This window comes from Equus caballus, chromosome 15 (assembly GCF_041296265.1).
Source record: "Equus caballus isolate H_3958 breed thoroughbred chromosome 15, TB-T2T, whole genome shotgun sequence".
Lineage (NCBI taxonomy): Eukaryota > Metazoa > Chordata > Mammalia > Perissodactyla > Equidae > Equus > Equus caballus.
In genome coordinates this window covers 33,338,494-33,482,672 of record NC_091698.1, presented here as the reverse complement: position 1 = coordinate 33,482,672, position 144,179 = coordinate 33,338,494, and the positions used below count along the sequence as shown (strand labels likewise).

General features: G+C 39.7%; 2 protein-coding genes, 1 long non-coding RNA gene and 1 other non-coding gene across 6 annotated transcripts in view; 2 read left to right on the top strand and 2 right to left on the bottom strand.

Moving 5' to 3' along the window:
- Positions 1-15,666: 15,666 nt before the first annotated feature.
- LOC111768252 (small nucleolar RNA SNORA70) lies at positions 15,667-15,801 on the top strand. Its single transcript, XR_002800431.2, has one exon. It is a non-coding gene; the product is annotated as a small nucleolar RNA SNORA70 (small nucleolar RNA).
- Positions 15,802-66,537: 50,736 nt separating this feature from the next.
- Positions 66,538-70,468, bottom strand: LOC138917826 (uncharacterized). The gene is made up of 2 exons (XR_011426334.1): positions 70,378-70,468; positions 66,538-69,115 (listed from the first exon to the last, which is right to left on the bottom strand). It is a non-coding gene; the product is annotated as an uncharacterized lncRNA (long non-coding RNA).
- Positions 70,469-70,753: 285 nt separating this feature from the next.
- On the top strand, positions 70,754-133,630 carry RMND5A (required for meiotic nuclear division 5 homolog A). 3 transcript variants are annotated; one of them, XM_023618766.2, is made up of 10 exons: positions 70,754-71,390; positions 90,520-90,662; positions 109,098-109,232; positions 110,652-110,752; positions 122,444-122,610; positions 123,331-123,496; positions 125,789-125,891; positions 127,790-127,944; positions 129,177-129,264; positions 129,751-133,630. In XM_023618766.2, the coding sequence occupies exons 1-9, from the start codon at positions 71,249-71,251 to the stop codon at positions 129,238-129,240; spliced, it is 1,176 nt and encodes a 391-aa protein (XP_023474534.1). In that variant the 5' UTR covers positions 70,754-71,248; the 3' UTR covers positions 129,241-129,264; positions 129,751-133,630. The 3 variants fall into 3 exon arrangements, with proteins under 3 accessions (XP_023474534.1, XP_001497021.2, XP_023474533.1); XM_023618765.2 differs by having other exon boundaries at positions 71,010-71,390; positions 129,747-133,630; XM_001496971.7 differs by having other exon boundaries at positions 70,806-71,390; positions 129,177-133,630.
- A 6,548-nt stretch (positions 133,631-140,178) lies between these two features.
- The window catches only part of CD8A (CD8 subunit alpha), an 8,589-nt gene continuing 4,588 nt past the window's right edge, over positions 140,179-144,179 (bottom strand). The window contains exons 6-7 of the mRNA XM_014731049.3: positions 143,810-143,840; positions 140,179-141,482 (exon numbers count right to left, since the gene is read on the bottom strand). Coding sequence (XP_014586535.2) covers positions 141,431-141,482; positions 143,810-143,840 — 83 coding nt within the window. The 3' untranslated portion in view covers positions 140,179-141,430. The remainder of the gene's footprint in view (positions 141,483-143,809; positions 143,841-144,179) is intronic.

Genomic DNA, 144,179 nt, shown 5'->3' with positions numbered 1-144,179 from the left:
AAAAAAATAGTTTGTCACAGGAAAAGTGCCCACCCTACCTCGGGGCTTGCTGTGCACCCTCCCACCCTAGGTGGCTTTGCAGGTGCAAGTATCTGACCATCTCCCAGGGCACTTGGGTCCTTTAGATTTGTGTGAGCCTTGCAGATCTTGCTGCTCTGGCAGCTCAGGATGCAATGCCTAGCAGGGCCTAGGAGATGCAGTATACTTGTAGTATATCACAAGATGATTCAAGTCACAATACTGCTGCCCGCCCCCTCACCCATCCCTCCCACCTTCAGTTTCAAGGGCTCCCACAGGGCTTTGCCATGGCATATCCCAGCTCTTCCATGTTTCACTGTGTATTAGTGGTGGGACCTTGAACAGGATACCTCTGGTGCACTTCAAAAGCTCTTGTTTTGAGATCCCTCTTATTTTGGCTGTTGATGAGGTGACCAGGGCCATGCAAGCCTAGATGGCGTAACCTGACAGTGTCTAACCCACATGCCTCTTGATTTCAGTCCTGGGGCTTTTCTGACATGCCTTGTGGTATCTCTACAGGACCCGTCTCATCTCTCACTCATGTGCAGCTTGGTAGAATGGCACTTAATGTACTATGGGGCAAACTTTGACCAACGGAGTGGGGGCTGGGGGTGGCTGATGGATAAATTTGTCTTCTATCTTCCTTGGATGGAAAATTCTCAGAGGATCCCATGGGATCAAGCGACCAGTCTTCTGCAGTGCTGGTCAACTCACTATGTATCTTTGTGTTGGTTTTCTTTTCTTCCCATTTCACTCCGTTTGTCCCTCACTTCTCCCTAGGATCATTTTCCCAGTTAAACTACTCACCCAGGAGCCTTTTTCTTGGGCTTTGCTTTTGGGGAAGCATAGATTATTTAATCTCTGTGTCTCAGGGCATTATCTGTAACATAGGGAATATTTGCGTCCATTTCACAAGGTTTGTATGAGCGTAAAGCAATAATCCATGAAAAGCATATGGGGGACTGCCTACAGTCATAGAACAGCAAGCATTCTATGAATTCCAGTTATTGCTGTTGTTGAATAAAAGGCAGCCTCCAAGTGCATATGGAGAACCCAACTTGTCCCTAGCTCTGAGAAGGATTTATCACAATGTAGAACATCCTTCCTCTCTTCCTCCATCTTTCAGCTGGATACTTCTGTGTTCTCAACTATTCTACTGGAAGCAAATAAAGGAAAAAAGGACCTGGAGGTGCTCCACATAGAAAACTGGCACTGATGATGTCAAAGACAAAAATATTGGTGAACATTTTTCCCTAAATTTAATAAGATGGGGATTATCAACATCAAACAGAATTCATTTAAAGGTCACATATGCATGCTACTCTGTGAGATACCTTCTCTGGGGGAAAATTCTCAAATGGGGATGTATCGCTAATGTTTACTATTATTTTAAGGTATAGGTTTGCAAGTCAGCCCTGCACAAGTTAAACGTGTCCCCTCCATTCCATACCTACTCCTTGCTTAGCTACCACAGGTGTCAGCCATGTTTTGATCTAGATAGCCATGGAAAACTACCCCCAAAGACTTTTTAAACTGTGGACAGAATTCTGACTGTCAAAGTTAGCTTTGGCTTTTCATTCATCTTCATAGGCCGCATCAAGGGCACCGCCCAGTTCCTCAGAGCCTCCCCCAGAAATGTCTCCCGTACCCAGCCTCCTCTTTCCATTCACCTTTACTTTTCCACACTTTAGCATTCTTCAGACAATTTCTTTGGAAGCACTTTTTCTCTGTTCTCCTTTCAGTTCAAAACCATTCTTAAAATTTCAGCTCTTTTCCTCTCCATGAAGCAAACTCAAATCCCTGGCTTACCGCTTCTCCAGCCTCTGGCATCTCAGCTAAGGGTATCCGTATCACCGACTAGGAGATGGCCTCTCCTGAAGCTGCTCCAGGGCTTGGAATGCACTCTTCTTCTACTCAGACTAGCTCAAAGCCAGTGTCATCCATTAAGCCCATGCTGACAATCCTCTTTTCTCAACTCCCATCCTAGGCTAAGTCCATGCCTCTGAATCACTTATACTTCCTTAAACATTTAGTTATACAATTGTATGTATATGGGCTGTTCCTGTCTCAACCTGCTGTATGGAGAGAGTTTCAAGGTGATGACACAGGGAGGGGGAACCCAGGCAGCGGTCTCCCTGAATTGAGGAGATGGAGCTCAGAGTATGTGAAGACCAAAGGGGCTAGAGTTTGCAGGACAGAGTATCACAGAGGACAGAGTTTCAGAGAGAGACTACTCTGGAGATTTTCAGAGTGTGCCTCTAGATTATTGATCAGCACATGTGTGTGAGGAAACTACCCAAAGCCAAGTAAAGAACCAGCCGTAACGATGAGCGGTAACGGTGACTCGCATTCACGCAGGTGGGAATAGTGCCTCTTTCCACCAGCCAGCCTGAAAAACTTCACGATTTACAGGGCATTGGGTAGTGTACAAAGAAGGGTATTGCCTCAATGGGTGAATAATTAACTCCAAACTGAACACAGGTCTGGTCTTACCTGACAAATCATGAAAGTATGACCCAAAAGTATTAAATTGCTTCCAAGTAACTTAACTGCATCCCAGAACCAAAGCTCAAGAGACCAAAAATACACACCTGGGTGAAGAGGTTGGGGAGAGGAGATGAATAAGCAGATCAGGAAGGATTTCTAAGGCAGTGAACATACTTTGTATGATATTATAATGATGGACATATGTCATTATATTTTTATCCAAACCCACAGAATTTACGTCATTAAGAGTGAACCCTAAGATAAATCATGATCTTTGGGTGACTATAATGTATCGATGTAGGTTCATCCTCAGTAAATGTATCATTCTGGTGAGTGATGTTGAAAAGGGGAGAAGCTATTCCTGTGTCGGGGCAGGGAGTATACGAGAAGACTCTGTACTTCTCAATTTTGTTGTAAACCTAAAATGGCTCTGAAAAATAAAAGTCTTTTAAAAAAATCCACTTCCCAACAAGGTGAAATTTACTATGTCTGGCATCCAATCAAAGATTGCCAGACATGCTAAGAAGCAGGAAAATATGTCCCATAATGAGGAGGCAAGTCAATCAATCAAAAATGAACCAGGGGGCTGGCCCGGTGGTGCAGTGGTTAAGCTCACCCATTCCACTTCCTCAGCCCAGGCTTCACCAGTTCGGATCCTGGGTGTGAACATGGCACAGCTTGGCAAACCATGCTGTGGCAGGCGTCCCACATATAAAGTAGAGGAAGATGGGCATGGTTGTTAGCTCAGGGCCAGTCTTCCTCAACAAAAAGAAAAAAAAATGAACCAGGAGCCAGCCCGGAGGCATAGTGGTTGGGTCCATGCACTCCGCTTTGGTGGCCCAGGGTTTGCATGTTCAGATCCCAGGCATGGACCTAGCACCACTCATAAGGCCACACAGTGGTGCTATCCCATATAAAACAGAGGAAGATTGGCACAGATGTTAGTTCAGCAACAATCTTCCTCAAGCAGAAAGAGGAAAATTGGCAACAGGTATTAGCTCAGGGCCAATCTTCCTCACAAAAAAAAGCAAAAAAGAACTAGAACTGACACAGCTATTGGAATAAGCAGTCAACTAAGTTAAAAACAGTTATTATAACTGTATTCCATGTGTTCAGAAAGTTGAGTAGAGACCCAAAGATAGGAAACCATCAAAATTGAACTAACAGAGATGAAAACTACATCTAGGATAAAAATGCACTGGATACAATTGATGGCAGTTTAGACATTACTGAAGAAAAGATTAGTGAACTTGAAGACATGGCACTAGAAACTTTCCAAATGAAATTGGTGTCCCCAGATGATGTTGAAGGGGAACTAGGGGAGTTCAAACATATTCGAAGAAATAATGGCCAAAATTTTTTCAAATTACTGAAAACCATGAATCCATAGATCCAAGATGCTCAATGGACCTCCAAAACAAGAAATATGAAGAAAATGATATCAAGACACATCATAACCAAATTTCTCAAAAACAGTGATAAAGAAAACCTTAAAAACAGCCAGAGGGAAAAGCTACATTACAGAGGAACACATACAATCAAAATAACAGTTTTCTTGTCGAAAATAATATGAAATAACAATGGAAAATAACTTTAAAGAACTTTTTAAAAAAACAACTATCAACCAATTCTTTACCCAGTAAAAATATTGTCAAAAATGAAGGACATGGGGGCTGGCCCCGTGGCCGAGTGGTTGGGTTCGCGCGCTCCGCTGCAGGCGGCCCAGTGTTTCGTTGGTTCGAATCCTGGGCACGGACATGACACTGCTCATCAAACCACGCTGAGGCGGCGTCCCACATACCACAACTAGAAGGACCCACAACGAAGAATATACAACTATGTACCGAGGGGACTTTGGGGAGAAAAAGGAAAAAATAAAATCTTTAAAAAAAAAAAAAAAAAATGAAGGACATGGAGACAGAAAGTAGATTAGTGGTTACCAGGATCTTGGGGGAGGAAAGAATGAAGAGTGGCTACTGATGGGTATAGATTTGGTGGGTGGGTGATGAAATGTTCTGAAGTTAGATAGTGGTAATTGCACAACTTTGTAAATATACTAAAAGCCACTGGATTATATACTTTTAAGGAGTGAATTTTATGGTATGTGAATTATATCTCAAATATTTAAAAACTAAATTAAAAAAAGAAAAAAGAAAAATCATGAAGACTTTTTCAGACACACAACAGATGAAAGAATTTATCATGAGCCAACCTACATTCCAAGAAATGTTAAAGAAAATCCTACAAGCAGAAGGAAAATGATACCAGATGGAAACAGATCTACACAAAGGAATGAAGAGCACTGGAAATGGTAACTATATGGTAACTATATGACTTTTTCTTTTTTTTTTTTTAAAGATTGGCACCTGAGCTAACGTCTGTTGCCAATCTTCTTTTTTTTATTTTTGCTTCTTCTTCTCCCCAAAGCTCCCCAGTACATAGTTATATCTCTTAGTTGTGAGTGCCTCTGGTTGTGGCATGTGGGACGCTGCCTCAGCATGGCCTGATGAGTGGTGCCGTGTCTGAGCCCAGGATCCGAACCCGCGAGACCCTGGGACACCAAAGCAGAGCGCACGAACTTAACCGCTGAGCTAGGGGGCCGGCCTGACTTTTTCTTATTTAAATCTCTTTAAAAGACAACTTACTTTTAAAGTAAAAATAGTGATGAAATAATAATAAAAATGCATTATGGGGATTAAACCACAAGTAAAATTTAAGACAATAATAGCATAAAGAGTGGGAGGGGACATTTTTACAACATATTCTACAGATATTAAAAGGATAATAAAGGAATATTATAAACGTCTTTATGCCAATAAATTAAACAACTTAGAAGAAATGGTCAAATTCCTTGAATGACACAAACTATCAGTTTATTCAAGAAGAAATAGACAGGCTGAATAGCCCTACATTTATTAAAAAAATGGAATTTGAAGGTAAAAACCTTCCCACAAAGAAAACTCCAGCTCCGAATTACTTCACTGGTGAATTCTACCTAATATTTAAGAAACAAATAATATCACTTTTATACAAACTCTTCTCTGATATCAAAACCAAACAGACTTTACAGAAGAAAACTCCAGAACAATATCCCTTATAAATATACATGCAAAAGTTCTAAAGGAAATCTTACCGAGTCGAACCAACAATGAATAAAAAAGATAATACATCCTGGGCAAGTGGGGTTTATCCCAGGAATGCCAGGTTGGTTTAATGTTGAAAATCAGTCAATATAATTTGCCATATTAATAAACGCAAAAAGGAAAGTCATATGATTATCTCAATAAGTGCAAGAGAAACATTTGAGAAAGTCTAACATTCATTTCTGATAAAAATTCTCAGCAGATGAGAAATAGAAGGGAAATTCCTCAACCTGATAAAGGGCATCTGCAAAAAACCTAAATACCACCACACTTAATGGTGAAAGACTGAATGCTTTTCCTCTCAATTTAACAGCATGCTGGAGGTTCAAGCCAATGCAATAAGGTAAGAAAGAAATGAAAGGCATCCAGATTGGAAAGGGAGAAGTAAAACTGTTTTTATTTGAGATGACATGATAGTCTCTGTAGGAAATCTGATAGAATCTCCCAATTCCATTGTAGGTTTATAATAAGTGAGGTTGGCAAGGTTATAGCACACAAGATCAAAAGACAAAAATCAATTGTCCTAAATACTAGCCACAAACAACCAGAAATTGAAATAAAAATGATTGTTTACAATAACATTAAAATATACTAAATAGAGATAATTCTAACAAATGATATGAAAGATCTGTACACTGAAAAATACAAAATATTGCTGAGAAAAATTAAAGAAGTTAATAAAATGGAGAGAGATACTGTGTTCATGAGTCAGAAGATTCAATATTGTTATGGTGTCTTTTCTCCCCAAATGGATCTATAGACAATGCAATCTTAATCAAAATCCCAACAGGCTTTTTTATGGTAGAAATTGACAAGCTGATTCTAAAATTCATATGGAAATGCAAAGGACCTGAAAAAGTGGAAACATCATTGAAAAAGTAGAACAAAGATGGAGAACTAACATTATCTGATTTCAAAAATTATAAAACTACAGTAATCCAGATAGTGTAGTATTGGCATAAAATTAGAAAAATATATCAGTGGAACAGAATAGAGAGTCCAGCAATAAACCTACATATAGGGACAACTGAATTTTTATAAAGGTACAAGACAATTTACTGGAGAAAGGATAGTCTTGTCATTAAATGGTGCTGGAACAATTGGATATCCATATGCAAAGCAAAAACAAAAACAAAAAAGACTACTTTAATCCATACCTTGCGTAATATACAAAAATTTACTCAAAGTAGATCCTAGATCTGAAACTATAAAATTTTTAGAAGAAAACACAGGAGATAATCTTTGTGATCTTGGGTTGGATAAAGATTTCTTAGATATGCTACCAAAAGCACATTTTGTAAATAATAATAATAATAATAATTAATTGGATTTAGGGGCCAGCCTGGTGGCGCAGAGGTTAAGTTTGCACGTTCTGCTTCTCGGTGGCCCGGGGTTCGCCAGTTCGGATCCCGGGTGCGGACATGGCACCACTTGGCACATCATGCTGTTGTAGGCGTCCCACATGTTATAAAGTAGTGGAAGATGGGCACAGATGTTAGCTCAGGGCCAGTCTTCCTCAGCAAAAAGAGGAGGATTGGCAGCAGTTAGCTCAGGGCTAATCTTCCTCAAAAAAAAACAGATAAAAAAATAATAAAAATGAATAAATTGGACTTAGTCAAAATTAAACATTTCTGTTCTTCAAAAGACACTGTTAAGAGAATGAAAAGAGTAGCCACAGACTGAGAGAAAATATTTTATTATTTTTACATTCTTTTATTATTATTATTATTATTATTATTTTTGGTGAGGAAGATTGTCCCTGAGCGACCATTGGTGTCAATCCTCCTCTATTTTGTATGTGGGACACCACCATAGCATGGTTTGTGTAGGTCCACACCCGGGATCTGAACCCATGAACCCCAGATTGCTAAAGTGGAGCATGCAAACTTAACCACTACACCACCAGGCCAGCCCCAGAAAACATTTTCAAATGATGTATCTGATAGAAGTCTTGGATCCAGAATATATAAAAAACTCTCGAAACTCAGTTGAAAGCAAACTAACAACCCATGTAAAAGTTGGTGAAAGATTTGAATAGACATGTAATTAAAGAAGATATACGGTTGGCAAATAAATGTGTGAAAAGGTGCTCAACATCATTAGTTATCAGGAAAATATAAATTAAAATCACAATGTGATACCACTACACACTCACTAGAATAACTAAAATTTAAAACTCACCATTCCAAGTGTTGGCAATGATATGGAGAAACTAGAACTCTAACACACTGTTGATGAGAATGTAAAATGGTATGACCAATTTGGAAAAACCATTTGGCAGGTGTTTGGTTTTTTTAAAGTTAAAATTATACCAACCAGATGACACAGCCATTCCACCCTCAGCTATTTTCCCAAGAGAAAAGAAAGTATATATTCATGTAAAGATTCGTACATGAATGTGTATAGCAGCTTCATTTGTGGTAGTTGTATATTCACCTGTCTAAAGCTCACAGCTATGCTATGAGGTAGATACTCTCATTATTCCCATTTTCCAGGGTATTTTTAGGAAATGGGGAAGAGAAATGCTGAGTTGACCACTTACACTTGTCCGCCACAGGGGTTAATAAGAGCACCTGACTCAACTTATATGTATTTTTATTATATATATTATATATTATAATAATAGCACTTGCCTCAAATAATATCCTATAATAATAACCCCTGCCTCAAAGTGGGTTGGTAAGTTCAAATTGAATAGTACATACAATGTGCATACTGTGGTATGTAACATATTGTATGTACTCAATAATGTGATTGATGATGATAATGATTTTATAGTAAGGTCACGATAGTCCTAAAACCATGTAGACAGAGGCTATAACTGAGAGAATATAGGATGCATGGAATGCTTTGCCATATTTTGCCATGTGTCTTAGAGAAGCTAAATATAGAGAGCTCTTTTTTTAAGGAAACAGTATCAAATTTTACTAAAATACTCCTGAATTCCGGAGACAGTGACTGACATTTGCAGACTTCATTTCTTTAGCAAATAGGCAAATCTGTTGAGATTAGACCAAATTGTCTGCCTGAGAGCCTGCATCTGTAAAACCTGTAATTCCTGATGGCTCTGCAGTTGTTGGAGCAGGGATGGTCAGAGCGTAAATGAGAAGACCCGTTTTTTGAAGACATATCTCCCTTGCCAGAAAAGCAGACCCACAGTGGAACACTCTTACTTTAGCTGGCCTGGCAGAATCAGGTGACAGCTTATTAGAATAGGCAGGGCTATTAACTCTTCATATAACTCTTCCAGCAATCAAAACAAGCTTTATTGTTGTCATTTGATTTTGCAAATAATTCTTGATCTTCAGAGAAACACAGAAAAACATGAGCAAGCAAGAAGAGAACGTCATAATCGTAGCCACATAACCCCACCTATCTATTAATGCCTTAATGGAAATCCTTCCAGAACTTTTTCTATGCATTTTTAAAAGAAACAAAAATGGGATAATAGCACAATACATACTTTTTTTATAAATTGCTTTCTTCAGTTGGTAAATATACTCTAAAATTTTTTCCATTTCATTGATGCGTTTCTGCAACATCATTAATCTTTGTATGGCTATCCAATCATCTATTTAATCAATCCCCTTATTTTGGACATTTCCAATTATTTGACATTCCAAATAAGGCTTCTCTGACCATCTGTGATTCTACCACGTGATTCTACAAATTATTATCAATCATAATTTCCGTAGAAGAAATTCTCTGAAAGAGGAATTGCTTTGTAAAAGGACGCAAACGTTTAAAAGATGTTTTGATATATTTTCCAAATTGCCCTTCAAAGCAGTTGTACCAATTTCTAGCTCTTGCTGTCAGTGCACATGCTGTTCCTTTAAGACAAGTGCCACAGGAGGAGACTGTGATAAACTCAGGTATTATTAGTATATCCCTTTTTATCTGTAAGCATCCACATGCAATGCAAATTGAGTTGCTTTCTCCATCTAAATTGGGATTAGGGTGGGCAGCTGGAATAATCAGGGCTAGGCAGATGCATTTCTTCAGAGTTGGGGAGCTTGAAACATTAACCAATGGATAAAAATAGAAGAAAGGAAAAGCCTACTCAAGGAAAGGTAAAGCAATCAATAGTGTACTTTGCTATTGATCTTGTAAAATTGCTTTCATCAATATATTTTTTATTATCACGCTCTAACCAACTGAGCTAACTGGCCTCCTCATTTTTTACAAAGATCAAAGGGGATTCAGGGAGGTCATTCCAAGGCTGGAGGGTGAAGGCGCTAAGAGGGGGCTGTCAGGCTCCGAAGCCAGTAGAAGAGAAGAACTCAGGAGGTCTAGATTGAAAATGTAAGGATTAATTGTCAGCAGCTTGTGTTTATATAGCACTTTACAGTTTACAAAGTACTTTTTATGAAGCGCAGGGGAATAGTAGGACATCCGTTGTAGTAGGAGCCTGGTCACAGACGGTGCTGGGGAGTTCCACACCAGCACTGCACTGACCACCTCCTAACTGCTTGTGATTTGACGAGTAGAAACCACTTACTGTCTTCAATCAATATAGCCAACTGCAATAGACTGAATGTTTGTGTCTCTGCCAAATTCATGCATTGAACCTAATCCTCAATGTGATGGCATTTGGAGGTGGCATCTTTGGGGGGTGATTAGGTCATGAGGGTGGAGCCCTCGTGAATGAGACTCATGCCCTTATAGAAGAGACTCCGGACAGCTGCCTTGCCCTTTCTGCCTTGACTGCCCTCTATGAACCAGGAATCAGGCCCTCCCCAGGTACCAAATCTGCCTGCACCTTAATCTTGAACTTCCCAGCCTCCAGAACTGTGAGAAATAAATGTCTGTTTTTAAGCCACCCAGTCCATGGCATTTTTGTTATAGCAGCCCAGAAGGAGGAAGACACCAGCTATCTTTTACATATAGGCAAATACAATCCCAGCTTATGTAAATGATGAAATAATTTATAAAATTCCTAAAGGGAGGGGTGTTGCAAAATTTTATATAACTTTGACAAGCGTAGAGTCAGAAAAAGTCAGAAAAAGCATAGAGTCAGAAAGAGTCTGAAAGCATAGGAACTGCTGGTGTGGTGTGCTAGTGACAGAGCAGTGGGCCACAGCTAATTGCTATTGACTGTGGCTATTGCCATATGGACTGGCATATTGATTACCATATACGTCAAAGAATTGACATATACTGACTATTTCCATTGACAATGGCTAATTGACCCAGGGAGGATGTACATAGTGAAGAAGAGAAAAGGGCCAAGGTAAAAACTCGCAGAAGGCAAACATCTTGGGGTAGGGCTAGGGCCAGAGGAAAGGAAAAAGAAGGAATGGCCAGACACTCAGGAGGGAACCAGCAGTGGGGTCACTGGCTGGAGAAGGGAAGAAACATGGAGGACACATGTGCTGTTAACATATTTGAAGGTTTTCTTGTGAAAAAGAGCTGAAACATTTTGTGTTACAAGTATGTGACAAGAGTTCATATAAGACAAGAGGGAAAACAAAACCCAGTGGCTGAAGGTGCAGGTAGCGGAATCTGTTTCAGTTCAACATGGAGTAGTAATTAGTGTTCTTGTCTATTCAGGTTGCACTAACCTCCTCAGCTTCTCTTGTTAATAACCTGGTCCTTGGGGCAGGCCCCATGGCTGAGTGGTTAAGTTCATGCCATCTGTTCTGGCGGCCCAGGGTTTCACAGGTTGGGATCCTGGGCGTGGACATGGCACTGCTCATCAAGCCATGTTGAGGTGGCATCCCACATGCCACAACTAGAAGGACCCACAACTAAAAATATACAACTATGTACGGGGGGCTTTGGGGAGAAAAAGGAAAAATAAAATCTTTAAAAACATAAATAAATAAATAACCTGGTCCTTGGTTATAGTGGTGGGCAATAATATTATTTTATCCCTCTGGCCATGGTGACTGATCCAGGGATGGGCATATGACCCCAGCTAGAACAATCAGAATCCTTATCCAAACATTTTCTAACTGGACTGGTCTTCTTTTCTTCCCTTTTGGTCACTGAATTTTTTGGCTGTGGGCCCAGATCTGTCTGAGGTCGTGCTCCCTGGTGGGCATGGCAAGTCCATCCACAAGAGGAGGGCTTCAGCATGAGTTTTCCTAATATGAATTAGTTATGAGGTGATTGATTAATTAGAGAACATGATCCATGTGACGCTTCAACTGCTGTTGTTATAACCTCATCTAAACTAGCAAGCAGGGCAGGAAAAACACAGTTGGAAACAACATCGGCTACAATGTCTGAGTGACTTCATGCTTTGCTTATCAAAGGAGTGGGTAGTAAAGTGGATGAGAACATGTACAGGTTGTGCTGGTGATAAGGATGGTGGAGAGAGTAAAAGAAAGGTCATTACTCCTGAGAAAGAGCCATGTGTAATATGAAAATAAAAAAACAAAAAAACAATTATAAACCTAGAAAGCCTTGGATTCATACAAGGTTAATATTATTGATGAGAAGTGTTGGAATAAAAGAATATAGTTTACTAAATGCTATCTATGCTTCTCGGTAAGAAAAGAAAGAATCCTGTAGGAAACTAAAGAGGTGAGAGAAAAGTCCTAATTAAAATTAAATCTCTTAGATTACCCATATGAAATGCCATTTTTAAGTCAAAACTGTCAAAGAACGGCAATTTCCTATGGTTTTCCCTAAGATATAGGCTCCATCTTTTATGTCAAATAAGAAGCAAGACACTGTCTGAGATATTAAACAGCTAATTACAGTTTAATTATAAAGTACCTGTTTAATTTCTGGGAACCAAGCCTTTAACTGCAGCTAGCGGGAGTTGGGAACGCCCCGGGGAGAGGAGTTTGCAAGGAGTGTTGAAGACTGCTCGACTTAGCGATGGAGATGGTACAGAAAAATATCCCAAGCCAAGGGAGCAACATAAATAAAAGAAGTCTAGAACGGTGAGTCCAGTATGCTTGTACATTTTTGTAAGAAGGAAAACTCTTGTGCAAGAAAGGGAAACTAAGTACATATTATTTACTTGTATAGATGTTTCAACTTTCTGTATACTCACGAGAAAGCAGTATCCGTGGTGGGCTATGCAGAGTCGGTGTATTGGGGACAGGGGTGGAAGGAAAACTTGCTCCTGGGACTAGAATTTATGATCCAAGAGAGAATTCAGAGGGCAGCAGGACTAGGGTGGCATTAGATCACACAAAACCTTGACTGCTTTACTACAGAGTTTCTACCTTAGTTTCTAGGTAATGGAGAGCCACCATGGAATTTTAAATATAAGACTGACATCGTAAAATCTTCATGGAAGGGGTAAGAATTCGCTGTGTGACACCTGAGGTGCAAGAAATGTTACATTCTTTTGTGTTCCAAAATTCAATCAAGTTTGCTTCAACCCGCATTTGCCAGGGTTGGCAAAAAAACAGGTGCTTTGGAGATGGTGGTCGTGAGGAGGTGTTTTCCCCAGCCTCTCAACTTCATTAGGATCACATGAGAGTTCTGGAAGCTTACGGGTGTCCTAAAGAGAAATCTCTCAGCCTGTGGCCCGAGCTTTGCTGTTTCTTCCTACCCCGGAGGAGCATGGCTAAATAACTTGCAGAGTCCACTGTGAAATGAAAATGCAGAGCCCCTTGGTCAAAAATTATTAGGAATTTTGAGGTGAAGACAGCAGAGTATTTAAACCAAGTGTGAGGCCCTTCTGCAAGTGGGACTCGGGGTGACTGCACAGATCTCAGACCCATGAAGCTGGCCCTGCCTTGAGGGCCGGCAACCCTGGGTGGGATACACTTCTCTGCCACGCTAAGCTCTGGGAGTCTCCACTGTGTTTCCCCAAAGCTTGCTGCTCATTGCAGAGGCCCTGGGCTTTCACCACGTCACCACCAGCTGTGACTCGGCCTTGCTCCTTCAGTCCCTCCTTGATTTTCTTATCATCTAAGCCTGGGTTTTCCTGAAAGTAGAACCTGAAACAAGGACTTGGGTGCGGTAGTTATTTAGGAAGTTGACCCAGAGCAAGAGTGAGAGATATAGGGAGTGAAAGAGGCCAAGACAATATATGCATGTGTAGGTGAGCTGGCCATGGCTGACCACCCCTGCCAGCAACTACTGCTGGAGTAAGAAGTGAGGCCAACAGAATTAAAGTAGTGCACAAAGTGTGTCCCTTAGAATGCTTCCCAAATGTTAGTGTGCACACAAATCCCACGGGGATATATGGCTAAAATACAGGTTGTGACTCAGTAGGGCTGGGGTGGCACTTGAGATTCTGCATTTCTGAAAACTCCCAGGTGCTGCTGGGGCTGCTGGTCTGCAGATGACATTTTGATCCACAAAGCATTGCACCAAACTGCGGGATACACCTCAATCTCAACCCTCAGCCGCTCCTCCTGTCTCTCCAAGAGCTCAGACTTGGTGTCCAAGCTTTTAGCACCCAAAGTTCAAGGGCAGGGGAGGAGATAGAGATCTCCTTCTGTCTACAACCTAGAAGACAAATGGTAGTTAATTTCCTCATCAAGTTATCTGGACAGTTCTATTTGAAAAAGATAATACAGGTGTCAGCATGAGGCACAGAGAAGAATCATGGAGAGGTGAGAGGTAGCTCCATCAGGCAAGAGTCAACAAGGGCCTGAATTGGAGTCCCCTGAGGATCAGAATGGAAGGAGCCAGAAGAGAATTTTCAGGGGTGAATGATGAACTCAGCTGTTAAGGAGGCCAACAAGATGCTAGCAGGAGAGTGAGAGGGAAGGAATGAAGGTGGCCCTAGAGTTTTAGTCTGGATGTGCCTAGAATGATGAGGATGCCATTAACCAAGGGACGCAGAAAGTGCAGTAGCTTGTGGGGGAAAATAAGTTCAGTTTTTGTCACACTAAGTTCTAGGAGCTGTACATCCTTATATCTAGAAGAAATCCTAGGTAACAATCTAGGCAAGAAGAAAGGACAACGAAACGGTAAAAGAAATACAATAATGACTATCAGATGAGTATGGATGTGAAATATGAAATTTTTAGAAATAATGTGAGGAAATGGTTATTGAATGGAAGAAAATTTAAAATAATGAGGGAGTGGGGGGGCCTGTTTTGGTCACATAGGGCAATACTACTAAGAATTCTAGGGGAAATAGAAACCTTTGCTCATAAGCAGGTATGCAGTATTTTCTTCTATAACAAACTGGGAAATCTTTTGGAAAATCTTTGAAGCTTCCAGGAGAGCCAAACTGGTCCCTGCCATGTCTGCTCCATCGTTAAATATAGAATCTGAGATCCCAGAGTGACTGGTCTGGTATCTTTTATGAGCACAGCTTGTACACAAAATGGTCTTCTGTGTTCCTTTTTAATGTGGTCAAGTGAATATACTTTGGAATGTAAATTTATTTTCTTAGCTTTTTTCTTTTTTTTACTAACAATTTTACAGAAAAGAAAAATCATACACATAAAACAACTTGCTACAGTTTTTTGGATCTTTCTTCAATCCTTATCAGTGTACATATGTAAGATTTATGAGTTCCTTATGGGATTGGCTGTGATCACATATTCCACTCATCCCTGTTCACAGCACCCTTTGCAATGTGACCTAGATGTTCCTCTCATCAAGACACGGAGTCTATTGCCTCTCCTCTTGAATCTCTGCTGGCCTTGTGACTGGTCTATTGCCTCTCCTCTTGAATCTCTGCTGGCCTTGTGACTGGTCTATTGCCTCTCCTCTTGAATCTCTGCTGGCCTTGTGACTGGCTTTGACCAAGAGATTGCAGTTTCTGCTCTTTCCCTCTTGTGATGCTGCCACCATCATGTGAAGAAGCTGGACCTAGCTTCCTTGCTGTGAGAGACCACGTAGAGAGAGAAAGGTGTACTCTTCACCCTGCACCAAACTCCAGACATGTGATTGACGCCATCTGAGACCATCCAGCCCCAGTCAAGCTGTCAGATGACTGCAATCACATGAGTGACCCCAGGCTGGGCCAGCCACAACACTATGCAGCTGCACCCAGCCCAAATTGTTAACCCACAGAACTGTGAGCAAATAAAATGATTGTTGTTTTAAGCCACTAAGTTTTAGGTAGTTTGCATGCATAATAGATTGCTGTCTGCAGCCAATTAAGCCGACCATGTCCTTTTCCCCATGGAGGCCAGATGTGCAGTGGCTGCAAACAGCAGCCTCCTTGGTAGTGTATGCAGCCTGTTGCTTGTATGGGTTGCCCTAAGGGGCCTTGGAGACAGCCTTTTCCAGTAGACATTTCGTGTCAGATGCCATGCCCAGTGTAGGCTCCAAACCGGTATGCGAGGTGCCTTTGTAAAGTCCCAGGGCACAGTGGCTAGGGTCCACATTGGCCAAGTCATCATGTCCATCTGCACCAAGCTGCAGAACAAGGAGCATATGATTGAAGCCCTATGCAGGGCCGGGTTCAAGTTCCCCGGCCGCCAGAAGATCCACATCTCCAACACGTGGGGCTTTACTAAGTTTAATGCAGATGGATTTGAAGACATGCTGGCTCACAAGCGGCTCATCCCAGATGGCTGTGGAGTTAAATACATCACTAATCGTGGCCCCCTGGACAAATGGCGAGCCCTGCACTCATGAGAGCCTCGGCACTGCCCTCTTCTTACTCACGCCCATTAAGAAATCCTACTTACTATCAAAAATAAAAAAAATAGTAGATTTCTGATATAACTGGGTACGTGAAATTTGCATTCTAATTTTGGAATTATTATTATCTTGGATATAATTTGTCACGTATTTGGATAAATTGCAAGTTAACGGTTTAAAATGACTATATGTAGTTCTATTGCATTACTTTACCATAGTTTACTTAAACTTTTCCCAATAACTGGACATTTGGTTTGTGAAAAATTTTTCATTTTTGTGTACAATATTGTTCAAAACCTCTTTGCACAAGTGGTTTCTAAAATTTTTCCCTGTTATTTTCCTAGGGAATTTTCTCACCAAAAATGGAATCAGTGCGTGAAAGAATGTCAAGTGTTAACTCTCGTTACATATTGCCCGACTGCTTTCCAAAAGATTATCAATTTACAGTGAAGCCAGCAGTATACTTATCTCCCCATACTCATTTAGCAAACGTTCTAAATATTTAGCAATTTTTAAATTAAAGTGTAACATATATATAGCAAAGTATGCAAGTCTTAACTATATATCTATTAATATTTATAGACAGAGAGAGAAAGAAAGAGATAGAGAGAGAGACAGCTAGACAGATTCCGTGTAGTCACCCCCAGGTGAAGATTCAGAACGCTTCCAGCTCCCCAGAAGTTTCTCTTGTCCCCTTCCCAGTCAATACCACCCCCAGAAGTGACCACTATTCAGATTTCCACCCCCCGAGATTAGTTTTGTTTAATCTTGAACTTTGTATAAATGGAATCATACAGTCATACTCTTGTGTGTCTACCTTTTTTCCCTCATCATTCTATCTGTGAAGTTTATCCATGTTGTTGTTGTGTATGGTGGTGGTTCATTCTTTTTTAATGGATGAATATTATTCCGTTAAATGAGCATGCCACACTTTCTTTATCCAATCTTCATTTGATGGACATTTGAGTAGTTTTCAGTTTGGTGCTATTAAATAGTGGTTTTTAATTTTTTTTCACTTATTTTAACAGTTTAATAGATGTGCATTGGTATCTTAGAGGTGTTTCAACTTTAACTTCTTCAATCACTGTGGTAGTGTAGCAGAGGAGAGACTAGAGGTAAGTCTGAATGAGTGAGCAGGGACGAGATTATAAAGGATTCTGTGAGACATGCTGAGGAACTTGGACTTTGTGGCGTGGACAGAGAGAAGTCACTGAGGGATTTGAAGCAAGGGAGGGAACTAATCAAACTTCACATTTTAGAAAAACAACTCTAGCAGTGGGGAGGAGAATGGATGGTTTGAGGAAAAGTGTGAAGGTAGAAGATTTCCAGGCAGAAGACCATGGTGATAGCACAGTGAGAGCTGAGCTGGCCCTCAACAACAGCAGCAGCAGCAACGGAACTTAATGTCTGTTGAGATTTGAGGCATGAGGAAGTGGAAAGATCTAACTAAAGGTCTCTGCTGGGTAACTAGGCTAGCAATAGATGCATTGACTAAGATAAGGACTGGGGATAGGGAGCAAGAGGAGATAGCACTGCAGAAGAGATAAAGAGTTCATTTTGGATATGCTGAATTTGAGATACTGTGGCATGTCCAGGTGGAGAGGACCACATATTTGTCAACTGGATATGTCGGTCTAGAGTTCTGGAAGCGGTCCTGCTAGAGACAGAGATTTAGGAGTTTATCAGCACATAGGTAGAAGAAGAGCCTGGAAGGTAGATAAGCTTAATTAGAATAATCACCGAGGTGAAGAGGGTGGGCAGTGAGAAGGGAAGCCAAGGAAGAAGCCTGAAGAAGAGAGGCCCAAATTAAACGAGAAAGATGTGGGTCTTAGAAGTCCGGGGGTGCATATGTCATTTTGAATTAGTGTTTTCATGTACTTTGGATAAATACCAAAGATGCACCACTATGTTCGTTGCAGCATTATTCACAATAGCCAAGACTTGGAAACAACCTAACTGCCCATCAACAGATGAATGGATAAAGAAGATGTGGTGTATATATATATATATATATATACAATGGAATACTACTCAGCCATTAAAAAGATGAGATTGTGCCATTCCAGGTAACGTGGCTGGACCTCGAGGGTATTATACTAAGCAAAATGAGTCAGATGGAGAAAGATGAAAACCATACAATTTCACTCACATGTGGAAGGTAAACAAACAAACAAACACATTGATGTGGAGAACAGATTTGTGGTTACCAGATGGGGAGGGGTGGGGGAAGGACAAAAGGGGTAAAGGGGCACATGTATATGATGATGGATGGCAACTAGATTTTTGGTGGTGGATGCAATATAGTCTATACAGAAGTCAAATAGAATGATGTACACCTGAAATTTATATAATGTTATAAATCAATGTGACCTCAATAAAATAAATTTAAAAAAAAAAAAGAAGTCCAAGGGTTGAAAATTTCAAAAAGAGATACCTACAGAGAGGCAGGTGAGATAAGGACTGCATAGTAACCTCTGGTTTGGAAATTAGATCATTGGTGAGCTCAGCCTAGCAGTTTCAGGGGAGTGATAGGTGTCAGGGCCAGATTGTAGCCAGTTGAGGAAACAGATGGAGGTAATTAGACTTCCCTTTTGGAGAATTTAGTTGCAGACAAAAAGAAAGATGACAGCATCAAACGACCAAGGTCAGTTTGTTTGTTTGTTTGTTTTTAAAGTGACAGAGATCTGAGCATATTTATAGGCTATAGAGACCAAAAGATTGAACAAGCGTGGGAGGGAGGCAATGATTGATGGAATAGGATCCTGGAGCTGGGAGTGGGAGATCGAGGTTATGTGTAGAGATAGACGTGTTGCATAGGGAGAGGGCCATCTCACCCTCTGAGACTGAAGGAAGGGCACTAAGACCCCAACAGAAGATGGAAATCATCAATTTTGGGGACACCACCCTGCCTAGTGCTGTGGTTTGCCCCAGAAGATTTCAGGAACCTGGGTATAGGTGGAATGTTGGCTTCTCTTACTGTTGATCACTAAGCTAGTCTAGATTGTCAATATTTTAAGTAATGGCAAAAAAGTCATTTTTTCATTAGTTCTTTTTTTCTTAAAAAATATAATATTACTGGTCTGGCCCAGTGATGTAGTGTTTAAGTTCGCATGCTCGGCTCCTGCAGCCCAGGGTTCATGGATTTGGATCCCCAGTGCAGACCTACACACCACTCATCAAGCCACGCTGTGGAGGTGTCCCACATACAAAATAGAGAAAGACTGGCACAGATGTTAGTTCAAGGACAATTTTCCTCAAGGAAAAAGAGGAAGATTAGCAATGGATGTTAGCTGAGGGCCAATCCTCCTCACCAAAAAATAAATAAATAAAATAATAAATAAATAAATATAATATTACTAAACACATTTGAATGCCTGATCTCATTTCCCTCCCCTTCTCCTCTGAGGTAACCACTGTTCTGAAGTGGCAACACGTCATTCTCAACAGTTAATGTTCTATTTTCACTAAGCAAATATTATCCCTAACTAATATAATATACAGCATTGTTTTGTATATTTTAAGACTTAATAAAGTCGTATCATATTGTATTTATTCTGCAACTTGCTTCTTTTACTATTAGATTTTTTTAGATTTATCCATATTAACCCATATGGATGAAATTAGCTCTGATTATTTAGCTGCTGTGTGATTTTTCTTTGTATAAAAGTTACAATTTATCAATTCTCCAGTTTTATTCAAGTGTTTCATTATTACAAAAAATCAACATGTGCAAGATTTTCTCTAGAATGATGATTTCCACATTAAAAGAACATGTCTCCTGTGTTTGTTAGGTGCTGTTGTATTAACGTCAATTAGATAAAGTTGCTGAATAGTGCTGTTGAAAGCTCTGTGTCTTTACTGACTTTTTGCCTTCTTGTTCTAGCAATTGCTGAGATGAATATTAAACTCTTAAAACATGATTATGGATTCGTCTATATCTCCCTTTAGTTCTGTAGTTTTTGTTTAGAGTATTTTCAAATTTTGTTACTAGGTGCATGCACATTTATAATGGTTATGCCTTATTGATCATTTGACCCTTTTATCATTAAAATGTCCATCTTTATCTCTATTCATACTCCTTGTCTTGAAGTCTATTTTGCCTGATATTAATATTGCCACTCCAGCTTTCTTATGATTAATGTTTCCATGGCACATTTTTCTCCATCCCTTTACTTTCAACCCATAAGTGTACTTAAATGTAAAGTACATCTCCTGTAAGTAGCATTTAATTGGATCTTGATTTTTAAATCCAACCTGATAATGTCTGCGTTTTAATTGGAGTACTTAATCCATTTACATATTTTCCCTTTTTTTAAAAATTGAGTTTATAATAGTTTACATCATTGTGAAATTTCAGTTGTACATTGGTACTTGTCCATCACCGTATATGTGCTCCCCTTCACCTCCTGTGCCCACTCCCCAGCCCCCTTCCCCTGAAACTGTTCTCTTTGTCCATTTTTGTTTATCTTCCACATATGAGTGAAATTATATGGTATTTGTTTTTCTCAGGCTGGCTTATCTTGCTTAATATAATACCCTCCAGGTCCATCCAGGTTATTGAGAATGGGATGGTTTTGTCTTTTTTATGGCTGAATAGTATTCCATTCTCTGTATATGCCACATGTTTATCCAGTCATCGGTCAAAGGGCACTAAGTTGCTTCCATGTCTTGGCTATTGTGAATAATGCTTCAATGAACATAGAGGTACATAAGTCACTTTGGATTGTTGATTTCCTGTTGTTTGGATCAATACCCAATAGTGGGATAGCTGGATCATAGGGTATTTCTACTTTTAGTTTTTTGAGAAATCTCCATACTGTTTTCCATAGCAGCTGTACCAGTTTGCATTTCCACCAGCAGCGTATGAGGGTTCCCTCTTCTCCACATCCTCTCCAACATTTGTTATTTTTAGTCTTAGTGACTATAGTCATTCTACTGGGTATAAGGTGATATCTAAGTGTAGTTTTGATTTGCATTTCCTTGATGATTAGTGATATTGAACATCTTTTCATGTGCCTGTTGGCCATCTGTATATCTTCTTTGGAAAAATGTCTGTTCATATGCTCTGCCCATTTTTTGATCAGGCTGGTTTTTTTGTTGTTGTTCAGTTGTGTGAGTTCTTTGTATGTTATGGAGATTAACCTCTTGTCGGATATGTGATTTGCAAATATTTTCTCCCAATTGGTGGGTTGTCCTTTTGTTTTGATCCTGGTTTTCTTTGCCTTTCAGAAGCTCTTTAGTCTGATGAAGTCTCATTTATTTATTTTTTCTTTTGTTTTCCCTCGTCCAAGAAGACATGGTATTCAAAAAGATCCTTTTAAGATTGATGTGAAAGCATGTACTACCTATTTTGTTGTCCAGAAGTTTTTTGGTTTGAGGTCTTACCTTCAAATCTTTGATCCATTTTGAGTTTATTTTGTGTATAGTGTGAGATAATGATCTACCTTCATTCTTTTGCATGTGGCTGTCCAGTTTTCCCAACACCGTGTATTGAAGAGACTATCTTTTCTCCATTGTATGTTCTTGGCACCTTTGTTGAAGTCAGGGATTATGACGCCACTAGCTTTGTTCTTTTTTCTCAGGATTGCTTTAGCTATTCGGGGTCTTTGGTTGCCCCATATGAATTTTAGGATTCTTTGTTCTATTTCCATGAAGAATGTCACTGGGATTCTGATAGAGATTGCTTAGTCCGTTTATGTTTAAAATAATTTATATATTATAAGTTTTGGAGACAGATTGCTAGGGTTCAAATCTCAACTAGTCCACTTAAAGTGTATGTGATCTTGATGAAGTTACTTAACTTTTTATTTTTGCTTCACTTTCTTCATCTGTAAAGTGGGGTGTGTAGTAGTGCCTATCTGTTGGATTTTTATGGGAATAATATGCATTGATACATATAAAGTACTCAGTGCTGTGCCTGGTGTATAGTAACAATAAATGTTATATCTGGATTTAGCATTTTTGTGTTGTAGTGATTTGAAGGTATCATTTTAATGTCTATCATAGCTGAAAAAGATACCACATGAAGATAATTAATTCTGACTAATTTATATTTTCAATCTCATCCAACAGTCATGTAAAAACTTTTGGTGAAATTTGGCTACTCAATTTCTCTCTTCCCTAATGATAATCAGTTGTTCCTGCAAACTAATCAGAATAAGCTACACTTATGTTTTAAATAAATGTGTTCAAAATCCATTAGAGTGCTTCTGAAACTTTTAAACAGCTTAGAAAATTATGTTTGAAAGTTGTTTTTTTAAAACATTTTTATTGAGTTAATGATAGGTTACAATCTTGTGAAATTTCAGTTGTACGTTATTGTTTGTCAGTTGTGTCGTAGGTGCACCACTTCACCCTTTGTGCCCACCCCCCACCCCATCTTTCCCCTGGTAGCCACTAATCTGTTCTCTTTGTCTACATTTTTAAATTCCTCATATGAGTGGAGTCATACAGAGATTGTCCTTCTCTAACTGGCTTATTTCATTTAACATAATTCCCTCAAGGTCCATCCATGTTGTTGCAAATGGGACGATTTTGTTCTGTTTTATGGCTGAGTAGTATTCCATTGTATATATATATATATATATACCACATCTTCTTTATCCAATCATCTGTTGATGGGCACTTAGGGTGCTTCCATGTCTTGGCTATTGAAAATAATGCTGCAATAAACATTGGGGTGCATAGGACTTTTGGAATTGCTGACTTCAAGCTCTTTGGATAGATGCTCAGTAGTGGGATAGCTGGGTTGTATGGTAGTTCTATTTTTAATTTTTTGAGGAATCTCCATACTGTTTTCCATAGTGGCTGCACCAGTTTGCATTCCACCAGCAGTGTATGAGGGTTCCTTTTTCTCCACAACCTCTCCAACATTTGTTAGTATTGGTTTTAGATATTTTTGTCATTCTAATGGGTGTAAGGTGTTATCTTAGTGTAGTTTTGATTTGCATTTCCCTGATGATCAGCGATGATGAGCATCTTTTCATGTGCCTATTGGCCATCCGTATATCTTCTTTGGAGAAGTGTCTGTTCATGTCTCCTGCCCATTTTTTGATCGAGTTGTTTGATTTTTTGTTGTTGAGTTGTGTGAGTTCTTTATATATTAGGGATATAAAGCCTTTATCAGATATATGACTTGCAAATACTTTTTCCCAGTTAGTGGGTTGTTTTTTTGTTTCAATCCTGTTTTCATTTGCCTTGAAGAAGCTCTTTAGTCTGATGAAGTCCCACTTGTTTATTCTTTCTATTGTTTCCCTTCTCTGAGAAGACATGGTATCCGAAAAGATCCTTTTAATACTGATGTCAAAGAGTGTACTGCCTACATTTTCTTCTAGAAGCCTTATGGTTTCAGGTCTCACCTTTAGGTCTTTGATCCATTTTGAGTTTGTGGTGAATGGTGAGAAAGAATGGTCAATTTTCATTCTTTCACATGTGGCTTTCCAGTTTTCCCAGAACCATTTGTTGAAAAGATTTCTTTTCTCCATTGTATGCCCTCAGCTCCTTTGTCAAAGATAAGCTGTCCATAGATGTGTGGTTTTATTTCTGGACTTTCAATTCTGTTCCATTGATCTGTACACCCGTTTTTGTACCAGTACCATGCTGTTTTGATTACTGTAGCTTTGTAGTGTGTTTTGAAGTCAGGGATTGTGATGCCTCCCGTTTTGTTCTTTTTTCTCAGGATTGCTTTAGCAATTCGGGATCTTTTGTTGCCCCATATGAATTTTAGGATTCTTTGCTCTAATTCTGTAAAGAATGGCATTGGCATTCTGATTGGGATAGCATTGAATCTATAGATTGTTTTAGGTAAAATGGACATTTTAACTATGTTTATTGTTCCAATCCATGTACATGGAATGTCTTTCCATCTCTTTATGTCGTCATCCAATTCTTTCAGAAAGGCCTTGTAATTTTCATTGTATAGGTCTTTCACTTCCTTAGTTAAATTCACTCTGAGGTATTTTATTCTTTTTGTAGCGATTGTGAATGGTGTTGCGTTCTTGAGTTCTTTTAATGTTAGTTTGTTATTAGAATATAGAAATGTTACTGATTTATGAAAATTGATTTTATATCCTAACACTTTGCTGTAGTTGTTGCTTACTTCTAAAAGTTTTCCAGTGGATTCTTTGCAGTTTTCTATATATAAGATCATGTCGTCTGCAAACAGTGAGAGTTTCACTTCTTCCCTCCCTACTTGGATTCGTTTTATTCCTTTTTCTTGTCTGATTGCTCTGGCCAGGACCTCCAGTACTATGTTAAATAAGAGTGGTGATAGAGGGCATTCTTGTCTCTTTCCTGTTTTCAAGGGGATGGCGCTCAGTTTTTGCCCATTGAGTATGATGTTGGCTGTGAGTTTGTCATATATGGCCTTTATTATGTTGAGGTAGTTCCCTTCTTTGCTCATTTTGTTCAGAGTTTTTATCATAAATGGCTGTTGGATCTTGTCAGATGCTTTCTCTGCATCTATTGAGATGATCATGTGGTTTTTATTCATCTGTTTGTTGATGTGGTGTATCATGTTGATTGATTTGCAGATGTTGAACCATCCCTGTGTCCCTGGTATGAATCCCACTTGATCATGATGTATGATCCTTTTGATGAGTTGCTGAATTCTGGTTGCCAAAATTTTGTTTAGAATTTTTGCATCTATGCTCATCAGCGATATTGGCCTGTAGTTCTCTTTTTTCATGCTGTCCTTGTCAGGCTTTGGTATCAGCGTGATGTTGGCCTCGTAGAATGTGTTAGGAAGTGTTCCATCCTCCCTAATTTTTTGGAATAGCTTGAAAAGGATAGGTATTAAATCCTCTCTGAAAGTTTGGTAAAATTCCCCAGGAAAGCCATCTGGTCCTGGGGTTTTATTCTTTGGGATGTTTTTGATTGCTGTTTCCATCTCTTTCCTTGTGATTGGTCTGTTCAAATTGTCTGCTTCTTCTTGAGTGAGCTTTGGGAGATTGTAGGAGTCTAAGAATTTATCCATTTCCTCTAGGTTATCCATTTTGTTGGCATATAGTATTTCGTAGTATTCTGTTATAATCCATTGTACTTCTGCGGAGTCTGTTGTTATTTCTCCTCTTTCATTTCTGATTTTGTTTATTTGAACTTTCTCCCTTTTTTTCTTTGTAAGTCTGGCTAGGGGTTTGTCAATTTTATTTATCTTGTCAAAGAACCAGCTCTTTGTTTCATTGATCCTTTCTACCACCTTTTTTGTTTCAATAGCATTTATTTCTGCTCTGATTTTTATTATTTCTCTCCTTCTGCTGACTTTGGGCTTTGTTTGTTCTTCTTTCTCTAATTCGGTTAGGTGTAGTTTAAGATTGCTTATTTGGGATTTTTCTTGTTTGTTAAGATGTGTCTGTATTGCGATGAACTTTCCTCTTAATACAGCTTTTGCTGTATCCCATATGAGTTGATATGGCATGTTATCATTTTCATTTGTCTCCAGGTATTTTTTGATTTCTTATTTAATTTCTTCAATGATCCATTGCTTGTTCAATAGCATATTGTTTAGTCTCTACATCTTTGTGCCTTTCTCAGCTTTTTTCTTGCAATTAATTTCTAGCCTTATAGCATTATGATCAAACAAGATGCTTGTTATTATTTCAATTTTTTTAAATTTGTAGAGGCTTGCCTTGTTTCCCAACATATGGTCTATCCTTGAGAATGTTCCATGCACACTTGAGAAGAATGTGTATTCTGCTGTTTTTGGATGAAGTGTTCTATATATGTCTATTAAGTCCAATTGTTTTAGTTTTTCATTTAGCTCCACTATTTCCTTGTTGATTTTCTGTCTGGATGATCTATCCATTGATGTGAGTGGGGTGTTGAGGTCCCCTACTATTATTGTGTTGTTTTTAACATCTTCCTTTAGGTCTGTTAATAGTTGCTTTATGAACTTTGGTGCTCCTGTGTTAGGTGCATAGATATTTATAAGTGTTATTTCTTCTTGATGAAGTGTCCCTTTGATCATTATGTATTGGCCCTCTATGTCTCTCTTTACCTGCCTTATCTTAAATCTGTTTTGTCTGATGTAAGATTGTGACACCTGCTTTCTTTTGCTTGCTATTAGCTTGAAGTATTGTCTTCCACCCCTTCACTCTGAGCCTGTGTTTGTCCTTGGGGCTGAGGTGTGTTTCCCGGAGGCAACAAATTGTTGGATCTTGTTCTTTAATCCATTTTGCCACTCTGTGTCTTTTTATTGGAGAGTTCAGTCTGTTTACATTGAGGGTGATTACTGATGTATGAGGGCTTAATGCAGTCATTCTGTTGCTCGTTATCTGGTTTTCCTGCATCACCTTTGTTTCTAGTCCTGTGTGTTTTAGCCTACCCATTGACTTCTGCAATTTCTTATGCTGGGTTTCTTAGATTTTTCCTTATTTTTGTTTTGTGGCTATGTTCTGTTTTTTAGTTTAGTGGCTACCCTGAAGTTTGTATTTAGAATCTCGTGTATAATATAGTCCATTCTCTGGTGGTCTCTTACTTACATGGCCTAGACAGATTTAGACCCTTTGCTCTTCCCCTCCTAAATTATTATTTTCACCTTTTGTTCCAACTCGTGTTATGAGTGTGTAGTTAGAGTGATAAGATCATCTTTGCTTTGGTGGTTTCCTTCCCTTTATCCTAATGCTATAGTTGAATATTTGCTATCCTATTCTGGTTCTATCTATTTGTCTCCCTACTCTGTGGTTTGTGACCCCTTTCTCCCTTTTTTTCTTTTTTCAGGTATGAGAGCCTTCTTGAGGATTTCTTGTAGTGGGGGACTTTTGGTTACAAATTCCCTTAACTTTTGTTTGTCTGGAAAAGATTTAATTTCTCCCTCATATCTGAAGGATATTTTTGCTTGATAGAGTATTCTTGGCTGAAGATTTTTATCTTTTAAAGTTATGAATATGTCACTCTATTCTCTCCTAGCTTGTAAGGTTTCTGTAGAGAAATCTGCTGAAAGTCTGATAGGAGTTCTTTTGTAGGTTATTTTCTTCTGTCTTGCTGCCCTGAGTATTCTTTCTTTGTCATTCGTTTTTGCCATTTTTACTACTATATGCCCTACAGTAGGTCTTTTTACATTGACGAATCTAGGAGATCTGAAATCTTTCTCCACACACATTTCTCCCTCAATCCCTAGATTTGGGAAGTTCTCTTCTATAATTTCATTAAGCACACTTTCTGCTCCATTTTCCTTTTCCACACCCTCAGGAATTCCGATGATTCTTAAATTCATTCTCCTCATTGAATCCACTATTTCTCTGATATTTTCCTCATTCTTTTTAATCTTTAGTTCTCTTTTTTCTTCTGTCTGGAGCAATTCAGCCTGTCTATCTTCAGTTATGTTAATTTGCTCCTCTATGGTGTCTACATGGGCATTCAGGGAATCTGTATTCTCTTTTTTCTGATCCATTGTATTTTTCATCTCTAGTATTTCTGATTGATTCTTCTTTATAGTTTCAATCTCTTTTGTGAAGTAACTCCAGAACTCATTGACTTGTTTCTCTATATTTCCCTTTACCTCATTGAGTTTTTTGACGATAGCTACTCTGAACTCATTTTCACTTAGTCTACCTATTTCCAAGTCCTCAGGACTTAAGTCTGTGTTTTTATTGTTTTCCGTCTGGTCTGGAGCTTTTACAAACTGCTGAATGGTAGAGGAGCGGTTTTTGCGCACGATGGTAGTATTTGGTTGCAGTTACAGCCTGTCGCCACTAGATGGGGGTCGAGAGCCGCATGTTCTGAGCCCTCCGCCTCAGCTGTGGTGGCGGGTGCGCAGCACAGGTTGGGGGAGGAGGGGCACTTTCTCTCTTGGGCCCACCTGGATTCCAATCAGCTCTCGCTCTCTGGTCTCCCAGGGCCCTGGCTTGATGGGGTCCCCGCAAGCGGAAGCTTTCCCTTCCTCAGCAGGTTTCCACTGCACCTGTGGTGGGAGTCCTGGATGATCCCCGGATGCGAGGCCCCTCCCCGCCCCTTCCCTCACCCGCAGCAGCGATACCAGTCTCTAGGGGAGTGAGCAAAGTTCTCTCTTACCCCTTTCCTGCTCCTCCGAGGCCGGCTGCAGCCTCTCCATCCTCCATTGTCTTGCTGCTGTAGGTCTCTGATGGTCTCTGTATTAGGATTATTGGTTGAAATTCAGTTGTTCTGGTTCTTTGGTTGTAGTTTGGAGGGGAGATAGTCCTGGGTCAGGTTACCCCGCCATTTTGCTGACGTCACTGAAAGTTTACCTTTTTATTAACTAATAATAAATACAGTTTTTAAACAAATAATTGATAGACTTTAATTTCAGAGCAGTTTCAGGTTTAGAGAAAAATTGAGCAGAAAATACAGCAAGCTCTCATATATCCACTTTATCCCCACTCCCCTGGTTTCCCCTATTACTAACCTCTTGCATTACTGTGGTAGTTTGTTAACAATTGATACATGAATATTGATACATTATTATTAATCAAAGGCCATAGTTTAAATTAGTGTTCACTCTTTGTGTTGTACATTCTATGGGTTTTGACAAATGTATGGCGTCATGTATCCACCATTACAGTATCATACAGAGTAGTTTCACTGCCCTAAAATTTCACTGCCCTAACATTTCCCTGTGCTCCACCTGTTCATCCTTCCCTCTTTCTCCCGGAGCTCCTGGCTTCCACTGATTGTTTTACTGTTTCTGTAATTTTTCATTTTCTAGAATGTCATATATTTGGAATCATACAGTATGTAGACTTTTCAGACTGGCTTCTTTCACTTAGCAATATGCATTTAAGTTTATTCTGTATCTTTTCATGGCTTCATAGCTCATTACTTTTTGTTGATGAAAAATATTCTACTGTATGGATGTACACTTTGTTTATCCATTCACCTATTGAAGGGCATCTTGGTTGCTTCCAAGTTTTTGCAATTATGAATAAGGCTGCTAGAAACATTTGTGTGCAGGTTTTAGTGTGAATATGTTTTCAACTCATTTAAGTAAATGTCAAGGAGTATAATTCCTGGATTGTATGGTAAGAATATGTTTTGTTTTGTAAGAAACTGCCAAACGGTCTTCCATAGTGGCTGTACCACTTTGCATTCCCACCAGCAATGAATGAGAGCTCCTGTTGTTTCATATCCTCGCCATCATTTGGTGTTGTCAATGTGTTGGATTTTAGCCAAACTAATGGGTGTATAGCAGTATCTCATTGTTTTAGTTTGCAATTCCCTGATGACATATAATGTCGAGCATGTTTCATATGCTCATTTGACATCTGTATGGCTTTGGTGAGGTGCCTGTCCAGATCTTTTGGCCATTTTATAATTGGGTTATTCGTCTTATTTTTGTTGAGTTTTAATATTTTGAATGATTCTTTGTATATTTTGAATACAAGTCATTTATTACATATGTATCTTGCAAATATTTTCTCCTAGTCTTTGACTTGTCTTTTCATTCTATTAACAGTGTCTTTTTCAGAGAAAAAAGTGGGTTTTTTTGGTGAGGAAGATTGGCCCTGAACTAACATCTATTGCCAATCTTCCTCTTTTTGATTGAGGGAGATTGTCACTGATCTAACATCTGTGCCAGTCTTCCTCTATTTTGTATGTGGGATGCCACCATGGCATGGCTTGATGGGCAGTACGTTGGTTCACACGCAGGATCCAAATCCGCAAACCCTGGGCTGCTGAAGCAGAGCATGCAACCTTAACCACTATGCAACTGGGCCAGACGCTCAGAGCAGAAGTTTTTAATTTTTATGCAGTTCAACTTATCAATTTTTTCTTTCACAGATGATGCTTTTGGTGTTATATCTAGGAAATCATTGCCAAATCCAAGGTCAGCTAGATTTTTTTCTATGTTATCTTCTAGAATTTTTATAGTTTTGTATTTTACATTTAGGCCTATGATCCATTTTGAGTTAATTTTTGTGAATCATGTAAGGTATATGTCCAGATTCATTTTTTTTCCATGTGGATGTCCACTTGTTCCAACATCATTTGTTGAAAAGACTATTTCTCCATTGAATTGTCTTTGCTCCTTTGTCAAAGATCAGTTGACTGTATTGTGTGGGTCTATTTATGCGCTCTCTATTCTTTTCCATTGATTTATTTGTCTATTCTTTTTCTGATACCAGACTGTCTTGATTACTGTCGCTTTATAGGAAATCTTGAAGTTTTGTAGTGTCAGTCTTCCAACTTTGTTCTTCTCAATGTTGTGTTGGCTATTCTGGGTCTTTTGCCTCTCCACATAAACTTTTTTGTCAATATCCATAAAATAACTTTCTGGGATTTTTATTGTGATTTCTTTGAAAATATACATCAAGTCATGAAGAACTGACATCTTAATAATATTGAGTCTCCTATCCACGATTCTTTCATAAGAGTTTTGTAGTTTTCCTTATATAGCTCTTGTTCATATTTTGTTAGATTTATACCCAGGTATTTCTTTGGAGAGGTGCTAATATAAATGGTGTAATTTTTTAAATTTCAGTTTCCAATTTGTTATTTTAGGTATGTAGCAAAGCAATTGACTTTTGTATCTTAACCTTATATTTGGCAATCTGTCTATAATTACTTAGTGGTTGCAGGAGTTTTGTGGGGTCTTTTTGGTCAGTTCTTGAGAATTTTCTACATAGACAGTCATGTCATCTGTGAACAAAGCTTTTTTTCTACCTTCTTGATCTATATACTTTTAATTCCCTTTTCTCATCTTATTGCTTTACAAGAACTTCCAGTATGATATTGAATAGGAGTGGTGAGAGGAGACATCCTTGCCTAGTTCCTGATCTTACAGGGAAAGAATCTAGTTTCCCACCACTAAGTGTGATGTTAGCTGTGGGCTTATTATATATGATATTTATCAGATTGCAGAGGCTCCTCTCTATTCCTAGTTTACTGAGTTTTTATCACGAGCGAGTGTTGAATTTTGTTGAGTGCTCTTTCTGCATTTGATCACATGAAGTTTCTTCTTTCATGTGTTGATGCGATGAATTATATTAACTGATTTTCAAATATTGAACTGTCCTTGCCTACCTGGAGTAAATCCTGCTTGGTTGCGGTGTCTAATTTTTGTACATGCTTGGATTCTATTTGTTGATATTTTTTAAGGATTTTTGCATCTATATTCATGAGAGAGATCAGTATGTACATTTCTTTTTCCTTGTAATATATTTCTCTGGTTTTGGTAATTGGTTAGAGTAATGCTGGCCTCATAGAATGAGTTAGGAAATAGTGTCTCTGTTTTTATTTTCTGGAAGAGATTATAGAGAATCCGTATGATTTCTTCCTTAAATGTTTGGTGGTATTCACCAGTAAAACAATCTAGGCCTGATAAATTCTGTTTTGGAAGTTTATTAATTATTGATTAAATTTTGTTAATAGATTTAGGCCTATTAATATCATCTATTTCTCCTTGTGTGAGTTTTGGTAGATTGTGTCTTTCAAGAAATTGGTCAATGTCACCTAAACTATCAATTTGTGGATATCAAATTGTTCATAATATGCCTTTTTTTTCTTTTTGATGTTCATGAGATCAACGGTGATGGCTGATCTTTCACTTCTGAGACTGGTAATTTGTGTCTTATCTCTTTTTTTCTTGGTTAGCCTGGCTAGAGATTATCAATTTCACTGATCTTTTCAAAGAATCAGTTTTTGATTTCATTGATTTTTTTCTGTTGATTTCCTATTTTCAATTTTATTGTTTTCTGCTCTAATTTTTATTATTTCTCTTCTTCTGCCTATGATGTTTGGAATTTGATCTTCTAGTTTCCCAAGGTAATTAGATTATTAGTTTCAGATCTTTCCTCTTCCCCAATATATGGATTTAATGGTATAAAATTCCCTCTAGGCATTGCTTTCAGTGTATCCCACAAGTTTTGCTAAGTTGTGGTTTCATTTTCATTGATTTAAAAATAATTTTTAATTTTTCTTGGGACTTCTTTGACCTATTTGTTATTTAGAAGTGTGTTATTTAATTGCCAAAGATTTTAAGACTTTACAGCTATCTTTCTGTTACTGATTTCTAGTTTACTTCCATTGTTACCTGAAAGCACAGTTTGTATGATTTCTATTCTTTTAAATTTGTTAACGTGTGTTTTATGACCAAGAATGTGGTCTCTTTTGACCAATGTTCCATGTGAGCTTGAGAAGAATGTGTATTCTACTGTTGCTGAATGAAATGTTCTATAAATATCAGTTAGATCTAGTTGATTGATGGTACTGTTCAGTTCAACTACTTAATTGCTGATTTTCTGCCTGCTGGATCTGTCCATTACTGATAGCGTGATGTTGAAATCTCCTAGTATACTAGTGAATTCATCTATTTCACCTTATAGTTCTACCAGTTTCTACCTCCTGTATTTTGAGCTCTGTTGTTAAGTACACACACATCAAAGATTGTTCTGTTTTCTTGGAGAATTCACCTCTTTATAATTATGTAATGCCCCTCTTTATCACTGTTCATTTTCCTTGCAGTGAAGTCTGCTTTGTGAGAAATTCACGTGGCACACCAGCTTTCTTTTGACTAGTGTTAACATGGTGTATTGTTCTCCATCTCTTTACTTTTAATCTGTCTGTGTCTTTATATTTCAAATAGATTTCTTTTAAACAACATATAGTTCATCTTGCTTTTTTATCCATTCTGACAGTGTCTGTCTTTTAATTGTCGTATTTAGACTCTTCACATTTAAGGTGATTATTGACATCGTTGGATCAATATCCACCATATTTACAATGGTTTTCTATTTGTTGCCCTTATTCTTTGTTTCTTTTTTGTCTTCCAGTCTTTTTCTGCCCTCTTTAATTTTAATTGAGCATTTTATATAATTCTATTTTCTCTCCTCTCTTAGCATATCAATTATACTTCTTTTAAAAAAAATTAGTGGTTTCCCTGGAGCTTGCCATCTACATTTACGACTAATCCAAGTCCACTTACAAATAACACTGTAGTGCTTCATGGGTAGTACAAGTACTTTACAACAGAGTATCATCAATGCCTCCCTCCCATCTCTTGTCATGCTTCTGTCATTTGTTTCACTTATTCTTGAACTACAATCACTGAAAGTATAAGTTGTGTTGGTTAGAATTGAATTGTACAAAAATTTTATATTTTTTGGTAATTTTTCTCATGTAGTTTATTATGCTCTGCTGTTTTATATTTTATGAGTATTTGTATTTTGTGTTTGTCCACCATGGTGATTTTTAAAGACAAGGTGTGAGATGGAAGAGAAAGTTTCTAGGCCTAGGTCTGTGGGTCCTCCTGACCAAGTTAATGGTGAAGAGTTTCAACCTTTGGAGGCATTTCATTGCGCGTGGAGACAAGGGACTCTGGTAATCCAAGTTGTTTTATTCCTTTGTACATTGTCTGTGTTAAACAGCTTACACATTAAGCAATGGCTCCCCTTAAATCGCAAAGACACTTAACTCCAAATCACCGTCATTTGATAAGTAATAGGCTGATTTTAAATGGCTATTCGACTCTTGAAACAGAGTAAAGCTGTTGTTAAAAAAAGTCACAATCAGTGAAAAGGCTCAGGAAGCAAGTTATTTAGTAGCGTTTATTTATGGTCCAGAAAAGGAAGAGGCACCCAGTTGGTGAGAACCTAATAATTCAATGTGTAAAACCAGAGTGAGTAAAATGCTAGGACAAGATGTAGTATGAGAAAATGAAAAGGTTCCTCTGTCTAGGAGTACAATCAATCAATATATTGGTGACACATAACATTATGCTGCAGAGGTTTTGTGTAATAAACTGAACAACAATTGCATTTCTATCCTGGTTGACAAGTCAACAGATTTCACCAATAAATGTCTTAACATAACGTTTATAAGATTCGTAAATAGTGGTGAAAACTGAGAGCATTTTATTTTCTACTGCAAAGAGCTGTCCAAACACGTCAAGGCCAAGATACATTTGATGTTTTGTCTTCACATCTGGAATCAAAAAGTGTGACCTGGAGGAACAGTACAGGCATCCGTCCTGACAGGGCCCACCAATGGTTGCCTCCAAGAGGGGCTCTGCCTCTAACGAACAAAGAAAATCCCGACTTTGTTCGCATCACACTGTTTTCTTCATAGAGAGATGCTGGCGTTGAAGCCTGTTGAGGAAGAAATTTTAAAAGTCTGGATGATGAGACAAAAATGGTCAGCTTTATTGAAGACGTAAATCTGCTACAAACGGAAATCTGGTGCCTTAGTTCTCAACAGGAGCTTGGGATAAAAGATTAACCACAGAACTCCGGAGAAAATGTTTTGACTTCAAATGGCAAGGTTCTCCGATTGAAAAGAAATGGAATCTTTTGACAAATTATGTCGCAAAAGGAAACCTTGACGTGTTCCACTATTGATGGAGTTTGAAGGTGAGGAAGGGTCTCTGCCAGTCTCACGGCTGATTGAAAACCTTCTAGGAGAACCACAGAACCACGTTACAGTAAGTTCCTTCCCTGTCAGCACAAGGGAATGACTTGGGTAATGACACTCTGAATTGTCTGCTCAACCTGAGAACGTGACTTTGAGAGAAGGACTTTGTGAGCTGCAGTCTGATTGTATATTCAAAATGAGATTTACTGAACTGCCTCTAGACAAGTTCTGGATTCCTATGAAAAAGTAGGATCCTGCTATGAATGGGAAAACAATGAACATTTTGCTGAAGTGTTTAACTTCTTTTAAATTTGTAAACATTTTTCTTATTTAACGAGCATCAGAAATTGTCTCATTTTCGTTGAAAATAAAATCTCTGTTAGACCAGCAGAAAACCAAGCACATGTTTCAATTAAAAGGTAAATTTTAGGGCCCCGTGGCCGAGTGGTTAAGTTCACATGCTCCGCTTCAGCGGCCCAGGGTTTTGCTGGTTCGGATCCTGGGCGTGGACATGGCACCACTCATCTGGCGATGTTGAGGCAGCGTCCCACATGCCACAACTAGAAGGACCCACAACTAAAAGTATACAACTATCTACTGGGGTGATTTGGGGAGAAAAAGCGAAAAAAAAGATTGGCAAGTTGTGAGCTCAGGTGCCAAACTTTAAAAAAAGGAAAAAAAAGGTAAATTTTATTCTTTAGTTTTTGTTTAAAAAAGAATACTTTCAATGCGTTTATATAGTCTGATAAAAGAGATCAAGAAACTGACACATGTCTTTAATAATTTTGCAATTGCCAGGCCTATATGGGAGCCGGATCATGTCACTCAGTAAGGAAATGCTTTTACACTGTCTTGAGTAAAACTATCTTAGGCCATGTTTTCAGTCATATTGCTTGGTTTTCAGTTTTAGTAGCTTTCTTTTCAACATTGTTAATGTTGAATTTTTATGTTAAATGAATGTTAAATTTCATATTTTAAATAACGTTAATTAAAATAAACGTACAACCTTTATGTAAATTAAATCTACTCCCCCACCTTTAAAAAAATTAAATTTCATTGTGTCTTTAAGCCATTATTTAGCAAAAATGTATTATATTTGCCTTATGAGTTTTAAATATTTATGACAAGGCAATAAGGAGATAAATCTCAAGAAAGATAAGTTAATCTCAACTATCTGATTCTTTTTCAAGAACAGATGGTTAAAAAGACATTTTAATTTTAAATACAGAAAATAACTACTCTCACACACACATGCCAACCTCATTAGAATCTCATTTAGTGGGAATCTGTGGTAAGAATTTCAGATCTACTTGGATAAGGTAAAAAATCAAGTAGGCATTATGAGTTAATATCTTTTGTCAGGAGGAGGAACCACACAAAAATGGTAGGCTAAATCAGTTAGCCAAAATAAACAGATCCTCAAAAAAAATATCAATCTCTACTGAAAAGAGCATTGGAAGTTATTACTGGGTTGTTATATCTACAATTTACTGATCATGCTAATGTACTGTAGGTAAAATAATTTTTATACAGACGTTCTCTGAGACCTGAAAATTACTTCAAGAGTTCCTCCAGAGGGAAAAGATTGAGAAAGATAGCGCTAGTAAACCGCTGTGTGGCACCAAAAAATTGCATTGTGTCTTCCCATCTCAATACAAAGTATTGCATAGAGTCTGTCCCTTAAAATTCTTAAAAAAAAAAAAATGGATTAATCACGTTCATAACATCCTGCAGCAAATACACTGCAATATGACCCAATATACAGAAAGTAAAAGAAAAAGTGTATCACAGTGTCAATCTGTTACTGAACCAGGTTTGTTTTGCCTGCCGCACAGTAGGCCAGAGGACGAGTCTGCAGCAGAGAAAGGGTTTATTCACAAAGCAGCCAAGCAAGGAGATGGGATAACAAGTCTCAAATCCACCTCCCCAAAAATGGGGATTAGGGATATTTATGGGATAAAGGGGCAGGGTGGTCTGAAGGGTGGGGATAGATGATTGGAGGTAAGGGGTGAGGTAACAGATGATCGCACAGTATAGTCAAGCTGCCTGGCTCTTCATAGGATGCATGTTCACAAAATGGTGGCATTAGCACCATCTGAGGGTGGAGTTTTCAGCCCCCTGATGTCAAAGGGTTACCCATTTGGTATTTGTAAAGGCCCATTGATGAGTTGGTGGTCTTGATCAGCCTGAACCAGACAAAGGAGTCCACTAAAAACCATCTAAGCGAGGCCAGCCCATGGCCGTGTGGTTAAGTTCGTGCGCTCCGGCTTCAGGGGCCCAGGGTTTCATCACCAGTTCGAATCCTGGGTGCAGACATGGCACTGCTCATCAAGCCATGGCTGAGGCAGTGTCCCACATGCCACAACTAGAAGGACCCACAACTAAAACTACACAACTGTCTACCGGGAGGCTTTGGGAGAAAAAGGAAAAATAAAATCTTAAAAAAAAGAAAAAAGAAAAAAGAATTACGCTCTTTAAAAAAAAAACAAACCACCTAAGCACCTGTGACCGTGGTGACCCAAAGGTCAGAGATGTTATCCACAGGGTGGGTTTTAGTAATGCATTATCTAACTATGTTCGCGAACAGACAACTGAGTATAGTTAAAGCAAGTTTGCCCCTAGTTTCAAATCTATAAAGTAAATATTAATAAGCTTAATTTATTATATAAATTGTATATTATATATTAAATAAAAAATATATAGTTTTAATAGTTTCTTCCTGTATCCCAACAGATCATGTTGAATACTTTCAGGGACGCTCACATCCATTTTGGAAGCTACTGTTCTAATCATAAAATTCCTAGTCGTAACTCACACTTCTATTGATTTTGATTTTCAAAAAGGTGTAAAGCCCATTCAATAGGGAAAGAATAGTTTCTTCAACAAGAGGTGCTGGGAAAACTGGATATCCACATGCAAAATATGAATTTGAAGCCTTAGCTCACAGCACATACAAAAATTAACTCAAAGCGCACCAAAGACCTAACTATAAACTATAAAACTCTTAGAAGAAAACAGGTAAATTTTCATGACCTCAATTGGGCAATGGATTTTTAGATATGACGCCAAAGGCACAAGCAACACAAGAAAAAATATGTAAACTAGACTTCATCGAGATTAAAAACTTTTGTACACCTAAGGGCACTATGAAGAGAGTGAAAAAATTCACAAAATGGGAGAAAATATTTGCAAATCATATATCTGATAAAGGTCTAGTATCTAGAATATATTTAAAAAATTCTTGCAACTTAACAACAAAAAGACAAACAACCCAATTAAAAAATGGGCAAAGGACTTAAATAGGGGTGGTATAATAAGAAATATATTTGGTGTTTGCCCTGGGTTCCTGGTACAAAGCACCTAAAACCCTTGGAGTCTCCTGAGTATGAGGAGTGTCTTTGTTATTCGTAAGTCGTTCCTTTAGAGCACACGTGAGTTTATGCTGCTGAGGTGGCTGAGGGTGGAGCCTCTAAATAGCCTCAAAATGGGGCTGGTCACCAGAAAGATTAAGTGATTAGAGGGTTGGAACTTTCAGCCTCATCTACCAATGTCTGGGAGGGGCAGCGGTGGGAAGGTGGGGAAGGATCTGCAGATTAAGCTCCTGTAAAAACTCTTGAACAGTGTGATTTGATGAGCTTCTGGGTTGGTGAAAACATCCATATGCTGGAGGGTGGTGCATCCCACTTCCACAGGGACAGAAGCTCCTGTGCACAGGATCCTTCTGGACTTCGCTTTACGTACCTCTTCATCTGGTTGTTCATCTGTATCCTTTATAATATCCTTTATAATAGACTGGTAAATGTAAGGAAATGTTTCCAAGTAGATACTGTCAGAACTGAGTTAAATTTGTAAGACATCCTGCGAGTGTCCGCTGAGAATTGAGGAATTGCTTGATGGTGTTGGAAAACACTCCAGAATAGGCATTTCTCCAAAGAAGATATACAAATGGCCACAAGCACTTGAAAAGATGTTCAGCGTCATTAGTCATTCGGGAAATGGAAATCAAAACCACAGTGTGATGGCTATAATAATAATAAGATGGCTATAATAATAATTAAAAAAAAACAACAATGGAAAATAACAAGCGTTGGCCAATGATGTGGGTAAAGTGGGATCCCTGTGCGTTGCTGGTGGAATTTAAAATGGTGCGACTGCTGTAGAAAACAGTTTGGCAGTTCCTCAAGAAGTTAAAAATAGAATCACCGTATGATCTAGCAATTCCACTCTTGGGTATCTACCCAAAAAAACTGAAAATAGGTGTTCACACAAAAACTTGTACATGATTGCTCAAAGCAGCACTATTCACAATAATCAAAAAGTAGAAGCAATCCAAGTATTCATCAAGTGATGAATGAATAAACAAAATGTGATATTTCTATACAATGGAATATTATTCAGCCATCAAAAGGAACGAAGTACTAATACACGTTACAACATGGATGAACCTGGAAAATGTTATGTTAAGTGAAAGAAGCCAGTCACAAAAGGTCATATATCATATGATTCCATTTTCATGAAATAAAATCCATAGGCACAAAAAGTATATTTTTGCTTCCAGGGCCTGTGGGGAAGAGCAACAGGGAGTGGCTGCTTAATGGGTATAAGTGCTTCTTTTTGGGTAATGAAAACGTTCTGACCCACAGCTAAAAGTATACAACTATCTACTGGGGGGATTTGGGGAGAAAAAGCAAAAAAAAGAAAAAGATTGGCAAGTTGTTAGCTCGGGTGCCAACCTTTAAAAAAAAAGAAAGAAAATGTTCTGGAACTATGTAGTGGTGATGGTTGCACAACATTGTGAAAGTACCAAATGCCACTGAATTATACACTTCAAAATTGTTTAAATGGTGGGGCCTGCCCAGTGGTGCAGCAGTTAAGTTCGCACATCCTGCTTCGGCTGCCTGGGGTTTGCGGGTTCAGATCCCGGGTGTGGACCTACGCACGGCTTGTCAAGCCACAATGTGGCAGGCATCCCACATATAAAGTAGAGGAAGATGGGCATGGATGTTAGCTCAGGACCAGTCTTCCTCAGCAAAAAGAGGAGGATTGGCAGCAGACGTTAGCTCAGGGCTAATCTTCCTCAAAAAAAAAAAAGTTTAAAAACAAGTTAAAAAAAAAGAAAAAAATTGTTTAAATGATAAATTTTATATTATGTGTATTTTACCATGATTGAAAAAATATACAGGAGAAGAGCATTTTAGGAGGAGGACATGGAAAGTGCCAGGGCCTTGAGGCAAGAATAAACTTGGCATGTTTAAGGAATTGCTTGAAGGCCAGCAAGGTGCAAAAGGTATAAGGGGAGAAAAGAGAAGATGAGATCAGAGGGGTAGCGGAGAGGCAGGCCCTGGTTGTAGTGCATGCTCCTGGCCTCTAGGGGATAAAAGCATCTCCTGTCACAGCCAGGCTCCTGCTTTGAGTTCAAGGTCTCAGATGAAACTAGATCCGGGCCCTGCACATTGATGTACTTGACTGAGCACCGGTACATGGCCACACCCTCATCCAGAAGTGCCATGATGTCAAACAAAGACAATCGACAAGCACACCTGGTGTGCCACCCTCACAGGACACCAGCTCCTGTAGCTTCTTTGGGTTTACCAGATCCTATCCCTGTTTTCTCCTCCTCCTGTTCCTCCCAGAGAGTGTTGTTGAAGCCCCAGTATGACTTGAAATACAGGAAGTGTGATATCCGGGAGTGAGCCCTGGCAGGATGTGACTGCAGCACACACTGCCTTGTGGGACTTGGTGGCAGATAATGACAGAGAATTGAATGCTGGGCTAGGTGTGGTGCAGGAGGTGGGGAAGCAGTGAAGGTGTTTGCCGAAAGGGGTGAAATGTGTTTTAGAAATATATTTTTGTGGCATTTTGAAGGATGGATCAGGAAAGAGAAATGGAGAGAGAAAAGAAGAATTCCTAATTACAGAATATGCATATCTTCAGCTCTACTAGATATTGCTAAATTGGTGTCTGAAGTGATGGTACTTGTATTAATTTCCCACTGCCACTGTAACAAATTACTATGAATTAAGAGTCTTAAAACACAAATTTATTCTCTTACAATACCAGAAGTCAGAAGTCTAAAGTCAAGGTGTTGGCAGGGCTGCATTCCTTCCAGAGGCTCCAGGGGAGAACACGTTTCCCTGTCTTTTTCAGTTTTCAGAGGTTGCCTGCATTCCTTGGCCTGTGGCCCCTTCCTTGTACCACAGCAACCTCTTGCTTCCATCGTCACCTCTCTGACTACTCATCCTGATTCTCCGGCCTCCTCTTATAAGGATTCTCATGATTACACTGGGCTCATCCAGATAATTCCAGGATAATTTCCCCATCTCAAAATGCTTAACTTAATCACACCTGCAAATTCTCTTTCACACATAAAACCATATATTCACAGGTTCCAGGGATTAGGGTGTGGACATATTTGGGAGGCTATTCTCAGGAATAACACAGTACCTAGTGTGGGTGCTGTGGGGCTCTGCCCAGAACCCCTAGAGGACCAGGGCATTCATTCCCTCAGCTGCTGGAGGGGTTTCATATTGAGGCTCATGGCTGAGGCTCTCTCCAGAAATTATCCTTGACTGAAAGGAGCCACCTCACCCAGGATTATGTCCCCTCCCCAGGGATGGCCCAGGTCTAACAACTGGTCCATACAGGGATACAAAGTCCTGGCCCCCTTGCCTTGGGGCCATCCTAGCTCCAGAGTCCCCCATGGGATTAGTTGAGGCCTCTGCTGCAATTGTATAGTGACTCAATTTCTCCCTTTGCTGAATGCTACTCCTCTCCCTCCTTGCAGGTGTTGTTCCCAAGCACACTCCCCAATAACCTCTGTACACAGATCTCTGTCTCAGACCCTGGTTCCCAGAGAACCAAGGTACAACATTATCAGTTTTATACTATTGCTAGCAGACTGTGAGAGTTCCTGGGTCCTCACATCCTTGCCAACATACGGCATTAGCAGACTTACTAACTTATGCAAACCCAAAGATGCGAAATGGGCTTGCATTGTTTTATTCTGTGCTTCATTGATTACTAGTGAGGTTGAGCATCTCTTCAATGCTTTATTGGCCACTCCAAATTTTTCTTCTGTGAATCAACTGGATGAATTTTTACTTTCTTTCCTTCTTACTTCCTTTAAGTTTTCTAAATCTTATTACATAAATTTTTTTCCAAGTACTTTTTTATTACAAAGTAACATATGTTCTTTGCAGAAATGTAAAACACACACACACCACAGAGAAAGAGATAAATAAAAGTTACCTATAATCCCATCCTCCAATGATAACCAGTAAGTAATATTTTGGCTTACATCATTTCCCTCTATATATTTATTGATTGCAATATCTTCTTCCTCATTTTGGGCCTTCCTAATTTACGTATTTTTCTGTGTCTTTTAAAAATTAATTGGGCTGATCATTTACCTGCATTTTAATCTTCAAAGAACTAAATTTTAGTTTTTATTCATACTAAATTATCATTTTCTAATACTACTACTTGAATTCTATTATTATACCCTTCCTAGTTTTCTTTCCTCTTTTTCTAAAGCATAAATTTGATTAATTGGGTTTCTGTTTTCTCTCTTTTCATCAATGTAAGCATTTCAAGTAATACTTATATTGCTTTTGGCTCTATCCCAAAGATTTAAAAATGTTTTGTCTAGGATTTTTATTGTTTAAAAATATTCTATTATTATTTCTAGACTTTCTCCCTGAAGAGAATATTTTTAACATAATTTTTATTATTTCTTCACATAATTGGGTACTCTATGACAATATGTTAATTATTTAAAAATTATATAGAATTCTCTGTAGAATTTAAACTTATTTAAGATTATTGTGTAGGGTTTCTTTTTGTTTTTTGGGTTTCTTTTGCTGAGCAAGATTCTCCCTGAGCTAATCTCCATTTTTTTTCATGTGGGCCACTGCCACATCATGGCTGACAAGTGGTGTAGGTCTGTGCCCGGGATCCAAACCCATGAACCTGGGCTGCCAAAGTGGAGTGCGCTGAACTTAACCACTATGCCATGGGGCCAGCCCCTATTGTGTAGTTTTTAAAAAAGATTAGTAGACTTGAGCTTTTGGCTGACATGGAGTAATGAGAAGTGGATTTACCCTCCCACCTGAAACAACAAGAACAGTACCAGATAAAATATTTGAAACAATAGTTTTCAACATTGTACATTGGGTAGTGATGGAAGGTGATCCCTGAGAGAGAAAAAAAAAATGAGGTAGGCCCTGTAATTTCCTCAGTTTTCTGTCTGTAGAGAGTTTCCAGTCAATGGCATAGGCAGAGGGGACCTCAGGTGGAATCACTGGACTTCCTGAATGGAGGGGACACAACTGAGAGTCTGGGGAGCCCAAGATGGCTCCACATCACAAGACAGAGTACCTGAGAGATAGAAGAAAGAACACTGAAGATCTGCAGAGGGTCCCCCTTGAGTATTGAGCAGAGTACCAATCAGTGCATATGTCTAAGGAAATTACCCAAGGCTTGGGTAATTTGGGTATCTGAAAGGATTAGAGGAATTTATGCAGGGCCAGGAAGAGGGCCTGTTCTTACCAGCCAAATTGAATGGCCTCATAATTCACGGGGCTTTGGGTAGAGCACTCAGAAAGATCTTGCCTCAGTCATGAAAAATAATTAAACTTTGACTAAACATGGCCCTGGATTCACCTAACAAATTTAAAAAGAGAGACCTGAGAGGATCAAAGTGTTTCCAAGTAACTTAACTGCATCCCAGAATAAAGCTTAAGAATATTCATAGGAACAAAAAATAGCCACCTCCCAACAAGGCAAAATTCACAATGTCTGGCATCCAATCAAGGATTATCAGACATGCAAAGAAGCAGGAAAATACGACCCATGATGAGGACTGAATCAACAAATCAAAACTGAACCCGAACATACACAGCTGTTAGAATTAGCAGTCAATGCCACTAAAAGACTTATTATAACTGTATTTCATATGTTTAAAAATTAAATAGAGATACGAAAGATGTAAAAAAAATAAAACACCTAATTGAATTTATAGAGATGAATACTACAGTAGCTGAGGTGAAAAATATATTGGATGTGATTAATGGAAGATCATAAATTGACAAAGACAAGGTTAGTGAACTTCAAGCACAGCCACAGAAACTATCCAAAGTGAAACTTAGATTAAAACAATAATTTAAGAAAAAAGGAACAGAAAATCAGTGATCTGTGGAGCAACTTCAAGTAGCCTGATATAAATGTAATCAGACTCCCCAGTAGAGGCAGGGGTGGGGTGGGGATCTGCAAAATATTCAAAGAAGCAATGGCCAAATTTTTTTCATATTTGACAAAAATTATAAGTTCAAAGATTCAAGAAGCTTGACAAATCCCAAGCACAAGAAATAGTACAAAAACTATACCAAGATGCATCATTATCAGCCTTCAGAAAGAAAGTGACAAAGAGAAAAATTTTAAAAGCAATCAGAGAAAAGATACAAGTTGTATACAGAGAAACAAAGATGAAGATGGCAGCAGATTTCTCTATGGGAACACTGCAAGTTAGATGACAGAGAGCAGCATGTTTAAAATGTTGAAAGAAAAAACTCTGTCACTCTAGAATTTTGTACCCACCAAATATATATCTTTCAAAAATGAAGGTGATATAAAGATTTTTTTCAAACATATAAAAAATGAAGAGATTCATCACCAGCAGTCCTGGATTAAAAGAAATACAAAAGGAAGTCTTCAGACAGAAGGGAAAGTATATCAGATGGAAATACAGATCTAAGTAAAGGAATGAAAAACACTGGAAATGGTAACTATATGAGTAAACATTTGTCCCTTTTTCTTATTTAAGTATCTTTAAGAGATAACTGACTATTTCAGAAAAAATAAGAACAATTAATATGGGGTTTCTAACACATGTATAACTGAAATATATGACAACAATAGCAAAAAAGCCAGGAGGAAAGAAATAGAAGTATATTATAAGGTTTGCATGCTACTCATGAAGAGGCATGATATCACTTCAAGCCAGACTGTGATAAGTTACAGATAATATACCATAAACAGGAAAGCAACTACTGAACAAAGAAGAAAAGTAATAGCTGATACCCAACACAAGATATAAAAAGGAATCATAATAAATACTCAATCCAAAGAAAATGAAGAAAAGGAGAACAAAGTACTATGGGGCAATTAGAAAGCATGTATCAAAATGATAGACTTAAACCTAAGTATAACAATAATTACACAAGCATAAATGGTCTAAACGCCTCAATTGACAGTCTGAGATTGTCAGATTGGATAAGAAAACAAGATCTAACTGCATGAAGCTTATAAGAAACACACTTTATAAAGACAAATTGGTGAAAAGTAAAAAAATAGAAAAAATATACCATGCTAGCAGTAATCAAAGAAAGCTTGAGTGGCTATATCAATCTAAGACAGTATATGTAAGAGCAAAAAGTATTACCAGAAATAAAGAAGCTTATTTCACAATGATAAAGGAGTCAATTCATTAAAACAAAACAAAACAAAGCAGAACCAACCTAAACGTCTGTGCATCAAATCCCAAGACTTTAAAAAACACGAAGCAAACTGATAGAATTTCAAGGATAAATAGACAAATTCACAATTATAGTTGGGGATTTCAATAACTCTCTCTCAATAATTGACAGAACAAATTAGATAGAAAATCAATAAGGATATAAAAGAACTTAACACTATCAACCAGCATCACTTGATTGACATTTATTGACCACTCCACCCAACAAAAGTAGAATATATATTCTTTCAAGTGCCCATGGGAACATTTATCAAAATATACTATATTCTGGGCTATAAAGTAAGTGTCAATAAACTAAAGAGAATTCAGATCATACAAAGTATGTTCTCTGACCAAAATTGAATTAAACTAGAAATGAATGATTGCTAAAAAATCACTGGAAAGACACTAAATATTTGGAAACTAAATAATAGACTTCTAAATAACCAATCAGTCAAAGAAAAAATCAAAAGGGAAACTGGAAAGTATTTTGAACTGAATGAAAATGAAAACACAACATATCAAAATGTCTGAGATGCAGTACTTAATGAAACATTTATAACACTAAAAGCCTATATTGGAATAGAAAAAGAGGTATCAAGTCAATGAGCTGAGCTTCCATTTTAGGATAGTAGGAAAAGAAGAACAAATTAAACCCAAAGTACACAGAAGAAAGAAAATAATAAAGATCAGAGCAAAAATTAGAAAAACAATAGAGAAAATCTGCAAAATCAAAAGCTGCTGCTTTTAGATAATAAAAAATAGATAAGCCTCTAGTTAGAGTGATCAGAAAAAAGAGAGAAGACCCAAATGCAATATCAGTAATGATAGACATGCCATCACTACAAATTGCACAGATATTAAAGGATAATAATGGAATATTGTGAAAAACTCTATACCAATAAATTCAACAACTTAGAACAAATTCCTTGAAAGATACAAAGTACGAAAGCTCACTCAAGAAGAAATAGATAACTTGAATACCCTATACTTATGAAAGAATTTCAATTTGTAGTCAAAAACCTTCCCACAAAAGATTCCAGGACCAGATGGTTTGCTTCACTGGTGAAATCTACAAACTCATAAAAATGAAATAATATCAATTCTACAAAAACTACTTCTGAAAATTGAAGAGTAGGATTCCCAACTAATTCTATGATTCTAGCATTATCCTGATAGCAAATGCAGACAAAGACATAGACAAGAAAAGAAAACTACATACCAGTATTACTCATGAGCATATATCCAAAAATTCTAAACAAAATGTTAGCAATTGAATCCAACAACATATAAAAAGGATAATATATCATGACTGAAGTGAGGTTTATTCTAGCAATGCAAGCTTGGTTTAACATTCAAAAATCAATTATTGTAATTCACCATATTAACCAAGCAAAAAAGAAAATCCACATGATCATCTCAATAGATGAAGAAAAAGCCTTTATCAAAACCCAAAATCCTTTCCTGATAAAAACTCTCTGGAATTAGGATTAGAGGGAATTTCCTCAACCTGATAAAGGGCATCTAAAAAATTTATAGTTACAATCATACTTAATGTGAAAGCATAAATGCTTTCTTCCTAAGACCAGGAACAGACAGGGATGTGCACTCTCACCACTGCTATTTAACATGGTACTGGAGAGTACAGCCAGTGTAATCAGGCAAGAAAAACAAATGTACCCAGATTGAAAAGGAAAGAGTAAAACTGTTGTTATTTGCAGATAACATGGTCATCTAGGAAATCCAATGGAATTTGCAAAAGAGATATTAGAAGTGATAACTGATTAAAAGTGACTTTAGCAAGGTTGTAGGATATAAGGTCAATATACAAAATTCAGTAGTATTTTCATGCACTCTCAAAGAACAATTGGAAACTAAAAAACATTATTTAAAGACCACTTATAATTGCATCAAAGATATAAAATACTTAGTGATAAATGTGAAAATAATATGTTCAAGAGCTATACTCTGAAAATTACAAAATATTTCTGAGAGAAATTAAAGAAGAACTAAATGAAGAGAGAGAACTATCTCATTCATGGGTTGGAAAACTCAATGTTGTTAAGATGCCAACTGTCTCCAAACTGATTTATATATTCAGTGTAATCCCACCCAAAATTCTAGTACGCTTTTTAATAAAAACTCACAGGTTGATTATAAAATTAATATGGGAATACAAATTACTTACAATAGTAAAAATAACTCTGAGAAAGAAGAGCTAAGTTGAAGAACTTTCGCTACCTGACGTCAAGACATTGTAAAACTATAGTAATCAAGACAGTATGGAATTGGCATCAAGATAGGCAATTAGATAAATGGAAAGAATTGAGAGTCCAGAAATAGACCCACTCACATATACACAACTGATTTTTTACAAACATCAAAGGAAATTCCACTTCTTTTCAACAAATTCTGCTGGGTATCCATATGCAAAAAAAGAGAAAATGAACTTTGCTCCATACCTCACGCTAATTAATTCAAGCCAGATCATAGACCTAAATGTAAAACCTAAAAGTATAAATATTCTAGAAGAAAATATAGAAGAAAATCTTGTGACTTTGAGTTGGGTGAAGATTTCTTGGAAACAATATGAAAAGTACAATACACATAAGAAAAAAGTTGACTTTATCAAAATCAAGAACTTCTGCTCTTTGAAAAACACTAGAAGAGAATGAAAAGTCTTGGAGAAATATTTGTAAGTTATGTATCTGATAAAGGACTTGTGTCCAGGATATATAAATACTACTGTCAAAACTATTAAAAATTAAAAAAAACTGACAATCCAATACAAAAATGGGCAAAAGAAGACACTTCACCAAAGAAGATACACAGATGTGAAATATTCATATGAAAAGATGGTCAAAAATCATTAGCCATTTAGGGAAACGCAAATTAAAAACCACAATGACAGGACTGATCCAGTGGTGTAGTGGCTAAGTTTGTGCGCTCCACTTCGGCAGCCTGGGGTTTGCAGGTTCAGACCCCAGGCACGGATCTACACACAGCTCATCAAGCCATGCTGTGATGGTGACCCAGACACAGAGAAGAGGAAGATTGGCACAGATGTTAGCTCAGAGACCATCTTCCTCAAGCAAAAAGGGGAAGATTGGCAACAGACGTTAGCTCAGGGTCTATCTTCCTCACATACACACATACAAAAACCACAACAAGATGCTGCTATACCCCAATTAGGATGTCTTAGTCCATACCAGCTGTTGGGAAGGATGCAGAGGAATGGTAACTCTTACACACTGCTGGTAAGAATGAAAGATAGTTCAAACACTTTGAAAAACAGTTTGGCAGTTTCTTAAAATTTAAGCATACGCTTACCATATAACCCAGTCATTCTATTCCTCAGCATTTCCTCAAGAGAAATTAAAGTATATGCCCATACAATGACTTGTGCACAAATAATCATACCAGCTTTATTTGTAATAGCCTCAAACTAGAAACAACCCCAATGTCCATCAACAGGTGAATGAAATAAACAAATTATGGTATATCCATATAGTGGAATACTACTGAATAATAAAAACAAATGAACTATTCATACATGCTACAACGTGGATGAATCTCATCATAGTTATGCTGAGTAAGAGGCCAGGCAAAAAAGAGTGCATACATACCACATAATTCTACCTATAAAAAACTTAGAAAATGTGAAGTATTTTTATAATGACAGAAAGTAGATCATGTGGATGGGCATGAGGCAGGGCAGTGCAGGAGATGGAGGTTACCAAGGGGCACAAGGAAGCTTTGGGAGCTCATTGTGTGGACTGTGGCAATGGTTTCATGCATGTATACATATGTCAAAACTCATCAAATTACACACTTTAAATACGTGCAGTTAATTGTATAACAAAACTTCAATAAACTTAATTAAAAATTCCATTATTATATTCTGTATTTCCTCTCTGAAGAGAATCATTTTCAAAAATAATGTTTTAACTTTTTCTCTTATGGTTAAGTAATTTAAAAAATTATTTGAAATTATATAAAGTCATCATAGAAGTGATGCTCTTTGTGCTTATTGTGTAGTTCTTATAAAAGATTTATTTGAATCTTTTCATTTGAAGGGAAGTACATTTATAGATTTTGTAGCAGTTACATTTTATTCATTGTATTGTTCAAATCTAGTGTATCTCTATTAAATTTTTTGATTATCATAATCTTTTGAAAATGCAAATTTCATATATATAATTATAATAACATTTTTGTTTATTGTCTCATTTGTGGTAGATTACAGTCATGCATTGCTTAATGATGGGGATATGTTCTGAGAAATGTGTCATTAGGCAATTTCATCTTTGTGTGAACATCATAGAGTGTACTGAAAGGGAACAAAATTTGCCGCCCTAAAATGTGTCTCTTTAACATGAGGATTTATTTTAAGCTTTTTTTTTTTCTGAGGAAGATTTGCCCTGAGCCAACATCTGTGCTAATCTTCCTCTATTTTGTATGTGGGTCACTGCCAATGAGTGCTGTAAGTCCACACCCAGGAACCCATCCCGGGCTGCAGGAGCCGGGCATGCTGAACTTAACCACTAGGCCAAAGGGCTGGCCCCTGATTATTTTTAAGAAACAAAAGACTCAGAAAATTTTTCTTGTTACCACCCCCTTAACTGCCTAAAAGAATTCAGATTAAAAATCCTGTCTCAGGAAGCGAGCCATCACCTTAGCCTAACATGAACCGGATGCTAGACAGGGAGGAACCTAGAAAAGCCTATTTGTTGGGCTCCCTTCTGTGTTTTTCCGTTTCTGTGTGGCCAACAGACATCTGTTTTCCAAACATTTGCTCCTGTTCACCTGCTTGTGAATTGCATTCCTTCCCCTTTGAAGTCCCTGACCTTTCCCACCTGCAACATCTTCTTTCGTCTTTAGCTGAGGATGGTATTTAAGGTGAGGGCTTCAGCCATCTTGGCAAGTTATTCAGTTTTTCTGGGTTTCTCCATGTATATACATGTTATTAAACTTTTGTTTGTTTTTCTCCTGTTAATCTGTCTCATGTCAATTTAATTCTTAGACCAGTCAGAAAAACCTAGAAGGGTGGAGGAAAATTTCTTCCTCCCCTACAGTACTTACACGAACCTAGATGGTATAGCACACCACACACCTAAGCTGAATGGTACTAATCTTATGGGACCATAGTCGTATATGCAGTCTATCATTGACTGAAACATTATTATGTGGCACATGACTGTATTCTTTCATATATGCTTGACTAGACATGGAGAGTGGTGGGAGTTAGTCTTTCTTGAGGATTGTTGTTGGAGGCAACTTGAACTTTCTTTACCTCTAAGTTTCATTTTGGTTTGTTTTTTTCTTGCTTCAGGATTTTTAAAAAAAATTATTTCCTTAAATTGTGCATTTTTTCTTGACTTTACTTTCTTGAATACCTCTACGTCTTGCCAATTAGAGCTTGGATGCTTAGAGCCACATCATTTTAGGAAGAGATCTCAGATACCATGATCTTCCAACCTCCTTGATTTGTAGCTGAGGAAGCAAAGTCACAGAGAAGTAAATGTCTTACCCAAAGCCCAACAACAAGGAGAACTGGGCTGGGCCCCCAGCTTTTGATTCCCTGTCCTTGCCTTTTAAATTACATCATCTTCTTCACCTTTCTACTGTGGACCGTTGATTTCTCTTTAATGGATCTCTGCTTGATCTCCCCATGATTTGTGACTAATGCTTTTATTTGTTTTTTTTCCTTTATTAATTATTTGCTATGTTGCTGCGTTTCTCTGGGAGGAGCAAACCTGTGTTGTCTGAAAAAGCTTTTAATAACCTTTTCTCTCATCCTGCTACTCTATGACCATGACGTCTGGGGTTTTGTTTTGTTTTGTTTTGTTTTTTGTGAGGAAGATTGGCCCTGAGCTAACATCTGTTGCCAGTCTTCCTCTACTTTGTATGTGGGATGGCATCACAGAATGGCTTGATGAGTGGTATGTAGGTCCATGCCCTGGCTTCAAACCTGTGAACCTGGGCCACCAAAGCAGGAGAGCGTGAACTTAACCACCAGGCTGGCCCCCATGACATCTCTTTTGATAACATCATCTTTTCCTAATTTATAGTCTCAGGTCTTATTTAGCTTTTGCTTTTTTTCCCCCTTACATTGATTGAGTTGCCTCAGTCTCCTATTTATTGTTGGTATGATTTTTTTCCATTCTGTTTCTTTTCTTTGGGCTCTTGCGGATAAAGAACTTTTCCCCCCACCCCACTTTGCTGATTATAACTGAGGCCTACCTTGTTAATTGAAATCTTTAAGTTCATTTTGTTTGTTTTCTACACTTCTAGTGTTTCTTTAGTGGGTTTTCTCAAAACACTCCTGTTCATTTCATCTTCTTTACAGACCCCTCCCGCTTGTAAAACTTGGGAAAATATAGAATTTCAAATACATTCTACAAACTATCATGTAAGTAATCACGAGCAAAAACTGGAACGGCGACTCTCGTCTGCCTGAGGGAGTGGACCATCTCTCTGAGCTCGCGTGCTTTCCTGGCAGGACGAATGCTTCTTGCCAGGCACAGTAAACAAAACTGATGTGACATCAGATGAGAAAAAGTACAGGAACATAATTTGTTAACTAAAAAAAATACTGGGGAAATAAAATATGTTATCATCAACATCACGATTATCAGTTAAGTAGTATTTTTGATTAATTCATTAATGTTGAATTTTAAAGTAAAACATAAAGGATAGTTAGTATGCTATAGTTAAATCACATTCTGCTTTTGTAGGGACACTGCAGATCATTGTACTAGAATTCCTTTCCCAGAATTATGTAGGCCAGTACTACATTCCAAGAAACTACTTAAAAAAAATCAGAAATAAACTGAAATGATAGCAAAACACATGATATATTCCGATTAAATGTAACATTCATGTAAAATAAAATGTGCTCACTTGTTTGAAATTTTGTGTATATATTTTTATATGCCATAGAAAGAATCATTTGTTTTTTAAACACTGAGCCAGAACCACCAAGTAAACCACTCCTGGATTCCTGAACCTCAGAAATTATATTAGATAATTAATATTTGTTGTTTTAAGATGCTAAGTTTTGGGATAATTTCTTTTGTAGCAAAAGATAACTAGTATAGCAACTCTATTATGACATTTCCTCTCCACTCCCTCTGGGTCCAGAGGGCTGGGTAACGAGAGAGGAAGACCAGCCCAGGGAGTTGTTACAGAGTTTTCATTTTTGGGAGTTGTTGGATCAATGTGTTATCACTTCTTCTCCAAGAGAATGTTGGATTTTAGGCACTTCCTTAATTCTAAAGAGAGAACCAGGACGCTGATCACAGCAAGAACATGCGGTCTCTCACAGGCACCACTTTTCTTTTTGTGTGTGTATAAGAGCAATGTGTGGAGAAATTAAGTAGTTTCATTGTCTTCGACCCTCATCAACAGATATTAAATGTAATTTGTTAAACTGCTAATTATGCCTTGGTCTTGGAATTTACAATTTCATTTCCAACAAAGGAAATTTATAAAGTTATGGTTAATATTTAATGGCAATGAATGGAAGGGGAGGACTCCTAGAACATTTTGTAACAGTCAGTACCCTGACATATTCTAATTTTTGTATTATAAACAGAATTTGAATTCACTCCTACTATACTACTCAAACACTAAGCTAAGCTGGGAGAGGTGCAGGAAAGAGAAAATTAAGGAGAAACCTACAATTTAGTAATGGAGTGTGATGAAACCAGCTGTTTTTCTGTTCCTTTGGAAGACACTGTCACTTTAAATTTAATATGATGCAAACCACTGAAATAACACACACAAACTGTAATTTGCCAAGGGAAACTGGCAAAACAGTTGTTAAATTGGTAAGTTAGGTCAGTCAATAAAAATTTCCAAACTGTCTGCCTGCCCTGGGATGGCAATGAGAGAGAATAAAATTAAGATGAATCTTCTTAAGTGACTGAATACTATCTTCTGTCTGGTGGAAAATATACAAGAAGTTTTGGCTGCTGACTATAAATTAAAACAGTGTCTTGGATGTTTTATATGAAGAAATGACTGGAGAGCACAGTAAGAAAGAGGTTGGAAATTATGCGAGAAGCCGCCCAAGGGAGGGTGAAAAAAACCTGTCACTGTTACTGCAATTTAGTTTAGAAGCACGTAGATGTTTCATTTCTGAGCCTCAGGAGTAGTCACATAAAACTCTTGCCAGAAAAGGTAGTAAACTTGACAAACTGCCCACAAAAGGACTTAGTTTAAGTAAAAATTCAGGAAAACTTGAAAATTATAGAGTTTTAGAAATAACTTAAAAATCATGAGGAAGGAAAGAAATCCAAATGCATCAAAGAATACACACACACACAGGCATGCACACACACACATATAATATTTTTAGGAAGATGATCTAAAGATCTATCAGCTTGAGGTGGCTGTTCAATTTCAAGTTGTTTTAGTTTATTTCTGGACTGTGATTTGGAAGTCTAAGTTTGATATAATATCAGGCAGAAACTCACCATTTAATTTAGGAACAACACATTCTTCTGCTCCTGTCCCCTTCAATCTCGAGAATATGCAGCACCGTTTACCACCACTTGGTAGCACTGGACAGCATCTGCAGGACTAACTAGCACTTCACAACCTGTTAATCTCCAGAGGTCTAAAACTGCAAAGCAAATATCATGAGGTGACAGCTTTGTGATGGACGCTCACTCATGAAAAGCTTATGTGAAAACTAAAATGAGAGTATTTGGTGAAGAAACAAATTAAGCACTGACAATTTTATCTACAAGAGAAATCCACAGAAGGGAGAGATCCAGAAGGGCTCTCATGGTGGCAGGAGGCTTCAAGGAAAAATGATTTAAGCTGGCATCTGAGGGGCAGGATCAGACTTCAGGGGATTGAGAGAAGACCGTTCGATCAGCAGAGGGGTGGGGACAGAAGCAAGGACAATGTAGGCAGAGAAAATGAGGAGACTGATTTAGATCAGGACTGAAGGTTCATGCTGGGAGGCAGTTTCAAGAGCAAATGGGTGGGTAGTGAGCGGGACAAGGAAAGTTACTAGATTTAATAGGTGGGCTGTGCATGGAGAGCCTTAGAAGTCCCATTTCAGGAGACTGGTGGTCCATGGACAGAACTATTTATTATTTATAATATGCCGTTTGACTTTTTTTGAATAATATCCTTCATAGTTTCTCATGAAAAATAACACTACTATCCTAAATATTCCTACAGAAGGTTTTTATTTTTTTTTTGGCAGGAATAAATAAGAAAAGGGTATCAGGATCTTTAGTCCTGATGGATGAAGTAGCTTGAAAACCTCCCTTAATTTCGATAATTTAAATCTAAAAACTAAAGTTTGTCTTAAAATCCCCAAGTTTTAAGAGAAAAAAAATGTTTTCTGGCCCACTGGGCTGAGAATGAGAAAACCAGATTTTAATTATTGTGTCATCAAAACATACACCTTGAGCAGAGCTGTCGCTTTCAGGTTTAATTCCTCTGTTTGCCTCACCACACTGAGCTCAGCTCTTCATAAGGACAAATCTTCTTCCCCCACCCCTTCTTCAAACGTCCTGCTCCAACAGGCTGGGGCAGATCCAACCAGAGGCTCCATGGCAAAGTGGTTGGTTCTGTGGCTTTTGCTTATGCCTCGGAAAAATATGTATCACAAGAAGAGGGATAGAGAGCAAAGGGTCACATGGTATAGCATATACCTACTGTATTCCTTTCATATCACAAGTGACTGCACCTAGGAATGGAGAAATGCCCTAGAGATGGTTGGATGAGAAGAGTTCTATTTCAACGCAATGCTATGTTTTGGTTGGTTGTACCTTATTGAACAATCACGATCAGGAGTTGATTTGGAAAAGGAGTTTATCCACATTCTTTGGCATCATGAATCCAACTGTAAACAGAGAAGATAAACATTATATGGATGAGCTTATCAAAATTTAAGATGTAAGATTAAGTTTTACCTCCTGGTCTCTTGGAATATCTTCGCACTGAAACCAAACATGACAAGGAAAAAAATAATGAATGCTTAAAATTTGTGTAGTTATTAAATTCTCCAAAAATTTCAAGGTGTTCAAACCAACAGCTATGAAAAATCTTGTTCTTTGTTACATTTTATTTATAGAATTGTATTCATATAGCTCAAGTTTTAGTAACAGGAGATTCTACACTTTTTGTTCATAACAAAGAAGAACATTACCCTTTTCCTTTTGTTGAAATCACTAAGAAAACGTGGTTGTAGTTACAAATATGAATAAGATACAGTCTCTGCCTAGAATGGGATGAGAATTTGGGGGACTTTGGGAGGCAATGAGTATATTTTTCATGTGGGAGGAATGTGAATCATTGGCAAGGCAGCCTTTAAGATGGCTCCTAATGATCACTGCCTCCTCTTATTCTTGCCCTTGTGTAATCCCCTCACCTTGAATGTGGGCTGGACCTAGTGACTGGCTTCTAACAAACAGAATGCAGAAAACATGAGGGATGTCACTTTTGAGATTAGTTTACAAAAATAGGGTGATTTCTGTCTTTGTCACCTTCTCTTGCTTGTTCATTCAATGGAAGCCAGCTGCCATGTTGTGAGCTGCCTATGGAAAGGCCCAGCAGCAAGGAACTGAGGGTGGCCCCTGGCCAACAGGTAGTGAGGAACTGAGGCCTCGGCCCAACAGTCCATGGGAAATTAACTTAATCCTGCCAACAACCATGTGATGCTCCCCTCTCTGAGCCTTCGGATAACTGCCAGCCTAGCTAACACCTTGATTGCAGCCTCGTGAGAAACCCTGAGCCAGAGGATCCAGCTAAGTGCTCTCAGATTCCTGACCCACAAAAACCACGATATAATGTTTGTTGTTTTAGTCGTTAAGTTTTGGAGTAATTTGAATACAGCAATAGGTAACTTATACTGCCTTCAAGTAGCTTATGGTCTAATAAAGTGAAACAAACATATAAATAAAGATAATAGCTAACACTTATATAGTGCTTATTATATGCCAGGTACTTTTCTAGGCATTTTACATATATTGATTAATTTAATCCTTACAACTCTATGAGGTAAGTATTACTACTATCACCATTTTATAGATGAGGAAATTGAGGCAACAAGAGGTTCAATAACTTATTCACAGTCATACAGCCAGTGGAGCTGGGATTCAAACTCGGTTTGGTGCCAGAGGTCAAGTTCTTAACCACTATATCAAACTGCTTCTTTCTATTTTATACACCGCAATAGAAGTATGTACACTTTATGGAAATAGTACAGCATGGGGAATGATTATATCTGTAGGATAAAGGGTCAGAAGGATTCACAGACATCTAAGCAGGGTTTGAAACATGGAAGGAAGGCATTCCAGGCAGATGGAATAGCATATGCTAAGGTATGGGGACACAAAATGACATCGTACTTGTTAAGGACATATGTTACTATTCCTTTCAAACGTTTGTAATCAGTTATGTGGTCTTCTTCATATGCTGTCCTTTATTTCTATCGGGAAATGCTACCCTCTCTGAATTCTATCTAGTAAGCCTGATTCTCAACCAAGGGCAAAGGCAGGAGCTCAGAATGAGTTGAGCAGAAAAATCACCTCACCTGTTGCAACACACAAGGTGGTTTGGAGGATTGGTAATGGAGACATTTGTCTTTTGTAGTAACAGAAGCATGCTATTTACAGCCTCCCCACGTGCTGTCCACTAGAGAGCGGCCAACAATCATAATGCTCTCCCTGCCCTTGGGATGATGAGGACGATCAGTCACAAGTTTGAGAACCACATTCAAGTTTCTATATTTCAATGTAACTTTAAATAATCTTGCATCACACCCAAATAATCTATTGATTATTTGATAGGAAAATGGAGAGGACAGAAAAAGGGGAGATTAAACATAAATCAGAATTAATCACTGGAAAAAGTAGACCAGGTAACCCTAAAAACAAGAAGAGGTTGTAGATATAATAATTAAGGACACAGAAAGAGTGATTGCCTTTCTCCCGCATTATTGTAATTATCCTCAAAAGGCCAGTTAAAAAAAACTTTTTTTGAGATAATTGTAGATTCACACGCAGTTGTAACACATACTGCAGAGAGATCCTGCACAGCACACTATCGCAATCAGGAAATTAACATTGGTACAATCCATAGAATTCATTCACTTTTCACGAGTTTTACATGCACCTGTGTTGTGTGTGCATGTGTGTGTGCGTGTGTGAACTTACTTCTATGCAATTTCATCACATGTAGATTTGTGTGGTCACCACAATCAAGATGCAGAAGAGTTCCATCGCAAAGATCCCTCATATTACCCATCCCTCCCACTATCCCCCATCCTTGGCAAACTCCAGCCTGTTCTCCATCTCTATAATTTTGTCATTCAAGAATGCTATATAAAAGAAACCTTTTGAGACCATTTGTTTTTTCACTCAGCATAATTCCCTTGACATTCATCCACGGTGTTGTATGTGAATAGTTCATTCCTTTTTATTGCTGAGCAGCATTCCACGGTGTGGATGTACCACAGTTTGGTTAACCATTCCCTGTTGAAGGGCATTTGGCATGTTTCCTGTTTGGGGCTATCATAAATAAAACTTCTGTGAGCCTTTGTATACAGGTTTTTGTGTGAACATTAAGTTTTCATTTCTCTGGGATAAATGCCCCAAAGTGAAATTGTTGGGTTACATGGTAAGTGCATGTTTAGTTTTCTAAGAAACTGCCATACTGTTCTCCAGAGTGGCTGTATCTTTTTACATTCCCACCAGCAACGTGAGTGATCCAGTTTTTCTGCATCCTTACCTGCATTTGGTATATCTCTATGTTTTATTTTAGCCATCCTGATAAGTGTGTAGCGTATCTCATTGTGGTTTAAATTTGTATTTTGCTCATTGCTAATGATTGCTGAACAGCTTCTTACGTGCTTATTTTTCATCTGTATAGCCTCTTCAGTGACCTTTGTTTGCGTCCTTTGCCCTTTTTCTGATTGGATTAGCTGTTTTTTCACTGTTGAATTTTCAGAGTTCTAAATGCATTCTAGATACAAGTCCTTTATCAGACTTGCAGTTTGCAAATATGTTCTCTCAGTCTGTAGTTTGTCTTTTTCACCCTCTTCACAGGATCTTTAATAGAGCAAATGTTCTTAATTTTGATGAGGTTCAACTTATCAATTTTTCATTTTATGGATTGTGCTTTTGGTGTCAAATCTAAGAATTCTTGGCTTAGCCCTATGTCCCAAAGATTTTTGCCTATTTTTTTCTAAATTTTACATTTTACTTTACCTGTTTTACATTTAAGTCAGTGATCCATTTTGAGATAATTTTTGTAAAAATTGTGAGACTTAGGTCAAGTTTTGTTTTGTTTTGTTTTGCTTTTGCCTATGAATGCCCAATTACTTTTCAGCTTTATTTGCTGAAAAGGCCATCCTTCCTCTATTGAATTTCTTTTGCACCTTTGTTAAAAATTACTTGGGCATAGTTGTGTGGGCCTGTAACAGGGTTCTCTATTGTATTCCATTGATCTGTGTGTCTATCCCCGGGTGCTGTATGGTAACACAGTCTTGGTTACTGTAGCTATATATTAAGATGTAACATTGAATAGAGTGATTCCTCCCATCTTATACTTCTTTTTCAAGATTGTTCTAGCTATTCCAGGTCCTGCACCTTTACATATAAATTTTACAGCAAGCTTGTCTATGTTACAAAATGTATTGCTGAGATTTTGATCAGAATTATATAAATCTATAGTAATCAATTTGGGGAGAATTGACATCTATACTATACTGAATCTTCCAATTCATGAACACAGCATGTTTATCCATTTATTTAGGTCTTCTTTTATTTCTTTTATCAGCATTTTGTAATTTTCAGAATACAGATCCTGCATATGTTTTATTAAGTATTTTTCCTTGGAGCAATTATAAATGGCATTGTGTTTTTTTTTCAATTTCCACATGTTGTTGGTATAGAAATGCAATTGGTTTTTGTGTGTTGATTTTGCATCTTGTGACCTTGCTGAACTCACTTATCAGTTCTGGGATTGTGTGTGGGTGTGTAGATTCCTTGGAATGTTCTACGTAGACACTAATGTCGTTGGCAAATAGGGACAGTATTATTTCCTCCTTTCCAATCTGTATGCCATGCCTTTTATTTCTTTTTCTTGCTTTATTGAACTGGTTAGAACTTCCAGGCACTGCACCAGAGTGATGAGAGTGGATAGCTTAGGACATCTTAGGGGAAAAACATTCAGCCTTTCACCCATAAGTATGGTGTTAGCTGTAGGTTTCTGTAGATGTTCTTTTTTTCCCCTAGGAAACGGTTTATTTTTTAATTTTTTTAATTGTAGTCATAATAGCTTATAACATAGTGAAATTTCAGTTGTGCATTATTTGTCATACACTATATAAATATGCTCCTTCACCCTTTGTGCCCACCCTCCACCCCCCTTCCCACAGTAACCACTAGTTTGATCTCTTTGTAGGTTTGTTTATCTTCCACATATGAGTGAAATCATACGGTGTTTGTCTTTCTTTGTCCAGCTTATTTCACTTAACATTCATGCCCTCAAGGTCCATCCATGTGGTTGCAAATGGGATGATTTCGTCTTTTTTTATGGCTGAGTAGCACTCCATTGTATATATATATATATACCACATCTTGTTTATTAAATCATCAATTAATGGGTGCTTGGGTTGCTTCCATGTCTTGGCTATTGTGAATAATTCTGCAGTGAACATGGGGTCCATAAGTCTCTTTGAGTTGTTGATTTCAAGTTGTTGATGTTCTTTAATAAGTTGAGGAAGTTCCCCTTTATTCTTAGCTTACAAAGGCTTTTTATTATGAACAGATGTTGGATGTTGTCAAATGCCTTTTCTGTGTCAATTGATGTGATCATATGATTTTTCCTCTTTAGCCTGTTGATATGGTGGATTACCTTAGGTAATTTCTGAATGTTGAACCAGTATTGTATTCCTGAAATAAACTCCACTATATCATGGTATATAAATCTTTTAATATATTGCTGAAATCAATTTACTATTTTGTGAGTACTTTGTAACTAAGTTCATGAGAGATGCTGGTTTATAGTTTTCTTTTGGCTTACTGTCTTTGTCTGGTTTTGATATCAGGGTGATACTAGCTTCATAGAATGAATTGAGAAGTATTCTCTCCTCTCATATCTTCTGGGAGATATTGTATAGAATTGGTATTAATTCTTCTTTAAAGATTTGATGGAATTCTCCAGTGAAACCATATGAGCATAGAGATTTCCTTTTTGAGGGTCTTTAAATTATGGATTCAATTTCCTTAATACCTGTAGTGCTGTGCAAAGGATCTATTTCATATTGAACGCACTGTGGTAGTTTGTGTTTTTGAGGAACTGGTCATTTCTTCTAAGTTTTTGAATTTACACGTATAGAGTTGTAGTGGTATTTTCTTATTATCTTTTTGAGGTCTGCAGGGACTGTAGAGATAGCCCCTGTTTCATTCCTGATATTGGTAATTAGTGTCTTCTCTCTTGTATTCTTTGTCAATCTTGGTAGAGGTTTGTTAATTTTCTTTTACTGATTTCCTCTATAGTTTTCCTATTTTCAATTTTATTGATAACTGCTTTTATATTTATTATTTCCTTCCTTCTCCTTGCTTTGAGTCTATTTTGCATTTCTTTTCCTAGTTTCTTGAGGTGAGACTTCTTCTTTGACCCATGCATTATTTAGAAGTGTGTTGTTTAGTTTCAAAGTGTTTGGAGATTTTCCCATTATCTTTCTGTTATTTATTTCTAGTTTGATTCCACTGTGCTTGGACAATATACTTGGTATGACTTCAGTTCTTTTAAATTTAGTGAGAAATTTATTGTTTTATTGCCCGGTATATGATCTGTCTTGGTATATGTTCCATGGACACTTCAAAAGAATGTGTATTTTGCTGTTATTGGGTGGCGTGTTTTATAAATGTTGATCAGATCCTGCTGGTTTTTGGTGGTGTTGAGTTCTTTTACATCCTTGCGGATTTTCTGTCTAGTTGTTCTATCAATTGTTGAGAGAGGCATATTGAAGTCTCTAAATATTATTGTGATTTTGTCTATTTCTTCTGGTTTTATCAGTTTTTGTTTCACGTATTTTTCAGCTCTATTGTCTGGTGTATACATATTTTGAATTGCTGTGTCGTCTTGGTGGATTGACCCTTTTATCATGATATGATAATGGCCATCTCTATCTCTGGTAATTTTACTTGCTCTGAAGTCTTCTTTATGTGATATTAATATAGCCACTCCTACTTTCTTTTTATTAATGTTTGTATGATACGTCCTTTTAAATTCTTTTACATTCAACCTGCCTGTATCATCGTATTTGAAATGAGCTTATTGTAGACATCACATAGTTAGGTCATGTATTTTAATCCACTCTGCCAATCTTGTGTTTTAATTGGTGTATTTAGAGCATTAATGTAATTATCATATATGTTAGAACTTAAGTCTGCCATTTTATTTTTTGTTTTCTGTGTATTCTCTTTGTTTTCCGTTTCTCTAGTTTCTTTCTTCCTGCAATCCTGTGGTTACTTGAACATTTTTGAAGAATTCTATTTTGATTTACCCATAGTGTTTCCCCCAAGGTTTATTGACATATAATTGAGATATAACATTGTGTAAGTTTAAGGTGTACCATGTGTTAATTTGATACACATATATTGCAAAATGATTACTACCTCTATAGTTATTTTAGTTACCTACTTTTGAAATTTTGGTAAAATATATATAACATAAAATTTACCATTTTTAAGTGCATAATTCAGTGGCATTAAGTACATTCACAATGTTGTGCAACCATCACCACTATCCATTTCCAGAACTTTTTCATCATTCCAAACAGAAACTCTGTACCCCTTAAATTTCCATAGTATTTTTTATTTTACCGTTTGTATAGTTTTTTCAGTGCTTGCTCTAGGTATTAAATTACATATACTTATCACAGTCTACTGGTGTCATTATTTTACCAGTTCAAGTTAAGCATAGAAACCTTACCCCCCTTTACATCTTTGCCTTCTCTGTTTATAATTGTCTTAAATAACTACATACACATAAAACCACATCAAATAGTGTTACAATTTTTGCTTCCACCATCAATTTAGAAACTTATAAAACTCAATAGGACGGGGAAAGTCTATTGTGTATACCAACATTTTTGCTTGTTGTTTTTTTTCTTTCTTCCTGATGTTCTGAGCTTCTTTCTTTTGTCATTTTCTTTCTGTTTAGAAAATACTCTTTTTGGTAGGTCTGCTAGTGACAAATTCCCTTAGTTTTCCTTCATCTGAGAATGCCTTGATTTCCTTTTCATTACTAAAGAATATTTTCATTGTCATAGGATTCTGAGCTGACAATCCTTTTCTTTAAGCACCTGAAAAATGTTGTGCCATTTCCTTCTGACCTCCATGGTTAAGGTGAAAAACTGCTGTCCTTTGGAAGGGTGTTCTCCTACAAGTAATGAGTCATTTCTCTCTGGCTGCTTTCAAGATATTTTGTCTTCAGTTTTCAGAAACTTAACTGTCATAAGTCTTGGAATAGATTTCTTTGGGTTTATTTTGGGGGGATTTGCTCAACTTCTTAAATTTGTAATTTTATGTCTTTTGCCAAGTTAGGGAAGTTTTTGGCTATCATTTCTTTGAATACCTTTTCAGTCCTTCTCTCATTCTCCTCTCCTTCTGTGACTACAATGATATGATTGTTACTTTTTTTTAAGTATTCTACACTCCCTGGGACTCTGTTCATTTTATTCCAGACTATTTTCTCTCTGATTTTCAGATTGGGTAGGTTCTATTGGTCTGTTCCTCAAGTTCACTGATTGTATCCTTTGTTGTGTTCACTCTATTATTGAGCCCAGAGAGCAAGTTTTTAATTTTACTTATGTACTTTTCAGTTCTATAATTTCTCTTTAGTTCTTTTTGATAATTTCTATTTTTTTTGCTGAATTATTTATCTTTAATTTGTTTCAAGAGAATTTTTCTTTATTCTTCTCCCCAAAGCCCCCCAGTACATAGATGCAGATTCTAGATGTGAGCACCTCTGGTTGTGGCATGTGGGATACTGCCTCAGCATGGCCTGGTGAGCAGTGCCATATATGCGCCCAGGATCCGAACTGGTGAAACCCTGGACCACCGAAGCAGAGAACATGAACTTAACCGCTTGGCCAAGGGGCCAGCCCCTCAAGAGAATTTTTTAAATGATTGCTGAAGTATTTTTATGATAGCTGCTTTAACATAACTATCAGATAATTCCAACATTTGATTCAGCTCATTGTTGGCATCTATTGATTGTCTTCTTATTCATGTTGTGATTCTCCGAGTTCTTAGATGAGTGATTTTTTTTTTTTTATTGTATCCTGGACATTTTGGATAGTATATTATGAGGCTCTGGATTCTATTTGATCTCTTTTTCTTAGCAGGCAGCCTCCTTTTGAGATATAGCACATGGGCTGCTGGGTGTTTATGTTTAGCTTCTTTCTGAGCCCTGCCAACACCACTTTGGCAAAAGTGGAGTACTGACTCACACTGCCTTGTTACAAACAGATGAGGAGGAAGTTCAGCTCTACTCTTGCTCCACTGACAACTTTCCAGTGAAAGTGGACACCAACTTCCATCGTCTTGTTGCCTCTGAGTGGGGGTATAAACTCAGCTCCCTGCTCAATCTACTGATACCACCTGCTGTGGGTATTGGAGTACCACCTGCTTTTGCCAGGCAGAAGATGGCAGGTCAGCGTCCCACTCAGCCCCGCCAAAACCATCCCACAGAGGAGTTGGAGGTGCTGCCTCCCACGTCTATGGATTAGGGGAGTTGAGTGGAAAATTAATTCTCTGCTCACCTCTGCTGAAACCATGATGAGAGGAAAGGGTCCAGTTTTTCTGTATTTGGCTGGGGTAGGACAGTTATGGCCAATAAGGTTTTCTGTTATTAGGTTACCTTTTTTCTATCCTTCAGCTAGGGAAAACAGGCTTTTCTTGGAGCTTTTATCATCTGTGACTGTTCATGGCACTGGGCCGGAGGCTTTTGCTGTGCCCTGCCTGAGATAGGAAGGGAATAAAGAAACCTGGGAACTTACCATCATGTCATTCCTCAAGTCCCAAGACCCTACGCAGCCCAACTTCTTTCTATCTTTCAAAATATTCCTATGCTCGTTTTCTGTGCTATGTTCAGGGGTTTTTAGGAACGACCTGGAGGAATGGGATCACTTCATTTTAGTGGAACTGAAAGTCTCCTTAAAAGGCCGTTTTTAAACACTTGGTTAGTTTACTACCTGGAATCTCCCCCACGTTGTCAAAAGTCATGAATCTTGTACTTCAGCAATTTACAACCTAGACTTTGCCCTGAACAGATGCATAGTTAAGATACATAAACAGACAAATCAAATGCATACATAATAAGAAGAAATAACAGCACCCTAAATTTCTATGAGGTTTCATGGTTTGCAGTGCACTGTATATATATATATATATATACACACACTCATATATTTACTAATTAAATGTACACATTTACTATATAAAGTATATTTATATTAATATATACATATATATTACTCTCAACAATGTTGCAAGGTAGGTGGAGTATATTGTTATTAAAAAAAAATAAAGCCTGTTTGGTTAAGGTTCTTGCCTGAGGTTGAAAAGCTAGTAAGTAGCAGTGTTACAATTTTCGTGAATTTTAGCCCTGGGCTCCTATTACCAAACCACACTACCTAGAGTAAATGATCCTTTGTCCTATTAGAAATCTCATGCTTTACAAGTAATCATGGAGCATAATTTTGCCTTTTTGAGGTACAGGGGCTTACGGGTTTTGGAGTCAGATTCAAATTCAAATTCCAGCTCCACCATGTATTAGTTATGTAATCTTGGAAAAATTACTTAACCCTCTGTACCTCAGTTCCTTCAACTGTAAAATGGGGATAACAATAATAATATTTACTTGAAAAGTTTGCTGTCGATAATCACATTTAAAGCAAAGTGTCTGGCATATTGTAAGCACTCAATAAATGGTAACTATTATTATTATTATTATTATTATTAGGGCTGAATAAACAAAGCCAAGAAAAATCCACCTCTCTGCATTTCCATAATGAGGAAGTACTGATTCAGAGTCAAAGCTTTCAAAAGCAGGGAGGGTGCACCTGCCCATTCCTGTTTGGTTTTGTAGCATCTCACGTGTTGCTTAATAACCATTGGCATCTCTGTAATTTAGAACTGGAAGGAACTTAAAGGTCATCTATTTTAAGCTTCTCATTTTATAGATAAGGAAACTGAGGCTGGGAGAGTTGAATACCATTCCTGTTATACCTGGTAAAGCAGATAAAGAGTGAGCAGGAAACAGTATAGAAAGACACTCCAGATTCCAGAAAGAAAAAGATTTAGACCCATAAAACCTGAGGGAGCAGGTCCAAAAGGTATCAACACTCCCCTACAGTCTGGGCTCCATAAGGGAGGGAAATGCCTACATGCCATTCTCATGGAGATCTACAAGGGGGTAGCTCAAGGTAGGCAACCAATGAGAAGGGCCCTGGCCTGCAGAAGTGCTGAAGGCTACACTGGGGAGCACTTGCTGCTGCGAGAGGCTACTTTTAGGAACTTCAGTGGGGCTGAAAGAAGGAGGTGGCGGATACAGAGGAAAAGCTATTATTGTTAATACTGCCTATCCAATCCCTAATAGTAGGTCATAAGGGTGAGCAAGTATCATCCAGCCAGCCAGCAAACAGGTATTTAAGAGGTAATGTGCCCCAAACCACACAGGAGATATAAAAAAGTAGAAAACATTCAGATCCATATTCTTTGGTAGTAGTTATGCTTTCACTCATTTCTTAAACTGGTCTTAGTAGCAATTTCCAGAAATATCTCATGTGGACATTTTTTTTTTTTGGCTTGAAAATGATGAAAATAGATTTTTTTTAAAAAAAATGATGAGAAAGAATATTTTTTGTAATTCAGTATCTCATAATAACATGTTTTGACAGTTTACCCTAACTTTTATATTGGCTGTTAGCTAGAACAGTCAGTAAATTAGCAAGGCCTTTTCCACTAGGTCTTTTTTACAATTATAATTATAAATGTAGTCTTTCTTACCCTTATCTGAAAGTGAATTTAGCATAAAAGTACATTTTTAAAGCAGTTTTTTATAGATTCTCAAGTCTGAGAGAGGAAATTTTGACTTCTGCTATCTTGCCTCTGTCTAGTTTCAGGCTTCTAAGAACAAATTGAAGTGAAAAGAATACATATGAGACGTTGAATAAGGGTGAATGCTAAGCTATAGTTGCATGCAACAGCTATTAAACATCTCAAAAAGACATCAAAAGCAGTCCTAAAATTTTGTTGTTGTTGTTAGAGAAATGTTGTTAAGTGGAGAACAAAGGCGGTTTATAAAATAGTTATATATAACTGTAATGAGAGCTTATCTTTTACAAAAATGCACATGTAGGTGTATGTGTATACAGAGGAAAACTCTGGAAATTTATCCCAAATATTAAAACTAATTTTTTTCCCTGGGTCCTGGGATTTCATGGGATTATTATTTCTGTTCACTTAATTTCTAATTCTGTATTTTCGAATTTCCTTACAATGAAGATATATTTGGTCAGAAGACTAAAGGTTTTCTTTTATTTTGATTAATGCTTACTTAAATGTTACAGAGAATTGAATTTGGAGCGGAGGGAGGACCAGCGCAAAGTCCAGAATGATTGCAAATGACAGGTTCTCCAGGTTGAACAGAATATGGGGGCAGGAGTTCATCTGATACTGGAGTGGGGTTTTGTTTGTTTGTTTGTGTGTGAGTTCTTTTTCGTTGTGTGGTGACAATGCAATCACAGAAGAATAATTTGCAGTTGTTCTGAAAACTGAATTTTTCCCCCCTTGCTTCTAGAGACCCCTCTCTGAGAAATTAAGGTCTAGGCTTGAAGCAATTATGCACTGGGTAGGAAGGGCAAATGCAAAGTAAGGAGGGAACATAAAGATCTCTGCCCTTAGAAGTACTATTCTCCTCTCCTTGGTTAAATTTGGTTGAATTTAAATTCTCTTATTTGTTTATTCTCTTTCTTTTAACAAAAACCTAGAGCACTTTCTCTACCCTGATTAAACTATGGGAGAGAAAAAGAAAAGTCAGCCCTGACCTAGGAGCTAACAATCCAGTTGAGTAAACAAGGCACATATTGGAAAAGTCAACTAAAAGTAGGGGGGCAGTAAGCACTTAGGCATTAAGTGACTCACAAAGAAAAGTCCTACAGCAGTTAAGGAGTGGCTGGTAACTTTACTGTGGTCACGGTCTAGATCAGCACTGTTCAACAGAACTTTCTACAGTGATGGAAATCTTCATTCTGTGCTGATTAGCACAGTAGCCGCTAGCCACATGTGATTATTGAGTACTTGAAAAGTGGTTAGGAGAACTGAGGAACTGAGTTTTTAATTTTATTTAATTTAAATAGCTACATACAGCTGGTGACTACCATATCGAAAAGCGCAGGCCAAGATCTAGAGGGCATCAATAGTTAAAAGTAGGACTTGTTACTCGAAGGAAGAGAAGAATTTGAATAGCTGAGAATAAAGAAAAGATTCCAGCAGAAAAAGCATGAATGAGTTGTGCTCAATTCACATTGAAAGTGTGAAAGCGTTTGGATGCGGGTGTGTGAAAGTGCGGGTGTTTGGATGGGAGACTGTTATGGGTTGCTACCCTGGGCAGACCATGCAGCTGAGAGTTAGGATTTGAAGCTGTAGGTAATGGGGAGTCATTGGTTTCTTTCTTCCTTTTTTTAATTGAGGTGTAATTGACATATAACATTATATTTGTTTCAGGTGTACAACATAATGATTCAATATTTATATAATTATTTCTGATTAGTGGATAATAATAGCTTTTACCATGTGCCTGGGATTACGTTGACCGCCTTGTATGGATTATCTGATTTAATTATTGTAACAGACTTTTGAGAGGAATGAAGATTCATTTGGTGGCACTGTAGGGATAAGAGATCAAAGGCAGGTAGGAGAAGCAATTATAATCTTGGGATATATCAAAGGTACTGATGAAGGTAAAGGATGTAGAAGTTAAAAAGCCTCACTTAAGACATTAGGAAGTTAGACTCAACAGAACTTGACGACTGACTAGGTGTGGAGGCTGAATGAAACAGTGAGTGAAACAATCTGTATCCCTAGGGATACGGATGAGGACAAAATCCTGGGGAGCGTCAATGATTCTGGGGTGAATGAAGGCAGCGACTTAGCAAAGGATCTTGAGAAGGATGTACATGGGTGGCAATGGAAACAGGTTAGTGGAGTCAAGGAATCTGGTAGAGGAAAGGTTTTCAAGAGTCCTACAGTTAAGTAAAAACTGGGAGACTTAAGATAATGCTGACAAAAACTGAGGAGTCAAGGGGAGGAAAGTCGGTATTGGAAGGGAAATATGAATTCTATTTTGGACATGTTGATTGAAGGTAATGAGTCCTCTGGATGATGTTTTGCTGGCTGGAGGGAAATGTTAAGCTGGAATTTATAAGGCAGTTGAGGGCTGGAGAGGGGCAATTATAATGTGCTCTCCCAGGTCAGCAGGTAAAGCGAAAAGAGAAGGTTGAGGATAGAACCTGGAGCGAATGTCCACCCACAGGGAGGGCTAGATAAGAAAGAAGAACCAGCAAGGGAGAGGGGGTGACTGAGCCATACCATGCCCTGGAGGTCAAGGGAGAATTTTAAAGGTGAAAGTGAGTCAAAATTTTCACGTGTTACACTGAAGTCAAGGAAGAAAAAAGACCTAGAAAAGAGTGACTGAGCTTATCAAGGAGACCCTTGGAGAAAAGGGAGAAACAAGTGTAGAGGATTCGTCTGGGCAGTTTGGCAGTGAAAGGACTGAGAGGAGAAACGAAACAGCTTGAGGGAGGTTAAATGAAGATCCCCCCTAAAACCCCCAGGTAGGTCAAACCCACTCAGCCTCGAAGCAGAAAGGAAGAACCCAGTGCAAAAGGAGGAAGATCTGGCCAGAGGTGAGATGAAGCCAGCAGGCCCAAGGGTTGGAGGCTTAGGAATGGAGAAGGGACTCCTGTTCCTTTGGGTACTTGACAACAGTTCAGAAAACGGATGGTACAGACAGAAATACTTTGAGAAGAGTGGGAGAGGGTGTTGGAGCTGGATGTTTTTTATCTTCTCAGTGAAGCAGGAATCAGGGCCATCTGCCAAGAAAGAGGGGAGATAGGAAAATAGGTTAGGTGGGGAGGACAAAGGAGATATGTAACAGCAACAGCTGGGGTGCCTTTGAGAATCACCAAGAAATGAATAAAAGGACTGGGGGCTAGCCCAACGTTATTCCACGACTTTAAGCTGCCATCTCAGATTTACTTCTGGGAACTGACAATGGTAACAATCACCACTACCATTTATCATGTGGCTATCGTGTGCTTATTATGGGCATTTTACATGTATTATCTCAATTTTCCTAAGAATGTAATGAAGTATGTATTCCAGTTACTTCCAAATTATAAAAAAAGGGAATTGAGGCTCAAAAAGGTTTTGCCTTAAAAAAAAAAAAAAAAAAAGATGGCCTACTATGTTGCCAGGCACCGTTCTGGGCACAAAAAAAGACAGGCAAGGGGCCTGCCCTCGTGGAGTTTTTATTAAAGTAGTGCAGATAGAGAAGTAAGTGAATAAATGAATGAGATAATTTCAGATTTTAATAAGTGGTGTGAAAATAAAACTGGTGATATCATAGGTGCTATAATAAATACGATACAGCAGTGGAGGAGGGCGTACGGAAGGTAAAGGCTATATTAGTGTGGTCAGGGGAGGACCCTCTGAGGGGACACGGGAGCTGAGACCTTTAGGATGAGAAAGGTGGAAGAGTTTTCCAGACCAAGGGAAGGCTAAGTGCACAGGCCTTGAGGCAGTGACTGGCTCGGCCCTTGGAGGAACTAAGGGGAGCGCAGCTGCAGCTTAGCGAGCAGAGGGCTACAGGCCACGGTTAGAGGCGCCCCAGCAAGGCAGGCTTTACACAAAGCGGGTAACTTCCGGTTCGATGGAGTCGGGCGCCTCGAGGCAGGGGCCACGCAACTTCTTTCCGTTCCGCGAAGCTGCCCGCACAGGGCACGGGAGTGAGGCAACCGGTCAGGAAGGTTTCTGGCCCAGGGGCCAAGGGGCCAGGGCGTCGGGGGTGGGGAGTGTGACCTCCGGGTGTCGCAAGCGTCAAGGCGGCACCGCCGGCCGCCCGGACGCCCTCCCGGCGCGAGCCCGCGCGCTAGCCAGCAGCCCCCGCCCTACTCCGCGCCTTTAACTCGCGGTAGCGACCCCCGCTAGCAGCACCACCCACTGCCCGGCCCGGCTGGGTTTTCCGTCCGGGGCGGCCAGTCCGTCTTCCAAAACTTCGGAACGACGGTACCCCCAGGTCTGATGGGGAGATGAAATAACTTATGGCCAGAGCGCAGTCCTATGGAAAACAGACCTTTCGACTTCTGTCTTGTTTTCCCTCATATCTTTCCAAAAACGACTTGTTTCCCGATATGCTCTCTAACGCACCCCCTCCAACAGCGAGACTGTTGGTTTGGCCCCTAGGCCCGGATTGGCTGAAGGTTTACGCCGCGGCCAGGGATTGGAGGACGTCGGTTCCTTACGTATGCCCCGCGCCTATTGGCTCGTTTTCCCAGTTTCTGGGCGGGGTGTGACGGGACGGTTTCCACCCTCTTGTTTACGGAGCGCGCAGTTGTAGCGCTCTCGGAGCGCTGGGGCTGTCTCCAAAGTTCCCTATTTAGCTCCTCGGACCAATTGGGTCCTTGCTCCACCCTCGCCCTCTCCCTCGCACGCCTCCCGCGTGATACCGCCCACACCTTTAGAGCTGACGACCGCGCGGCGTTCCTCCGCCCGCGCTCGCTCGGCTGCTCCCCCTCCAGGGTGCGCTTGGTACGGCCCGCGCCGCCTACTTCCCTCGCTGGGGTGGCTGCCCCCCTTCGGGTCGGCGGCGCTTGGTGCCGCCCCGGAGAACCAGGTCATCGGTCGGTTCCGGTGAAAACAAAAACAATCGGCGGCGCCGCGGCGGGCTGCTGAGCGCGGCGAGCGGGAACGCAGGGTCGTGGTCGAGGGGCGAGCAGGAGTGCGGCGACGCGTCGGGGGCCGGGGCACCATGGGGCAGGCGGGCTCGGGCTGTGCGGGGCTCCCGCGGCGCCGCGGCTAGCGCGCCTGCCGCCTCGGTCGCCTCAGCCGCCCGCGCCGCCCGCCTGGGGGACGAGGAGCAGGACGCGGCCTCGGCCGGGCCCGGGCCGAACGGCTGCGGACACCCGGGCGCCGGGGAGCCGAGCACCGCTGCCGCCGCCTCCGGGATGGATCAGTGCGTGACGGTGGAGCGCGAGCTGGAGAAGGTGCTGCACAAGTTCTCGGGCTACGGGCAGCTGTGCGAGCGCGGCCTGGAGGAGCTCATCGACTACACGGGCGGCCTCAAGCACGAGATCCTGCAGAGCCACGGTACGGGGCCCGGGTGGGCGCGCGGGGCAGGCCCACCGCCCGCGCCACTCAAGCCATGGCGGGCCGAGGGGTGCATCGGGAGGGCCCGGCCGCCACCTCCCCCGTGGCGCCGAGACCCCCAGGCCGCTGTGACTTTTTCTCCTCTGCTCGCCCGGTTTGCTTCGAAGCTGCCCCGACCTCCTTGTTAATTAGGAGTGAGCGCGAACACACCGGGAAACCCATCCCGGCGCCGCGGGCTGCGGCGGGGACAGAAGTGCGTGCGGGCCGGGCCGCCGCACCTGCCACCTCCGCCTCCCTGGGTTGGGTGCCGCTTGCCCCGCCCGGCCCGGGGGTCTCCCGGCGTCCCCGCGGCGGGGGTCCCTCAGGCCAGTGGAGCTGCAGTTGCGTTGGACCCGGGGGTCTGGGCGATAAGAGGGTCAGTGCAGGGAAGCCCCCCTCCTCCCCTGCTCCGTAATCCTTGCCGGGGGACTGACTTTTCCTCTTTTTTCCTAATTAGAAAGTCGGGTGTTATTCTTAGCTGTGGGTTAACAGGACAGCCGCTCCTGCAACTTCATAATTTGGCTGCTGTGTGGAAGCAGCTCGTCTCCAGCTCCGCGGCTGCACTGACATGATTCCGAGGAAACTAGCTGGATCAGACTGTTCAGCTCCCCTAGCGTAGCCGGGGATGAGACTCAGGAAGCTCAGGCAACTCTCCTGAAGCAAATTGTGGCACAAGTTCTTAGTTACTTGCTTTACCTGGTCAAGTTTTCACTTGTTTTCCTCTTAGAAAACAGATTTTCTCTAGGAGGTGTTTTACCTAGATTATTTTATTGTTATCCTGGGCCCTGGGGGCAGATACTTTGCCAGAGTTAACTTGTGGAAGCTGATTGGGTTTTTGGTTTTGGTTTTTAAATAACATTAGAGGTTTAGGATCCTTAGATTAACATATTCGCACTGATGATTCCTTCTGATCAAAAAGTAAAGGACTTTGTTTAATGGATTTATTCAAAACTTCTCAAACTTTTGAAAAGAAGGTTTGGTAGCTGGGGTGAAATGCACATACTTGTGGCCGGTGAGATGAAGGCAGTGGCACCAGCTGGGCTTTTTTTTTTCTTTTTTTCCCTCCTCCTTCTACACCTTCCTTTCCCACACTGCTTTCAGTTGAGAGAGAAGTGCTAGTCCATGATGAGGGAGTCTAATAACATCATCTCGTTCTGGACACAGCAGCAGTCACTTTTAAACTTTGGGGAAGAAGCAAATCTGTAACTATGGTGGGGAAAGGAGTTGAGTATTAATATGGCAAAATGAACAGACCTAGATGGCTGCTTGTGAAGGGGAAGTGGAAAGGGGGCGGGAATCCTGGGGAGGCTCTGGTGAATTTGGTTTTGGAAACGTGAGATAAAGCTGAAGGGCTGAGGAAGATAGAGTCAAGGGCTTAATCTTTCCTGGCGGCTGAAAATGCATAGATGGAGTTGGGGAGAAAAGTAAGGTCTAGGATGGTTTCCTGGTGTCATTTCTACAGAGGAGAGTGAAGGACGTCACTGAGGCTGCAGGGAGGAAAGGCTTTAGGGTCTCACTACAACCTTGAACTCTGGGAGAATGGAGGGCCACCCAGGAGCCAGCAGTAAAAGAAAAGGGCAGGGGCTTAGACAAAGAGAGGTTGGTCAGGTGGTATTTGGCTTTTGGGAATCAGTGACCCTTTGTGCTTGTGGTTTCATAGAGCTGTTAAACTAGATTACAGGGAGTTGGGACGAAAAATGTGCAAACTGAGATGTAAGGGATGGAAGGTGTGTCCCTCCCCACCGCTGGAGAGGAAATCTTTGTCTTGTTAAAGGCTGGAAGGAGAAGAATGAGTGAAGGGTGTAGACTTGGAGAGGTGGAAGGAACGTTTCCTTTTTAGGGAACAGGTTAGAGATTGAGGGGTTGGATAGGCAGAGTTTGAGAGAAGATGGAAAGTAAACTACTTTTCTTCCATGAGAGAGACAGACAGGGTATTAACTGAAGGGGGATGTGATTGTGAGCCTCGTTTTAGGGAATTAGGGCCCATCCAAGTTGGATAAAATAATTGGGAGAAATTGCTGAAGCAGGGATTTCTTTTAGATGTCTTTGCTTGGTGCTGGAGAACTTTTCAAGGAATTTATGGTCTGGCGGTATTAGCCATACGGTATGCCATGATGAATTGTCTGTGTTCCCCTTTCAACCTCTTGTCTACCAAATTGCAGTCTTATATTGGTATTGCTTTGATTTTCTTTAATAATAGGATTAAGGGACGAAAAGCAGTTATAAAACATGAAAGAAAAATAAATACCACAAGTGCCAGGTCTAGTTTCCAAAATAAAATCTTTCTGATGTATTCTTATGTGTGAAGATAAACATCACGCTTTGGTATCTGGGTTATGGAATTTTTCAAAGCAGATAATTTCTAAAGTTCTCTGCAGGCCATGTGGCGGGTGTTACATTGAATCTTAAATATGCCTCTGTCAGTCATATCTACTGAAATCTGAATTTGGAACTCCATTTTCAAGTTTAAAGGGAAGCTTTCAGAGCTTTGGAATGTACCTGTTTGGGCTAGTGATCTGGTAGGCTCCTACGACCTGGGAGAGGGGCTCCTTTTGGGACCCCATATCAGGGCTTTGAATCTCGTTCTCTGGGCTTATTTGTGGTAATATTCTTGTAAGAATGTGATATGAATAAAGTAGAATCTTGGGGATCATACAAATACCCCAACATTGCATCATACTCATGGTGAGTGACGACCTGATTCAGAAGAGTTCTTTAGCTGGTGTTAGGGGATCAGTTCAGTTTTGAGGATGAATTACATTTTCTTATGTTTAAATTTCTTTTTTCTAAGGTTGTGAGCAGATGACGATACTAAATGAGAGCAGTTAGGATAGTTTGTGATGGAAACTGATCATGCGTAAATGGAGTATGGTTAGTAAGCCCGTTGACAACCCTTATCTGCTCTCACCACCCACATTCCAGATGTGAACACTGCCCAAAGGGGGCTCGCCTGGCTTCTGGCCTGGAAGTAGTCCTACAGTGAGCCCTAAAATCTCTTTCATCTGCTGTAAATCGCCTTTATATAGCCTAGAATTCTGTCATACAAACTTTCTCCAATTAGCCATTTCTTTTAAAAATGCATTTTCTTAATTCATATACCTTTGGGAGAATGAGGGTGGTGTGGGACAGCCACTCACACCTGGTGAATTAGTTTGTGCTCTGCTGTTTAATCCACCCCTAACCAAGTCCATCCTGGGACAAGGAAACTCTTGTTTTGATGGAGGTGTCAGGCCTGTGGCAGAGGAATAATTTCAGAGTATAAGGCTCTGGGAGATAAGTGCGGGGCCTTTGACTGCCTGTTGTAGCCATTTGGGGGGGTTTCGGTGGTTCAGGGGCAACAGAGTAGTAATAGAAGTATGAAGAGGAGAATACTGACAAGGAGTTCTGCCAAAGCTTGATCCCTTCCTCTTCCTGGAGACTGACTCTGAAGGCTTTTCTTCCTGCCCTTCCAGCTGCCTTGGAGCACTTAGGGTGGTAGATGGGAGAATGGGGGAGTGATCCAGAGCCTGCAGAGGTTGCTGAGGTAAACGGGGTTCGAGATGACTGTTCATGGCAAGTGAAAGTATGTGGTGAGGTGTTGGTCTGGGAAAGGAATACCATTTTTTAGCTTAAATTTGCCAGAAGTTCAAGGATTGTACTGAGCTCTGATTCTTATCCGTAATAATTTTGATTAAACTCTAGGTGCTCTTAATTGCCCGAACTCTGAGAGGAGAGGAGAGCACTGTTGTCATTCAGTTGTACCAGACTTTCTGTGAGAGTTTCCTGTAGCGTGAAGTTTGGTCTGATTGAAGGTTCGGTGGGGTTGATGCTGTTCGTGGTCGTTCCCAGTGTCCCTTGATCTGATCTGGATATCGCACTGGTGTTTCTCTGACTTCACTCACATGTGTGCACTCTTATTTTTCAGATGGATTCATGATTTTGGTTAGGGAGATTTATCCTCATTCTAGGCAATGAGATTTGTGAAGTCATAGATTTGGTGTGTTAGGTATAATAAGCTACATACTAAAAATAAATTCGTAACGGGGGCTGGCCCCGTGGCTGAGTGGTTAAGTTCGCGCGCTCCGCTGCAGGGGGCCCAGTGTTTCGTTGGTTCGAATCCTGGGCGCGGACATGGCACTGCTCATCAAACCACGCTGAGGCAGCGTCCCACATGACACAGCTAGAAGGACCCACAACGAAGAATATACAACTATGTACTGGCGGGCTTTGGGGAGAAAAAGGAAAAATAAAATCTTTAAAAAAAAAATTCGTAACTGTTAAAATATTGTTTCACATATAGCTGAAATCACTATTCACATCAGTGGTATGGGAACCACACGTACTACACCACTTTGGAAAACCCTTGATTAACAGATAAATAGCATGGATAAATTTTGCTGATTTGACTTGTGATTACTTATATGCTTTTTAGCATTTTTTTTCTATTGGTGAATATATGTATATTTTGTTTTCCATTAGCACTTGTGTGGTAGAAGGGATAACAGAAAAGAATCATGTATTGCTGATATTCTAAATTCACATTTGGTAAAAGAAGATTAGACTGAAATAATTGAGTAACATTTTTATGACATGTTTAAATTGTACTTTGGAAAATTACAATCTTTTTAAGAGTAAAGGATGTGCCGTTTTATTATTATTATTTTTTTAGGCTATTATTAAATGGAGTTCTAATGTAGTTTCTGAAAGTGATTCTCAGGGAGTTTTCTAAATTTTAATTTTACTTATTTTGAGTAGATAATGTATTCAGAACATTATAAATTCAAATGATAAAAAAGGATACCCAGTAAAAAATATCTTCCTCCCTCTCTTTTTTATTCTTGGACCACCTAGTTGCCTACCTCACAGACAAAGATGCTAGTTTCCAGGAGAATTTTTAAGAGAATTCAGGGAAATGGTAATTTGTCACTTTGTTTTTACTTTGAAAGGGATTGGACATGTCTTTTTACTTACTGTGATTCAGGCTTAGTATTATCTCAGTTTACAAGGTGGTAAAGACACCGCCATTTGTGGCAGTGATCAACACATATATTAGCATCTAAGACTCTTCTTGTGTGTGTGTGTGTGGTCTCACTCCTAGTAATAAAACATTTAAACCAGGATCCTCTACCTTTCTTTAATTTTTGGTGAATCAAAGAGAATTTAGTTACTAGTTGCAAAACTGCTTCCTTTTTTTAAATTTGAAGGTGACAAATGAAAAGGTAAGTAGGCAATTGAGCATGAAAAAAACCCACCAGATTTTTAACTAATTTCTGTGGTACGATATTTTATCACTAGACAGAAATCAGAGGTCCCGGGTTCGCATGTTTGGTCTAACTTTCCATTGTAGAATTTGGGTTATATATATTATACATATGTATTGGAAAGTACGCTTATTTGTATATATATAAATTCTCTGTGCTTTTCAGAGCCTCCCAATGTTGAATGTATGGTGTTGAATGAGTGTAAAAGGATCAGGGTTTGGTGGACTACTGATTTGTTTACTTTTTCAGCATTATTCTTCTGTGTACTTGGAGTAGGCTGCATAGCCTGGTCTTTTTATTTGTTAAAAATAACAAATATTTGTTAACCAAACTCTTTGCTAAATACTAATGAGATGATTTTGAGAGAATAATGACTAAGTTTTGAATTGAGTAAAATTTGACATCTGCATTTATCATTTAGCCTGGAAAATAGCAGATAAGTAGGTCAGGAAAATTTGGATGGATAACAGCAGCCGTTGTTGAAATACCCTAGGAGGAGAATAGACCAGCTACCAGGTTGGTTGGGCTATTCTAGATGATGGGAATAATAGGTTAGTGATGGTGTTTACAGTTAGGTTTAGAAGCAGATTTAACTTTGTCATTCCTTTCCAGGCCCATGTAGGAGATAATTCTTTGTTATTTGGCACTTTATTCATTCAGACTAGTATATTACTCAGTATTCTTTTGGTTGCAGGTGGCAAAACTAAAATGGAATTTGTTGACTCATAACTAAATAGGCTGAGGTTAGGCCAGCTGGCTCCAGGCGCACAGAGGATGTCATAAGGACTGGTCTTTTTCTCTCCCTCCCTCAGCTGTGCTTTCCATGGTTGGCTTCATTCTCAGTGGAGCTCATGTCATCCTTATACTGCTAGTGATCCCAAAGAAAGGAACATGCCTTTTTTCTGTATTTCCAGCAAAATTACCAAGGCGTGTCATTATTGTCTTGCATTGGGTCATAAGCCTCTCCTTGAATCAGAACCTGGGACCACAGCATGGGGTCCATTCACCACCTTGGGCTGTGCTTACCCTGTGTCAGGAGATGTATGACCATGTGATCCACTATTGCTCAGATAGAGGAGAGAGTTATAGAAAGGAAAACTTGCACCCGGACAGAAGTGACAGATATCTATTATAGTTGAGCAGCTACATATTAGATCACTAACAGTGTTCTTTGAGATGTTTTCTTGACTGGCCTGACCTTTATTTGTCAGCTTTTACCTTGCCTCCACTGTAATGTTCTTATAATTCAAATACTGAGTTAGTACGACAATCTGTAGACTAGAGAATACAACTTGATTAATGTTACCTTTAGAAACTTTAATGCTTGGCATAATAAAATCATTTTCCTAAGGTTATTTTATCTCTTAAATAGTTTCTTCCTCTGGATAATAACATTGGTGAGGGAGAAACTTGCCAACACTTCTGTGATACTATCATATTAGAGCTAATAGAGAAATTTCCATTGTTGTTTTGTCTTAGTCTCTTAGTTGTTAGGATAGTGAAAATGGTGTAACAAACTATTCACTTGGGATATTAAAACTGACTTGTTTTTATTTTGGGTCCTGCTTCATCATCTGTAAATCTTTGAAAATGACCCCAAAATGTAGTTTAGGAGAGAATGTGGAGGGTCGTGGCCCTCAGCTGTGTACTTGGAGCCCTATGGTACTCCATGTAACTCCCAGAAGTTGATAGATACCAGGGAGATGATGCTCTCTAAACTGGACATTTCTCTGAGAGCTCCAAGAGTTTGTAAAAGAGTTGCGGAAACTTCAGGTCTTCCTGTTAGATTAGGTGTTAGTCTAACATCTCAAAGAACAGAGACTAGAATCGAGTAGGATTTGAAGCTTTTAGAAATATGCTTTCACTTTGGGTTTGGTGATTGTATGGCTGAGCTCTAAATGGTTTTTTGGGAACATTGTTTGGAGAGTCCATAAGGCTTGTATTGCCAAGCCTTTCTCCACTTAAGATTGAGGCCTGAATAGTAATTTCTTCTTGTCCTGGTGCACAGTGTCTGGCTGTGTGTTATGTTTGATGAGTTTGCTATTTCTGTGGACTCCATATAGATTTAATATCTTATTTTTGATATATGAAGACGTCTGGGAGGAGATAAGGAGACCTCTTTTAAAAGAAACACTTTACGTGGCCTCTGTCCTCCAGGAACTTGGAGGCTCGTTGAGGTGATGAGTCGAGTCTGCACTTGTGGAGTAGAGCGCAAAATTTTGTCCTTGAGATCTGAGTTTGAGTCCTTGCTTTGCCACTTTGCTGGTTCTACAATATTGCTTAGCCTGTTTCTTCTTCTGTAAACTGATAACTTACATCACAGGCTTAGGTGAATTAAATAGATAATAGGTGTGAACTGGCTTTGAAATCTGTAAAATGAGGTATATTTGTTATTGTTAAGGTCTGTGCCTTTGAACAGTGTGAAGCACTGTTTTAATTGAGACATTTTGACTATTTAGGTATCTTTGTTACCGGTATATGTTAACTACCACTCTGTGCCCAGTGGTCTGCTTAGCACTGTAAGGAGTACTTAAAAGCTGTAAGAGTCTTCAAGGAACTTTAGTTGGATAACGAGACAGACTTTTACATTTGAGAGGGGACAACACTCTGGCCATGGCACAGTATAGATAACACTGCTTCTGGTTGGTAGAAGTGCTAGCAGTTCAAAGAAATGGGAAGAGAAGGAGCCCTTAGAAAGAACTGCTTGGGGGAGGGATATTTTGAATGAACTTTAGAACACCTGGTTGATAGTTATTAATCACCAATTATATGTGGAACTAGGCCAAATCTTGTGGGAGTTACAAGCAGTCATTCTCACGCTTTAAGAATTTTCCATCTAGTTAGGGGAGATGAGACTGGTATGTTTTTCACAAAGAAAGTAACAGTGCCCTGTAATGCAAGGCCGTGTATATAGGCCAAATGCTGATTGAGTGGTACAGACAAGAAGGGGTAGGATTTGAGACAGGGAGAGACTCTTCTAACCGCTGGGAAGTTTCAGTAACAGAGATTGAATGTGGATGGTAGCAGATAGGATGGGGTGCCAGGAGAGGAGGTTGGCAAGAACAAAAGTGCAGAGGAGTGGGAGTACGAGAGGCATTCTGGGAATGATGAAGGACCAAAGTGTGGAGAAGTGGGATGAAAGAATTAGAATTAAATTGGAATCAGGTTTTATAGAGTCATGGCTACCAGGAAAAGTAGTAGACTAGAAAGAAAATTCTGAATGACTTGGGTGGGGGGCATGTTTTGAACAGGGAAGGGACAGGGACATGATCTGAGACCAACTAACAGCATTTAGGTTGATTGGAGTTGGGAATGAGGTTTGGTTAGAGGCAAGAAGACTAGTTAAGGTTAAATGTTAACCTAGATCTGATGAGATAGGGACCTGTCTTTGGGTGATGGTGGTAGAGAGTAAAGGGAGCCATGCGTGGGATCTCCTGAGGGGAAGAATTACCAGGACTTGGTGCATGGATGGAGTTTGGCAGAATGGGAGAGAAGGGCTGGAAAAATCAAAGATTAACCCAAGATTTTGAGCAAGAGTGACAGGTAGACAATTATGGAACCAGGAGGAAAATAGGAAGTTTAGGAGAGGGGAAGGTAGAAATTTGAGTTTGATTTTAAATATGAAATCCACATTTAAATGCTAAAAGAAACCTTATCTGGTTCAGCCATTCATTTTAGAGATAGATAGATGCCTAGAGATTAATTCTCTATATTTTGAATTTGAAGGGAATGAATAGGCTCTCTAAAGTGGCTCTATCTTGCAGACCTGTAAAAACTTGTGCCTACATCGTCTTTTTCTTCTCTCTCTCCAGTTCTTGCCTCATAGTCTACTTTTTTGAAGCCTTGCCTTTCTTCCCTGTGTCAGTCATTTTGGTATAGCTCTCTGCCCCAGGAGCACTATTAGTCTGTACCATGTAATTTAGCTCTTAAATATATTAACTTCCTTTTTCTGTGTTTTCCTCCTGCTTAGCTTTGCAGCACACTAGGCTGCGATTTGGTGCAACGGATCAGAACACCTATCTGTGAATCTGCCTTTCTGTTCTGAAAGGTCAGGGGTTGACCAGCAAATACTGTGTAGATTTGCCAGCTATTAATATACTGAAAAAACTATTTTTTGTTTTCCGTGTGTACTGCCTCTAGGAAAAAATGAGCATGTTCTATTTGTACCTTTTCCTTCCTCCCCTGAGTAAATCTCTGTTGAGTAGCTGCTGTGTCCTGGGTGCTGAGGTAGCTCCTGACAAACCCAAAACTTCAATAGGACACAGTTTAGTTTGCTGCTCACGGTCTGAAATAGACCTTTTATTGTTTTTCTAATACTAACCTAACCTTTTCAAGTTGCAGGTTTTTCTGTTTTAACATTTTGCAAGCATGTCCATGTTCACCTTGTCAACAACTTCTTTACAGCCAATCTTAGACCTTTTATCCTTTATCTCCTTTCATTCCCACCCTCAATTTCTTAATCTGTAGGACACTTAATCTGTACCCTGCACACTGCTGACACAGGCATTCAGCACTCAGTAAATGTTAATTGAATCTAAATGTCATGGTTCTCCCTTCCTTATGACTGTAGCTTTTTTTCCTGTTTTGTCTTTGTCTGGTTTCATTTTGTTTATTTTAAGATATTAAGACTTTTTTTTTCCCCCTAAGAGTGGGATAATGTAAAATTTTTTCCTCTTATAGCCTTCTTTTGGCTTTTTCTATTTTAATTTTTTTTAAAAGAACTAATCTAGGATGAATTCTGGAGTACAGCTGTATTAGGTACAGTTTGGATTATCTTTACTAAATAGATTTCTTTGTATTTATCTACATCAGAACTTGTGTGCTGTTTTGCTTTCCACTTAATTCCAAATTTAAGATCTCTGTCCATTTTATGAAGGTGGAGTTAACTTTTAATAAGTCAAAAGGGCTCAAATGCAATATATATAATATTTATAAACTTGGTTATTTAAAGTTTTTCCTGCCTCCACAATATTCATAAAAATATTAAGTCAAGTCTTAGTGATTTCTGGGAATCCTACTATTTACACCAAAATATTCTAGTCCTAGGTGAGTCCTAGTTCACCCTTTTTGGAAATTTGAATAATAATCATCATCATAGCATTACCGTTCTTTGTTGTCCTCACCATTTTTTACAGAGTGCTCTCAATTATGGTGGATCTCATCTCATGTGTAGTGGGTCTCATCTGATGTGTTTGACTCTCAGGCAACATGTACTTCGTGGTGTAGTTGACACCTCTAAGCTGCCTTTTATAGACCAAGTTAGAGCTTTTGATTATCTGCCCTTGAGTAGACATCAAGCTACAGCAATTGTAGTGCTGCCTACTAACCAGCTGTTTAGTTTTAGCAACACTTTCTTTAACAGTGTGTGTGCAATTATTTGAGGGTTTTTTTCTCCCAATGTGATAAAAATAAGTGACAGACTTGAAAATGCAAACACTGAGTAGGGATGGGAAACACAGTTTTCAATCTTGATGCCTTTCTTTTGGTTGTATTAGATGGCCCAAAGTGATTAGCAAATCTTGTCACATAGTTGGACATATGGTTGTCTTAAGCCATGTGATGAGTAACGAAGCAAAATAATTGAACAAATATATGTACAAGATGATAGAACTGTATTAAAATTATTTATAAAACCAGTGTGTAATTAGGAATTTTATAATTTTTCACTTTGTGGGAACCAACACCCACTCGGGTAAGTATAAGTTTGCTCTCCCTTCCTACCTTCTGACTGGGGCACACTTTTATAGAAACACATCATACGCTAAAGTTGAGATGTATTTCATTTCTTTGACAAACCTTGGGATAGTTTTCTTTTACGAACCAGGAAACTGTGGCTCAAAACAGAAGCCTGTGAATTTTTATTCCAAGTCTTTACCTATATGTTTAAGGTTCATTTGGGGTGGGAGGGGCTGTTATTTGGAAAAGAGAAACAACTTATATCCGAGGGACTCTATTTTGTGAATATGTTGTATTTGAAAATTGATGTGTGTGTATTGACTTGTTTATTTATTTGGTGTTTGGAAAATTTAGGCTGCAGTGCTGTTGCGCAGTACACACTAAACACCCTGTTAGTGAGTGGAGGATCAGCGAGCGGCTGGGTGTGAAACTGCTGGCAGTTTCAGCGAGTGTTGGTTCTGAGCAGAGTCTCCACCTCTTGGCTTGAAATTGAGAATATATAATGCACAATTTATTATTTTTCTGTTCATTCAGTAAATAGTTATTGAATTCCTAATATGTGCCAGTTACCATGCAAAATCCTGGAGATTAAACAATCATACTTCCTATCTTCAAGTAATTTCGTGGGGGTGATAGACAAATATTGACTATGAAATGTGAAACCCTGTTAGGGAAGTAGGTATTTATAATGCAATGTGAAACCCTGATGGAGAAGTACAGGATGCTATGGAAACAAATATTTTTCTAATTTGTTGTTTCTGTGAAACTCATGGGCATAAATCCTGAAATGGCTAGGCAGTGAAGCCCAAGGGCAGTGCTTGAAGTCTTAGCTGGGCTTTGTAAAAACACTTTAGGAGTTAACTCAAATATGTTTTAGTTTGGCAAATGTCTGATTTTGTAGGAGACCATGACTATTCCAATTTCTGAGAATGTTGTGCTTAAAGTCTGTTTATAGGAGGTATTATTCTCTTGCATCAGAAGGATATTATCTTTAACTTAGACCAGCCATGTGTGTTGGTCCTTTGCTTGGATTTAAAATCTCTTATTGACATGCTAATTATTTTACCTGTTGAATCAAGTCATAATAAAAGCGACCTTAAAAAGTACTTTTGTGGTACAGCCACTCTGGAAGACAGTTTGGCTGTTTCTTACAAAACTAAACATTACTCTTCCCATAAGATGCAGCAGTCATACACCTTGGTATTTACCCAAAGGATTTGAAATCTTACGTCCGCACAGAAATCTGCACATGGATGTTTAGAGCAGCTTTATTCATAATTACCAAAACTTGGAAGCAGCTAAGATGTCCTTCTGTAGGTGAATGGATAAATAAAGTGGTGCATCCAGACAATGGAATATTATTAAGCGCTAAAAAGAAATGAGTTATCAAGCCATGAAAAGACATGGAGGAAGCTTAAATGCATATTATTAAGTGAAAGAAGCCAGTTTGAGAAGGTCTCATGCCATATCATTCCAACTATATGACGTTCTGAGAAAGTCAAAACCATGGAGACAAAAAGATAAGTGGTTGCCAGGTTTGGGGTAAAGAGTGATAAATAGGCAGAACACAGAGAATTTTTAGGGCAGTGAAAATACTCTGTATCATACTGTAATGATGGATACCTGTCATTATACATTTGTCAAAACCTGTAGAATGTGCAGCACCAAGAGTGCACCCTAAGATAACTGTGGACTTTGTGTGATTATGATGTGTCAATGTAGGTTTATCCTTGGTTAAAAAAAAAAGTGCCATTCTGGTGAGTGATGTTGATAATGGGGGTGGATGCGTAGAGGTAAGGTGTATATGGGGAAATCCCTGTACCTCCCTCTCACTTCTGTTGTAAGCCTAAAACTGCCCTAAAAAAAGAGTCTTAAAAAAGAAAAAGGTACTTGTAGTGACTGTGAGTGGTGAGCACGACCTCAAAACTATTTCTTTCAAGCTTGTGTATGGGGCCTGAGTCCAGGGAGTTATATTGCATTGAAAGACACAGTCCAAAGAATGCACAGGACTTTATTCTGGGTAAAAACTGACCACTCCAGTGGCCAACCTGGATACCAGCATTGACCTTCAGATCTAGTTTAGTTACGGTAAAGATGGTTGTCACAGTAATTCCCCAGCTTTACTTCCAGGAACGGAATCCAATTAGATTTCTGTCACAGAAAGGTTCTCGTCGAAGCAGGTTTTGTTTTCAGACAGAGAAGTGAAAAGAGTGTTAAATCTCTCCCTTTAGGACTGAGAAGTTTGGTTTCAGTCAGTTTGGTCATTATAGTGATTTTCAAACCTGTTTTTACCTTTGGCTGCTTTCCATTGAGTCCATTTGAAAATGCATTAGTGGAACCTTTCTGAACAGGGCTTTCCCGGGGTTCTCTTTCAGATTATTCCATTATACTTTTCTTGGACTTCCAAATACTTTGTAGAAATTATTTTTCCTTGGAGTATACTGAGAACTCTCAGTGTTAATTATCTGACGTTATGCTATTAGTATCTATCATTTATAAACTTGAAAGTTTACTTGGTAGTTTTGAAGTTCATTTGGTAAATTCCAAATGATGTCTCTCCTCCAGCTTCATCTCTGCTTTTTTGTTCTTTAACCTTTTGTTTAGTTTGTCGTTCACTGACTATAGAAACAAACATGTCTGGCTGGATAGGAGTTATGGCTTGTATTTTTTAGCTTGCTTTTTTTTTTGTTTTTTGAGATATAGTTCACATACCATGAAAGTTACCCTTTTAAAGAGTATAATTCACTAACTTTTAGTCCATTCAGAGTTGTGGGCCATAACCATGATCTAATTCCAGAATGTTTTCATCACTCCCAAAAGAAACCTCATACTCTTTAACAGTTACTCTCCATTCCAGTCTTCCCCCACCCCCTGGCAACTGTGAATCTACTTCTGTCTATAGATTTGCCTTTTCTGGACATTTCATATAAATAGGATCACACAATATGTAGCCTTTTGTGTCTGGCTTATTTCACTTAACATAATGTTTTCAAGGTTCATCCATGTTGTAGCATGTATCAGTGCGTCATTCCTTTTTATGGCTGAATAATCCATTGTATGGATGTGCCACATTTTGTTTATCCATTCATTTGGACACTTGAATTGTTTCTACTTTTTGGCTGTTATGAATAATGCTGCTATGAACATTCATGTATAAATTTGTGTGTGAAAATATGTTTTCATTTCTCTTAGGTATGTACCTAGGAGTGGAATTCCTGGGTCATAGGGTAACTGTTTAGCTTTCTGAGGAACTGTCAAACTGTTTTCTACAGTGGCTGTACCATTTTACATTCCGCCAGCAACGTTTGAGGGTTCTAAATCCTCCACATCCTTGCCAACATTTCTTGTTGTCCATCTTTTTCATTATAGCTATTTCAGTGGGTGTGAGGTAGTTTTTCATTGTAGTTTTGATTTGTATTTCCCTATTGACTAATGATGTTGAGCATCTTTTCCTGTGCTTATTGGTTATTTGTGTATCTTCTTTGGGAAAAATGTCTATTCAAATGCTTTCCCTGTTTTCAAATTGGGTTGTCTTGTTAGTGTTCAGTTATAAGAGTTCTTAATATATTCTGGATACTAGACCCTTATCTGATAAATGAGTTGCAACTATTTCTCTCCCATTTTGTGGGTTATCATTTCACTTTCTTGGTAGTGTTTGAAGTAGAAAAGGTTTTAGCTTTGATGAAGTCCATTTTAATTATTGTTTCTTTGATAGCTGTGCTTTTGGTATAATATATAAGAAACCATTGCCCAATCTAAGGTCAAGAATACACTCATTTTCTTCCAAGCATTTGATAGTTGCAGCTCTTACATTTAGGTCTTTATTCCATTTTGAGTTAATTTTTGTATATGGTATGATTATTTTGCACGTGGATATCTAGTTATCCCAGCACCATTTGTTGAATACGACTTTCTTTCTAACTGTCCTTTTCTCTTTCTTTATTTACCAGTAATCCAAATACTTATATTAGTAGTGCGTGCATATGTGCAAGACATATGATAAGACTCTGGAGTATACAGTTTACAATAAGAACCTTTCTTCCCTTAAGGACTTATATCTAGTTGAGACTGATGATGGCATCTATACATGAAGTGGTTAAATAGTACATGATTTAGTGCCAGAGGAGTGGTGGAGAGAAGAGAATTCACTAGAAATTGAGAAGACTGGGTAAGTATATGGGGAGAGAAGTTCATAGAGGAGAGGAAGCCGTTGAGGTTAGGTAAGGTTTGATACAGAAAGGCCAGAAATAGCCAGAGCAGAGCTACTGGAGCAGTTAGATTCTTTTGGCCCAAAGTATTTATGGAGCACCTTTTAGACAGATTTTGAAATTTTCCTGAAATACAACCTTCTCTTAGGCTAAATTATGTTGTTAGAAGTTGGAAGCACCTGATAATACAGTCACATTATTTAACAATGGGGATGCATTCTGAGAAATGCGTCGTTAGGGGATTTCATTGTTGTATGAACAGCAGAGTGTACTTACACAAACCTAGATGGTATAGCCTGCTACACACCGAGGCTATTTGGTACTAATCTTTTGGGACCACTGTTGTGTATGTAGCCTGTCATTGACCGAAAGGTCCTTATGTGGTTCATGACTGTTTACTTTGTGCAGTTGTATTTAGAGATAGGGCAGTTTCTATTTTGGCCACCCCATATTGGATTGGGTACCTTATGGACATTATCTTCTGTTTGCTTATCTTTTTACTTCTCTCAGTGGTTGTCATTGAACCACATTTATTATATTCCCTTTTCACAGTCCCTACAACCTTCTAGATTTCTTTTCTTGAAACTCTAGAGAAACTCTTCTTGTCATAGTCACTGGTAACTTCCACATTGTAAATCTAGTGGTCAGTTCTTAGTCCACATCTTACTTGACATAGCAGTGCATGTAACATAGTTGGTTACTCCCTCCTTGACGCATTTTCTTCACTTGGCTTCCCCAACACCATACTTTCTTGATTTTCCTCCTCCATCACAGTTAGTCTTTTAGTAGGTCTTGTTAGTCTCCTTTTTCTGTTCCACTTCATCTTGGTCTCATAAACTTGGAGTTCCCAGGACTCTCTCCTTTTACCCCTTCTTTGCGTCTGTACTGAGTTTCTTTGTGATTTCATTTAGTCTCATGGCTTTAAGTATCATCTATGTGTCAGTGACTCGCAAATTTGTATATCCAGCACTGATCTTGTTCCAGCTAGCTTTTCCACATATGCACTGGGGTGACTACTCTAAATCTCAAATTTAACAAGCCCCAAACTGAATTCTTTATCTCTCCCTTCCTCTCATTCCAGCTCTGACTTTAATCTTTTTCATCTTAATTGAAGACTACTCCTTCTTTCCAGTTGACTCAGGCTAAAAACCTTAGAGTCATCTGTGAGTCCTTTTCTTTCCTCCTGTCCAGTCAGGAAATCCTGTTGGCTTTACTTCCAGAATATATCCAGAATCCAACCACTTCTCACTACCTCCACATCTAATAGCCTGCACTGAGCCACTGTTGTCTCATCTGGGTTGCTCCCACAACCTCCTCATTTATCTCCCTTCTTCTGTTCTTATACTCCTGTCATCAGCCACAATGACCATATTAAGTGTTATGTCAGTTTATTTACCTTCTCTGCTCAAGACCCTGCAGTGGATATCCCTTTGACTCAAAGTAAAAGCCACAGTCTTTACGATACCAAAAAAGCCCCACAAGATCAGGACCCCCGTTATCTCTTGGGCTTTCTTTCCTCCTGTTTTCCTTTGCCAGAAATCTACTTTAGCCACACTGGCCTCTGTTATTCCTTGAATAGTGTAGGTATATTTCTCCAATAGGGCTTTTGTCCTCTCAACCTGGAATCCTTTCCCTGGTGGGGAGGAAAACTAATTTTCCCACTATCCTTGTGGATTCTTGGCTGAAACCCCTGTAATAAAAGACAGATTAACAAGAGAAAAACAGTTTATTAACACGTATCCATCATGTATACATGGGAGATTCTCCCAGGGAAAAACTGGGTAACTCAAAGTGGTGGCTTAGAATTCAGGCTTAAATACCATCTTCAGCTAAAGACAAAAGAAAGAAAAGTGCGGGGAGGCCAATATGGGGAGGGAGGGAGATTTACCAGGAAAAGCACAGTAAACAAGGGTAAGGTTTGTTATGTTAAGTCTTAGCTGCCTCCATTGATAGAAGTTTTGTATGATTTAGAGTCATCCTTCTCTTCTTGGTACAGAGAAGGAGACACCCTTACAAATGGAGATTTCTCTTATAAGTGTAAATTTCTCTTACAAAAGGGTAACTTCTCTGTTTTCAGAACTTCTGTGTCCGTTGTTTCTCAAAATAATCAGTTCAAAGTAATCCTTATGCCAAAGAAGCGTATTTTGGGGTGGCATATTCTAATTCTCACCTTCAAGGTAGCCACATGGCTGATTCCCTTACTTTCCAGTCTTTGCTCAACTGTCTTTCTCAGTGAGGCCTACCACATCCACCCTGTTTAAGACTGCAGTTGCTCAACCCACATACACTCCCCATCTCTTTTACTCTGCTTTATTTTCCCATACTAGAATATATCATCATTCTGTCATACTGTGTAATTGACTTAGGTTTGTATTGTTTATCTTGCTCACCAGAAGGTAGTTTTAGGGCAGGGATTTTGGTGGTTTTGTTTCACTGCTATACTTGTCACATATGAGTGCTCAATAAATATTTGTTGAATGAATGAACATCCTACTGTACTTCTGGGCTTATTCTTGTTCACTTTCTTGGGCCCCATCCCAGACCGATTGAATTAGAAACTCTGGGGATGGGGGGCCAACTACTTTGTTTTAACTAGGCCTCCAGGTAATTCTGATGTACATTAAATTTTAAGAACCACTGCTATATAATTTGAGTAGGATTTCAGAAGCCAGGCCTGTTGATTGCAAGTGGGGATATGTAGATATGTGAGGTAATTGACACATGTAACTGAATTTGTTCTTTCTCCCTTCTTCTCCTCTTTTCCTGAGGAAATAGCACAGGGGAAGAGGAAATATACTGTAGTAGCTTTCACTTGATTTATCATGTGTGTCAAAGGTCACCGAGACCACCTTTAGGTTCCAGTTATCACTAGGACGATGCATAGGACTCAGCATGTAGTCACACTCATGGCTAAGATTTATAACAGGAAAAGGGCACAAAGCAAAATCAGCCAAGGGGAAAAGGTACATGGGGTCAAATCCAGAGGAAACCAGGAGAAAGCTTCCAAGAGTCCTGTCCCAGTGTAGTCACACAGGGCACCTTTAATTCCTCCAGCATCGAATTGTGACATGTGTGGAGTATTTTTTACCAGGGAAGCTCATTAGAGACTTAGTACTCAGGGTGTTTATTGGGCACTGGTCATATAGGTACCTCTGTCGGGCACATAGGAAAGTTCCACACTTGCAATGGGAAAGCAGATATTCAGCATAAACCACAAACAGTTTAGCCACAGCGAGGCCTTCTTATCAATACTGGGAATGGTGGGAGCCCTCCCGAAATCCACGTTCCCAGATGCCAGCCAGGGTCAGCCTTGCAAGCAGGCCTTTCTAAGGATAGTAATATCAGGCCTACTTGCAAGGTTGGCCCTTGGCTGGCATCTGGGAACTTCGATTTCGCAAGGGTTCCCACCACCCTAGCTGGTAAGAGTGGCTGGCTCACTGTTGCTTATAGGTGGGGACGTGTTAACTCTTTTCTGCTGTGTTCACTCTTTTCATCATGGTATCTAAAGAAGTTTGTTAGTTTTTTCTTCTGCTTCATGTAGATTATAAAGCATTTAGACTAAATAATCTTTAGGAAATTTAGTAACTATCAAAATGTTTTGAGAATGACTTGAACAGTTTACTTTAAGTGGATTGAATAAGTGAGTTTATTCACTTAGACGTGTTTTCTGAAAAATGCCTTGGCAGTGTTATTCACAGTCTATGCTTATTTTAATAATTATGAAAGTGGTTTATTTCATAGTAAAATTTCCTTATTTATTCCAAAAAATAAAATATATTAAGATAGCTTTCTTAGTATTCACTTGAAAAAATTGTCTATGAATGTGACCACCTGCTTCAAAGCAGGCACTGGTTTTTCTTCACTTTTCTTCCATCTTTCATGTTCCAAGGGCGTGTTTGAAGCTTGTCGTCTTTGGGTTTGCTTTCATGAGTAACCAGTCTTCTGTCCTTCTTTTTTGTTTTATAGGCCAAGATGCTGAATTATCAGGGACACTTTCACTTGTTTTGACACAGTGCTGTAAAAGAATAAAGGATACTGTTCAGAAATTGGCCTCAGACCACAAAGACATCCACAGCAGTGTTTCTCGGGTTGGAAAAGCCATTGATAAGGTATGATGTTAAGCAAGTGTTTGGTATTTTTTAGCATCATCCTTCATCTCCTGTCACTGCTTTGATAACGTTAGCTTTCTGAAATTATTTTATGCTGTTCCTTTCATCCTTGCTACTAATAACTTTTGCAGATCTGGTTTTGCTGTGTTATTCTTAAATTCTTGTTGCTATTATTTAAAAGCAAAAATAAAAACAAACCAAAAAAACCTTCCCTTTTTACAGTGTTTTTTATCCACTTGCTTATATGACTACAGCTCCTTGTGTCATGATGAGTAAATTTCCACAGAAATTTTAACTTACTATGAGGGAGTTTGTTTACAGAAGTAGTTTTTCCTACTTCCTGAGTATTTCCCTGACTGTGACTCTGTCTCTATTATGGGTTGATTAGGATAACATCCGTCTCCCCTGCATCATCCTAACTCTTCTTGTCTCCCTGTGGGCCTGCTGGTTGCTTTTCTCCAGTGTTTCCTTCTGTGTGAGTGAGTGGGTTGGTTGTTTGTCAACAAGGCTAGTCACTTGTGTTGCGTGATTTTTATTGTGACATCTCTTGAATCTTTGGCTTAGGGTTATACTTAGAAGCAGTGATTATTTTTAGCACTGGGCTGCTTTTTCCTGTGGAGTTCATAGTCCTAGTGGAGCCTAAGAGATGTGGCCTAAGGTTACTGTGTGATGCCTGACTGCTTCAGCCATTGAGGAGTTTGTGACTGATTATGGACATTTTTGTTCACACATCATAAACTCTGAGAGGGTAGAAAGAACTTTTGAGGAGAGCTCTTTTAGCAAAATAGTCCTATGTGTTGCTTAGCCTATGCATGAGAGCAATAGCTGTAACATAGATAGAAACTCATGGAATCCAGAAAGTGGCTCTAACTCATGAGTAAGCCTAACTCTTAGGAATTATCGTATAGGACAGTAGTATTGAAAGGCTAGACTTGAGGCAGCCTGAGTCAGAACTAAACGCTTCTAAGGAGATATCATTAACTGGTAGTTACGATATTGGGACTGTGAGTGGCAAGGGCTCTGGGGACTGTTTGGGTAGCTGTGGCTTACAGAAGTGTTAGTGGCCTTTCAGTGAGCTCTCACCACTCGCATAGTGCTGAGGGCTTCAGCTCAGCAAAAGAGGCCGGAGAAGTGGTATTGGCAGCAGCCGCCCCATTTTTGGATCATGATGGTGGTTGCCAGCAAAAGCTAGGAAGGCAACGAGTATTCTCTGAAATAGCTTTGTGGTTGTGACACCTGTTTGGTAACTCCAAGGGAGTGAACACAACTTTGGAAGTGGCTTCAGCATCAGATTTTTTTTTTTTTTCATTGAGGTTATGGTAGTTTACAACATTGTGAAATTTCAGTTGCACATTATTATTTGTCAGTCATCTTATAGGTACGCCCCTTCACGCTTTGTGCCCACCCCCCACCCCCTTCCCCCTGGTAACCACTAATCTGTTCTCTTTGTCCGTGTGTTTGTTTGTCTTCCACATGAGTGGAATCATACAGAGTTTGCCTTTCTCTATCGGGCTTATTTTACTTAATATGATACCCTTGAGGTCCATCCACGTTGTTGCGAATGGGATGATTTTATCATTTTTTATGGCTGAGTAGTATTCCATTGTGTGTGTTTGTATGTGTGTGTGTGTATATATATATACACCATATCTTTATCCAGTCATCAGTCAGTGGGCACTTAGGTTGCTTCCATGTCTTGCCTATTGTGAATAACGCTGCAGTGAACATAGGGGTAGATGAGTCTCTGTGAATTGTTGATTTCAAGTTCTTTTGGTAGGTATCCAGTAGTGGGATGGCTGGATCATTTGGTATTTCTATTTTTAATTTTTTGAGAAATCTCCATGCTCTTTTCCATAATGGCTGCACCAGTTTGCATTCCCACCAGTAGTATATGAGGATTCCTCTTTCTCCACAACCTCTCCAACATGTTATTTTTTGTCTTGGTTATTATAGCCATTCTAATGGGTGTAAGGTGCTATCTTAGTATAGTTTTGATTTGCATTTCCCTGATGATCACTGATGATGAGCGTCTTTTCATGTGCCTATTGGCCATCCATATATCTTCTTTGGAAAAATGTCCATATCCCCTGCCCATTTTTTGATTGGATTGTTTGATTTTTTGTTGTTGGTTTGTGTGAATTCTTTATATGTTACAGAGTTTAACCCTTTGTTAGATATATGATTTGTAAATATTTTTTCCCAGTTGGTGGGTTGTCTTTCTGTTTCAATCCTGTTTTCCCTTGCCTTGTAGAAACTCCTTAGTCTGATGAAGTCCCACTTGTTTATTCTTTTATTGTTTCCCTTGTCCGAGGAGACATGGTGTCTGAAAAGATCTTTTAAAGACTGTTGTCAAAGAGTGTACTGCCTGTATTTTCTTCTAGAAGTCTTATGGTTTCAGATCTTACCTTTAAGTCTTTGATCCATTTTGAGTTTATTTTTGTGAATGGTGTAAGAGAATGGGCTATTTTCATTCTTTTGCATGTGGCTGTCCAGTTTTCCCAGCACCATTTGTTGAAGAGACTTTCCCTTCTTCATTGTGTGTTCTCAGCTCCTTTGTCGAAGATTAGCTGTCTATAGATGTGTGGTTTTATTTCTGGGCTTCCAATTCTGTTCCATTGACCTGTGTGCCTGTTTTTGTACTGATACCATGCTGTGTTGATTACTGTAGCTTTGTAGTATATTTTGAAGTCAGGGACAGCATCAGACTTTTTGGAGGCTATGGCATAGGAAGTCTTCAGTTAGTACCTGAAGTGGTTGTTGGTGTGTAGTAGCATAAAGACTTACTGGAGGGGTAGTGGGGCCCTTTAGAGATGATCTTAAATCACTGTGGGTGAGGAACCCTCACTTCCTCTAGGGTGAAGTAACTAACTACTGGTGGTGTTTAGGAAGCTTCAGATTTTGGTGGCTGACAGTGACCAAGACATTCTAGTGATTCTGATGGTTCAAACCCTAGGAGGTTCCTGGAGGCATCTGCTTGACCACTGGATTATAACAGAGGGTAGGGACAGCAGGACCAGAAGATGCCATGACAGTGAGAAGAGCTGAAGAAAAGCAGCCAATCAGAGAAAGTATCTGAGAAGAGATCCCAGGTTCTGGGAATAGGTGGGGAGAGCCTCAGCAACCATACCTCGAGTGTGTAGACTACTGGCCTTACAGGCCACCAGGATCTGGAGCACTTGGGCAAATAATTCACCAGCTTTGCATTCTGCCACTGATAGGGCGACCATATGTCCCCATTTCCCAGTTTATGTCTGTTGTCCTGTCCTAATTATCATCAGAAACCTCTCTCACTCTTTTCCCTCTGGATACTGATGACTTGCCAAGTATGGTTTCCTCCTGCTCTAGCAAGTTCACAAATATTAGGAAGGGTTCTCAGAGATTTTGGCTAATCTTTGAGACAAAGCATGTAATGTATTTGGTGCTAGAAATGAAAGTATCTCTTTGAAGGGAACACCTAGGTAATCTATGATCTGGCTTTTTTGGTGGGGATATGTTTGAGGTGAATGTTTCTGATTATGTATTTTGATTTACTCATTTCTGTTTTGAGGACGTTTTTTCATGTACTTGGAAGTTATAAGAGCTTTTGTAATTTTTTTTTTTTTTTGTAGTTTTATGTTTCTGTGAAAGTAGCTTAGGTTCTAGGTGGCCTGGATTCTAGATTCTTCTGATTCATCATGTGAAACTACGTTATTAAGTTGATACTGGTAAGTATTTGTTGAAATATAGTCCAGGGGCACAGAAGAAGGCCTGGATCTTTTAGCCCAGTTGTCTTTCAGTGCATTCTCTCCCAATTTTGTTTTTTTTTTTGGCATCTGCTTGGTTTTAACTGTAGAGGAAGCTTGTTATCCTACTACAACTACCTAGACATTGTACATGAACCTCCCACCTACGTGAGGAATTCTGTGTAGGCTGTCGTCATGTAAGACTCCATTGACTTGTAAAGTCTTCCCTTGCTTTTAGCTTGGACCTGGTGAATTGGTACAAGGTTCCAGGGCTGCCTCTTGTAAAGGCTGAGTGAACTCATATGGATTGGTGGTGAACAAACAGGATGAAGCTGACGCCATTGTGTCACAAGCCTTTTAAGTACCACAACAAACAGACTTGAGTAATAAACTAGAATGCTGTCCAGCAGCCTGTGAGCACCATGTTATGGACACATGTTCCCACCCTGCCAAGAGGAGGACAATCAGAGAAGCTGGTGACTACTTGATGAGTAGGCTGGTTTTGAATGAGGAAGTGTAGTAAATTTTTTACCTGCCAAATGGTCTTTTTTTCCTTTAATGTTTCAGTGCTTGTTTTAAAGTTCTTTAGTCATCACTTCCCTGAAACCATAAGCAGAAAAGAAGTTTGTGGTGTTAGCCAAGGTTATTTTCTGGCTTTTAATTATTGTGAACATAAAAAGTTATTGAAGATTTCTTCTTTAATGTATTGAGTGTTTTCAGATACCCATAGTGTGATCACTATTTAAAATAAATAATATCAGCCATTGGGTTCTGTGGCAATTTTTTTTTTAGTAAAAACAAATAATGTGTTGGGCTATTTTTAATTTCCTCCTCCATTTTAAGAAAATCTAGAATTCTCTCCTGTTTAGGGCATTTTATTTAGTGTTTTACTTAGTCTTTTGACTTTTTTTTTGTTTACTTCCTGAGTAAGGAAAGCCAATAAAACGATTACTGCTTTAGACTTGTGTGTGTGTGTATGTTAAAATAAATAGTACTAAGATTTTAAACTGTCTAAAATTTGCTGTGGGACAGTTGAAAGTAAAACACTTAGTACCTCTTCTTTAGAGGATTGTGCTCTATACAAGAGTGCTGGAAAGAACTGGAAAAATTCTGCGGCAACATAAAATATATTTGCATGGGATGGACTCTGCATCCTTTAAAGTAAAGGGAAGATCACTGTGCTCTTGTTTCATTTGGGTTTTCGGAGTTGGTGTCTTCAGTCTGACTTGGAGGAATGGGTGTGATTTAGAGCAGCAGAGCAGTGAGCTGTGGGTTTCTGTGGGGCTGGGACCAGGGAAGAACAACAACTGAGAAGGCACTTGACTCCTGCTGATGATTTTCAGGGACTGACTCCATTGCAGTGGCTACCCCTGTTGGTAATAGGGCGCGATCAGGTTGGGGAAAGGCAGATGATGGAAGGCCTAAGGACTTGATCCAAGGAAATTAGGGGAAAAGGGAGTGAATGATAAAAGCAGTTGAGGACTTGCTTGCCCTCTTTAATTAGGATGCAGTTAAACTAAGAAGTCAGGAGCCGGAATATGGTAACTGTCACTTACTGAGTATTGACCATGTTCCAGATACTGAACTGAGTGCTTTGCATATGTTTATATCCCATGATGCAGGTAAATTATTCCCATCTTACCAATGAGGATGCTAAGACTCAGAGATACTGAGTAACATACCCCAGGTATACAGCTTGGAAGTGGTGAATGAAGGTTTGGAAAAAGATCTCTTTCAAGAGTCTGTTCTGAAACGCTGTGATACTAGGAAATCAGGCCATTGCAGAGCTGGTAATGTTTTAAGGGGGAAAATATGATTAAAAAAAAATTTTAAACCACATTGCCGAAGCTGATCTTCTGCCACGAGATGGAGCATCTCCATTGTTGAGGCAAAATATTGACTGTTAAGAAATGAATGGAGTAATGCTATTAAAAGTAAAATATAGAATGTTTTTAAAATAGTTCTGGGTGAGCCATCTGGAACTGCCTTTTATGTAGGTATGACCGGGGTATGAGAGCAGAAAAAGATACCAGTGGGAGATAAGTTCTTGGATTTAGCCTTAAATGGTCGTTTAGAAAGAGTGAGTGAGGGGAGATATGTACTAGCCCTAAAGTTTTGTTATTATATAATGGATAAATCCTTCTGCAGTAGAGAGATGTTACTGTTAATGAAGGAAAAAAGGAAATTAGACTAGAAAATTCATTCTGATTAAGAAGAAAAGGAGTTAAGTTGAATTCTGAAATATAGACAGATAATTTGATATATATATTTTGGGTGGAATTTTTAGAATTACTGAAAAGGAATGGTTAACAAAGTTATAAAAAGACAATAGTGATAAAAATCCAGGAATGTATAGCTTAAAAGTAAATAAAACCTATAAAACGAACCCCCTTCCACAACCACTAGGCCACTGGGCTGGCCCAGTGTGTCTCAGTTTTTGTAAGGCATTTAATAAAAGTCTTATATCTTTGTGGTCAAGATGGAAGATGTTCCTTCTTAAATTATGTGGTTTGAGTAAGAACAGCCAAATTCTCAATACCCTGTCTGCTTTGGCCACAGTGTGTGGTCTGAGACTGGGCCTGACCCACCCAGGCTTGGCCACAGTTGTTTGCTTCGGGGTTGGTCCCTCAAAGTCCTGTAGGATCTTTCTCAGTAGAGCTCTTATGGAAGGGAGGGATGGGAATATGTGAGCCTAGAAGCGATTAATACTTCTCTCACGTGCTGAAAGAAGTAGAGGCAAGAGATGAGGAGGGGACGTCTTTTGAGGCCCAGTTACTCTCCTGCCTATCTCTGCTTACCTGAGCCTTTCTTTAAATCCAAGTTGTTTGGGCAAAAGAGACTTCTGTTTGTAGGAACCAAGAGTCCTGACTCATACAAGTAGCTAGATGCTCTCTGGGTCTCCTTACTTGTACTGGCCTCCAGTTTCTGTGAAACAATACTGGTTTTGCCCTTTTCAGTCTGAAGATCATTCTCAGAAGATGAATTGAGCTCTGCTTTCTTTGCCACCTGTCACGTTACATTATTATCTCTAAACTCTGGGCCTATGTTGTTATTACTTCTGCTCTGAGCAATATTAAACTACATTATTTACTTGATAATGATAATTATTTGTTGAATTTTAGTCCAGCACAGAGGAAAGCCTGGACCTTTGCAGTCAGGTCTCATTTTAGGATGCAGAATCAGAGAATCCCACTGGACCTGGAGGTGGTACAGACCCACTTTTGCCTGAGGTTGGAAGATGAAATAGCTTGCTTGGTCTAGCATCCTGGTCAGGTTGGGTTGAGAGGGAAAAAGGACCTTCTTCCCATTAAACTATGCCAGCTAATCCAGTCTATAATTGTATTCAAGTCATTGTTAATGAGTTTGTTATTAATGCCTCTGTTAATGTCCTTTTGTATATTCGTTTTTATTTATGTTTTCTAAAATGAAGATTCTTTTAAATGTAGAATCAGAAGATTTGGTGGCAAGGCCTGCCTCTCAGATTCAGCTACTGTGTATTGAAGGCTTACGGTAGGGCAGGTCCTGGTAGATATCTTTGTGTACTTCAATTTGGTCTTGATCAACACTTAGTAAGGTAGGGATTATTGTCTGCAGATACAGATGTGAAAACTAAGACTTTAAAGTAACCTACCTGAGATAAAGAACTAGAAAGCAAATGGAAGAGCTGGGGTAAAAAGCCAGATTTTAAGACTTGGAGGAGCATTTCTCAACTGGAGTTCCTTGAAAGGATTAATCCTTAGTGCCTTGAGGCAACCGCTATATGTATGAATTTGTCTCCTTTGCATCTAGAATGGTAAGAGGTATGTGCCATATTTGGGAGAGTTATAAAATAGTTCACTCAGATTTCTGTAGTCTGTTCAGATAAGGAGGCAGTCTGGGAAGCAGATTGACAGAGCAGAAAGGTATGTAAAATAATTGTGAGGGAGAGGGATGCAAATGTGGCAGATGGTTAGATTATGGAACATTTTAAGGATCTTAAAAGCTCAGCAAAGTAGTTTGGCATATCTCTGACCATGCCACATCACTCTCCTTTGTTTATAGAGTAATATGTGGCTGCTCCTCCCCTCCCCCGCCCCTGCTTCCTTGATCTGGCACAACTTACCTCTTTCTTAACTTTGAAAAGCAAAGTAGGGGTATGAATATCATACAGAGGAGAGAATGGAATGTCTAAGAAGGTAGCGTATGCATTTAAAAATGCATCTACAGAGCCTGATTATGACACATTAGTGCTGAATTCATTTTCCAAGCTGTAGTTTGCAAGCACTGCTGTCTGGTGTATGCCTAAATATGGGTTGTTTCATCCTGGGGCATGTGCCTCATCATCAGCTTTGCTAGGTTTGCTAGATTTTTCCCTAAAGGGTTTATACAAGTTTACAGTCCTATCAAACATGTAGAACAGTTCCTCTTTCCTCAGTTCTCACCTATCCTTGGTATTAGTCAGACTTTGTAATTTTAAAATTAATCAGATGGATGTGATATAGTATATAGTTGTATTAATTTGCATTTCCTTCATTATCTTTGAAAACGAGCATCTTTTCATGAGATTGATCATTAGAATTTTTCCCTTTTGTGAATTTCTTGCTCATTTTTTGTCCATTTGTTTATTGTTGATTGAGAGGTTTTTTTTTTTTTTTTTTAACTCTTTTGGATGTAAATCTTTTGTGGGTTGTATGTAAAGTAGATATCTTTTCCCAGACTGAGTGGAACCAGAACCCAGGTCTTCCTATTCTCTGTTGGGTATTTGCAGTGTACTTCTCACTGCTAAACCAGATTAACTGGATGCTCAGAAGGGAAATTGATTCCTGGTAGGTGCAACAAGAGCACATTGTTAGGTTCATACAATTTTTTCTTCAAAAGTAGGTGGGGAAATTTTTAAAAAATTAACAGTGCTAAAGAATTGGAACTTAGGAATTAAAACAAATCCTGAGTTTTATCATATACTGTTAGCACTGCCTGCTCAATAATTATAATTTCATAAAATGTATTTCAGAAATGGATTGGTTTTGGCTGGTGACAGTGAAAGCTAGTCCTTAGAGTCTAACCAATTTGTAAGCATGTTCATGATATGGCCAAAGAGATAGCATGATCTCTCTAGATTTCATAATTTCTTAATGATGTTCTGTTAAAGTTATTTACTCCTTTTCGGCCTCGGCTTCTAGATTTTGAAACTTAAAATTCATCGAAAACCTGAATGACACTAAAAGCACATGAGATGGTATATGAATTAGTGTGTCCTGAATTTCTCTTTCCAAGCCGTAACATCTTCAGGTAGACACACCCTTGAATGTGTGCTTTTTTGCTTTTGATTCTTGTTTGAATTCTGCCTTCACATTTAAGAACAACTTTTCGAGTCTTTTTTCTCTAAAAATATAATAGGAAAAAAATAGTAAAACAGAAGTGCTAATAATAGATATTTCTCTTCATTAGCCACTTCTTGGCTGGTTTGCCGTGCTGCTGATTTCCTGAGCAGCCATGCAAACGAGTTTGGTTACTTAGCAACAGAATCTGAACTTAGCCTAGCTCTGAGGCAACAGTAGGAACGTGCACTTATAACAAAAGGAGTTCTGACAATATATTGCATTTCCTTGACCTCTTTTTACAATTATAGCTTTAATTTTTGCTACATGTGAGCAGAAAATAAGCTGTGAAAGAAGTTTACTTTTTTAACCAGTGGTTTAAACTGCACAATCAGAATGGTGGAAGGGAGCTCAGAAAATTTCATCTAATACATTGCTTACTTATGCTTAGTTGTATTTTCCAAGACTGGCACATAAGATACAGAACTTGAATGTAGTAGAGAGATCCTGAGCGTAAGTGTGGTCAATTTTTCTTATTATATAGTAAGCCCGTATAGTAGCGACCGTGGTATACCTTATAGAAATACAGGTACGTCAAGAGCATCGTTGTAAACCTGTTTAAATTTGTTATAATATTAGACTGTTACATTTTAAAGTTTTCTGGATGATCAAAATTTACTCTTTTGGGGCCAGCCCCGTGGCCAAGTGGTTAAGTTTGTGTGGTCCGCTTCAGTGGCTCAGGGTTTCGCGGGTTCAGATCCTGGGCGTGGACATGGCGTCGCTCATCAAGCCACCCTGAGGTGGTGTCCCACACAGCACAACCAGAGGCATTCACAACTAGAATCTACAGCTAGGTACTGGGGTGCTTTGGGGAGAAGAATAAAAAAAAATTTCTTTTAAATTATTAAAAAAATTTACTTCTTTATGTATATTAAGGAAAGATTTGAAGGAATTGTTTCATTTGATCTGAGCAGTTACTGTCTGGTGATAGCTATCAAAATTTCAACTTGATATTTACCACAAAATAAAATTGTCTGTTTTGACAATTTGACATGATCTGTGCTTTGTGCTAGCCAGTATGTCTTCCAAAGTCATTTCGTTTCTTTCCTGGTGAATGGACACCTGATAAATTTGTTGGGGCTTGATGGGACTGGGGAATAATTATTAAATGAATCAGTAGAAATCTGAAGGTTTTATTTCAATTAAATGAGGATAGTGGATCAGTGATCAAGATCTTTCTTGTTTAGTCTCAAAGATTCTTGCTTTTAGGGTACACTTAGACATTTAGAGAGTCATGGGCAGATTCCTGAGTTTGTGATAAATTCTGTCATCTTCAGATACTCATTCATTTGTACATTGGAGTGGCCGTCTGGGGAAGAAAATATGGGAGCGTATTTGTGACATCAGTCACCCTTTTAGGCCTCTACTCTAGTGCAGACGAGCAACAAAGTAGCCCTGTCTCACCATCTCTACTTCCACTGTTCTGGTTGTCGTAGACAGCATAAAGATATAATAATACTTTTGCTTAAAACTATTGATGAACTGTTAAAAAATCATCCCTCATCAGACAGAATATGATCAGCTGATGTGAAATTAGGGAACCATATCCAAGCAGTTGTGGCTTTTTCTTCAGAGCTAGGGATAGTCTATTTAGTATGTGCATGGAGGTTGTTGCTTCAGCATCTAGGTACTTTGTATTATTTCCATTGTTTAGGTTAAGTGTAGACAATAAAGATGTCTATAAAAAGCAAATGAATAAAAATTAAGACTCTAACAGTAATTTTCCTTTTTTGTTTTTTGGTCTGAGTAATTTTGAGTCTTAATATGTGTATTTTGTTACACGCTACTGAATTGACATCTAAGAATAGGATAGATCGCTCTCTAAAGAAAAATGTGCTTAATTTTAGAGGGGAGAACTGCTCCTGAATTGTGATTGTCAATGGTAGGAAGTTTCTATTGCAGGTTACTTCCTCCCTGTTCCTGTATGTGCTGTGAAATAATCCCGTGTTGCTTGGACTGTGTTTAAGCGATAGGTGACTAGGATCATAATTTCAGTTAAATCTAAGTGGTCTTGTCTAGTTAAATTCATGTGCTTTTAAAAAAAAAGTAAGAGGTTTTTTAGGGGGTAATGCCTATGAAAGATAAAGGAGGCAGAAATAAGACTGGGCAGGGAAAGCTTTCAGGCCACAAGGAAGACTTGTTCTTCCCTCACTCCTGATGTTCAAAGTTGCTTTCTGGTATCATTTTCCTTCTGTCTGAAGAACTTACCGTAGCAGTTCTTTTAGAGCAGATCTTCTAGCAACAAATTTAGCTTTCCTTTGTCTGAGAATGTCTTCATTTCATCTTCATTTCTGAAGGGTATTTTCACTTGACATGAAATTCTGGAATGACAAATCTTTTCTTTCAATACTTTAAAAATATTGTGCCACTTCTTTCTGTTCTTTATGGTGTCTGTTGAGAAAACTGTAGTCATTTGAATCATAGTTCTCCTATAAGCAATGCATCGCTTTTCTCTAGCTACTTTCAAGATTTTTCTTTGTCTTTAGTTTTCAGCAGTTTGATAGTGAGGTGTCTGGGTGTGGATTTCATTGAGTTTATCCTTTTAGGAGTTTACTGAGCTTCTTGAATCTGTAGGTTTATGTGTTTTGCTAAGTTTGGGCAATATTCTTCTATTTTTTTATGCTCCACTCTTTTATTCTTCTGCTACTCTGATGACATGAATGTTACAGCTTTTGTTGTCCCACAGGTCCCTGAGGCTCTGTTCATTTTTTTTTTTTTTTAAAGATTTTATTTTTTTCCTTTTTCTCCCCAAAGCCCCCCGGTACATAGTTGTGTATTCTTTGTTGTGGGTCCTTCTAGTTGTGGCATGTGGGACACCGCCTCAGCGTGGCTCTATGAGCGGTGCCATGTCCGCGCCCAGGATTCGAACCCACGAAACACTGGGCTGCCTGCAGCGGAGTGCGCAAACTTAACCACTCGGCCACGGGGCCGGCCCCGGCTCTGTTCATTTTTTTCCAATCTGTTTTGTTGTTTAGACCATTTGTATTGATCTTCACTGGCTTTTTGTGCTGTCACCTCCATTCTGCTATTGAGTCTATCCAGTGAGTTTTTTATTTTGATTACTTTATCTCCTGTATCTTTGCTAAGACTTTCTGTCTTTTGTTTCAAAGTGTTTACCCTTCCTTCTTGGAGCCATTTTATAACTGCTGTAAAGTCTGATGATTGCAGTATCTGTGTCATCTCAGCATTGGTGTGTCTGTTGAATATCTTTTCCCATGTGAGTTTAGATTTTTCTTGTTCTTTTCTGTAAGCCAAATAATTCTGGATTGTATCCTGGACATTTTTAGTATTATGTGATGAGACTCTGGGTCTTGTTTAAATTCGGTGGAGAATATTGATGGTTTTGTTTTAGTGGCCAATTGAGCTGGTTGAGTTCAGGCTACAAGTTCTGACTAGTTTTCTCTGAGTTGTAGTTTAAAAGTCAGCTTCGTTTCCAAAGCCGTTACAGAGCTATTCAGGTAGTCCTGTTTGTGTGCCAACCAGTGGCCATTCTGGGACCTGGAAACTAGATCTGTCCCCTAGGTCAGTTTTCAGTCAGTGGTTTGCTGCTTAGGGTCAGACCCATGCATGTGTGCAGCTCGAAGGTGAGCCTAGGAACTTTAAGGGAGCACTTTTCTGAGTACCTCCGTCTCCATGACCTCCCTGGTACTTTATGGTTCTCTGGAGCTACATTTTTGGTCATCCACCTAGAAAGCTGGGGCTTTATTTTCTCTGCTCTCTTGTACATTTACTATTACTATGCCTGTATCTGGGCTAGGTGGTAGAAGGACAGAGAGCAATGATGCACTAGGGGTTTTTGCCCTTCCCTCTTGAGACCATAGCTCCTCTGATCAGAAAGAAATAATCCCTTCTCTCAGAGTTTTAGGTTGCCTGCTGTGGTAGGCAGAATTCTAAAGATATCCTCCCAAGATTCTTGTCCCCTGGTTGTTCAGTCAAACATTAATCTAGGTACTGCTGTGAATAGGCACTTTGTGGGTATAATTAAGGTTACTAAGCAGTGAAAATAGGGAGATTTTCTAGGTGGGCCCAGTGTAATTTACGTGAGCCCTTAAAAGCAGCAGAGGTGAGCAGAAAGAGAAGGCAGAGAGATTCAAAGTGTGAGGGATGTCACCTCTGTTGTTGGTTTTGACGGTGGAGGGGGCTCATGAGCTAGGGAATGTGGGTGGCCTCTAGAACTGAGAACAGCCCATACCCTACAGCCAATAAGGAAAACCCCATTCCTACAACTGCATGGGACTGAATTCTGCCAACAACCTGAATGAGCCTGGAAGTGGATTGTTCCCAGATCCTCCAGATGAGAGCCTAGGTCGCTGGCACCTTGATTTTAGCTTTGTGGGACCTGGAGCAGAGAAACCGCCTGAGCCTATTGGTTTTCAGACCTGTAGAGCTGTGAGATAGTAAAATTATGTTGTTTTAAGTCTCAGTGAAAACTAATGAGCTAGAGGTGCAAGAAAAATACGTGATGCCCTCATGTCTCTGAGTGGTGGGTGACCCATCCCTGTTCTTCCTACAAGAACTAGAGGACTTCTCCTGGAACTCTCCGTCTACATCCTGGGTGCCCAGTTCGGGGTTTTGGCTCCATTGCACCCAGGCTGAGAGATCTCGGAGGGAGAAAAGTTGTAAACTCACCACTAATTCTGTGACCTTCTTCCCCAGTCGACTTACTACTTTTCACTTTTTAGTGTCCTCAAATAGCTGCTCCATTCATTTTGTCCTGATTTCATAACTGCATTCGGTGGGAGAGACGGGTGGAGAGTGCTTACTCGATCTTACCCCGAACTGGAACCCACATGTGTGCTTTAAAAAAAAATCTTTTAGTTTATTGTAAAAGGAATATTTAATTACTCTCTATGTGGAGAGGAGTAATCTCCAGTGATAATCTCTGCTAATACTTTAGTGTATATTCTTTTAGATTTTTTCCCTGAGCATTTGCAATTTGTTTTTCTTTGGTTTTGGTTTTTTTTTTTTTTAACAAAAATGGATTCATATTTTTGTACAAGTTGCTTTTTTTCACTTAAGGTGTTAGGGACATTTTTCCATGTTAGTAGATACAGAGCAATGAAATCCTTACTTTTTAATTGTAAAGAGGAATACTGGAATAGTAGCAACTACCGTTTCATTCAGCCAATAAAGATGTGTATTAATTTGCTAGGGCTGCTATAGCAAAATACCACAGGCTGGTGGCTTAGGCAGACACTTATTTCCCCACAGCTCTGGAGACTAGGAGTTCTAAGTCAAGGTGTTGACAGGGTTGGTTTATTCTGAAGCTCTCTCCTTGCCTTGTAGATAGCCATCATCTCCTTATGTCTTCACATGGCATCTTAATTGTCTTGGGCTGCCATAACAAAATACCACAGACTAGGTGGTTTAAACAATAAAAATTTATTTTTATGCAGTTCTGGAGCCCGGGAAGTCCAAGATCAAGGTGCTGACCAATTCATTTCCTTTTGAGGGCAGACAACCTCCTTCCTGGCTCGCAGATGACTGCCTTCTCACTGTCCTCACATGATGGAGAGAGGTCTGGGGTTTCTTCCTTGTTCTATAAGAGCATCAGCCCTTGGTTTAAGGCCCCATCCTTAATGACTCCGTTTAATCCTTGTCACCTCCTTATAGACTGTCTCTAAGTACCGTCACAGTGGCAGTTAGGGCTACAGTCTAGAGATTTTATGGGGAGACACAGACATTCAGTCTGTAACACATTGTCTTCCCTCTGTACCTGTCTGTCCTAATTTCCTCTTCTTATAAGGATCTCAGTCGTATTGAATTAGAGCCCACCCTAATGACTTGATTTTAACTGGATGAGGTGCAGTCATGTGTCATGTAACCATGTTTCAGTCAACGATGGACCAGATATATGACGGTGGTCCCATATAAGATTAAATGGAGCTAAAGAATTCCTCTTGCCTCGTGATGCTGGTGTAAATACACCTGTCACACTGCCAATGTTATAAAAGTATAGTATGTACAATTATGTATAGTATATAATACTTGATAAATGACTATTTACTGGCTTATGTATTTACTGTACTATTCTTTTTATTGCTATTTTAGAGTGTACTCTTTCTACTTACTAAAAAAGTTTACTGTAAAGCAGTGTGCTGTGTTACACTCGTAGCTGCCTTATACATCTTGTGTTCACCATGCCTCTTGATTACATTATTTTTTCTTGTGCTTGCTTTAATCATGGCCCCTAAGCATACAAAATACACTGTTAATGTTTCCGGTAAGAGGCCACGTTGACTGACTGACGTGGAAATGAAATTAAAAGTGATGATGGATTACGAAGGTGGAAAATCAGTGATGGTTATTGCTCACCACTCAGACATGTCCCATTCCACCATACCTATGATCTTGAAGAACAAGAACAGAGTGACAGAAACAGTTAAAGGATCTGCTTCATTGAAGGCAAGGAGACTGACAAAACTTTGAGAAGGGCCTCTATCAGACATGGAGAAACTTCTAATGACTTGGATTGAAGACCAGACACAGAAGTGTATCCCTCTCAGCACCATGACAATCACAGGCAAAGCCAACAGTTTGTTTGCAGTGTTGAAAGAAAAGGCTGGACCTGACTACAGTGTTGATTTACTGCTAGCTCTGGGTGGTTTAAACAACTCAAGGATCATTGCTCATTACACGATGTGAAAGTGAGTGGTGAGTCTGCGCGAGCTGATATGAAGGCAGCTGAAGAATTTTTGGAAACTCTAGATAAGCTGATTGTGGAGGAAAATTACTTGCCAGTTTGGATAAAACCTTCTTTTTCTGGAATTGGATACCTTAAAGGACTTTCATTCATAAGGAGGCCAAGTTTGGCAGATTTCAAGTCTTTTAAGGACAGGATAAGTCTCGCTTGGTGGCAGTGTTACAGGCTACAAATTGAAACCATTTGTGATCTGGCACAGTGAGAACCCCAGGGCCTTCAAACACATCTGTCAATAGACACATGCTGCTACATAAGACAGGGGCAATAAGAAGTCATGGATGACCCAGCTCCTGTTCCAAGGTGGCCTCCTGAATTGCTGTGCCAGCGAAATGGAGAAATATCGTTTGGAGAATAACATACCTTTCAAGATTTTGCTTATTGTTGATAATTCTCCCAGACATCCTCCTGTTATTGATTATATTCCTCCCAATATCAGAGCAGTGTTTCTCCTTCCAGACACCACCTCTTTGATCCAACCAGCGAATCAAGGAGTTACAGCAGCTTTTGAGGCCTACAACCTGAGGAGGACCTTTGCCAGGCCATTGCTGCAATTGAGGAAGACACTGAGAAGATACTGATGCAATTCTGGAAGGGGTACAACATCTATGAATGCATCAAGAACCTTGCTTGGCTTGGCGTGGTATCACCAGGGAGTATGTGAATAGCATCTGGAAAAAGACACTCAAGAGGTTTGTCCATGACTTCAAAGGATTTGCCAAGTATGAGGAGGTTGCAGAAATCCACAAGGCTGTGGTTGAGGTGGCAAACACACCAACGTTAATCTTAGTATGCATTAGGATGACATTGAGTAGCTCCCAGAGGCTGTTCCTGAGGAATTGGCTAATGAGTTGTTGGAACTGGAACAGGAACACATAGCTAAAGAAGAGTCAAGAGAAAAGGAACCTGCTGGAGAAGTAAAAGAAGAATAACCTCCAAGAAAATTCATAGTAGAGGGTTTAGCAGAAGCTTTTGCAAACCTCAGCAGGCTCCTTAAACAGTTTAAAAACATGGACCTCAACACCAAGAGGTTTTCATTAATACAGAGGAATGTTCATGGTGCATTATCTGTTTACAAGCAAATCTATGATGAAAAAAGAAAAAAGCCAAGGAAACTACCATGGACATATTTCTGAAGAATGACACCTTCTCAAGAAGAGCCTGAGGCAGGTCCTTCAGGAGGTGTTCCAGAAGAAGGCATTGTCATCATAGGAGATAACAGCTCCATGTGTGTTACTGCCCCCAAAGACCTTGCAGTAAGACAAGATGTGAAAGTGGAAGACAGTGATATTGATGATCCTGACCTTGTGTAGGCCTCGGCTCATGAGTCTGTGTCTTAATTTTAACAAAAAAGTTTAAAAAGTAAAAAAAAAATTTTTTTAATTTAAGAACAAAATATTTTTATAGTTGTACAATGTGTGTTTTAAGCTGTTATTACACGAGTCAAAAAGTTTAAAAAATTAAAAAGTTTATAAAGTAAAAAGTTTTAGTAAGCTAAAGTTAACTTATTATGGAAAAATGAAGAATTTTTTAAATAAATTTAGTGTCGCCTAGGTGTACAGTGTGTATAAAGTCTACACTAGTGTACAGTGATGTCCTAGGTCTTCACGTTCACTCACCACTCACCCACTGACTCACCTGGAGCAATTTCCGGTCCTGCAAGCTCCATTCATGGCAAGTACACTGTGCAGGTGTCCCATTTTTTATCTTTTATACCTTATATTTTTATTGTACCTTTTCTATGTTTAGATATGTTTACATATGCAAATACCATTGTGTTACAGTTACCTACAGTATTCGGTACAGTAACATGCTGTAGAGGTTTGTAGCCTAGGAGCAATACGCTACACCATATAGCCAAGTGTGTAGTAGGCTGTACCATGCAGGTTTGTGTAAGTGCACATTATGATGTTCCCACAATGATGAAGTCATAACAATGCATTTGCCAGAAGGTATCCACATCGTTAAGCAATGCTTGACTGTACTGGGAGTTAGGACTTCAGCATAGAAATTTTGGGAGGATGCAATTCAGCCCGTAACAGGGAGGTACTGTTAATTTCTCCACTTAAGATAAGGAAGCTGAGCTGCAAAGTCCTTGACTGATTTGGCCAAGATCACACAACTAGTAAGAGAACCAGGATTCAAACCCAGGTGGATTGGCTGCAGAACCTGCTCTCTTAACCACCTGGCCATTCTCCCACCCCCAGCCCTACCCCCACCTTGGCTCTGCAGTTGTTGGGATGTGCCATGATTATTTAACTAAGCGTGTATTGCACATATGGGGCTTCTGTTTTCCTACTAGACACTGCTACATTGAGCATGCTTTTACAAGTATCACTGTACATCTCTGAAAATATTGCTATAGTATAATGCCTAGAAATCAGTTTATTCACAGAAATCATTATTAAATTTATATATTTTTCCAAAATGCCCTCCTAAAATGTGTTTACTCTTGCAGCTATAATCAATGAGAGTGACAGGTTTTAGAAAGGAGTGATGGAAAAAACTACTTCCTGTTGTAGGCTGCAGATAAATTTGAATTGGGTACTTATTGAGGGTATCTCAGTGAAATGAAGGCCATTCTTTCTGTTAGGTGGGGTGAAAACCATATAAAGTGATGGATCCTAGACTGTTCACGATTCATTTTCTTTTTCAGAATTTTGACTCTGACATTAGCAGTGTGGGAATAGATGGCTGCTGGCAAGCGGACAGTCAGAGGCTTCTCAATGAGGTGATGGTGGAGCACTTCTTCCGACAAGGAATGCTGGATGTAGCTGAGGAGCTCTGCCAGGTAACACTGTGTCCATGGTGAGAAGAGGAAGCAGAAACAAGGGAGCTCCTTGGAGTTTTTGAGTCATCTTCTAGCCATGCATAGATTTTTACTGTTGTTATTGTCAGGGCTGACCTCATTTAACTAGGAAGTCTTTTTGTTTTATTAGTAAAAAATTGTAGTCCTAGAACTTCTTATTCCAATTGCCTTTTTCTTCTTCCTGCTCCGTAGCATTGGTCCCGGGTCATCAACCAGGGGGTCAGAAGTGATACCACGTGCTCCTTTTCCTCCTTTGATAGGCAAGGTTAGTGTAGCAGAGAAGAAAAGGACAAAGAGCTTTCTGTTTGTTCTTCTGATCTGGCCCAACTTGTAGAATTTTATTTAGCAAGTGAATTTCAAGCTAAAGTTTCCTTCAGGTGAGCAGCATTTTCTTTCATTTCTATTAGTCATGAGCTTAGGGATCTCAGAAGAGTTTACCGATAGCACATAGTCATTATAGTAGCAGCTGCCACGTATTGAGTTTTTACCGCAAGCCACGCCCTGCTGTAATTCCTCACTGCAGTCTTATGACGTAGGAATTATTGCTCCCATTCACAGATGAGGAATCTGAGGTCTGGAGAGGTAACTTGCACAAGGCCATATAGGTTCTTAGTGAAGGAACTAGGATTCAATCCCAAATTCATGTGTCTTCAAACTCTGTTCTAAGCCACCATGTACCATTGTATTTTCCCTTTAGAAAAACGAAGGACTGTAAGGATTAAATAATTTAAAACCAATCTGTAAACCAAACTTCTAATCTAAGCCCTGTCTCTTTTAAACAATTCAGATAAATGATAACTCAGGTCTTTCTCTGTACTTTACAGGAATTTCATGTGTGTGTCTGTATAAATTTCCTAAAGTAAATTGTGTCATTCAGGATTAAGTTTGTTTACAAGTAACAAAGACCCAAAATACCAGTGGCTTAAACAAAAGTGACGTTTATTTCTCTTGCACAGAAATAAAAGGTCGTAAGCCATCCACAGCATGTATGGAAGCTATGCTCCATGAAGCTCTTGGGGACCTAGGCTCCTTGTAGCTCTGCTATTTCTAAAGTGTTCCCTGTCCTCAGGATAGTAGCCAGAACTCTAGCTACACATTTGGTACTCCAAGAAGGGGCAGAGTACACACTTATATTTCATTGGCCAGAACTTACATCTCACAAAGTCCTATTCAACTTTATTCCATATGGTTATGTACCCAGCTAAAATTTAGGAGTCCTACTACTGTGGAAAAGGGGAGACAATGAGACTAGGGCTCAGTCATTAGTCTCTGCCATAGAAATACGTGTTAAAAAGAAATTATCTCTAATGCCTGGGCCCATATTTTATAATTTAGAATGTGCTTTTACTATTATCTCTTTACCCTGATTACTGCTAACAAAAGTTCTTTCTGTTTTTTCAGGAATCTGGTCTTTCTGTAGACCCAAGTCAGAAGGAACCGTTTGTGGAGTTAAATCGAATATTAGAAGCATTAAAAGTCAGAGTTCTGAGACCAGCTCTGGAGTGAGTTACTGAGTTTGTTTTCTTTTGAATACTTTGAGAGAAGTCTCTATACAAAAATTTAATTAGAAACATGTTAGAGATTTTGAGATATGTATATCTCTCACCTGGGGTAGCCTTCAGAGAAATCAAGGGAGAATTATTTTATTTCTTTTAGCTAAGTAAATATGGGGGATGTGCAGTATGAGAAACTGGTTAGAGTTGCTTCACTGATCAGTTGGTCTGAATTCCCATAAGAGAGAAGGGTTTTCTGTGTCTCACTGTAGACCCGCTTTATAACTGAAGTGCTGTGGTTCAGGCCGTCTGAGTTTGATATTTGAACTTCCATAATGCGCAGGGTTCTGTGCCAGCTTCTGAACAATAAATTAATTGGTTATTGGAACTAAGTGGTATGCAAGAAGAGAGCAAACATTGTTATGAAGGAGTTCTATTCTAAATACTGCTTAAAATTTAATGATTCACTGAGCTTGTCGTTGAGATGAATTATCTGAAATTACTGAGTAAGCTGTGATAAATAATAGCCTAGAGCAGGGTCAGTGAAGTTTTTTGTAAAGGACCAGATAGTAAATATGTTAGGCTTTGCAAGCCATGAAGTCTCTGTGGCATATTCTTCTCTGTTTTATTTTAAAACCCTTTAAAAATGTAAAAAGCCATTTTGGCCATCTGGTGTACAAAACAAGCAGCAAGCCATATTTGGCCCCTGGCCATAATTTGCTGACCTTTGTTTTAGAATTTTTTAATGCGAGGATTACTGGGTTATTTGTTTAGAAAAGAAAAGCTCATAAAAGGAAGAAACTGGGTGATAGAAGCAGTGATGTTGTGAGGGCATGGGCTTAGAATCCTGGTATTTTAAAATTGGGAGTATATGAGGTCGTTGTTACCAGAAAAAAATAGGAAGATCCTTGCTGATTTTTATAAAATGCACGTTTTTTTCCTTCCACTAACCCATTTAATTATTTGAAGCTTAGTTTTCTGTTTCTGATTTTTTTCTCAGTTCTTTGAAAATTTTGCAGAGTTCTAAAACCAGCCCAGATGACTAGGTAGGGGGAGTTTCCTGTGTAAATTCATAAATTATAAATTCCTGTTTAAATTATGAACATGAGGTAGATAGGTACTGTATCTTTAAAGATACATGTCAGTTAAACAGTACCATTGTGCAAGATGCATATTACTTTTATAGTTGTTTTGATTTTTGTTTTTTTAGCAGATTTTAGATTGTGACGCACCTGGGAAATTAAATTCAATCAAGTACCTTTAACACTTCCACACAAAATGTGGAACCACTGTTCTGTCTATTTTCGTATTCCACCTATATGATTAAACATCTGCAAAGGAGAGTGAGGGAGCCTGAATATAAAAATGTGATGGGGCTCCCAGTTGTTTCACAGTGATTTAGAAATAATATTTGAGTTGTTATTCAAGGTAATACTCATTTATCCATTAATTTCTCAGGTTTTTCATCAGACTTCTACTGAGTGCTCACTGTGCATCAGAGACCGTGCTGAGTATTAGGACCGCCTCAGCCCTCAGAGTACTCAAGGCTTTTCCTTTAGAATGAAGGACATTCATAAGACACTTTTAACTTTGTGCTCTTTCTGTGAGATCTAAGTTTCTTACTGGTAACTATATGATATGTATTAATTATTTCTGTAAATGTTTTTGTTATTTGCAGCCTGAAGCAGTGCCTTTTAGGCAAAGGGAGGACTTGTTTCATCCACTTGATAGTAAGAGTGGAAATTACCTTACAGTGAAAATTATTCGTTTCAGTTTTTCTGGGACTATTGCCATGTGGTGGTAATTATAGTTAACTCTTCTTGAGTGCTTATTATGTGCCTAGCATTGTTCTAAGCATTTTACATTCATTAACTTAATCAGTTCTCATAATAACCCAATGAAATAAGTACTCATTTTACAGAGGAGTTGAGGCCTGGAAGGTGCTCCGTGAGAAGAGGATATGGAGGCAAAAGGTTATATGATATTCACATGATATTCCCTTAATGCTCTCCTCCGAGAGATTCACTTCAGCACATTAGATGGGCCATCAGCAATCCTACAGTAAAGAGACTCATTTAACTTTGTAAAACCCAGTGTTTCCCATGCATATTTGACCAAAGAATCCTTATTCTCCCTCCCCCCATAACACCTATTCAAACCCATAGAATTGGATTTCTATAGAACATAAGCTTAGAGGATGATAGAAATCTTAATAGAAATCTCCATTACAACAATTCAAACGTTTCCAATTCTTGCCTATTACTGGTGGATGCAAAGCAGATATTTATTCAGCATCTTTGATGTGCAAAGCACAGAAAATTCACTTTACTCAACTTGTAGCAAAAGTTGAAAAATGTGGGACATCAGTTTGGGGAATTCTCGTTTAGATAGAAGGGGGAAATAGCTTTCAGTTGTGTAGCATCTTCTATTTGTACGAGCTGGGAGGCAGCATCGTGGAACCACCCATGAGGGAAGAGAGGAAGGTGAGAGGCTGCAGTAAGTCCCCCAGGCAGCCCGGGCAGTTGAGGAGGCAGAGGCCAACAAAGGAAAAGTACAGATGGAGGCCACAGAAGGAGTAGATGAGAGGGAAGTCTGGGGAGTGTTAGCTGTTAATTGCAAATAATAAGAGACACTGGGAAGAAGGCAGAAAAGAAGGGTGATATGGCAGAGAGGAGTGGCAGAGGAACAGCTAATTACATATGCAGATCTAGTCAGGACCCTGCCTACTCTTGTTCCTGCTCTTATATTTCTCAGTTTGTGTACAGACTTTTCTTCTCGTCCGGATTGCTTTATCTGTTGTTTGAATTCCTCTTGGAACCTAGCACAGTGTTTAACTTCATTGTAAGCATTCAATAAATGAAATAGTTGGAAGGAGAACTTAAAAGAAACATGACCCCTCCTTCATATGGTAGGTAGAGGCAAAGCCAAAAAATAAGTAGTGTTAACGAGAGAATAACAATAACTTAATACAAAAGAATGGAGAAATATTAGAAAACTAGAAACTGTCCTTGTAGCTATGTGCCGGTTATTGGCATTTTGAAGGAAAGTGCAGTCTTTAGGGGAAGCCAGTTGGTTGCCTTCCTAAAGGTGTTTCAAAGAGTAATATTACCTTGGTGGATTTGCAGCAGTCTACGAGCTGACTTTCAACCTTGCAGACTTGGAAACCTGGTTTTTTCAACACTGAGAGCAGGCCCAGGGGCCTCATAGCGCTTGCTTAGAAGAATTTGTAGTTCTGTTTGCAAAGCCTCAGTAGAATGCCATAAGGGAATGGAAAATAACTGAATGGTTATAAGAAAGAGAGAGGGGGAAGTTACAGAATTTTTCACAGAGAAAGAGAGAAAAAATATTTTATTAGTTTAGACCACAGAAGGGTTTTAGATTGGACAGGCCATGAGCAGTATCAGGCTGCTGAAATGTGAGAGGGCTCTATCTCCATGCCTAGCGATTAGGTGGGGCTAGAAATATAAACCACAGAGGGATGCGAGGTGAACTTCACATTGTGGTTTCTTGGTGGTGTGTATGAATGGTGGTTCTAAGAAAATGCTTGCTGGACTTAGAGAAATTGTAGGATCAGTGAATAAAACACGGTTTATAAGCAGAGAAAGATTTTAGAAAATGAATATGTAGGAAGCAAGCCCAAGTGCCTGATCATAGAACCTTGACTACCCCTGAAATGAGAGTGACAGTGATTAAGCAGTTTCTGGTGTCTGTTCTCTTGTTTTTAGTTTTGGCTTCCTGTAGGTGGGCAGTCTTGCTGATTCAGGCATTTTTTAATAGCCATGTAGAACCACAGAAGAAAGAAGGCTCTGATAGATGTACCTTTGGAGAAAAGGAATCAAGGTTTATAAACAAGTTGCATTTTTTCCAGAATTTGAGTGTGTGTTCTTTTTCTTTTTTGGAGTTTGTGTTTTGTTGAGGGTGGTTCTTTATTCTGAAAGGCAGGAGAGCTGGGTGGAGGGATCCATTTTTACCTCACTCTGCCCGTGCACTAAGTCAGGTGGAGGAAGAGCTACTCTGTTAAAAAGAAGCTAATTGAAAACGGAAAGAGGTGCCCAGTGGAAAGGATGCAGGAGAGAAGATAGCACAATGGACTATCAAGGCCAACAGGGGAAAGATATTTGAGGTGGTAACATCATTTTCTGTTGTCTGTTTGATGTTTGTTGCTTGCAAAAGTTTACTTGAAGTTCCAAGACAGGAGGTGTTCCTCAGGAGGAAGAATAGACATGGCCCTCTCTGTCTGGATACGTCCTCACCAAGGACTTGAGATTACTGGAAATGAGTGGACAAGCCATGACTGTCGAGGAATTGAGAATCTTCTTAAAAAGAAAGGGAAAATTGAAATAAACTATCCCTGAGATTAAGGGTTTAAAAGAATAAGGGGCTAAACTAAGCCAGGAGGGGGAACTACGAGGAAAGACCGTTCATGCTTGTAAAATGCTGACCCATTATTAATTTAGGTTTATAAAATCTCTTGGTTTTGGGGTAGGAACCTAGCAGTAAATAAGGCAGTCATATTTAAGTACTTTAAAAAAAAAAAATCGCTCCTCTGTAGAACCGTCCTGTCTGAAATAGTGGGCACTTGCCACATGCAGCTGCTGGGCACTCCTACCAAACTCTGCGTTACTGAGAGCCTCGTGTAAAGTTGGAGGTGTATGTGTGGTTTATTAAGTAGATTCAGATGTGTGATACTATAGTTTGCGTGGTTTCTTACATGGCGTGTAAGAAGGACAAAGATTCATGCCAGCTCTGAGCTGAATGAAATATTGGTACTTCAGTGATGGACTCAACCCGTATCTGAGAACTTACTGCTTGAAAATATCTCAGAAATGAAATGTTAGCTCTCCTTTTCAGTCTCTGAAGCAAAGTTATAGGGTTCTTAATTTTTTTGGCTGAAATTTAATTTTTGTCATTCTCTGAATTTTTTAAGCATTTGATTCAGTCACCAGTAATGTTCAGCCAAGTCTGCACTTGTGGAGTAAATAGGTCATTCATTTCCCTGAACTTTCAGCTTTTACCCCCAAGAATATAGCCCTAAAGGAGACTAGAAAAGGAGGTATTTATAAGCCTTTAAAAATGCTGTGAAAGGTTGTAGTGGAGTGTGCTGTGGGAACTGGCAAGAGGCATTATTACCAGAAATAGACACCAACCCAGACTGGCAGAATTGTGAGAGATAAACAGAGTAATGCTGTCGCTTAGGTTCCTAGGGGACAACAGCTAACCATGAAGGTGGAATCTTGTTTTAATTATTTTTGGAATAATATGGAAATTCTAAGAACAGAACTAACAATGTTCAGAGGCTTGACAATTGGGATAATTAATGCTTAATGTTTTGTGGGATAATTGTGTAGATGTGGGTTGCTTCTAACTTAGTCACCTAAGTCGGTTGTATTGTTTTGAGGTCTTTTCATGGAAGAGGCACAAAAGTTCTCTTTATTGGAGAAGGCAGTAGCAGTGATCAGAGAGAATTGTGACATTAGTGACCTTACTGGATGTCATTTCTTTTTTGCTCTACAGTGTTTTTCTAACCAAGGAATAGTTCTAAAGCTGACCATGCTCTTGCGGCCCACATTGGAGATTTGGGAGCAGAATTTTTTTTTTAAATCACAGTGAAGTTGTAATTTAACTGAATGTAGTTAGCTTGCTGGTTGTAGTATAGTGGTAGTTGTTTTTTTTTCCTTAATTAAACATCAAAAGTTTTCTGCTGGAAATGCCATCATCCAGAATATGGCACCCTACTCCCTAATATCTCCGCTAGCTTTTGTGTGTCTTCTGGGCATATGTCTGCCAGTGCTTTGTAGACAGTGGGTTAAGTTTCTGGTGCTGATTGAGGTTTTGTAGTTTTATGTGCTTTGTAGTTTATGGACTTGGTTGTTATCAGGTTTGTTAAGGCTGTGACTATCTTCTACTTCTTGTTGCTCACTGAATCAAATACCCAAACATTAAGCATGAACTTCTAAGAAAGCTTCAGAATTTTTTCAAGGGGATTAACTGATGCATGTGTATCGTCATATTCCCACAAAATTGGTGCTATAAAAATCAAAGTGCTGCTGAGTATTACATGGAAGTGCCCAAGTAACTCTTTTAAATATAATTTTCATATTAAAACTAATGACTTTGAAGAAATGTCAGAGTGTATCCATTCAGTAAACAGAAATTAAATAGCTTCTTATTGAATGTCTAGTTGTGCCAAGCTCTGTGCTCAGTGCTGTAACTACCCTGCGCATTTAATGCCTACAACCCTTTGAGGTGCCCCCATTTTACAGTCAGGAAACAGATTTTAGAGAATTAAGTAACAGATTGCCCAAATTCACACAGCAGAGCTTGGGTTTAAGTCCGTGCACATTTGACTTTACTAACCTGTGCTCTTCTTTTTTCTTTTTAAATTATTGACCATTGGTGATTTTGGGTTTTTTTGAGATTGGCACGTGAGCTAACATCTGTTGCCAGTCTTCCTCTTTTTTCTTTTTTCTCCCCAAAGCCCCAGTACATAGTTGTATATCCTAGTTGTAAGTCCTTCTATTTCTTCAGTGTGGGATGCCGCCACAGCATGGCTTGATGACGATCCGAACTGGCGAAACCCAGGCCGCTGAAGTGGAGTGTGTGAACTTAACCCCTAGGCCACAGGGCCAGCCCCTGCTAAACTGTGGTCTTGATCAGCATACCGCATCCAAAGGAGAGGCATGCCAAGATGAGCGAGACAGTCTCTGCCTTAAGAGACCAGAAACTGTCCTAGATTGTGAGGCGAGTCATATGAGAGGTTCAAATGAAGAACGTTTAGAGTTCTGTGGATAAAGATATTATTAGGAAAGTTGTAGAAAATGAGCTAGTTGAGCCTGGGCGTTGAATTTTCAACTCTGTTCTCAGCTGCTCACTTTGTGGTTTGAATGTGCTTTTGCAAAAATTAACTAGCACCTACAGTGGGAGGATGGGATCATGGCTTCTACTTTCATAGAGGGAGCAAATCTTCTATCTAGATGGCCCAGCTTGAATTCACCTGCACACATCACTATTGGTGGTAATGTGAGTTGCTAGATAGGTTATCTAAATATGTTTGCATGTTTTTCTTGACCTGCACCTCTCTCTGCCTCCATTGTATTCTCCGCAGGCCTATTATTTTCCTCTAATTCTTGACACCATATGACAAAGGCCTCTAATTTATCCTATTGGCCAACCACTGCTTTCTTACCCCCACCCCCACCCCAGTGTTGCATAACCTTTCCTCTTGGCATAAACTTCTTGGTTTTCCAGCGCAGATTCCCTCCTCTCAGAAAAGAAAAGTGGGAGGGCAGAAATCTGGGAGAGAGATAGAAACCAATCTCATTTTCCTTCTTATTTTTTAAGGTTGGTGGATAATAGGCTGTAGACACCCTGGCTCGCTCAGTTCCTCAAACTTAGATCTTTCTCTGTTGTACCATTCTGGGCCTTCCTTGTCTTTATAAAGTAACCTCCTGCTCTAAGGTCCCTATGTACTGTTTCTCCCATTTGTCTTCTCTGTCAAACCTGTTGGCAGTCCTCTCTGCACAATTCCAGTATGCCCAAATTTCGTTTACCACTCTTTAGTTAAATAACACCAGTTCCCCAACAACACAGTTCAATTTTCAGTTATGGCAATATATTGTGAATAACTGCATAACTTCTCTGCCAGCTGTTTAGTCCGCAAATCAGTATTAAATAACAGATGGGCATCGTGAGCATAACCAGTCACATCGCGTCTCTCCGAGTCTGTGAATGGGTGGTGACTGCACGTCTGTTGTTCATTTCACCCTCAGACAGCGAGCGTGTGGTCGTGTTGCCTCCTCATCTTCCAGTATGAGCCCATGTGACATATTAGAGAAATGGACAATGGAAAGAGGGACTTAGTCAACAAAGATGAGTTGCCAAAAGTGAAATTGACTGTGATTAGAAAGATTTGAAAATGATGACAGCGAAGTGAACCTAGGCCTACATGAAGCTGTGGTACAAAGCATGTTGAAAAAGTCCTATAGAGGGCCAGCACGGTAGTGTAGTGGTTAAGTCCATGCGCTCCGCTTCGGCAGCCCAGGGTTCACAGGTTCAGATCCTGGGCACAACCTACACACCACTCATCAAGCCTTGCTATGGTGGCATCCCACGTACCAAGTAGAGGAAGATTGGCACAGATGTTAGATGAGTGACAATCTCCCTCAAGCAAAAAGAGGAAGATTGGCAACAGATGTTAGTTCAGGACCAATCTTCCTCACCAAAAAAAAAAAAAAAAAAATTCCTGTGAGTATAAAAACCAAAGTTAAGTTGCTTCAACATCTTTTAATTTAAATAAGAAAGCTGCTTATGGTTTAAATGGAGCATTTACTTCTACTTTGGATTGAAGACTGTAAAAAACAGAACAAAACGCTTCCATCAGTTTGGCTAACATTCAGGCCAAAGTATTGAAGTTAGTTGCCTCATTGAAAGAAAACAATAATAAAGAGATTGAAGAACTTTACTGCCGGTAAAAGATGGTGTCATTGTTTCAGAAGCCATCATAAGTTGACTAATGTTAAGCTGTCTGGGGAGACTGCTAGTGTGGATAAGAATACTGCTATGAAATTTATACCCAGATTCCAAAGATTAGATGAGGCGGGTGTTATGATGGTTGTCAAGGAAGGCAGCCCCATCAAGAACTTACAGAGCAAAAGATGTAGGATCATGAAGTGATCATAAAGGAGATAAAGATAGATAAACTCTCGTATTAGGAGGCAACACAGAAAGTGACTTTAAAACCTATGCTTATCTGGCCAGTTAACTGTGACCAAGGAATTGGGGTCAAGAAAATACAAATGTGGGTGCCTGGGTACAATGCTGGGGGTAAGAGGAAGAGGGGCTGTTGGTTAAGAGTTTCTGCCTTAAGCTTAAATGTGATTGCACGTGTTGGGGGGCAAAAATGGGGTATGTCATCGTCAGTTTAGAAAATGACATTTTGCTAGGGAGAGAGCAGCTTAGAAATGATTATTCTGATCCCTTGCTTTGTGAGACTTAGGCTTAATATTCAGAAGTTAAATGAAGATAGTACATTGTTTCAGGATAAAGTGATAAGAGATGTTTTTAAGAAACATATGAAAGCTTGCGTTCTATGAATTTGGTTTTTGCTTTCTCGCCACACTCCTCCAGCCCCTTTGTGTAATGGCTATCTATTTACTTTTCTAAAAATTTCTTGATGGGAGGACAGGGATTAGCAAGACTGGTTTTTGCTGATTATTTTGTAGCCTTGTTTATAGCAAAATTTAAGTGTGTAAAAATAAATTCAAGTAGTAAATTAGGCACTTCGTTGTCTAAATAAACACCTCTAAATAAACACCTTTAAACACCCTAGAAAAGCAGAGTACATATATTTATAGCTAGAAGAGCTTGAATTCGTGATTCATAGCTTGACTTACTTTTAGGAAAAGTAATTTGCAATTATTCTGTTAACTCTTTGGTGAAAACAGGAAGTTAAGAAATTTTGTTTACTTTTGCATTAGCTTAAAAAGTTATTACCTTTTAAGTATGAAAATAATATATGTTCATTGTAGAAAACTTGCAAAATATACGATAGCATAGGCTATTTAAAAATGACTGTCCTCTGGACTGCTGCGAGCTGCTCTTCATTCGGGGGTGTCCTCCCGGTGGTCTTAGCCTCTCGTGCTGCTCTGACGGGCTGCTGCACTGTGGTTCCTCATAGTCCACGCCTAGCACGTGGTAGACAACTCGTGAAACCCACCTTCCCTGGAGTCATTACTGTTAAAAATTCTGGTGAATGGGGGCCAGCCCCGTGCCCGAGTAGTTAAGTTCACACACTCTGCTTTGGCAGCCCAGGGTTTCGCCGGTTCAGATCCTGGGTGTGGACATGGCACTGCTCCCACATAGCACAACCAGAAGGACCTACAACTAGAATATACAACTATGTCCTGGAGGGGTTTGGGGAGAAGAAGAAGAAGAAAAAAGATTGGCAACAGATGTTAGCTCAGGGCCAATCTTTAAAAGAAAAAATTCTGGTGACTGGAAGTTTTTTTTCTATGTATTACAACTTTTCCCACCTTTAATATTCTATCATGAACATTTGCCTGTGAAAATGAAATAGGTTGTTTTCTCCTTTTGTGAATTGCCTCCTTAAGGTCTTTGCCCTTTTGCTGCGGGCGTCTATCGTGTATTAGAATTTGTAGTCACTCTCTATTAGCTCCCTTCTTTGATTCTACAAACTCTTACACATATACCTCATATCAGGAACAGAACAAAGGAAAAGCTGACTGCGTCTCCTCATTGTTAGTAGGAAAACGTACTCATGCCTTTATGAGTCAGAGGGGGCAGGATAAACTTTTGGTAAGTGATGTGATGTAATGCACTCCTTGGACTGGAAGTTAGGAAGGTGCCTGCTGGACTAGAGACTGCCCAAAGCAAAGTCCTGTTGGTACTGATGTTGGCGTTGGGCACTCACAAACATAGCTGCTGGAAGTACCTTGTTGGCGTCAGCAGGATTTACCAGGCTTGATGTTGCACCTTAACTGCCTTCATCTTAGATGTGCCAGGCAAGGATCCAAGCCTCACTTCAATTGAAGTAAATATTTCCAAGGTCCAGGTGATTAATTTTAAAAATCACACTGATTTTGTGGTCAGAAGCTTCGTGATTTGACTCTAAGGTGTGGCTGCATCGACAAGTGATTAGAACATTCCTGTGCAGCCCTTCGTGGGAAGGGGAAGAGGCAGTGAAAGTGCAGTTGTGTGAAGTCTGATCCCAGTCCGCTGATTTGTTAGGAGTAACTCAGGCGTTTTACTCTTGTAGTTTGTAGAGTTACTCAGAGTTTGTGTCCCTCCTCAGTTCACGTTCCAGTGGTCCTTGGTGAGTGGGATTAGGTGGGGAATATTTGTCCAAAAAAGGTCAAATTAAAGAAGAATATGACACTAACAGCTTCTACATCTTAATATGTTTAAAGAAATAAAGTAATGCTTCCTTATTCCTTGGTTGCGACATTGGTTTTAGCAGCTGGCTGGTAGACTTTTCGGTGCTCACCCGAACTGGTAGTCCCAGCTCAAGATTGCTTATTCCAGCTGTTTGTACTGTAGAGGCCCGAGTTGCTGTACTTTGGATTGTTCAAAACTGAGTATTGTTCCTTTTCTCGTTAGCACTCTGTTTGTACAAATCTTTTTGGCACCATGTGGTACACTATGATATTTACATAGTTTTATCTACCTAATTAGACTGAAAGCACCTTGAGGGTACTTGAAGGTAAATACCTATGTTTACTTCTTTTAATCCCAAAGTGAGTAGCGCAGTCTCGCACCTAACAAAAGTTTAAAAATAGGTGGTTCCCCTTCACAATCTTGTGATTCATTTGTAAACATGCCTGTTTAACAAGAAAAGAGTGCTGGATATGGGCGATTGAGTAGTGACTCTCATGGCTGACACCTGCTTCAAAGTGTGGTCTTGGACCATTCCAGATGTATAATGTGACTCCTCAGAGTCGGTCTTGTCTTGGTGTAAAACCTTACTAAATATGTAGTTGTCATCTGACATATGCTGCTTTTCTTTCTTTTTCACTGGCTGAAGGGCCTCTTTGGGTGTAGTAGTTTTCTTGAGATCATGTTACCACTGACTTCCACAAGGTGGCAGACAAACCCTTCTTTTGTGTTACTAGTCTTCAAACAATTTTTCACATACTTTGCCTGTGCTCTTAATTACTGTTAAAATCTTTCTTGCTTTTTCTGTAGGTGGGCAGTGTCAAACCGAGAAATGCTCATAGCCCAAAACAGCTCCTTGGAATTTAAGCTACACAGACTGTATTTTATTAGCTTGTTGATGGGTGGAACTACAAATCAGCGAGAGGCATTACAATATGCTAAAAATTTTCAGCCATTTGCCCTAAATCATCAGAAAGGTGAGTCTGGAGTCAGATGTTTTTAATGTTTGGAATTTCCAGGCCCGTAGCCTCCACTGGAATTTAAGTTTATTTTAACTAGGTCTAATACATATTTGCTGACCAACTAAAACAATTGTAGATGATAATCACTTATAGAAAAAGCTCTGATTGGCCCTAGAACAAAAGTAAAACATTAAATCCTCTTAAATGAAAAGTCTGAAGGAGACATTGCATTTTTGGCGATTCCTTACTAAGCTAAGAGGAGACACGAGAAAGAGCCAGGTAGGCACTTGCTCCTCGCCACCCCCACCCTGCTGCTGTTATTGCCATGACAAAGTGTCTGAGGGTGCACCACTGTGGCAGAAGTTAACCCCCAGTGTCCCTGTGGGAGTACTGGCCTGTTCTACAGCCAGAGATATGTGATGACCCCATTTATAGATAATTGTTACTGCTCTAGATAATGGTAATTGTACTATGTTGTGTATAAGAATAAAATGACATGAAGTTCAATATTTAGTGCTTTCCTTCTCTTCCCCTTTCTCTCTGTGCTGTTTCTTTAATTTAGGGTGAAGGGAGAAACCAAACTTAAGGACAAGAATTTTAAAACACTCTGTTAATAAATTAATTTAGGCTATGTCAGTTGGGAGAATTCTTGCCTTTCTCCCCCTGTTGCCTGTAAGCCGGCTCTGTTTCAAGTGTGATCATTCACACCTCCGAATTGCTGTTGCTTTTGTTTAGACATTCAGGTTTTGATGGGAAGCCTTGTGTACCTGAGACAAGGGATTGAGAACTCACCATATGTTCACCTACTTGATGCAAACCAGTGGGCTGACATCTGTGACATCTTTACACGGGATGCCTGTGCCCTCCTGGGGCTCTCCGTGGAGTCCCCTCTCAGTGTCAGGTATGGAAATTTGTCGTGTCTGTTACTGAAATATGTGCTGCATTCGTCAGTTCTTATTGATTTGTTGTCTAGTTCTTGATATTAAAGCCAAGAGAACATTTGTCTTTCTGAGGAGAGAGTGGTTGGTATTTCAAGACTTGTCACAGTTGGCAGTGAAGCAGTTTTAGAGCAGTGATTCTCAAAGTGTGGTCTGTGAACCTCTGGCCGTTCCTCTGTGAAAGAGAGCCTTTCCACTGTGTTGACATTTGCACAGATGGTGCAAAAGAGTGGTGGGTTAAACTGCTTGAGCCTTAGCACAGATCAGGGCAGTGTCCCAAACTCCACAAGGACTTGCTGTGTCCCTCACCACCACATACTTGCAGTTCAAGACGTACTAGTTTTACTTAAGAATGTTTTTGACTGAACATTAAAAATTATTAGTTTTCGTAAGTCTTGACCTCTGAGTACACATCTTTTTTATATTCTGTGTGACAAATTGGGACGTTCACGTAAAGCACTTCAGCTTCATGCTTTGTAAGCCATGTAAGATGGTTGTCTCAAGAAAACGCACCTGTATGTTGAGTTATGAGCTAATAAACTCAGAGCTGCTTTTTTCATGAAACACAGTTTTTACTTAAAAGAATCCACTGCAGTTACTCACACTTAGGTTTTTGGCAGGCGTTTTTTCAAATGAATGAAGTGAACCTGTCGTGTAAGGATAATAACTGACGTTTTGCCACAATGGTAAAATTCAAGATTTTAAGGTAAAATGGAAATTTTGGAAAACTTGAACCTGCTATTATGGGCTTGACAGCTTCCTGATACTTAAAGATTTTTCTGATGAGATTGGTGATATTAATGAATTGTATTTTTTTGATGCTTTAAAATGAAATGTGTTGATACTAGAAGATTCAGTGTGCTATTACAAAATCATGCCTGGGTAAAAGATTCATTCAAAGTATGAGACAGACCATTGGATCTTAATGTAGAAGGGTACAAAAAATTCAATGGAAGGATTCAGACTACACTTTGCAACTAACCTTTAAGAAGCTACTACTTGTTGAGTGGTGGTATGGCATTAAATGAGAATATCACAATTATCTGAAAAGACAATTAAATTACTACGTATCTGTGTGAAGCTAGGTTTTTTTCATTTGCTTCAACCAAAAAGAACACATCGCAACAGATTGAATGTAGGGGAAGATATAAGAACCCAGTTGTCTTCTATTAAGCCAGGCATTAAAGAGATCTGTAAAAATTTAAAGTAATGCCGCTCTCCTTTCAAATTTATTTCTAGTTGGGAAAATATAGCTATTTTTATAAGAATGTTATTTATGATAACATGTAATATATTTATTTTAAATAAATCAATATTTTAAAAATTTCTCGGTTTTAATTTCTAATACAATGATGATGGATACCACTCACAAAAACAAATGCTCTTTGAGATCTTTAATATTTAAGGATGTAAATGGGTCCTGAAACCAAAAAGTTTAAGAACCTGTTTTAAGAAAATAACTTGTTTAGCTCTTCTGTTCATTTAACTTCTCAAGTGTTTTGAATCCCTGCTGTGTGCCAGGCATTGTGTGGATGCAAAGATGGATGAGGTACAGTCTGCGTTCTGTAGCGTGTCCCGTCTGAGTGTAGCAGACACTCATGCAATTAACTATAAGGAATGGCCAGGCTGCAGGTCAGCTTCTCTGGGGAACAGGCTCTGAAATGGATGGAGATTGACATACAGGAAGTTTATTGGGATCAGCCCCTGTAGGGGAATGAAAACAGCAGGATTAGCTGGAGGGGAAAGTTGGAATGTGGTGCAGTCTCACCAAAGGCCTCAGCCTATCCCTGAGGAGCTCTGGAGGTCCAGTGGGCCTGTGGCGTTGTCTCAGATTGGGCAACAGGGCTGGGCTTTTCTGTCTTCACATGGGGCAGTCATCAGATGTGAGCCTGGTCAGGTGGCTTCCTTCAGCTGAAGACGGTCCTGAAGGGGGACTCAGCTGACAATTGACTGCCAGTACTTCTGCCCTGGACAGGGTGACCAGATCTAGAAGGAACCGTGCAGGAAAATGTTTCAGAACATCATTAATGTTAGGAATGTCATTAATGACTGATATGCAGAGCCCATTAAATCTAGGGGTTTTGTAAATTTAAAACTTTTGTGTGTGTGTGGTGGTAATTTAGCAAAGCAGAGGGCTCTGTGCCCTGTCCATTGGCGTGGGCCCTCTGCACATGGAGTATAGAGGAAGTGACATTTCCTAGGACCAAACTGTGACACCTGGCTTGGCAGTGACATTTCCTCTTCCGCTCTCCCAGTTTCTCAGCAGGTTGTGTGGCGCTGCCGGCTTTAATCAATATCAAAGCTGTGATTGAACAGAGGCAGTGCACTGGAGTTTGGAACCAGAAAGATGAATTACCCGTGAGTTGCATTTTCTATTGATTATTACCTTTCCTGCCATTAGAAGAACTTAGATGTTAAGGATTTTAAATGCCTATCTTGCCTTTTAACCAGGGAACGTTACTGTAGCTGTTCAGCAGCAATTCTTTTCTGTCTCTGTAGACATGGTTAAATAATAGAAATGGGGAGCTGGTACATTTTGGAGGCACTGGAGGAGTTTTCTTAAAATTGTGACTTAGACTGGCAGTGAAAGCTGATGAAGGAAAGCATCGGAAGTGGAGAGGGTGGTCCTGCTGTGCATGCGGTATGCTTTGCAATGCAGTCGACAGACCACTCACACTCTGCTTTTTTAAAAATATAAAAGCAGTGACTCAGTTTGATTGGATTTAGTTTTGTCTTAAGCCTTGATATTTATGAGATCATAGGTTTGTGCTGTGTTGTCCCTGTGACACCTGCAGTCATCAGTGGCCTCCAGTACTGTGTGTCCACTGCTGTTGTGGAACAGGTGACGGTTTTAAACATCAGCCCCAATCATTTGCCAACTCTATAACTTCACTAAGCAGTAGTTTGTCAGTGTCTAAATTGGGGGCCATCCTTCTCTTTATGGGGCTGTTAAAGGCTAGAGATAATGTAGGTGTGCTTAGAATAATATGGGACATATAGTAGGTACTCAGGTTTTGCTGCCATGGTAGTTATGACATGAAGTAACAAAGGTCATTATATGTGTGTTTCCACCAGGCCTCTGACAATATGGAGTTATCATTCTTATCATGGTCATGTCACAGACTCTTAAAGAGCTAAAATGTGCATTTGGCTTTTGCCTCTTTTCTGCCACACCTGCGCACAGGTTTATCTGCAGTTACCTTGTTCTTCCAGCTGGTAGCTCGGTCGGTTGCTTGCCCTGGCTTCTCCTCAGAGATCTGTTTTGATTAAAGGCACAGGTGCATTCCCAATCCTGAGTGTGGTCAGGACACAGCAGCACCCCCGCTTGACTGCTGCTCATCTGAGCAAGTGAAAAGGACGTGAGCCTTCACGTGCTTTGCCTAGGCGGGTGCCTGCAAGAAAATGGCAGTTTTGCAGTTATGTTGTTACATCTCTGACACTTGCCACCGGCATGGAGTCTACTGAAATCTGAATTACTATGCCTTAGGTTCACTATACTAAAAGTCTGTGTGTCAGGATAAAAAAGCAGTTGGAGGTAATCATCTGGCCATTTTTTTTCCTCAAGATTATTGTTAATACTTTGTCAACTTTCTTGAAAGAGTCTAGGTAATAGACTTTTATATTGATAGCCATTTTAGATTTAGAAGGAAAGAAAACAGAAAGAACTGGCGACTGTGGAGCCTCTGTCATGCGCCAGCTGCCTCGCTAGGTGATTTCATAGCTTTTGCTTGTTTTCTTCGCTGCAAGCTCAGATGAGCTTCGGATCTACAGATTGTGAAAGGTCCTGCTGAGCTTTAGCTTAAAGCCTTTGTTTCGGGGTTTCTTTGGACCATTACACACAAAACGTGGGAAACTCAGATCTGAAGCTGACACAGAAGTAAACCACATTTAGTCTGCCTTTAAAGGATTATCACACTGAATTGTATCACCAGCTAAGTGTGCCACACAACAGTCAGGATTTCTGGTGGGTTTTGCTCTTAGGTATATCCTGACGCATTTTCACAAGTGTTTGACTTCTAGAGTGTTCCCTTGCCTTTGGCTCTCACTCTTAGACATCAGAATTTGTTTGAAAAGTAGGATTATAAATAATTTTGAAGGTTAATTTAAAATTATGAAGTAATACTTGAGCTAGAAGAGTGCTGTAAAAGTTATATTCAGATGAGTAGATTTGATCAGTGTTCTTTGCCACACAGTGCGTATTAACATGTGGAGGGTTCTTGAGGCATAACTCGAGCCGTTGTACTTTTTTTGAGCAGATTGAAGTGGACCTTGGTAAGAAGTGCTGGTATCACTCTATATTTGCCTGTCCTATTCTTCGTCAGCAAACGACAGATAACAATCCACCCATGAAATTGGTCTGTGGTCATATTATATCAAGAGATGCCCTGAACAAAATGTTTAATGGTAGCAAGTAAGTGTCTGTCTTTTTAAATGTTAATAAAAAAATTTTCTTTTGGAACTGAGTGGGAGGATAAGAAGTAATGAGGGTAAATAAATGTAGCTAGAATTTAGAAATAGATTTCATTACTTCTCATTTCACATAGTGTATGGTATCTGCATTTTTGTCATTCTTTTTAATTAGTTCATAAATTTGATGATTAGATTTATAAGCATGATCTTTAAATTTTAACTTTTTGGGAAGGCAATGTATTGTTCCCGCCCCCACCACCCTTTTTACACAAATGGTATCATACTGTATACTGTTCTGAACTTTGCTTTTTTCACTTAGTGTTAATATCTTGGAGATCTTTTATATGCTACAGAAAGAGCCCTCATTCTTTTTTAAAGCTGCAGAGTATTCTACCATATGGAAATATGATAAATTATTTAACCAGTTCCCTATTGATGAGCATTTAATTTTTTGTTGCTGTAAAGTGAATTACTTTATATGTGATTTAAGTTCATAGCATTAGAATTGCTAATTCAAAGGATATATACATTTATAACTTTTGTATATAATGAGCCCAACTTTTAAAGTCTAAAAAGCTTATTTCCAGCTTAGGCAGCTAGAAAATTTTTCATTGGAGTTCATTTCAGACCCATTATGGTAAAGGCTTTCTTTTAAGAGAAGGCTTTGGCATGTAACGAAGCTGTTCGTGCCCTTCCCAGGCCATGCACAACCCTGGTAGTGCAGATTGGTGGTGACTAGCAGCCAGCTCTCCGTCCTGGTTTGGCCCATGCTGGTTTCATGTGCCACGGCAAGGCATGTTAAGGCTGCTCTCGGTAGGCTACATGCCTTGTAGGCTCAGGAGCTGGCGTCAGCTTTACTGCACCTGAGTGGACTGTGTGACCACTACCTTTGAAACTCAGTTAGAGACAGGTTCAACCCAAACCCTGGAGGATAAAAAATTCACAAACAATTTTCAGAACAGTTGTCTTTGTTTTGTTTATGGAACGGTTTTCACTGATTTCCACTGAAGAAGAGCCTTTCAGTTTAGAGTCTAGCTTGGATCCTATTTATTTGTGACCCTTCAAAGCTTGACTGTTATCTTAAGGGAAAGTACAGTTAACCCTCAAAGCAAAATACAGACGTGTGTATGTGTGTGGATGTATAATTGTTAAAGATGTTCTATAACTAGATGAAAATTGAATGCTTAGTACTGATCCTGTTCCTTGACTCGGTGTTTTCTTTCTTGTCTTTAGATTAAAATGTCCGTATTGTCCAATGGAACAAAGTCCAGGAGATGCCAAACAGATATTTTTCTGAAGAAATAACTTTAGTTTGCAACTTGTAAGTGAAACTGAATTGGGGGCGCATTTCAGAAGAGAGCGTTCCATTTAATGCAGCTAACCAAGGACTCTCGTGTTTATATAAGCTAATGCTCCAGAAACTTTGCCAACATTTTAGTGTATACACACTGAGGGGAGTGCTCCAGACGAATATTATCATAGGGCTTTATTATATTCTTGGTCTTCATTTCTGATCAAGTAAATACACCAGCAGTTGTCATTCAATGCAGGTTTTTGTACTTAATTATATGGTGATTTTTTTACTTTTTAAGAGCAGAAACAGAAATTGACCTCCCCACCATGTGTTTAATATTCCTCCTGCTTTTACTTTCGTCATTTCCTTGATAATTGTTAAGCATTAAGAATGTTTGTGAGAAAGCTTTATTTCCTGTTATGTATACATAATTAAATGAAAATTCTTCAGAAAAGTTTGAAAAACTGAATTGTGGTTATAAAACTAATTTCCTTTTTTTTTTGCTTAAGGAAGAAAGCTGTGGTAGATTCCAAATTTGCTTTTTGATGTTTTCCTCTGCTCCAGCTCTCACTGAGGAGTCAGCAGACTTGCGTTTGAGCTCTGCTTGTAGCCCCAGCGGGCTGCCTGTTTAAAATTCCATCATGAATTTAGCAGGTTGGTGTGAGAAGTTTCCGCCAGAACAGAGTGGAAGGAGTTCTATTGTTTCTTTGCTTTTATTGCCAAGAGGTGCTTATTTTAAAAGTGTGTTCAATAAAATGAAATTCTGAAGTTAGAAGTGTTCTTAAGTTGCTATTTGCTCTCTTGGTCTTGGTAGCCCTATTCTCTGAAATCTGCCTTCAGGACTTGGCTGTCTATTGCATTTGTATATCATTGCAGACACAGTGTTGTGTGTGTGTATATATACGTGCACCAGCATCAAACATTGTGTATCTGGAAGGGAAAAAGCATGTTCCAGTCCTAAAGTGCAGTTACCAGACTCATTACTTTAAATCTTTGAAGTTAGAAGCTAGCAAATTTTCTGTAGTGCAGAATATGTTTATTGCTGTTTTTTGTATTTGAATAGTATACTGTTCAATGCCTCTCTTCTGCAAAGTGTATCATCTCATTGACTGTGAATCTGTATGTTATTCTAATGGATACAGATGATGATCTTTTCTCTTGTGAGGTATCTTCGTTTAATGCACTGTCCAGAAATAGCCATTTGTAAGAGTCTTTCTCTGTGTGAGGAAGTATATGGAAAAGACTTCTGTGGACATAATTCTGACGTAAACCCATTAAGTTACTTCATTGTGAGAAGAATGTTATATGGAGATCACCAAATATTTTGCAACTTTATTTCATCTGACATGGAACTGAATATAAATGTAGGAAAACTACCATGAGAAAATGGAAAAAGAAGAAAACACAGAAGCAAAGAGAAACGTGACACTTCAGATTTTTAAACTACAGATTGACCTAGTTTGAGGGGGAGGGAGAGAACAGATTTGGTGCTAAGTTAATTGGAAACTGACGGCATTTGCAGTAGAATACCAGCCTGGACGGTTTATCCTGAAATGTTTACCTGGGACAGCTGGGATTTGTGTGTAAAGGAAAGGAGTACTGTGGAAAAGCCCTGCTCGATTGCTGTGTGTGGTCAGGCTTATGTTGAGGGCTACTGTGTGCTGTGTGGGTTAGCCGGGAGTCGGGATTGACCTGCCCAGAGTGCTCGCTTTGTCCAACCTCAGTCTTGGCCTCACAGCAACTTCTGCCCCATGTTTCTGCTTTCCTGTTGGAACCCTCTCCCCACTAAGGCAGTGAAGGAAGAGAGCAGAGAAAAGCTCCTTGGACTTCAAAAGAGAAGGTAAAGATCCCAGGCAGTACTCTGGCCGAGGATGTAAAGCTGGTTTATTATATATTTTTTCCTTGAATTAAAACCCAGAGTGTCATCTTTTTTTACCTTTTTCTCACTAGGCCAGATTTAGCTTTATTAACACCTTACTCTCACCTTTTCACCTCAAACACCTACATAACATTTTGGCTTCACGTGAGGTTTGAACAATACAGACATTGCTGTAGAGGCTGGTAGTTAATATTTTTGGTGGCCAGACGCTTCACATAGTTGGCTCAGGCCACTTTCAAGGACAAAAGCCAGTGCTCTGCTTTGTCCCTCTCCCAGTGTTGGAATCCTGTTGACAGTTTTCTGTGCAGCCCTGAAACTTTAAACAGAACTTGCTTTAACTGAAGCATTTGATTGTACAGCTTCCTGTGCAAGGTCCTTGCAGTCCCACTGGGCAAGATTAGGGCCAAAAATTTTGCAACTCTTGATCTGACACTTTCACAAATGTGAAAACTAGTGACCTTCTTTAAACGCATGGACTTAAAAATCATTGGTAACTAAATGTGAAGGAGAGGTGGATTTGAAGAGGCCAGACCTCAACCAAAGATGCTGCATACAACATGCTGTCCATCCTACTCTAGAAACACCTTCACCAGTGGTGTCAGGCCCGTGTCATCGCTGAGGCTGTGTATGTCAGCAGTGTGGAAGGATGCTCCCCATCGCGGTTTCCACTTGCAAGAGGTCATGATAGAGCCAAGGTTTTTTCAGTCAGACTAATTATCATATTGAAAACAGAATTTCAGAATGGTTTCTTAAATTTCTTTAGGAACCATTTCCATTTATCAGTTGTGGACAAAGGCCATGGGACTATGCTAGACCAATAAAACCTTATTGTTAGATCCTTAGATTCTTATTAGCTAGAGCATCTGTGCTTTCAAGTACAATCTGAAGAACAGTGGCTAAGGATGTCTTGATATTTTTTCTCCTTTGTGAATGAATCTGTGATCATCACAGATGCCATTTCTGTTGTTTTAGTGGTGATTATCTGAGACTTCTAATAAATAAATGAACGGGTATTGGTGCCTCTTGATTTTAAAAATTTTGAAAAGAGCCACCGCATATTCATAGGGTGTGTGAGTATTTTGTGAGTGTATGAGCATTTAATTGAAAATAAGAAAGTTATGAAGTAAATCTTTTGTTTTGATGTTTTTCAGTAGCAGCTGATGTATACAGTGACACTAAAACCCACACCAAATTGTGTGGGGAACGAGGATCCTTCTTTCTCTCCAGGTGTCCCACAGGTCATGCAGTTGAACTTCAGTAATCCCTGTGCTGTGAGTTATTGCCACCTCAGTGGTTTCAGCCTTTGGTATAGTAAATACTGCGGAAACCAAGAACTCTTGGTTATCCGCACAAGACAGGCTGCTGGTAGACATTAGTCCTCTAGCTTTCCAACTCAACCTCTGATTAAGTGGACTGATAGTCAAGCTGGTCAGTCTGCTTAGTCAGCAGACTCAGGTTATTTTCAGGGAAGGCACGGAGGCATGGTTTGGTTAATTTCATCACTGGGATGTGTAAGATGAAGACACAAACCAAATACCTTTCATTACTTTGTACATTATCTTTGGTAACACTAGAATGCTGTGGTCTTGAGGGAACATTAGCAAGGAATACGTAGAAGGTTTGGCGCTTCCTAAGCCTGTCCAGCTGTGGCGGGATTTACGTGGTACCATAGTGTTTACCATAAGCAGGTACATGAACTGTCTTGTTGAACTATAATTGAATAGATACCAAAAATAGAATGACAAATGTATTTTAATAGCAGATGAGGCAATTAGTTTTAGGATGAGTTTTCCACTGTTGATTTTACTTTAAGACATAGGGAGAGAAAACAAAGTTCTGTTTTCCAAACATTTCCCTCTACAGTTTTAGACTGCAGTGGGCATATGCTTCATTTACTTCCAAAGAGGCAAAAGCAGCTGGTTTTGGCTCATAGCACATGCTTTGTTTCGTGTCGTGGATGAAGACCTACACTCTTACGTTAGCAGTCACTTAACATTCTCCAGCAAGGCACATGTGGGCTTCCCTAGGATTTAGTGCCTGATCTTTTCTTTTGGGAAGGGGTGGGAGTGAATGTATTGGGGATGGGAGGGAAGCGGGGGAAGAAAATGGGAGCGTGAGTGAGTGTGCATGTGTGTGAAATTCACCATTACCCCACCTGTGTCTAGCAAGGAACAGAGACTTAAATGTATTTTGCTCATGACTGCAGTATGCATGTATTTTTTTTTCTCCTCCATGTTTTCTAAACTTACACTAAAAGGACTCATCAAATCATCTTGTTCAGATGGCTCAGGATTGTATTTCTTTTGCTTACCCTGTGCTCTTGGGTTCTATAGTATTTCTATAATTATGTAACAAGAATAGTGTTGCACTGTAATCTATCATAGAGCTATATGTATGGAAAATTTTGATCAGTTTTTTAAGAAATGTATCCTGTTTGCAAAGGCACAATAAAGTTGCATCTTATAGACTATAGGCAATAAAGCTAACAATAAACCTTATTTAACACAAACCATATTCATATTCTCTGTTCATTTGATTGTGAAAAAAGTCTAACACATCCAGTAGTTTCAGGGATTTCATTTTAACTTAAAAAGTTCAAATATATTTAATTTATAAATTTCGGACTGATATAATAGAGTTTTGGAAAACTATAAGAAATGCTTTGTTAATGTGTGTATTCCTATGTAAAACACATGGCTTCTCCTGTGTGTATATTTTTAAAAATTAAAGAAATGCACATTTAAAAAGTGTTTTGTGGAACCAATCTGTATAAATGTGACAGGTGACAGGTGTGAGGGAGGGAGTAGGGGGATGCCAATTATGGGAAGAGAACATTGTTTTCTGTGTTGCTAAGGGTCTGCGTATAAAGAATTTAAGAAAATATCTTTGTCACCGTCTCATCCTGTTTCTGTGTCACCAGCAGTGTGAGAAGAGGAGGTAGCTGGGCACCCTTCCTGGTTTCTAAGGAGGGGACTGTTAGTGTTTCCAGGCTCCTGTGCCCTGACGCCCGTCCTGTGGATGGCTGGGACCCTCAGACCAGAGTGACGGTGTATGACTGGGAAGAGGAGCCCTGAAACAGCTCCACCCAGGCTGCTGGTGGAGTGGGCTGTGGACACTCAGCATTGCCAGGGAGGAACAGAGGCTGAATTGTCTGTCCTACTCAATGACAAGCTAAGCTGGTAGGAACTAAGAATCTGTGTTTCTTTTTTATATATTCTTTTAGAGAGAAACTCATTCTTATCTGAGATTTTAGAATGTTTCCTACCTATGGGAACCATTGTGGGTCCTCAGTGTGGGTCCCCACCCAGTTGCATTTGGAGCTAGTGACCCATGTGGCGTAGATGAGGCCTGGCAGGCCAGGCCAGAGATCTCATCCCCTACCTAGCGCTAGGGGCTCTCCGGGACCCAGGGTGCTCACTAGCAGTGTGGGCCCCACCTGAGAGCCTGTGAGAAATGCAGACCCTCAGGCCTCAGCCCTCACCTGTTGAGTCAGAATCTGCATGCTCAGGAGCAAACTGGCTTTGCTCACAGGGAGCCTCGTGGATGCTCCCCCTTTCAGGAAGTGTATCCTTCCTCTTAAATGTGTCAGATGCGGATGGAGGGTACTCAGCAAAACTTCCCCGTTTCTTGATGAGTAAGTCCTGAGTCATCAAGAAAAGTTAAATTTACTGTGCTTTGAACTCTGTTTTAGTGCAGTTATTTTAAAAATCAGTGCATTTCTTTAAGCATTCAGGTAATCGAGGGAGTGTTGTATTGTGGCGTGGTGTGGCAAAAGGCATTTTCCACTCCCTCCCCACCAAAACGGGGAGGGATGAGCACCAAAGATGCAAAACAGCGGATTTGTGTCAGGACAAAATAAAGACTGAAAAGGAACCTTTAGACAAAGCAGTCATCAGATGTCCCCTGCCCCCAGCCGGACGTAGGGAAGCTTGATGGTAAACAGTGGCCCAGCAAACAGAAATGGCACTTCCCAGGGGGCACACTTTCCTAACTTTTTTTTCCTGGCACCCAGTAAGAAATAAATTTAATGTAATAACCCTCTATACACACAAAGTGTATAGTTCTGAAATAAGTTTTACGGAATTGTTTAATGCTCATAATGTGTGACCCACTCTGATATTTTCTGTTTCTTTTATTATTTCTTTAATGCTCATCAAGACTGAATTGATTTCATGACCTGCTAATGGGTCGAGATTTGCCTTGCATTAAGGGACAATGATGCAATGATCCATTCACAAAGCTACTTTGAAATCTCTGTCAATATATGTATGCTAGAAAGTATTTTATTTTTCTTTTTCCGAAAAAGCATTTTCTTTCAGTGGGGTGTTTCTTTTACTCCTGTGAGTCTTCTTTGCTGCCAAATAGGGTAATATATCTACACGTTAGAAGTATTGTCTAAGTAGGAGCTCCTATGTGTCAGGAAATTTTGAGTTTCCTTAGCTATGCTTTCTTCCAGCTTAGAAAAGTGCAAAGTGCTTCATGCTAAATATTGGCTTGTGCAATAGAATCCTTTGTTTTAATAACATAAACAGATGTATCTATGTTAAAGGCAGAAAATATTTAACATATCATAGTATGGCACTTTCAGTCATTCAACACGGGGTTTTTTTAAGTGCCGGGCACTGAGAGAGAACAGGATCCTTGGCCTCCTGGAGCTTACAGACCACTGGAAGAAAAGTGGGGAACGAAGACCGTGTAGCGAGGTTAATTCCCACCAGTGACCTAACTACTGGAGGATAATGGGAGGGAAGAGAAGGGAGATTGTGTAAGATTATGTGAGAGAAGAGAGGTGAGTTGTGTATTTTTAAGGCCCACTCTGGCTTTAGTGGGATGAAAGGTGGTTGGGGAGGGGATTAGGCTGGAGGCGGGGAAGCCGGTACAGTAGCTATTATGGGTGTGTTAGTATTTGTTGAGCATTGATCTTGTGCCAGGTGCTTTTGTAGGTGCTGGAGATAGAGTGGTGAACAAGACAGAAAATACAGCAAAATGATGTTTTTGTCACACAAAGTTTGTGCTCTGAATGCTTTTGTAGTTTAGAGAGGCCTTAAGGTGTTCTTGTCACTTGAGTGATGCACATCCTTGCTCTGGTATTCTAAAATATATCCCCATTTCTTTCTATTGTCCACATTTTCTCGGAGGGTGAATTTCTAGCTTCACCATGCTCTCCTTACGTATATTGGTCTCGTCCACCGTGTGAATTGTGTAATGTTCTGCCAATTTCCCGTTGGGATTGGTCGTCTTACTCCATTTGAAGACTCCGTTCAGCCACCATGCAAGCACTGCCATTCCAATGAAGGACTCGGGTGTCGTTTCCCCTCTAAAGCAGAAACGTTCCTTAAAAGGAAACATGGTATTTGTCAGCGTTCAGGACTCATCATTTCAGGAGCTTTCTCATTCATTTTGGGGTCTTTCCCCTCCTGGACAGATTAGAAATGCATTTTAGGTTACTTTCATTCTTAAGCGCAAGACCCTGTTGCTTTTGGTTATTTTAGATTAATGAGCTGCTGATCTCCCCTGAAGAGGACTTTCACGGGAAATGATCGAATTGTCATGAAAGCTTTCAGAGGTGGCTCGGAATGTGGGCTGGGGGCCTTTGACTTGGCTAGTGTGCACCAGTGAGCAGCGTGTGTGGAGAAGGCTGTGTAGGGTTTGTGTGGTGGCTTTATGCCATCAGGGACCCAGCCTCCCGTCTTTCTACCCCACAGCCTTAACATGTGGCCTCAGTATCACCTCAGTGTCTAATCATAACTGTGTTTCGGACAGGGAGGAGGTGGAAGGGAGTAGGAAGAGAGCAAGCTCCCATTTGAGTAACCCCTTTGAAGAGTCTTTTCTGGAAGCTCCTCCTAGTAACTTATTAGCCACACTTGAGTGCAAGGACATCTGGGAAATGTAGTCTTAGCTGGGCACATTGCCACCTGTAACAAAATGAGGGTTCTGTTAGGAAGAAGAGGAGAGTGGTTGTTAAGAAAGCAACTTGCAGTCTCTGCCACACTTAACTGTATTTCACCCAGGAAACCAATGAAATTTCGTTTGTGTAGCAGAATTAAGCCGTCAGCGCCAGCAGTTGGTGCGACCTTCCACCTGCATTGAGATACTCAACAAAGAGTTGGCTGTCACTGACATACCTCTAGGTGCATTTGTTAGACCCTGGTGGTATTTGTGGTATTTGCACTAACTTCAGACACAACCCTTGCTCTACTCTTGTTCTAGAACATTCTCCTTCCCATTTGTTTCATTTCAGAGCAGGTGGCGACCTTTGTTTTTGATCTTAGGCTGTGTAGGTAGAAAGTACCTTTGGTTTTGAGGTGCTTATAGATTTTTAGAGAATTTAAAAATTGTATTCATCTGATTTTGAAATTTGCAAAAGACTGCAGAGTATTCAATACAGCAGAGCCTGTTAAGATTTTGGGTTGTGGGATTAGACCTGAGTCTAATTGTGTGATTTGGGGCAACTGATAGAAACCTCTGTGCCTTAGTTTCCTCATCTGTAAAGTAGAATGATATTAGTTCTACCTCATAGTTTTGATGAAGCTTAAATGAGATACCTGCCTGTGGTGAGTGCCAAATAACTGGTGTTTTACTGTCAGTAAAACATAAGGCAGATGACCTCTGCAGGTCACAGCCAGCTAAGGGAGAGCAGGAAAGAGGAGCGAGTAACTGGCAGGCACAGATGAGATACGCCCAAAGGGATAGGGGATTCAGTAGGTGCTGAGATGGCACAGTGGGTCAGCACATGCTTTTCCTACTCTGGCAGCCTCCTCCACCTGCTCTAGACATGGTAGAGCTCTGTGCAATGGATAGACAGCCCTGAGCAGCACAGCGGGTGGTGATGGAATGCGAGGCTGAGGGGAGCTTCAGGTGAGACAGTGCTGAGGGCCGCACCTGTCTGGGACTGAGCTCCTGTGAGATGTGTGGGAAGGGTTGCCCTCCCACACACTGGGGCGCTGAGATCCCTGGGTAAGATAATAACGCGTGTATCCATCGGGGATGGTTACTGTGTACCCCTCTTTGAGAATACAAATAGGCAGACTCAGACACATGTGGCTGCATTTAAAGCGTAATTAGTACAACACTGGTTTTGAAAAACTCAGTACAAGGTCATTTTTTCAGCATATATTTATTTGTTACTTTACCATGTTCCAGGAGCTATTCTAGCCACTTGGGGAAAAAAATATGTAAACTCATACATTCCTCCCAACAACCCTTTGAGGTGGAAACTATTATTGCCCTCGTTTTACAGGTAGGGAAACAGGTATTGAGACATGAAGTCACTTGCCAGAGAACACACTTACTGAGTAGCAGAGCCAGTGTTTAACCGAATCTAAGGCAGTCCTGGCCTCCTTTAGTTCCCTTTGATGGAGAGACGCTGCTCCAGCCTGCTTTTAGGAGCAGGGTAAGTGGTGCCTGCCCCAGGTGGTCGTAAAATTGTGTGCCGGGAAGGATTTGCACACGGCCCAGGGCAGGAGGGAGGGGCAGCTTCCTGCTGTAGCAAACGGAGATTTCTCCCTGACTTGCTGCTCGAAGAGTCACTCAAGATTTCCGAGGGTAGGGTGAGTTCTCTTGAGAGCGGTTTAACAGCTGGAGAAAACACCGACAAACTTCTCTGTTTTTTTCCTTCCACAAATAGGATATGTTTTGTTAAATGAGTGAATGTTTGTTACATGAACCCCACCGAGGCTGGATTCCAGCCAGCTGATACCAAATTTATGGCATGATGGAGAGGTAATTTCGCTACTAACTGTTTTTCAGGGTTCAGAACTGTGTTGTGGGCATCTTACACACAGGAGAATTTGTAGAAACATTGTATGCTTCAGGCCAGAGATTGGCAAGTGAAAAATGACTCTTAGACCTGAGGCTGCCAGCTTGGAACTGTCTGGTGCTCCTTCCCCGTGTGTAAACAAACAGTTGGACATGCGGTGGTAGCAAGCCCCGAGCCTAAATTCAGAGCCCACCTTTAGCATGCTTTAGCCTCATGGCCTGCAGCTTGGTTTTCTATTTTCTCCCTGGTCCTGGGGGCCAACTTGAATGAATACTTTTTCCTATGTTGATACTTTTAATCTCCAAATTATTGTTTACCATTTTATTTGTGGTAAATGAAACTTTTTTAGGGGGTATGAAAAAATCAGTAAGTATTTAACTCTCTCGGGAGCCTCTCAATGTGGCTCCTCGGCTGCTCACTGCTCAAGCTGCAGGTTGAAGAGGAAATGCCCCTCATGAGGGAAATGCCCTGGCCCAGATTCTTCAACACTCGTGCTCCCTGCACAGCCATGCTCACGAGTTTCTCCCGTGAGGAGGGGAGTGGCTGTTCCAGGACGCTCTTCCTTGCCTTTTCCAGGGAACCCAGAGACAGCCCAGAGCCCAGGCCCCGTTTCCGCAGGAGGCCCCTGAGCCTGGCCCTCCTCCAAGCTGGGCCTCGGGCCTTCAGTCCCCGGTGTGTCCCCTGGTTCTGGTCAGCTGGATAGGTTCAGGGAGGTGGGGGCAAGAAACTTCATTTCATAGGAAGTTTTTCAGCTTTCACTTCTGCTTTCTCATGTTTGGGACATTTTTCCTCTCACTTCCTGTTCTCTAAAAGTATCTTGATTTTAAAAATTAAGATTGTGGGAGGCAGTTTCTATAGGGCAGAGGACGTTCTCTTTTTGGCCTGGTGCTAGCTATATGAGTGTGCTCACTTAGTGAACTTGGAGCTGTACACTTAGGATGTGCGCGCTTCTCGGTAGGTATGTTACCTAACTACGAGAATGAAGATTTTGTGATTTATGAGAGAGTGTCAGTTCCTCTGTTACCAAGAATTAGAATTCAAGAAAAGGTGATGCAAAAAGAGGCTAATCTGTTCTAATTGATGTGAAAATGGGGAGTCCAGGGTGAAGGTGTGGACCGACTCAATTACTTTTAGGTATTTATCCTAAAGAAACAAAGGGGTGTGCAAAGTTTTAGTAGTGTTACTATAGTACTGAAAAATTGAAAACAAATGCTGAGTAGTAGTTAACTATTACTATATTATTATTATATTATTATAAATGATGGTACAACCAAAAATGGAATGCTATTTTGCCATTAAAACGTATGCTATAAATGTTTGTTTATTAAAGCCACTTATGAAAGCATAATGCAATCCCACTTTTTAAAAAGCCAAGGATATATTTTACATTTATGCATAGAAAATAATCAGGAAGAATGTACGCCATAATAGTAACAATGGATTACATCTGAGGTAAAGAATTACTGGTGATCTTTATTTCCTTATCTGTGTTAGTTTTTCTTGCAACGAGCACACATTTCTTGTGCTGCACTCTGAGGACGGAAATGCATGTGCAGGGCAGCACTTTCCGCTCTTAGCCTCCTCACCAATCTGTTCTGCCACATCCTCACATCCGCTGGGCAAGGGGAGGCCAGGGGCTGTGCTGGCAGCTCGCTGACAATTCTGCCTTTACAAACTAAAGAGTCATTCGTGACCCCAGGAGCACATTCAGATATGGCATCTCAAGTTTAGGGATTCAGGAGGCCCTCTGTTCAACTTTCCTGAAGCCCAAATCATGTGTGTAAAGAGGTGGCCTCTCCTCTTTCCTGGGTCCCTCTGCAACGCAAAGCCTGGGAGAGCCATTTTGTCTCCACTGAGGGATCTCACAGAGGTTTTCTTTAGAGATTCGGTTCACCCCTTCCATCTATTTGAGGAATTCCTGCCTATACAGTTTCACACTTGATTATGAAGAAGTTTGTCCAGCTATGTTATAGAACTCTGTCCAAGGCAGAAGCTCCCTTGCCTTATTTCATTACCTTCTCAGAGCTCTGGGTGCAGTAACGGGTGTATCACAGGTGCTCAAGAAATAACTCGTTCCCTTGCCGTTTGAGACACAGCACCTCATGCTGAGACAGAGGCCTCCGGAAGAAAGACCTGAATGGCCAAGCTGCTCCCCATTTCTGGACCTCAGCCTCCTCCCTCCTAAAATGGGTGAGAAAGAGGTTTGGGCTGAGTGGGGGCTGAGGCCCCCTGCCAGCTCTAACAGCCTGATTCTGAGAACACAGCTTGCGGTAGCTCTGGCCTGCCCGCACTTTACCCCAGCATGTTTGCACAACGGTACTGTAACCCTTGCGGTGTACCATTGACATTAGATAGTCTTGTTTTGTATCAATTAAAGTAAACACATGAAGAAAAAGAAACCCTTCCCACCCCACCCCCACAAAAATAATAATGACAATGAATACATAAGGAAGGAAGGCTGGAAAAACCAAAAGGGAAGGACTGTTGCTCTCCTCGTGCAGAGAGTTCTCAGTTTGAGTGCTTGTAGTGGCTGTTGCACAAGGCCTGTCGCCATGTCAGACGTATCTCTCTGAAGTGGTAGGCTTGCCTGCCGGTCTGACCAGGGGCCTGAAAGAGAGGCAGGCGACCATCATTGCAGCAAGAGCTCCTGCAGTGCAGCGCGTCCATCTCTGTCTACCCAGCTTCCCCGGCCTCCCAGCCTTTCAAGGTTCTGAGGACTTGTCCCTCGGGCAGCAGCAGGGGACTGGGTGAATGACCTCAGCAACCCTGCCAAGCGCCTTACTTGTACCATCTTGTTTAATCCTCACAGCAACCTGGGGAGTAGGCACTGGGAGTGAGAGGTTAGGGAAGGTGCCCAAGGTCACATAACTAGGAGGTGGTGGAGCCAGGATCTGAACCCAGTTAATGTAGCTTCCTGGAGGCTTTGTCAAGATCCCATGGAGGTGAGAGGAGGCTCATAACCAAAATCACCAGCTGACCTGATTCTCAGCCCCCAGGAAGATCACAGGGAATAGAGAGGATGTGAGCAAACCACTACTGTCAGGCAAGCAGAGCTACTTTACCTAAAGTCCCTTTGACACCCAAATTTGATGTCACACTAAAAATGTGTGTTAATTCAGTACTGGGCTAGCGCCTCCTAAATGTGCTAATTCATCATGAGTGTTGTGTCTACACACAACCTCCTCCAAAACCTCTCTGTTGAAGCTGAGCTGCCCTCCGTCATCACTCAGGACATCAACTCAGGTCTCTGAACTCAGTTGTGCGTAATCTGCGTAGCTTTATATCTCAGGGCAGAGTTTTATTCTCAGTTATTCATTTCAAAATGAGAATTTTCAGAAAAGATAGAAGGGATGGTTCTCCTCCAAAAGCTTCCAACTGCACCTCAAGTGTTGAAAATGCTAAAAATCCTTCGCTGTTTTTAAAGTCTTTATCCCCTTGGTATATCACCTATAACATATGCACCAGAAGTTCATTACATTTCCGTTGTTAAAAATAATAATGTATGGGGCCAGCCCAGTGGCGTAGCAGTTAAGTTCGCACGCTCTGCTTCAGCAGCCCAGGGTTCACTGGTTTGGATCCGGGGCATGGACTTAAGCACCGCTCATCAAGCCATGCTGTGGCAGCATCCCACATATAAAGTAGAGGAAGAAGGGAACAGATGTTAGCTCAGGGCTAATCTTCCTCAAAAAAGAAAAAAAAAAGATGTTGACTTTGTGTTCCTTCAGAGACATAGCAAGGAGTGTGAAAGGCAAACCCCAGGTATAAAATCTGAAATATTTTCATCTACTGAAAGGAACAGGTGAATATAGTTGGTTATCCTTAACCCCCTCCACCCCCAGCCCCCAACCACCAGAAGGAGCCTGAGCTTTAGACAGACATTGCAGCTCTGCTACTTTCTGGTAATACGGCCTTGGACAAGTCAGTAAATGTCCCAACCCTCAGTTTCCTCATCTGTAAAATGGTGGCCACAGTAACTACTTTAAAGGTTGTTATCAAACTTGAAATTAAATATATATATATAAAGCAAGTAACTGTTTCACTGTAGGCTTTCATCAAATGGTTATTATTATTATTATCATTGATAATCCAAGTCTAAGCATGTCTCTGCCACCTTGGGTATGTTTCTTGATCTCTGAGCCAGTGCTCTGTGAGATGGGGCTGCTGTGAGGATAAGACAGACGCTGAATGTCACCCCCATCTCAGTGTGGGGCTGGAGCAGGGGCTCCTTAGACGTGAGCACAGGGCTGCCTCAGCCTGTGCACGAAGGAGCGGGGTGAGGGGTGGGGACTGAGGCCTCTCTCCTCTCTTCCCGACACTGGCTTTTGTTTTTACTTTTTTCCTGATCATTTCAGAATGATCATGGGCTGGAATTGGATGGGGGAGTCACCTGAGCTGCCAGATAGCTAATTGCCCCTGCCTCTGGTCCCCTCCTCTTCCACTCCAGTCCTCAGCAGCAAATCAAAGCTCTGCGTTGGCATAGGGAAATTAGGAACCCAGGCCATTATTTATTTGATTCAGGTGATAAAAGATTGACTCTCAAGAAACTAGACCAAACAAGTAGCAAAAAAAATTCTCTTAAGAAAACAACAAAACCCAGCTGGAATCGTCTAGATAAAGAGCCCCCACATCTTTCGGGGAGCTAGGATTAACTGGGGAAATCCTTCAGATGGGTTTTTTGGTGCTAGGCCACATAAGAAGAAGGTTTACCCAAGTCACACTGCTCTCCCCAGCAGCTCAACCTGGGCCTCCATTTTCTCCACCTGTCCTGCCTTCTGCCTCTCTTTGCTGCGGCACCATGCTGACTCCCCGCCCCCAGGACTCCACTGCCGTGGCCTCTCTCTGGGAACGTTTCCCACCACCTGCTGCTTGGGAAGCCAGGACCTGTGCCCAGGGCTGCCCGGGGTTAGCATGCCCAGGGGTTCTAAGAGACTCACCTGGGACATTTGCAAACACGTCTTCGGTTCCCTGGATGAGGAAAAAAAAGTGATAAAGCAACTGTATCCCTACCCCCCATAGTCCCCAATATAATTTCTCCTTCTCTTTTCCTGTTTCTTTAGGATTATAACTCTTGAGAGTCCAGGGGAGGGCTTCCTTTCCATCCCTCTTCTCATCTATTTAAAAAACATTGCAAATACAGGTGCGGGTGAATGGAGTTAGTCCAGTCGCCTGCGTGGGATCCAAAGCAGGGTAGGGGGGTCGCGGGGGAAGGAGCCAAGGGTAAATCTCAGCCCGTCGTGTTTTTGACCCAGCCTGCCTGGGCACTGGTCCCGGGGCCACGGCGGCCCCTTCCCGCGCCGGCGTTTG

Bases quoted from the DNA above. Each gene is read 5' to 3' on its own strand.
- RMND5A (XM_023618766.2), top strand. From the start codon at position 71,249: ATGGATCAGTGCGTGACGGTGGAGCGCGAGCTGGAGAAGGTGCTGCAC. The intron at 123,497-125,788 runs GTATGGAAATTT...CCGCTCTCCCAG, and splicing joins GAGTCCCCTCTCAGTGTCAG to TTTCTCAGCAGGTTGTGTGG. The intron at 127,945-129,176 runs GTAAGTGTCTGT...TCTTGTCTTTAG, and splicing joins AAAATGTTTAATGGTAGCAA to ATTAAAATGTCCGTATTGTC.